General features: G+C 56.5%; 7 protein-coding genes and 3 long non-coding RNA genes across 31 annotated transcripts in view; 6 read left to right on the top strand and 4 right to left on the bottom strand.

The window, feature by feature from the left end:
• FBXO39 (F-box protein 39) overlaps positions 1–2,425 on the bottom strand; it is a 5,102-nt gene extending 2,677 nt beyond the window's left edge. Inside the window, exon 1 of one of the 2 annotated variants that reach the window (XM_072821667.1) lies at positions 2,302–2,425. The gene's annotated coding sequence lies outside the window, so the exon portion shown is untranslated. Of the gene's footprint in view, positions 1–1,498; positions 1,923–2,301 lie in introns of those variants that run through there. The other variant, XM_072821668.1, reaches the window with a different exon arrangement.
• A 12-nt stretch (positions 2,426–2,437) lies between these two features.
• On the top strand, positions 2,438–7,396 carry LOC140630823 (uncharacterized). Of its 6 annotated transcripts, XR_012028499.1 has the most exons (6): positions 2,457–2,537; positions 3,397–3,767; positions 3,970–4,312; positions 4,730–5,774; positions 6,422–6,640; positions 7,034–7,396. It is a non-coding gene; the product is annotated as an uncharacterized lncRNA (long non-coding RNA). The 6 variants fall into 6 exon arrangements; XR_012028502.1 differs by lacking the exon at positions 3,397–3,767 and having other exon boundaries at positions 2,438–2,537; XR_012028501.1 differs by lacking the exon at positions 2,457–2,537 and having other exon boundaries at positions 3,197–3,767; positions 4,722–5,774.
• On the bottom strand, positions 3,929–14,353 carry XAF1 (XIAP associated factor 1). 4 transcript variants are annotated; one of them, XM_072821669.1, is made up of 6 exons: positions 14,139–14,293; positions 13,530–13,667; positions 12,506–12,680; positions 11,614–11,699; positions 5,412–5,762; positions 3,929–4,300 (listed from the first exon to the last, which is right to left on the bottom strand). In XM_072821669.1, the coding sequence occupies exons 2-6, from the start codon at positions 13,554–13,556 to the stop codon at positions 4,244–4,246; spliced, it is 696 nt and encodes a 231-aa protein (XP_072677770.1). In that variant the 5' UTR covers positions 13,557–13,667; positions 14,139–14,293; the 3' UTR covers positions 3,929–4,243. The 4 variants fall into 4 exon arrangements, with proteins under 4 accessions (XP_072677770.1, XP_072677772.1, XP_072677771.1 ...); XM_072821671.1 differs by having other exon boundaries at positions 5,614–5,762; XM_072821670.1 differs by having other exon boundaries at positions 14,146–14,243.
• LOC140630824 (uncharacterized) lies at positions 13,022–22,697 on the top strand. 3 transcript variants are annotated; one of them, XR_012028505.1, is made up of 6 exons: positions 13,022–13,204; positions 13,807–13,854; positions 14,089–14,215; positions 15,091–15,239; positions 20,193–20,403; positions 22,432–22,697. It is a non-coding gene; the product is annotated as an uncharacterized lncRNA (long non-coding RNA). The 3 variants fall into 3 exon arrangements; XR_012028504.1 differs by lacking the exon at positions 20,193–20,403; XR_012028506.1 differs by lacking the exon at positions 20,193–20,403 and having other exon boundaries at positions 14,089–14,749.
• Positions 22,698–32,709: 10,012 nt separating this feature from the next.
• On the top strand, positions 32,710–66,359 carry SLC13A5 (solute carrier family 13 member 5). Of its 6 annotated transcripts, none has more exons than XM_072821663.1 (13): positions 32,710–32,860; positions 33,303–33,408; positions 38,419–38,547; positions 38,728–38,864; positions 40,459–40,595; positions 41,157–41,325; positions 42,313–42,435; positions 43,350–43,565; positions 44,179–44,279; positions 45,281–45,399; positions 47,699–47,860; positions 50,131–50,268; positions 50,998–55,023. In XM_072821663.1, the coding sequence occupies exons 2-13, from the start codon at positions 33,307–33,309 to the stop codon at positions 51,127–51,129; spliced, it is 1,665 nt and encodes a 554-aa protein (XP_072677764.1). In that variant the 5' UTR covers positions 32,710–32,860; positions 33,303–33,306; the 3' UTR covers positions 51,130–55,023. The 6 variants fall into 6 exon arrangements, 5 of the variants coding, with proteins under 5 accessions (XP_072677764.1, XP_072677762.1, XP_072677760.1 ...); XM_072821661.1 differs by having other exon boundaries at positions 40,408–40,595; XR_012028496.1 differs by lacking the exon at positions 50,998–55,023 and adding an exon at positions 48,508–48,674 and having other exon boundaries at positions 38,419–38,864; positions 40,408–40,595; positions 50,131–50,265.
• Positions 66,360–71,504: 5,145 nt separating this feature from the next.
• Positions 71,505–78,490, top strand: MED31 (mediator complex subunit 31). Its single transcript, XM_072821665.1, has 4 exons — positions 71,505–71,663; positions 72,369–72,446; positions 72,734–72,830; positions 78,054–78,490. The coding sequence occupies exons 1-4, from the start codon at positions 71,636–71,638 to the stop codon at positions 78,244–78,246; spliced, it is 396 nt and encodes a 131-aa protein (XP_072677766.1). The 5' UTR covers positions 71,505–71,635; the 3' UTR covers positions 78,247–78,490.
• A 1,062-nt stretch (positions 78,491–79,552) lies between these two features.
• TXNDC17 (thioredoxin domain containing 17) lies at positions 79,553–81,924 on the bottom strand. The gene is made up of 4 exons (XM_072821664.1): positions 81,653–81,924; positions 81,155–81,236; positions 80,333–80,408; positions 79,553–79,732 (listed from the first exon to the last, which is right to left on the bottom strand). The coding sequence occupies exons 1-4, from the start codon at positions 81,795–81,797 to the stop codon at positions 79,664–79,666; spliced, it is 372 nt and encodes a 123-aa protein (XP_072677765.1). The 5' UTR covers positions 81,798–81,924; the 3' UTR covers positions 79,553–79,663.
• Positions 81,925–82,232: 308 nt separating this feature from the next.
• On the top strand, positions 82,233–126,867 carry KIAA0753 (KIAA0753 ortholog). Of its 6 annotated transcripts, none has more exons than XM_072821655.1 (18): positions 82,233–82,382; positions 86,835–86,997; positions 91,326–91,932; positions 94,443–94,549; positions 95,206–95,268; positions 95,653–95,868; positions 97,336–97,546; positions 105,717–105,940; positions 108,278–108,444; positions 109,801–109,920; positions 110,770–110,859; positions 113,247–113,325; positions 114,161–114,244; positions 117,362–117,472; positions 118,288–118,369; positions 121,871–121,991; positions 122,288–122,512; positions 125,744–126,867. In XM_072821655.1, the coding sequence occupies exons 2-18, from the start codon at positions 86,905–86,907 to the stop codon at positions 125,859–125,861; spliced, it is 2,718 nt and encodes a 905-aa protein (XP_072677756.1). In that variant the 5' UTR covers positions 82,233–82,382; positions 86,835–86,904; the 3' UTR covers positions 125,862–126,867. The 6 variants fall into 6 exon arrangements, with proteins under 6 accessions (XP_072677756.1, XP_072677754.1, XP_072677757.1 ...); XM_072821653.1 differs by having other exon boundaries at positions 82,233–82,386; XM_072821654.1 differs by lacking the exon at positions 82,233–82,382 and adding an exon at positions 85,784–86,315.
• On the top strand, positions 82,584–85,591 carry LOC140625869 (uncharacterized). The gene has a single exon (XM_072813554.1). It carries the CDS (start codon positions 82,584–82,586, stop codon positions 85,524–85,526), a length of 2,943 nt encoding a protein of 980 aa, XP_072669655.1. The 3' UTR covers positions 85,527–85,591.
• On the bottom strand, positions 88,900–92,010 carry LOC140630820 (uncharacterized). Its single transcript, XR_012028497.1, has 3 exons — positions 90,917–92,010; positions 89,328–90,176; positions 88,900–89,087 (listed from the first exon to the last, which is right to left on the bottom strand). It is a non-coding gene; the product is annotated as an uncharacterized lncRNA (long non-coding RNA).
• Positions 126,868–136,136: the final 9,269 nt, after the last annotated feature.

The following is a 136,136-nucleotide window of genomic DNA, read 5'->3' as shown; positions in this document are numbered from 1 at the left end:
GACCCAGTGATGGCCCAGCAGGAGAAGCGAGGAGGCTCAGGTGGGTCTGCAGTGCAGGGTGGCACACACCTGGGGCGGTTGGAGTCCATGGGGCAGCTCAAAAGAGGTGGCACCTGTGTGGGCTTTGCAGGGTGGGTAGGAGTTGGGAGGCAGACCAGCTTGGCCTGGGGGCTTGTGGTGGAGGGCAGAGCTGGGACCGGATGGAAGGTGTGCAAAGGCGGGAAACGAAAAGCTGTTTGGAGCTTGACCTGCAGGTGGTGGGGAGCAGGGCGGGGGGTGGGTGTGGGGTCAAGGAGCCCGAGCAATGTGATAGAGACTGTGCCCTCGGACCAGGGGATCCCCGAGACAGGCCAGGCCCCTTCCCTGGATGGGAATCACCAGCTGGCAGGGGCGCTGTGTTGCGGATGGCTGCATTTGCGTTCAAGGGTGGCCGTACACAAAGGGTCACGCCACTGGAGTCAGCCAGGGTCACAAAGGCTCAAGGTCCAGAAGCAGAAGTGAGGTGGTCAGCCAGAGGTGTCCAAAGGGAAGAGGAGGGACGACGGCCCAGAGCAGAGTTCAGGCTCCGACCTGGGGCCAGGGCAGTGTGACTTGTGGGAACGGGCGGGTCTGCAGGATGCCTTGCGGTAACTGATGACAGTGGCGGGAGTGCGGGAGGGCCCTGACCCGGTGGCTGGATGGCATGTGTGCCTGTACCGGGCTGGGGAGGCCGGGTCACGCCGGGTCGCAAGCTCCTGCTTCGGTGTTTCCCAAGAAGTCGTGCTTGCGAAGCCACGGCGCGAGTCCCACCTCCGTGTAAGCCCTGGTGCTCCTAGACCATTTTAGCCCGTGGAAGGGCACGGCTGGACGGGCTCCCGGAATTCTCTCTACACGTGGATGCGGAGGCCTGCACACAGCCTGCCACCCACGGGCCTCGGAGCCGCGGGCCGCGTTAATCTACGATCTCGGGTCTAAGATCTAAGACTATCTAAGATCACACGACTGTGCGAGAGCACCCTTCCATTCCGTTCCCTGGGCGGACGTGTGGATGTGTGGACGCATGCCCTGTGTCTGATGTGCATCTGTGGGTGTGCTTTGCCAGATGTGGGCTTGTGAACATCATCCTGTGGCTGTCTACACCCCCCACCACAGGGGTGCCCCCACTGCTCCCTTAGCTGTTCTCTTGGTGGGTGTTGGACCCCCAGGTACCCCCGACCGCTCCCACCACCACCACAGTGACCATGCATGCCCCCAGGCCAGCTCCTGTGTGGTGTGTGTGTGTGTGGGTGCTTTGGGGGCTTCACTAGCACCCTGTCCCCACCGTTCCCTCATTCCCCTCCACCCCACAGCAGTCACCAGCCCCAGCGGCTCTCCCTTCTCCAGGGCCACAAGAGGTCCCCATGGGGTGTGGCAGCAGCCTGTCCCCATCCACGGGTGCCCAGAATCACAGCCTGCTGCCTCCTGGTTCCCCGTCCCCCGTGTCTATTTCTCAGGTTAACCTTCGTCCCACCTGCATCACCTTTGACCCTGGGGACAGCCTCATTCTCCTTCTGAGCAGCACTTGCACACTTAACAAAGGAAGAGGTTGGCGTATCTTCATTTACAGAGGCTGCTCGCAGCCCTGTCAGGTCAACCCCGGCACTTAGTGGGGAGCCAGGTGCTCAGGAAAAAACTAAACCAGTTCCCGAGCTAAAGGAAGCCTTTGCTCCAGGCAGTTAGGGGTCAGAGCGTTGAGCAGGGGGCAGTGTCCCCAGGGTGGTTCCATGGGCGGTGTCCAGAGAGTGCATCTGGGCGACTGGGAAAGCCGTGGAGTCCTTGCAGGGACCGTCTCCCCTCCCCTCAAACCTCCCTGCGGGCCTGCCCGTGGGGCTCCACTGCTGGACCCCGGTATGTCAGCTGCCACGCAGGACCTTCGTTTTCTTCCAGCCCCACTTCTGCAAACCGGGGTTAAGAATGGCGTCTCTCCCCGTGCTAGGAGCTTAAATGAGCTCACGGGTGGAAGGGGTTGGAAGGGGGTGGAAGGTGCTGGAAGGGCGGGGGGGGGGAGGGGAGAGAGGCGCACAGCCGAAGCTCTCCGAGGGTTTGCTGCCCTAGCGAGCGGACGCCAGGCATTCCTGGGGCTCCCGCGGGGAGGGGTGAGCACACCCCGCTGACGACGGAGCGGAGAGTTGAGGAGGGCTCCCAGTGCGGCCCCCTAACCATGGGGAGGTGGGATTCCAACCCACTCCGGACCGGGGCGCGTGCACCTGCCCCAGCTGCCAACCCGGGAGGAAAGGGTAGGGTGCCCCGGACGGCTTCCAGGAGGAGGCGTAGGGCCGTTACCCGCTCGCCGCGCCCCGCCCGCTGTGCCCCGTTCGGGCTGCGGAGACCGCGAGCCGCTGCCTGCCCCGCCCGCGCCGCCTGCGCTCCGACGACTCCCCGACGGGCGCCCGCGCCCTGGGGGTGGGGGTGCTGGGAGCCAGGGCCGCCGCCTTTGTGACGCGCCGGGCTCTGCTCCGGCGGGGCCCAGACCTGGGGGCGTCAGAGGGCAGGACCCACCGCACCGAGGGTCCGGGAAGGTGCGCCCTCCAGGGCCAGGCGGAGGAGCGGCGGGGGGGGGGGTGCCTGGTGCGGGGGCCCTAGGACTGGGGGCGGCAGGGGGCCGCGGGGGGCGAGGGTAGCCGGGAGGGAGGGGGGGACCACATGTGTGTGTACCTGAGCGCGTTGGGGTGGGGGAGGGGAAGCTCGGGCACCGCCAGATGTGGGGGGTGAGGAGGGGGCCCAGGGTCCGGGAGTCCGTGGAGGGGGCGCTGGGGATGAGGAGGGGGAGGTTTGGGCACGGGGAGGGCCCCCGATGACTGGGCAGGGGAAGCTGGGGAGGCAGCGGGAGGGGGTCGGGAGGGGGGTTCCTGGAGGGCCTGGAGGTTTGGGGTGGCAGAAGCAAGGGTGCTGGGGGGCCTGGTGCTGGGGTACTGTGGTTCCATAGGCAGGGATGCCTGGCGGCAGGGGCAGGGATGTCCAGGAATGGGAGGAGGTTTGGGCAGAGTGGGGCACTGGGGGGCTGAGGGTCCAGGGGTCTGTGGAGGGGCTGGGGAGGGGTAGGGGGTTCAGGGGCAGGGGTCTCCAGGAATCCAGAGATAGGTTGGGGTACCAGGGGGATGGGGTGCTGGGGACCTGGAGTCGGTGGGGGAAGAAAGCGACCAGGGTCTAGGGTCCAGTGAACCAGAAGATTTGGGGCCCGGGGCCAAGGGTGGGCCACGGGGGCCTAGGAGACTGGAGCCAGGGCCTGGAGTCTGGGGTCTGGGCCCCCCCCCCCCACCCCCCAGAGGTGCAGCAGGGGGTTGGGTCAGGGGGGTGGGGTGGGATGGGGTGATCCCTGTGCTGACCCAGCTCTGGGGCCTGGGGAGCCCTCTCTGCTCCAGCTCCCACTTCCTGCAGCTCCAGCGAAGGCCTCCCAGGACGGCCTGTGCCCACCTGAAGATGAGGATGAGGCTTGAGAAGAGCCCCATCTCCCTCCCAGCTTCCAGAGGGTGGAACGCATCCAACTCACATGGGCCCGCATCCACCTCCCCCGCAGCCCTAGCGGGTCTCCCCAGAGGCCAGGCAGAAAGGCAGCAGTGCTGATTGCATTGCCCTGCGGGAAGGCTGCATCCGTGGCCTCTGGCTGTAGCCCCAGGGCTCCCCCTGGGTCCACCCCCCTTCCGTGGCCCCTTTCCCTGTGCCCTGCCTCATGCTATGTCCCACCTGCTGTCTCTGACCGGGAAACACCCATGAGGAGTCCCAGGGAAGATGGACAGCTTCCAGGGAGGGTACTTTTATTTCCCAGGGACAAGCCTGGTTTCACCCAGGACAGGGCGGGGTGGAGTGGGGAGGGAGGGCAGATGTCTGATCCAGGTGCCCGCCACCTGGGATTCTCCCGTGGCTTCCAGCAAACCATCTCTGTTCAAAAGAAGGAAACAACCTTGTCTTCTTTTTTTTTTTTTTTTTAAGATTTTATTTATTTATTCATAGAGATGCAGAGAGAGAGAGAGAGAGGCAGAGACACAGGCAGAGGGAGAAGCAGGCTCCATGCAGAGAACCCAACGTGGGACTCGATCGCGGGACTCCAGGATCAGGCCCTGGGCTGCAGGCGGCACTAAACCACTGCGCCACCGGGGCTGCCCATAACCTTGTCTTCTATACGGAAGAACCCAAAGCAGAAACCCAGTGTCTTCTCTCAAGGAAAGATGGCCCGGAGAGCCTGCAGGCAGACGGTGAGGAGCGCAGGCTTCTGTCCTGGCCCAGGTCAGCCGGAGCCGGTCCTGTGCGTTCCTCTGGACGATGCTAGCCACCAGCATCTCTCCTAGGGAAACGGGTATGAAATGGTTTGCTGTGTTGAAAGAGCAGAGGCTAGTTCCTGCCTATTACTGTCCCCAGAGCAGAGTGTCTGGGCTGCGGGTCTTGAGAACCTATCCTTCTCTGGGGCCGTGGAGGGGTGGGGGGCGGGGAACGACACCGTGCCCTCTTGTGCAGCTGTTAAAGGGCCACACCATTTGGCGCAAAGACTTTGGCGTATTTTGGGATCAGAGCAATAAGGTACAAAGAAATGCGTATGATCAGACTCCCAACGTGTATGTCTGTGTTTATATAATAGGGTGGCCTTGCCCTTCTATTTCCTTGCATGGTATTATGTCAACTGGTTACAACAAAATCTAGTACTTTTATATTTTGAAAACAACAAATAATGAAAGTTTGTGGGTTTTTTGTTTGTTTTTTTGAATGAGGCATGCAGCATGAAGCTGAAGAGATGAGCTCTGGAATGACATCCAGGTGGCATCCCTGCTGGATTCTGCGACCCTCCCATTGTGTCGCCCTGGGGCAGCTCCTTCTCTCTAGTTTCCTCATCTCAACAGGAATAAGATGCCTGCTCGTTGTTCATGATGAAGAATAACCATTTGTAAAGAGCTTCCTGTTCTCGCTGATGGATGATGGTTAAGTACCTCTAATGCCAGTTGTTCTTGTTACTAGAAAATAATTTAGGATGTAAAAATAATTAGGATATTGAGGGAAATGGCTATAAACCCTGGTGTGTGGGAGGCGAGCCACCAACTCAGGATCTCAATAAGACTCATCTGATCTCCGGGCCTCAGTTGCTCTATGTACCATGAGGGAGCTATGCTGGATGCCCTGTGCTGCCTCTGGCCTGGGAGCTGGAGACACAGATAGATCCAGCTCTGCCTTCAAAGGTGGCCCAGAAAAAAAAAAAAAAAAAAAAAAGGTGGCCCAGGCTCTGGGAAAGTATGCAGAGAAGCTGAGCGGCTAGTGCTCTGAGAGCGTTCACCTGGGCCCATGGACAAGAGGGAGACGGAGAGAAGGGCCTGGTGGCAGCATCTGCAGGTGCCTGTGAGTCTCAGGTTTCTGGACACGCTGTCCAGAAGGCTGATGGGGAAGCAGAGGACAGAGGGTCTGGGTACCTGGTGTTGACTTAGGATGGGCTGGGGGAGCAGGATGCCACAGCAAGAACACCCTCCCAGAGTGCTATAGGCCGCCTCGTCTTCTGCGGGGAAGGTGAGCCTGGGGTCGTGGTGCCCCAACCTCAGAGGCAAAGGCAGGGTCGTGGTTCTGTTTGCACCTCTTGCTGCTTGCTTTGTTGAATTTTGAGAAGGAAGAGGACACCTGTTTCTCTTTTTGATTTTCGGACGGACATCCTTTTCTGCCTTGGAGGTCTGCTCTTGAGCGGTGTGACTGGGGAGGGGAGCAGGAGGTATTCCTGGCTTCCCAACTGGAAAGCATTTCTCAAGCTCTGGGACCAGATGACGCTTATCCTGCAATTAATTGTGAGTAATGTAGCAAATTAAAAAGTTTTTTAAAAAATGACTTTGGCTTTAATAGTTGGACAACATAACAAACTAGAAGACTTGAAAGCTCCCACTACAAACACTAAGAAATGCTGGATAAAATGTGACAAACATTCATTTAAGTTGACAGTTGACTTTGTAGGAAAGAAACCATATGACTCCACGTTCTTGGAACGAAGGCCTACGCTCTAAAGCACACGTACTTGCTGACACTTTGAGGGGAGACGTGGGGTCAGTTTGGTAACAGGGCTTGGATAAGAGATAAGCCCGTCCACACAAAGTGGGGAAGGGGTGTTGGAAGTAAGCTTCCCCTCTCTCTGTGTAGAGCTCAGAACCTGTAGGTAAACTGATGGCCAATAGGAAAGCACCAGCTCACCTGAAAAGGAAAGGGACAAGCCAGCTTGTCTACCCTGGGATCTGAGCACAGGGAATAAAAACTCCGTTTCCTGAAAACTCAAAATCACAGGCCCCTGCCGTTCTTGTATTTGGGGTTCAGGTTTACATTAGACTCATGATCTGAAACTACCCAGTCCTTACAAATTAACGTGAAAACTGGGAAGTCTGGCAGAAGCAATCACGAAATCCCTCTGGAGGACACACAGCCTCAAACTGGGTCATGCTCACAGGTGGCGGCCCACCAAATGGCGACCTAGGCCTACACCCAAAGAAGCAGTCACCCTTGAGTCAGAGGCATGAGCACGAGCAATAGTAGGAAAGCTAGTCTCCAGAAACTTCAGAAAAACAGAACTATGGCAGAGATGCTGTAAACTAAGCTAATCGGGAAGGATGTAAATGAGAGAAAAGAATAAGATCCTGTGAAGAGAATAGGCAAATCTGAAAGAAAGGTAAGTGGAACTTCTAGAAGTGAAAAATACAGATGTTGAGCCTTGCCAGATGGGCCAAACCCAGTAGGATGGATTTGGGTAAGAAAGAGCAAACTTGAAGATTTGAAGAGATTACTCAGAAGAGGAGAGGAAAGTAGAAAATGTGAAAGACGTGAACTAGAAAGGCTTAGATCACATCCCACAAGTTCCATAGAAGAGTCTGGAGAATGTGTGAGAGGGAGGGAGGGAGGATTAGGTATTTAAGGAGATTATATATGATAATTTCCTAGAACTTTGATTAAAGACATACAACTTTAGATTTGGGCAGAAATCTGAGAGAGAGATTTCAGTTCATTATTCTGAGTGGGATGAGTGAAACATAAATCATTTAGTGACATGTAACTGTAACTACAGATCAAAGACGAAGAGGATCCTGAAATCAAAGAAAAAGAACGTCTACACAGGGTGTCAGTTATGCAGAGAGAGGACTGGTCAGCAGCGACGGCAGAGGAGGGAGATGAGCGGCAGCCTTCCACATGCCCAGAGGGAATAAGTTAACCCAACGGCCGCTCAAGATTGCAGGAAAGAGGAGCTCCTGGGTAGCTGTCAGTTACACATCTGGCTCTTGATTTCAGCTGAGGTCATGATCTCAGGGTAATGACATTGAGCCCTGTGTCAGGCTCCATGCTCAGTGGGGTGTCTGCTTCAGATTCTCTCTCTGTCTCCCTCTGCCCCTCCTTCCCTCCCTCTCTCTCAAATAAATCTTTTTAAAAATTGCCCTCTGTGCTTTCTTTCTTAAACTATTTGAGGATATGCTCTCCCAAAGAAGGGGTAGAACAAGAAAGAGATGACCTAAACCTGGAATTTGGGAAGAGAACCCCAACACTGGAGAGAGTAGAGGTAAATCCCAGAATGACAGCTATTTATCAGATCTAGGGAGCATCATGCCCTCAAACTGAAATGGATACTACTGTGCTTGATTATACCAAGGGGAAATTTTTCAGGTCCAGTAGAAAATTTTAGGAATGACTTACTGACAGGTACATAGAAAGTGAAGCAAATGAAAAACTGAAGCAATAACTAACTCCAGGGAAAAATCAAAAGTTATAGAAGAAAGTACATGTAATCATGATTTGTGTGGCACATTTACAATATTTACATGATCCTAATAACGTAATGTTGAATATGGTTTTAACCACAATGGGCGGGTAGAGAGAAGGAGGTGTGTATAGGATAGCAGGTATGCATAGGATAGCTGGTGTAAGAAAGAGAAATCCATATCCCTGAATCCTCTTGGATTAATAGATCATATCTAAAATTGGAAAAGAAAATAACAGTGTAAGAAGGTGCTCGAGAAATAGAAGATAAATACCAGAAGAAACAGGTAATAGGATGAGAAAGTAGCTTGAAGGGAGTAGTGGAATTTGTTTAACTGGGCCACAATATGTAAGTAAATTACATAATATGTTAGAAGTTGATGGAGCACCTGGGGGGCTCAATCAGTTAAGCATTTGGCTTCAGCTCAGGTCATGATCCTGGGATCCTGGGGTTGAGCCCCACATTGGGCTCCCTGCTCAGCAGAGAGCCTGCTTCTCCCTCTCCCTCTGCCTGCTGCTCCCCTACTTGTGCTCTCTCTCTGTCAAATAAATAAAATCTTGAAAAAAAAAAGTTGATAAATGCCCTAGAAAACAGTAGAGAAAGGTAAGGGGGTTGGTGCACGTGGGGGTGGGGATTCAATATGTTGTCAAGAGACATCTCCACAAGAAGGTGCCTTTTGAACAAAGACTTGAAGGAGGCAAGCGTTAACTTTGGGAACGTGGTGGTGGTGGTGGTTGAGCAGCTTCCAGGCAGACAGAACAGTCAGTGAAAGGGACCCAGGGCACGATGTGCTCGAGGAACCACCTGCAGGCATGGAGTTGAAGTGGCCGAGGAGGTCAGAATGGTGACAGCAAGGAGGGGAGACCATTGTAAGGATCCTGACTCTGTGTGACATGGGCCGGGAACCCAGGCAGAACTGTGAACAGAGCCACAGAACGGTCTGACCCGCATTTTTTAAAGGATCGTGTTGACAGCTGTGGTTTGAACAGAGGTTAGAGGCAGGGGAACCCATTTGGAGGCTGCAGGGATGGGGACTGGAGGAGACGGCATTGGCATAAGTGTGAACAGCGGAGGCAGGAAAGAGTATTTTCTAGTGGACTGGATGTAGGGTTTGAGGGAGAGAGGAGTCAGCACAAGCCTGAAGTTTTGTCCTGAATGACTGAAAGGATGGAGTTGCTGTCAGCTGAGCTGGGAAAAGCTATGGCAGAGGGAATCTCATGTTGTTACGTTTAAGAGACAGGAGACAATGCCGCGTAAGCAGAGATACACGAGGCTGGAGTTTGGGAGAAGAGTCCAGGATGAGCTAAATTTGGGACTGTCTGCCTACACAAGGCATTTATCTTTTAAAGATTTTATTTATTCATGAGAGACACAGGCAGAGGGAGAAGCAGGCTCCCTGCAGGGAGCCCCACGTGAGACTCGTTCCCAGGACCAGGAGTCATGCCTTGAGCCAAAGGCAGATGCTCAACCACTGAGCCACCCAGGTGCCCCATATATAAGGCATTTTAAAAATATTTATTTATTTGTGATAGACACAGAGAGAGAGAGAGAGGCAGAGACACAGGCGGAGGGAGAGGCAGGCTCCATGCCGGGAGCCCGATGCAGGACTCGATCTCGGGACTCCAGGATCGTGCCCTGGGCCAAAGGCAGGTGCCAAACTGTTGAGTATAAGGCATTTTTAAAAATAAGAGTGGATGAAATTGTTGAGACAAGTGTCCCCAAAATTTAGAGGGTGGGGAGCCAGTGAGGGAGAGATCAGTGGGGAAACTGATAACCAGGAAGAGTATGGAATTCTGGAGGCCAAGAGAGAACATGGAGGAAGGGAGGTGACAAGCAGTGGCCTTGGATGCTCCACACAATGAGGGCTGAGAACTGGCCGTTGAGTTTAGCAGTGGGAAGATCATTGATTTTGGGAAGGGCGGTTGGCAGGGCGCAAAGGCCAGACGGGGGTGAGTCAGAGGGTGGGACGAGGAGTGAACGGCAGACACTGGGCTCAAACCCTGGCACCAGCAGGGCAGGGAAACGAGATGGCGGCTGGCAGGACAGGAGATCAAGAGAAATAATTTCGGCTTCTCTGTTCCCGAGAAACGTTAAGGTAAAGCAGGAGATCAGGACCCGTGCAACCATGTGGTATAAAGGATTTCAGTCAATTTGCAAACTAAAAAAAAATGGCGACAGGAGGCCGCTGTGGGGCAACGCAAGAGCTGGGTTATTATCATCCCTTTGAAAACTTGGCAAATGCTGGGACCCAGTGGAGTGAAGTTGGGGACCGTCTCACCTCTGCCTGCTGTGGGGCGGAAAGGGGAGAGTTGATGGGGCAAGGGGGGCAGGAGCCAGGGGCGCTGGGTGGGAGCCGGATTTTGGAGCACAGGACCCTTCCCCCAGCCCGCGTGCACACGGATGCTGGTGCTGCGGGCTCACAGGTGTTCTTTCCCCAGGGAAGACCAGACAGATTGGTCCTCGTTATCCCTCAAAGGAGGGGAGAGGCTCAGGAGGTGCTGCAGCCTGTAAGCGGCAGAGCAACCCTGCAATCATGGGATGCCCCATTGGCTAGAGTCCCCCCGCCCCCCCCCGCCCCCCAGTAAGCAATTGCTGTCTTTGTTGACTGCATGGACATCCTGACCTCAAGGTCAGGACCTCAGCTGGGGTCCTATTTTCACACTCGCCACGCCTCTCCTGGCTCCTACGCAAGACCACAGGCAGGATGGGAGGAGGCATCGGTAGGCCAGACACACAGGGTAATGCATGAGCCTCCAAGCTCCCAGCCGAGACCCACTACCTGAGACCTGAGACCCGCGGGGCTGGGGCAGTGCTTCCCAAGGGTGAGAGTCTAGGGATCCCGTGGACCTGCAGGGTCTCAAGTAGCCTTTCTGTGGGTGGGGTGGAGAAGATCCTGCATTTCCGACAAATTCCCAAGTGACCCTGATGGTGCTTGCCCTCCCCCCCCACCTCCCGGTGGACTGTGCCTTTAAACACCAGCACTAGACGGTGGAAGCAGCCCTTATGCCCCTTGGCAGCCGAGCGTGCAGATGAAGTGTGTCAGGCCCGTAGGAAGCCACACAAGGGATCAAGTCCCAGCAGGGGCTGCGAGGTGGGTGAACCCTGGAGGCCTCTGCTCCACAGAAGCCAGTGGCCTAAGACCACATGACCTAGTAGTCCATCTGTAGGGAATGTCGGCAACAGGCAAATCCATGGAGGATTTGGGGATGGGAGGTGTCCCACCAATGTGGGGCTCCTTTCTAGGGTGATGAAGATGCTCTGGAGCGGAGACTGGGGGTGGCTGCACTGACGGTGGATTGTGTGCATATTTTACCACCACAAGGGAAGACCCAGACTGTCCTAGGGTCTTGGTAAGCCTCAGCTCTCTGAGTGGAAGGTTAGGACAGGGTCACACTCTTCACACAAGAGAGGAGGAGCCTTAGCGAGTTTCCCCAGAGGAAAGGTGAACATCCAGTAGAGGCACGAATAGGTGCTCAGGGCCCAGAGGGAGGATCTGTGAGTGTCCTCCCTCCCCCCGGCCTGGTCAGTCCCATAGGGAACCTCGACCAAGCCCCCTTTTTTGGTACCCAGCCCTGATGCAGGCTACCCTGTGCAAAGATGGAGAAAGTTGCTCACTCCTGCCGGAGCTCACATCCAACAGAGACCATTCGCATCAAGAGCAGAACAGAGCAAGGCAGGTCCTACCGGGGGTCAAACCACCAAGTCCAGGCGCTGGGGGCCAAGGAGGTGCGCAAGTGTTGGGTCACCAGAGTGAGCCACCCACCTCCCTCCCTAAGCACGGCAACAAGTATGGGAACCTGTAGTAGCCCTGCTGTGTAGGGTCAGGCCCAAACCCTACCTGCCAACATCACGTGTTTGGAGTAGGGATGAGCAGAAAGTGACAAATTGCTACTCACCATCCGGCCGAAGTCCTTATTTCCTGGGATCGCCTGGTTGCAATAACGACAGTAGATGTCATGTTCAGGAGGTGAAATTCTCGTCCCTGAATAAGCACAGAAACAGTGCCATAAATGACGGCCCTCGGCAGTGGCTAGGCCAGCTCCCCCGTAGCCCCGTCCATGGCCTTTGTCCCTGGCGGTCCTGAGCACCAGCTGTCCCCAGGCCTGCCTAGCTGCGAGTGTCCCGCACTGCCCGTGTCACCAGCCAGATCATCCATGAGATGCCCTGCATGGCCACGGATGGCGGTGGTTCCTGGGGCAGCGTGGGAACCCCGATGACGAGGTGGTTTACTGGAGCAGGACTGGTTTAGGAGGAGGCCACGGCGCCAGTGACCCAGAGGCTCTGGCAGCAAGCTGGTGTCTGTGTGCATGTCTGCGTGTTGGGTGTGTGGAAGCCGTGTCATATTGATGACACCGTGTGCAAGCCCAGCCACGCTGAGATGCAGGAAATGGTGCGAGTCTCAAGGATCCCAGTTTTTCATGTGCTGATTTTGACCTCGGCTGGATTGTCTTGCAGGAGACATGTCTTGTGACCGCCTGCAAGCTCTGCGTACCCGCAGAAGGGTGCAGGTGGATCTCTCCCAGGTTGGGAGCATCCTGTGGGAGTTCAAGCGAAGCCTCCCGTTGTGTGGGGGTCCCTGGACTCTGTCCCCAGCCTCTTGGTCCCCCTAGACCAGTCCCCAGAGGACTACAGTGGATGACACCGGAGGCTGTTCAGGTCCGAGGTCCAGAACTCCAACAGCCAGGCGGATGGGAGATGCGCACAGCTATTGCCTGTCCTGCTGAGACCCCCGTCCCTGTGTCCACCCTTACCCGGGAGCCCCCCTGCCCTCTCCAGCCTGGCCCTCACCTGTGCTGAGCCGGGCCTGTTCTCTCCGACACACCCGGAGCCCAATGGGCTGGCCGCAGTCTGGGCACAGCTCCCTGCAGCTGGCACCGTGGGGCTCATGTAGGCCCAGGGCGCTGAGGTGCCCAGCCAGCTCGTGGAATCCATGCTCCATGGGGCGCTCCAAGTATTCCGTGGCCTACAGGGAGGCAGGGAGGACAGGCAAGGTCACCAGACCCCAGGCACGGCAGCCCTGGGGGGACAGGAGCCGATCTGCCTGGGGCACTGGAGTGCATGAGGAGCAGACAGGAGGGCCCAAGAGGGACTCCCCCTGGGGAGCAGCGGCCGTCTTGGGTGCAGGGGCCACAGGAGGCTCTTCTACCAGCCTCTGGGGAACGGGGGCCCTGTGTCCCTATGGTGAGCTCCTTCTTCCTTGCCCCTCACACCTACCTTGGAGAGAAGACAGTGGTGTCTCTGCACCCCACCCCCTATGCCCCCCTCCTGCCTGCTTGTTTGTTAGGAAACCATGCTGGACCCTGACCCCCTGGAAGATGACTCTGCACAGCTGTGACCCACTGACATCGGACAACACACAGAAGCCAGGGTCCCAGCCATACCCGCAGCCTCCCTCTGTGTCTGCCTAGGCTACCGTCTGGGGGCTCCTGGGAGCAGGGGCCAGGGTGGCTGCCTGTCCCTCTGCAGCACCAGCCCCATGCTCAGGAAGTGAGTGTGGGACCCATCTGCCCAGACCTGAGTGTCAGGGGGGAGGGAGGGGGCTGCAGGGGACCTGAGGGTTGGGGGATGGGGGAGCTGCTGGGGGACCTGCGGGTCAGGCGGGAGGGGCTGCAGGGGGCACCCATGTGAAGAAGCAGGAAAGGAAGCTGGCCTTGGCCTGGCTATTTTTTAGAGCTTTCCTGGCCTGCGTCCCCTCCTCTCAGGACATCCAGCCTTTCCTGAAACAGGGACCACTTGCCCGGTCCGTGAGGACATGGTGGGGGAGGGGCCACCATGTCAGCCGCACTGGACCCCCGCACCTCTGCCTCCGCACCTGCTGGTGGGGCTCATGGTCGTCCATCTTCACCTGTGGGACGGGCTCCCTGCCTCGGGCTGGGGATGGATCAGCAGGCAGTGGGTCTCACAGACTGACGGATGGACGGCCAGGTGGGCAGCGGCCACGCTTTTCTTGCTGCGGATCAAGGGGAGAGAAAAATGGGCCATTGGGTGGTGCGATAGTACAGCTGTAGTCCTCACCCAGGGCCGGGGAGGAGGTCTCAGGCCTCAAGCACAAGCGAGACGGTGAGATCACCCATGTCCCCTCCCGGCAGGGCAAAGCAGGGTCACAACATCCACAGGAGGTCTGCCTGCAAGAAGCGGTGGGTGAGGCTGCAAGGGGCCAGGTGGGGACGGCCCTGGAGGTGTCGCGGGGGGGCTGTCTCCCTCACATCAGAACCCTGCTCTAGGAGCAGCCCACTGGGGACAACTGGCCTCAGGCTTTGGGGCTGCCACAGGTTGTCTCACTGTCCCCGGGGTGGGTAGCGCCTGACCCCTGTCCCCCGTCCTCTGGGCTCCACTGAGTTTAACCCTTCCTGCCCCTTCCTGCCCTGGAGGCCTCCTGTGGCTCCGATCCCCCCCTCCCCCGCCAGGAGCTGCATCTCACCGGTCACCTCTGGGATGAGCCTCTCCTGCTCCGCCTCAGCCCCCCCGGCCTCTCCTCCTGTGAGTTTCGGGCTCCCGGTGAGTTTCGTTTCTTGCAGACAAAGAAACAAAACTGAAAGTGCCGGCTGTGAACAGACTGTGCTGGGGCGGGGAGCGATTTCCCCAAACCTCAGCCCAGGGGCTGCAAGTCCCTCGGCTTTGACCCAGGCGGGCCCGCGCCTGAGACCGACCCCTGCTCCCAGGGGCCACACATCCCCTTCCTTCCGGACACCTCTGTCCTCCCTCCTGCTCTGCAGGGGGCTTCTTGCACCTGCACCATCCCCGGGTCCCTGGCACTCGGAGGACTGGGTGGGGAGTCGGGGGTGCAGGTGCTGTGTGCCAAGATGCCAGGTTCAGGCGTAGGTCACTGAGCAGCTTGGTGATGAAGGACGATGGGCAGGCCACCCCGGGGGGTGCTCTCCTCGCCTGTGAATCTGCACAGGGCACCTCGCCGCACCTCGCAGGGACTGTGCGTTTCACGAAGTGAGGGTCTCGGCCACCCTACGTCCCGCATGGCTGCCCTTACCGCGTCTCCGACAGCGTTTGCTCATGTCCTGCTCTGGGTCACATTTGGTAATTGTCACAGTACTTTAAACTTTTCTTTTTAATTTTTAAAAACTATTTTACTTATTTATCCATGAGAGACACACAGAGAGAGGCAGAGGCACAGGCAGAGGGAGAAGCAGGCTCCCTGCGGGGAACCCGATGTGGGACTCGATCCCAGGACCCCGGGATCACGCCCTGAGCCGAAGCCAGACACTCACCTGCTAGGCCCCCAGGCGTCCCTCAAACTTTTCAGGTTTGTTTTTGAAGTGATGGGACCTGTGATCAGTGGTCAGGACTCACTAAAACTCAGGAAGGCTGGCATTTTTGAGCAATGTATTTTTAGATTAAGCTGGTACATTGTTTTATAGACGACAGTATGGCGTGAACCTAACTCGTATATTCATGGGGAAGCCAGAGGAATCCCGTGACCCTCTTCGCAGCGATGCTTGCCTTGCTGGGCTGGCCCTGAGAGCAGCCTGTGGCCCTGAGGTACAAATGCTGCAGTCGTGCTCACCAGGTAAGAGGCATCAAGGAAGGTTCTATTTCATCATCCTGGCTTCAGATAAAGAAACTGAGGCACAGCAGGGGCAGCACAACGGGTAGCAAATACATGTCCTGCCACCCCCAGGCTCTCCCCCGGTCAGACTCTGAACCCAGGAAAAGTGGCCGTGGCTGGTCTTCCCCCACTGATAGTCAGAGGGCACGGAGGGCTGAGTTTGGATCCTGGGAGCACACTCGGCTGCTAGGTGATCACCTCACCTGGTTTGGCTCCTGTCTCCTTGTTGCTCTGGACTCAACTGGGGGCCTAGAGGGGACATAAGGCCAGGTGCCCCCAGAACTTGTGTGCGAGGTTGCCTCCCTGTGAGTGTACAAAAGGCACCTTTTCCCTTTTTTGCTGGAGTCTACATCCTGTTACTAATGACATGACCGAGTGACCCAAAGATTTGAGGAACCAGGTCCCGGTAAAGGCAACTTGTCCCAAATCACTGGTGCGTCAGTGAATCAGGTGAATAAAAAAACACTTGTTTCCACAGGGAGATGCAGGGTGCATTGGTCAGACAAGAAAAATGATGCAGATAATTGCACCTCCATTAGGACACATTTAGATATGATACACTTCGTGTCGATTTATTTAGAGCATTTTACACGTGTTTCTGTTTCCCCGAATTTTGTCCATAAAACAATTGAGTCTGTCGGCAATTAGCGTCACTACTTATATTTACCTTTATGGTTTGTAAATGTAATGAAGACACTACTGTGTAGTTGGAGGACTTTTTTTTTAAGATTTTATTTATTCATGAGAGACACACAGGGAGAGAGGCAGAGACACAGGCAGAGGGAGAAGCAAGCTCCCTAAGAGGAGCCTGATGTGGGACTCGATCCCAGGACCCCGGGGTCACCCCCTGAGAGCCAAAGGTAGATGCTCACCTGCTGAGCCCCTCAGGCGTCCCCATCAGAGGATTTTGAATGTGGCCACATGTCCGTCTACACCTTTTAACCCGTTTCACCGTGAGCAGGCCCGCTGTATATGTGACTTTACAACAGCAGCTTTTTGCTAGAACCTGTGGCTTGTCCCGATGTCAGGAGTCGGACAGGGATCTGGGGCAAGGGTGGGTTCTGGGGCTTTAAAGCACGTGGGCTCTGGGTCACCCCCGAGCTTGTCCACATGCTGGGATCCTTGGGGAACCTGCAGGAACCTCTGGTGCTGCCCGCCCATGGCCCCCATCTCCCTCACAACCCTTGGGGGCCTCCCAGAGTCTCCACAGTCCCCCCAGCCACGTGTCCCTCCAGGGATATCACCCTCGCAGGGGCGGGCAGCACCAGAGGTGAGGGGAAATGTCAGCCCCTCTGCCCCTCTGTACCCTGGGTGTCTAGGCCGTGTCTGTACTGGTGGTAACAAAAAAACAGCTTTCACAGTGTCAGGGGCTCCAGCCGGGACCCCCTGAGCAGAGGGGCGGCCAGGATGTAGACGAGGGGGATGCCGTGAGGCCTCCGGACCACCACGGTTGGTGAAGGGGGGGCTGCCCTGGGAGTGACCCAAGCTCTCCCATCTGTATCCTCACTTTCTCCAGGATGTTCCCTCTTTGCAGAAGCCCCTCCGGGACTGACTCCTGTGTGACGATGGGGAAGGGACCCATGTCCATTGTCCCTGTGTTCACTGAGCACCGTCTGTCTGCCTGGGTGACTGCAGACTCTGCCCCTTCCATCCGGTGCCTGGAGGCCATGGGGGGGTGGTGCGGGCCAAGGGGGTGTGTGCTCTCTCCGGGGTAATTAGAGCAGAAGTTAGATACCCCCTCCTCCTGCCCTGGGGCCTGAGGGCAAAGCAGCAGGCGCCTCGCCCCTTCAATGCTAAACAAAACTGGTGTCTCTATTGCTGAGGCGCACACATGCTTTCACTTAAAAAAAATTCAGGATACAACAGACGAGGCCAAATCTCCTTTCTGACCACTGTACCCGCTCCTGAGCCATCGCTGGCACGCTGCGCCTAGCACGAGAGCCTGTCCCCATTCCCACTGCGAGGAGAGCCAGAGCTGTGGGTTCGCATGATGTCACCGTTCTGCTGCCGCGCTTGGCTGGTCACCAGCAGGGGCCCCAGACCCGCTCCATGCGGTCCTGCACGGGAAGTGCACACAAGAGCTCCAGGGCCCTCTCCAGGGCCCTCTCCAGGCCGTGCAGCTCCCCTGCGCTTTGCTGGGGGTACGGGAAGGGGGTGCGGCGCAAACCCTGGGCCAGATGGAAGTGGGAGCCACACACACGCCCTGGTGCAGGGTTCAGGGTAATAGGAGTCCAAGGTCATGGGTGGGCGGCGGGAGGGGCGCCACAAGGACAGGATCCCGGAGGCGGCAGGCGGCTGTCTTGGCGAAGGAGGCATGGTCCTCTCCAGGGGCCGGTGATGTCACGGCAGAGGTATTTCACTTCCCAGACGGAAATTACACGGTGCAATCGTGCATAGTTCTCGTGGTGCCTCTGGGAGGGTCCTGTGGTCAGAGTGGAACCGAGTCCTGGGAGATGCGATCACGGAGATTTTGCTGTCTCCCCGAGAGCACCGTGTTTGCGTGGGAGTGTGCTGTTCCGACCACACGCAATTGCATCCGATGAGCAGTCTCTGGACTGGATTCAAGGCCTGGAACGCCTGGTGTTTGTGCCTGGGGCTGATGTGGGCGGGCAGGCGGCACCGTTGGGGGATCCCCCCCACCTTCCTGACTCCTGCTCGGTGGGCAGGCGAAGGATGGAAGCTGGTCATTAAGCTCACAGGCATCCTGCCTGCCTGGGGTCCCCAGTGCCATGCACTCCCCACCCTGCTGTCTCAGGCCCATTCTCACTCTCTCATCAGAGCACCTGCTGCCTCCACCCTCGCCCCTGGCCGATCAGCAATCACCACTCCGCCCCGCCCCCAAACGGACACCTTCCTGGAGCCCTGAAGGGGCATCTCAGGGTCAGCGTTCGGGGGCCTCTGGCCTCCGGCTGCCAGTGGCCGCCTTGACTGTGTCATGAGGCACAAGGACCGATGACCATGCACTTCAACTCTTTTGTTGTCACTGGTTTGGGGGGAAGAAGAGAAAAAAATGCATGCCCCAGGCATCTCTTAATGACCCAAAATAGGGTGCACCTCGCTTGGGTGAGCAAATGGCAGAGTCGGGCAGGCGGACAGCAGGCCAGGCACCAGGCCCAGCGGGCGGGGTATTATTTCACAAAGGGTGCAGTCGGGGGTGAGCTGCTCATCCCAGTTGGTGTGATGAGATACGCTGGATAGGGGATAGGCCGCTGCCTTTTCCACGTCATGGGGTAACTTATTTGACACTGGGGTGGCCCATACACACCTGCTTCGGGGTTATAGTCCCAAAGAACATCACGTGTCTGCCCTCAGTGCACATGGGCCCCAGGAGTGGAGCCCAAGGGAAGGGATGCACTAGAACTTTGCAAAAACCAAGTTGTAATGTCACTGTAGAGGTGACCGGAGCTGTGATGGTGGTCAGGTTGGGGTGCCTTTGTGGAGCGGTGAGGCCTGAGGGTGCGTGTGCATGCGTGCGCGTGCTCGTGCTCGTGGGAGGGGAGTCGGGCAGGACACGGGGGGAGACCCCCACCTACCCGGCTGGAGAACGCTGTGGATGAGTGAGGCTCCACAGCCGTGGGCACCTTGCAGGTCAGGTTAAGGGCTGGGAGAGGGGAGCTGGTCCCAGGTGCCGGAGAGGGCCCCCACAGATGCTCCCAGCTGTTCTTTGATGAGACAGGCAGAGGAGGAGACAGGCACATGGTGACCAAGGACAGAGATCCAAAGGTGTCACTGCTGGTGCTGGGAGCAGCCCTGGGGATACGCCAAGCTGCGGCCAGCTCGAGGTGGGGACAGGGGCCCCTAGAGCCCCAGGGAGCAGCTCTGCTCACATTGCTTTGGGGCTCCTTCTTCTTCTTTTTTAAGATTTTATTTATTTATTCATGAGGGACACACAAAGAGAGGCAGAGACACAGGCAGAGGGAGAAGCAGGCTCCATGCAGGGAGTCTGATATGGGACTTGATCCCGGAACTTCGGGGTCACACCCTGAGCCGAAGGCAGATGCTCACCTGCTGAGCCACCCAGATGTCCCCACATTGGGGTCATCTTGGCGCTGGGCTCTGCTGACCATGCTTCTGACTGAGAGGGGGCCCCCACCTGCCAGTTCATACCCGGTGTGGAGCCACTTGGGATTGAACCTCGGGCATCGTGACTGTTATGTGTAGATTCCGGATTCTGTGATAGTGTCTGAAAAGCACCATGTCAGGTTTTGGGGTTTTCTTGCTGTTGTTGTTTTAAGCAGGCAATTAACTGACTGGATACAGATGCAGACTTTGGATCTCAAATCCCAGTTCCCATTTTCATGTGCAGCCGAAGAGTTTATGCACAGAACCAAAGACTCCATTCTGCACGTTGTCATCACTCGGAGACTCCCCGTCACTCTGGTCACCGTGGTTGTTCTCTGGTCCTTGGGGCCAGAAGGACCAGATGTCTTGCGTGTTAAGGTGGCATGCCTGTCCTGAGCACCCTGAAAACAGAAATCGCTCCGGGCTTCTCCTCCCAGAAGTGAAGTGACTTGGGGCTTTATCTGTGGGTTGGGTAGTGCTAGGGCTCCTGTTTTCCCTCCAGTGTCGTTTTGTTCCTTTTTTGTTTTTTTAATCATTTAATTAATTTATTATTATTATTTTTTGGTTTATTTTTATTGATGTAGACTTGCACACAATGTCACCTCAGCGTCAGGGGTCCAGCATTGCAGTTCCACAGGGCCACCTGCCACCACTGACTGTACTCCCTGCACTGTCCCTTTGGCCCCCGCGGCTTAGTGGATCCGTAACAGGGAGCCTGGGCCTCCTCCCCTCCCCTGCACCCATTTTACCACCCCCTCCTCTCCTCCTTTCTGGCATTGGTTTGTTCTCTGTATTTATGGCTCTGTTTCTGTTTTTTTGTTTGTTTGTTCATTTGTTTTTGATTCCACATAGGAGTGAAGTCATGGCATTTGTCTTTCTCTGATTTATTTCACTTGGCATCATACCCTCACGATCCACCTGTGTTGTTGCAAATGGCAAGACCCCATTCCTTTCTATGGTCGAGTTGCATCCCATCCGTCACATCTTCTTTATCCACGAATCTAGCAGTGGACTTTTGGGTCACCTCCATATCTTGCCTGTTGCAGACAAAGCAGCAGTAAACGTAAGGGTGCATCTATTTTTCCAGATTCGTGTTTTCCCTTTCTTTGGGTAAATGCCCAGTAGTGGGATGGCAGGATCACATAGAACTTCTATTTTTAACTTTTTAAAATAAGATTTTATTTATTTATTCATGAGACACACATAGAGAGGCGGAGACACAGGCAGAGGGAGAAGCAGGCTCCCTGTGGGGAGTCGGATGTGGGACTCAATCCCAGGATCCCAGGGTCATGCCCTGGGCCAAAGGGAGACACTCAACCGCTGAACCCCCCAGGCGACCCTATTTTTAGCTTTTGAGGCACCTCTGTGGTATTTTCTGCAGCGGCTGTCCCTGTCTACATTCCCAGCAGCCATGCACAAGGGCTCCTTTCTCCCCGAGTCCCCATCTAAGCATTGTCTTTCTTTGGTGTCCAGGTGTCCAGTCCTCACACCCGTCTGGCCACACTGGCCTCCTTGCTGTTCCATAAACTATGTATTCATGCTTCCCCAACCACAGGCCACTCACTCTGCCTGGAAGCCTCTCACCCGGAATCCACGAGGCCAGCTCCTGCACTTCCCTCAGTGGGGGCTATGTGGGCAGCCCCACAAAGCGTCTCTGCTTTGTCCTGGGATACTTCCTATTCCCCTTCCATCTGGTTTTCCCCTCATTGTGTCATATTTGCTTTTGCCTGTCTTCCATCAAGCAGGCTGTAGCTCTGCAAGGGACGGAAGGGATTTTTGTCTGCTGTTCCCTTCTTCATCCCCAGCCATCAGGGCGTTGCTTCACGTGCGTCAGGCTCCCAGCAGAAGCGTGCAGAGTAAACACTTGCTCTCATCCGCACCCCACACGCAGGCACGTCTGTTTGTGCCCAGTCAGCCCCTTCTCTTCCGTCATTCAAAGCCAGTTTATTTTCTCTTCTCCTCTGCGGTTGGGACTTGTGAGTTCATATTATTATTATTATTATTTTTACCTTATTTCTATCATTTTGTTTTTTTTTTTTTAAATTTTTTTTTTATTATTATTTATTTATGATAGTCACACACAGAGAGAGAGAGAGAGAGAGGCAGAGACACAGGCAGAGGGAGAAGCAGGCTCCATGCACCGGGAGCCCGACGTGGGATTCGATCCCGGGTCTCCAGGATCGCGCCCTGGGCCAAAGGCAGGCGCTAAACCGCTGCGCCACCCAGGGATCCCCTATTTCTATCATTTTGATAGGAGTTGAGGAAGGTACAGAATTAAACACCTGTGAGGGATGCCTGGGTGGCTCAGCAGTTGAGCATCTGCCTTCGGCTCAGGTCGTGACCCCGGGGTCCTGGGATCGAGTCCCACATTGGGCTCCCTGCTAAGCGGAGAGCCTGCTTCCCCCTCTCCGTTCCCTCTGTTTGCGCTCTCTCTCAAATACATAAATAAAGTCTTTTAAAAAAAGAAAAAAAAGAAATACAGAGGTCAGTGCTGGAGGAAAGTGCAGGACGAGACTTATTTTCACCTGGACCGAAGCCTTGGTGATGGGAAGAAATACCAGATGTTCAGAGTGACGGAGAAACCCTGGCCGTGCGGGTCACATGCAACGAGCCCCGCTGTCCTGCTGTCTCTCTGTCCATCCCCACTCCCGGGGTGTCTGCATCATTCCTGGGGCAGCCAGAAAGAACCTCCCATCCACCTCCAAGTCAGGTCCGTACATCCGCCCAGGGGTTGGCGTGCTAGGAAAGCTGCCCCCTGCACATTCCACCTCCCTTTACAATCCCTTCTTGATTGTTTATTGTATGGTTATGTTCAGGGCACTGTCCCTTTTTGTTAAAAATAAGCAAAACTAGATTATTTATTTACTCACATCCTATAAGTGACAAAATGGCAACTGGAGTTCTGTTGATACTTCTCTGCTATCCTTGTATTTTATTATTTTATCTTATTTTATTATTTTATTTTATCTATTTAATTTTAATTTATTTTATTTATTTTTTATTTATTTATTTATTTTTGCTAACTTTTCTAAGCAGAGATGTGACCTTCTGGGTTACCTTTCTATTTTAAATAAAATTTCATCTTTTCTAGGAGGGGCCTGGCCGACTCAGTTGGTGGAACATGTGACTCTTGATCTCAAGGTGATGAGTTCAAGCCCCACGTTAGGCGAAGAGCCTACAAAAAAAGAATATTTGTCCCTCCTGTAAACTTCAAGTTGTTTTTGATTTAATCTCCTCACTTCATATAAATGTAAAAATTATGAATATTTAAAAATGCCAAACAGAAAATCTGTTTACTCACTCCTCAGCTTTAGAATGAAAATATTTTTTTAAAAAAGAAAATATTAGAAACAATAATTGAAGTCTCCTGTTTCCTTGCTCCTCATGTGTTACCTGAATATAACTAGTCTTCTGGACTTATTTATTTTTATTATTATTTTAAAAATATTTAATTTATTTATTCATGAGAGACAGAGAAAGAGAGAGAGAGAGAGAGGCAGAGACACAGGCAGGGAGAGAAGAAGGCTCTGATGTGGAACTTGATCCCAGGACTCCTGAATCACACCCCGGGCCAAAGGCAGGCACCCAACCGCTGAGCCACCCAGGTGTCCCTAGTCTTCTAGATTTAGAGTTTATTATTCCCTTGCATGGCCTTTAGATATGTACTTCATATGCATGGACCCAGAAACTATAATGTATAATGCTATTTTTGCATGTTGCTAATTCTTGCATAAATGAGGTTAGGAATGTATATATTTCTACTGGTTATTTCCCGTTTATCCACATTCACGCAGGCCACCCTGGTTCACTCAGTTTAATTGCCAAAAGACAGCTACTTGTGTGGCTATGTCTCATGCTGTTAATTCATTCTCCTGGGAATTTGGATTTGGGACTTCCCATTATTTTGCACCTGTGGGGGAAACAGTGTCACAATGCAAAGTTTCCAAAAGAATGAGATTTTTGCAAAGACGCTTTATGAAACAAGGAGGGAACGCTATGCAAAAGGCTATTCTGAGAACAAAAACGCATTCTTGGAAATTAAATATGCGACAGCAGAAATAAAATCGACTCAGTAAAAGCCTCGGAAGGTAGAGTTGAGGAAAATGGAAAGGAAGAAACAACCAGAGAAGTGACTTGACTAGAATTTCCTGAATGAAAGAGTGTCAGTTTGCCAAGCTTCCAAGTGCTCCACATGCACACACACATGCAGAGTATGGACCAGAGGACGTCGGATATGACATTTCAGAGCATCAGGGACAACGAGAAGCTCCTGTTGGTTTCCGGAGGGAAACATATGGCAGATTTCCCCAAAATAATCAAGAGCAAGAATGGATGTAGGCTTTCTAATAAAGTTTGATTTTGAAAAGCCTTGGAAATTGAAAAGACAGGAGAAAATTCTTTTACGTTTCTGCAGGAGAGCAGTTTCCGGCACAGAATTCTCCGCTCAGCCGAACTGCTGACTAAGGAGGGGCCTGACACCGAGGCATTTTTGGGGCTTTGCTGGATGGGATTTGGCATCGAGCTATCCAGGGCGTGTGTGCATCCCCCTGGGCGCTGGGCATCTGCCCTTCCTTCTGGACCCGGTGCTGGAGTCAGGCCCACCTCCTGTGTTTTCAGCAGCGACGCCTATGAGATTGGGCTCACGCCTTCATCCCACGTTGGCATGTGTTGGGGAACACGCAGGATGGGTGATGGGCCAACACCCACCTGCGGTGTCTGAGGTCAGAGCGGCCGCCACCTCAGGGGGCAGAGGCTCACCCTCCCCGGAGGGGCCCTAGCCCAGCAGATGACACTGCGACCCAGCAGTCACCCAAGCCAGAAAGCTGGAGTCACATTGGCTGAGGCGTGGAGAGCTCGGTTGACAACGTGGGGGGTGATGGTGGACGGGGCAGCCAGGGCTCTGCTGGAGCTCACCTTCCAATCCAGGAGCTGGGCATCGAAACTAAAGGGGCCGTACCCTGTCTGTTGGGAAGGGTTGTGAAAATAAACGAAGCTCGGCAGGGGGTTGCCAACGGTGCCTGGAGATGCTATCTGAAGGGGGTGCAGGGAGAGGCTGTCCTATCCCGGGGCCTGGAGGAAGTGAGGGAGCCACTCCCGTAAACATGCGCCCGAGAAAGTTTTCCAGGACGAAGGAGCCTGCATTTGCCAAGTGCTGGGGTGGGAGCAGGTGCGCTCTATTGGAGGGACAGCAAGGGGGGGCAGCCAGGGAGCGAGTGAGGCAGAGCAGGGTCAGGGATGGGCCAGAGGAGCCGAGAGCGTTCCCAGGCACGGACGTCCCGGTGAGCAGGGAAGGGTGTTCATCAGAGACGGTCCCTGGGACCATGCGGAGGGTGCCCCCCAAGGAGGGAGGGATGCTGCAGAGTGTGGGGAACACACCCAGGGCTGGGGGCAGGGATGGGCCATGTGGACAGTAAAGCCCGAGGATGCCACCCACGAAGACAGGGACACCTGGAAGGAGTTCAGGGGTCATCTCCATTCATGTGTGGAGTCCCTGAGAGGAGGCCTGGAGGGCTGCTAGGCACCGCTGTGCAGGTGAGTGTGGGGCCAGGAGGAGGGCTGGCTGGTGGTGGGAGGATGGAGAGCCATCAGGTGACCCAGGGCCCAGAGCCCAAGACGTCAGGAGCAACTCAGCCTGTGGCTCCTCACGCTCCCAGCTTCCAAAGAATGATTGGCAGAGCCCAAGGATGAGCCACCAGGGAGGGGGGAGGAGGGCTGGGGAGGGGTGTCCTAGGGGTCCTGTGGGGCAGGGAGCTCAGTACTGGGAGTCCTCAGGGTGTTGTAGGGAAGGGAGCTCAGTACTGGGGGTCCTGGGGATGCTGTAGGGCAGAGCTCAGTAGTGTTAGGTGCTCAGCAGGCCCCCACCCCCCCAGGGCCAAGGACCGGCCTCCAGGACCCATGAGGTAGCTCACTGTCACCCTGTCAGCCTAGTTGTGGTGGTGGTGGGGCTGCACTGGTGTAGGATCGGGAGCAGCAGGGGCAGCTTGGGTGGCGAGTGTAGATGACAGGGCCTGGTGCTGTGTTCCCTGGACACAGGCATGTAGTGTCTGTGTGGGAGGTGGGGACTCGCGGTGACAGGAGAGATGGATCTGCAGACACGGGGGCAGTAAGCACACACGGGACCCCCACAGAGAGGGGCAGGTGTCAGGGCCGAGGTCACAGAGGTCACCACTTGGCGTCCCTCCATCCCGTGCAGAGGCCTCACTGGGGATCCTGAGCACCTGGGAAGAAAGAGAGAGAGTGAGAAACAGCAAGCCCTGTGTGGCATCCTCAGCAATGAAATGCAAGGTGTGATAAAAAACACTCACACTTGGGGCACCTGGGGGGTTCAGCAGGTGAGCATGTGCCTTCGGCTCAGGGCGTGATCCCAGGGTCCTGGGATCGCATCGGGCTCCCCACAGGGAGCCTGCTTCTCCCTCTGCCTGTGTCTCTGCCTCTCTCTGTGTGTCTCTCATGAATCAATAAATACAATCTTTTTTTTTTAATAAATAAAATCTTTCAAAAAAGAGAAATTCCACATTTTCCTGGTGAAAGGCTCTCCCCGCCCCCCGCCCTCCCACCATGTTCCCCGTTGCCAGGCAGCCGTATCTGAGCCAGAGGAAGGAGAAGTTGAAGGAAAAGAATTGCGGGCCGTTCAGCAAGAAGGGAATGGGAAATTATAGCAAAGGGGCACTGTGATCCCTGCAGCCTGGCGGCCAAGGCAGCATCACTATTCCCGGACACAGGACTTTGGACGCAGCACGAGCGTGGAGGACAGATCAGAGTTCACATTTGAACACAGGCGTTGGTGGTGTACACAGCGCAGAAGATAAGCACTGCTGGTCTTGGCTCAGACACACAGCAGGGCTTCTCGGCCCAGTAGGCCCCACGCCCCGACCCAGCCACCCTGGGGTGGGACTTCAGGGCACCAGTGAGATGGTGGCCATCCCAACCTTGTCAGAAATACCACTCCCTTCACCTCCCCGGGAGCCTGGCTCCTGTTTCCCCGTGTACGTGCGCCTGCGGCCCCTTTGGGAAACATCATAAGCATGTATTTTGCCACATTTAAGATATGGGAATGAGGGCAAAGGATGACGTGACTCCGGGACCCAGTGACATCATACCCACCCCTGCCACCTTCCCACCCGTTAATTTTTTCAAAGATTTTATTTATTTATTCATGAGAGACATATATATATATATATATATATATATATATACATACATATATATATATATTTTTTTAAACGTCCTCTTGCGCGTATGGGGAAGAGAAGGTGCTTTTCTAGGGCAGCGGGCTCTTGACTTCCTGGCTCCTATAGTCCCCAAGATATTCTTGGAAAAATCACGTTTCTCTTCCCACATTGTTAACACCCAGATCTTTTTTGTTTTTTTAAGATTTTATTTATTTATTAATGAGAGAGACAGAGAGAGAGAAAGAGAGAGAGAGAGAGAGACAGGCCAAGGGAGAAGCAGGCTCCATGCAGGGAGCCTGATGTGGGACTTGATCCCGAAACTCCGGGGTCACGCCCTGAGCCGAAGGCAGATGCTCACCCGCTGAGCCACCCGGACTGCCCAGCACCCAGATCTAAAACTTCTCTATCATAAGCGTCAATGTCGGCTTGAGTCACATGAATTTGCCACATTTGTCTGTTGGAGCCAAATGGTTGAATATTAGTGACTTCATAAGACTTAAGCTCAGTGTCACAAAGGATGTTTCATCTGGTTTATTGTAAATATCATTTAAAAATAAAAGTGCTGCCTCATTTCCACGTTTCCAGATATACCCAGTGAGCTCCAAATATAGTGATTTAATATTTGCTATGATCCAGTTTAAAAATGCTCCAATAAGGGGCACCTAGGGGGCTCAGAGGTTGAGTATCTGCTTTCCACTCAGGGCATGACCCCGGGGTCCTGGGATCGAGTCCCACATCGAGGAGCCTGGGTCTCCCCTGCTTGAGCTCACTGTCTCTCTCATCCTCAAATAAATAAAATCTTAAAAAATAAAAAACTAAGTGTAATCCCCTGGGCTTGATAGTCTTTGTGCCATGTGCACTATTCACACTGCCGCCCTGCGCTGGACCCGGGGTTCATTTCCCACCCCCCAACTTCAGGCTTTGCTGGGCCTGTCTCTGGCACTCGGCCCTTGGGGGTCAGCGGTGTGAGGCTGGTTCCTGCGGAGGTGAAGCCCCCTGGGTTGTGCCCTGTGGCCCAGAGCAGCATGTCCCCGGTGGTGTGTAAGTCCTCAGCCCAGCCTCAGGGTGGGGGGAGCGTGTGGGGCAGACCCCCAGCCAGGCGCACCGTGGTGAGGCCACACACCGCCTGCGGTATGCGGCACTGGAATTAATATTTGTCGTTGCAGGACTGACCTATGGGGAGGGGACCACACTGTATTTTAAGCGGCCACGCCCTGTGGGGCTGACCGGGCTTTTTAGCAACCAAAGCCCAAAGCACGCTCACAAACAAAGCAGTGTCCCTGAGGGACCACGTGGAAACAAGGGACACCCATTCTGTGACCCGGCGTGGGAGACGCCCTCCCAGGAGGAAGGTCACGATCCATGCCCGTTGTGTGCAAGCAGGCTCAAGAGGAAATACCCAAAGCCTAAGAAACGCTGCTCCTAGCTCCTTTCCCATCTCACCAGCAGCGCTGGTTCTTTGCTGTAGTGTCAGCCATGCGGCAGGAACGGGGACAGAGTGGATGTGTCCATCCCTAAAGTGTGTTTTTTGTTCACCGCAATTTTTAAAGGATTTTTAAAATGTTGAAAGAGCCTGATTCGTAAGGAGGACTTGCAAAAATAGTCCAGAGGCTTCCCCAACACTGTCCCCCAGACGGGTGCTGCTGAATGTCCTGGGAGCAGGTGTCGCCCTCACGGAGCTCGACGGGCACTGGCTGGCTCGTTCAGCGCCATCGACTTGTGTCTGGCGACCCTGACGCCAGCGTCCGAGGCTGCCGTGACTCTGGGAAACGCACGTCTCCGTTCCCTCTTCGGTTCCTGCAAAGTTGTTTTGACTTTATTAGTGTCACCTCCCAATGTTCCTTTGTGGATTCTCATGATTTACAGTCACCAGGTCAGCCTCGGAAGGTTCTCGGTGACACACGTATGTTTTGGTTATTGATTGTTCCTCTGGGCCGCGAATACCACCCCTTCCCTCCTCTGCCTGTTGGATCTATCACTTGTTCTGGTTTCACACGACCCGCCTGGACTCCCATAGGGTAGGGGAAGCCCTGGCACCAAGGACGGCCTGGTGCTGCCCTGAGATCGCAGCTGTGCTCAGACTTTTCCGCGTGATTTCATAGTGTTTTCTCCAATGGCTTCACGTCAAATTCCCACAGCTCCCTTTCCTTTTGTGTGAGACTCATTGATATTGTAAGATGTTGCTAATTGTACCCAATGATGTCAGTGCAGCCACTGTGCTGTATGCGTCCGACACTGAGATCGCCTAGTTTCAAAAATTTTAAACTTTATTTGATCCATTTGGATTCGGGACAGAGTGGCTGCCATTGGGCCTCCGAGGAAACCCCCTTGTGGTCCCACAGGAGCCATGAGGGTTTGTTTCCTGCTGTAGAATCCGTTTCCCACCCCGGTTGTAAACAGCGTAGACGCTGATGGATAGAGTGAGCAAGCTCTGGAGATCTGGCTTTGAAGTCCCGTGTATTACATTTCAGGCCACAGGGTACTGATATTGTAAACTCCGAAGTGAGCAGGAGAGGCTTGATGAACAGAGCTTCCCGTCTCCTTGGGGTAGAAATCTGTGGTTTGAGATAGATGCCACATGTATACCACCACCATACAGAGTGCATTAGATGCTACACTTTTTTAAAAAAGATTTTATTTATTTATTAATGAGAGACACAGAGAGAGGCAGAGACACAGGCAGAGGGAGAAGCAGGATCCCTGTGGGGAGCCCGATGCGGGACTCAATCCCGGTCACGACCTCACCCGCTGAGCCCCCCAGGTACCTCCACACACTATATTTCTGACGTGTCGTCTGTACACCTTATGAGGCATCCATGTTGTTTAAAAGTCAGGACATAGAGTCCACACATCTCTTGCTCAGTTTCTTTTTTTTTTTAAGTTTTTATTTATTTATTTATGATAGTCACACAGAGAGATAGAGAGAGGCAGAGATACAGGCAGAGAGAGAAGCAGGCTCCATGCACTGGGAGCCCGACGTGGGATCCGATCCCGGGTCTCCAGGATCACGCCCTGGGCCAAAGGCAGGGGCCAAACCGCTGCGCCACCCAGGGATCCCTCTTGCTCAGTTTCTAATTGACTGATAAGGGATTAAACAGTGTAAGTCGAGAGTGTCGGAAATAATCAATTTCTGGCCTATTTATATCTAAATAAATTAAATAAATGCCAATTCTGTGTATTTAACAGCTGCCCTTCTACAAAATGTCAGCTCACAAAGTACATCAGGAACTAAATACAGGTTATTTTCATGGTCCAGCGCTGCGCTCGGTTCAGTAAGGTAAGTTGGTGCCGCCGGCAGACTCGCTGGCCGTGTACACACTGGGCCGCGATGCCAAGGGCCAGCGAGTCATTCAGGCCAGTCTTCGCCGTCCAGGTCGGAGTCCGAGAGGCGAGGCTGTGCAGGATCCTCGTCGGCCCCCGTGGGGAGTGAAGGGGCAGCTCCACTGCGGCATCAGCTTCCCCAGGAATCCAGCTCCGGCGGTGATGGGGGCTTTCCCTGGGAGCAGGAGGTGCCGACAGCGGAGGGCGGGGGCAGGCGCCGGGAACCTGGTGGTGGCCCGGGGGGCACGCAGCGATGCCACCGAAGACAGAGCTGGGCTTGCACCAGAGCGGGGCCTCCCACTTAGGGGGGCTGGAGGGTTGCTCATGCCGAAGCTGTCGGGAGAGCATCTGTAGCAGATTCCGGCTGTTTGCTGGGGCCTCGGCTTGTGTGGCTGAGTCAAGGTGCCAGCGCCTCTTCCTGGAGGACACCCCAGCCAGCGGGCCCGACCCAGACTTCACTCTACCCCCACGGCCTGCACTCTATCCCCCAGCCTCGTCCGCCAGGGCCTCTCCAGCCCTACCTGAGTGGCCTCGTGGCTCAGTGTGTTTTATTTTAGTCGTCCTAGCAGGTGTGCAAATAACGGCCGCTTTGACAAAATTTGCTAATCAGTGACATCTGCCTCTTCCGCCCTGAGTAGAGTGCAGCGGTATCTGCCAAGGAGGCAGATTTTTTTTTTTTAATTAGTTTTTTTTTTAATTAGTTTCTTTTTAAATTTAAATTCAGTTTGCCAACATATACTATAACACCCAGGGTTTATCTCATAAGGAGGCAGATTTAGTTGAAAAAAAATGAACTTGGCATCAGCGGTGTACCACTATGAATATTTCTTTTTTTTTTAATTTTTTATTCACGAGACACCCAGAAAGGCAGAAACACAGGCAGAGGGAGACGATTCCTAAGAGCATTTCAGGCTACGTACGGAGTGACACTAGTCTGCACGCATTTTCCAGAGCTCACTGTGATGACCCTGTGAAAACGTTGAGCTTGCTTCACATTCTTATTAACATTCTCACTCTTCCTCATAAAAAATTTAACAGGTGTACTTTCAGAAGCTGACTGCTTTGCAAACTGCTTTTGCTCAACAGATGGTTTTGTGAATCAACAACTTTGCTCAAGAGGTAGCGCAGAGGACCCAGTAGGGCACCCGTTTTGCTGTGGTTGTGCCTGGGTTTTGTGGGATTGAAAAACTGTTCCTATAGTTGTATAGTTTCTGGAGTCTGCCTTTATGAGAAATTGCATTGGTGGCCTTAGTGTACCTAACAGAATTCTCACCTCTAGTCTCATCAACATCCCCATTTCAGTTTATTAGAAATTCGCCCATAGGTTGGTGAATTTTCAAAAACTTAAATTGCATACGATACTAATTAACTATGGTCCATAATTCTGTAATGCAACTTTCATCCCCATGTGAATAATTTAATAGAATTTCAATCTTAAAACTGAGGTAGTAGAAGTCTACCTATTGGTATAAAAATTTTTTGATTAGGTGTGTTTCATCAATTTCATCTCAGTTCCAATTTGCAGTTGTTTTTTTCTGATCAGAATTATGACAAAATAGTCCAAGATGATTTTAATTATAATTAAGAACAATTCCAAAATAATTTTAATTTTGTGTATATCAGTAGCATATTTTATTTTAGTAACAACATGTTTTTAGGTAGGGAACTATTTATTGAAGAACTGAACATAAATTCAAGAAATATAATCTAAGGTTTGATTTTGTATTTTGAGGAACATGATTCAAAAGAAAAAAAAAACAAGAAAAAAATACAGAACACATTCTGATGACTGATACTACAAGCAGCCACATCCCAATACAATGTTTGACACCTAATATAATTAATTTTTTGATAAGTTATCAATAAAAGATATAAATTGATACGCTTTTTTCATTACTTTATTTGTTACCATGCAATGTAAGAGGCCAAAAGTACATTACATTCTTTGTAAATGAAAATTTGATAAAAAATATAGAATGTTCTTTTGGTATATATGTTTGCATTCAAAAATCAAACCTTTAGGGGCACCTGGGTGGCTCAGCTGGTGAAGTGTCTGCCTTTGGCTCAGGTCACGATCACAGGGTCTGCATCGGGCTCCCTGCTCAGGGAGGAGTCTGCTTCTCCATCTCCCTCTGCCCCCCCTGCCCTGCTTGTGCTCTCTCTCTGTCTCTCAAACAAATAAATAAAATATTTAAAAATTGAAACTTTATGTTTAGTTTTGGGGAATAAATAAAACTCATGAATAAACAATAAATTTCATTAGTTAGATATTATCATCAAACTGTTCTTATGTATTAACCATATTTTGGGAAGGAAACCTCTCTCCACTGCTAAAAACTACTAGGGTTTAGGCTCTGAGTGGACCAGGCACGGAGGGGGCTACGGCTAGATGAGTCAGGCAGACAGTAGGTAAGAACCACACCAATACATATACGGCTACTGTTGTGCTGAGGTGGGGGAGGGACACGGTGCAGTGGGGAGGAAGGGGCCAGGGGACCTCCTGGGGTCACAGGGAAAGTCATTCAGTTGTTTGGGTCCCCGCAGCACATTCAGGCTGGGAGAGCTGCGGCTCTAGCAGCAGGGCCACCTGGAGACAGGCCGGTCACCACTAAGGGGCAGGCTGGGGTTCACTTACGGCTGGGCAGACTCTCCAAGGGACAGACCCGGCTGAGAACAAGTGCCCAGTACCTGCATGCGACACACCCGGCGCAGCCTGGGGCAGGTCCCTTCCTCTCTGGACGCCCGTTTCCCTCTGCAGGGCGGCCACGGAGCCCAAAGGCGCTTGGGCGGCCCGAGGACCTTGGGCTTGCCCTCCCTCTGCGATGGCTGGAGAGCGCGCGGGGCGCGCGGGGCGGGGGAGGGCGCGCGGGGCGCGCGGGGCGCGCGGGGCGGTTGTTGGGGGGATGCTGGGCCCAGAGCAGCGCCGGGTGACCGACCGGGTGACCGGCAGGAGTAGGGCCTGCGGCGCGGAGGACGCGGGCGCCGTCATCGTCTCTGCCGGACACCCTCCGGGACACGGGAGCGGAGGTAGGGGCGGGAGACACGGCGGGAAGAGAGGGAGAGGCCGGGATTCGTTCTGAGGGACCCAGGGGCCGGCGGAGGGGTCCCGAATGGCCACCGCTGAGCCCAGAGGGCGGCAGGTGCGGACGCGGACGGGGGCGCACGCCAGTGGAGCCCCGCTGACCCGCAGCCCCCGGCGCGCCTCGGTCTAGGTGGAGACTCTGGGAGGTGCCAGGGCCCAGGGCGCGCCCCGAGCGCCTCCCGCAGGCGGATGCCCGGTGGCGGGTGGAGTTGGGGGCAGGCGCGCCCCCCTGACCCCGGGGGTGGCCCCGCCCCGTGGCCGCGGGGAGGCCTCGGCGCGGGGGGCGGAGTTGGCACGGTCCCCCAATCCGCGATGGCTGCGGCCCCGTCTTAAGCCCGCGGAGCTGCGGGCCCCCCTCACTCGCCTGTCCCGCTGGCCTCCCTCCAGCGCTATGGCCTCGGCGCTCAGCTATGTCTCCAAGTTCAAGTCCTTCGTGATCTTGTTCATCACCCCGCTACTGCTGCTGCCACTCGTCATTCTGATGCCCGCCAAGGTCAGTAGGAGCTCCGCGGACCCCGCGCGCCCTATGCCAGCAGCGGCCCCGGCCCCGGCGCGCAGAGGTGGAGCGCTGAGCTGGGCGCACACCGGGAGGTTGGCTGCCAGACGGGAGGTGCCGGCACAGACTTTGGAGGGGCGCGGAGACCCGGGGGTGCACCCCACTGGGGCACACAGATCCCAGGGCACAGGACCCGGAAGGTGGCATCGATCTTGGCCACGCAGCTGTTCGCAGGCTCAGCCCCATCTCAGAATCTCCCGGAAGTGAAGCATCGCATCCCTGACCATCACCCCCAATGTCTCCTGGTGCCCATGGGGAGCCTGGGCACCTGGCTTTCCCTCTGTCTCTCCCTTTAGCAAATGGAGACTTGGCAGCCATGGGTAGCTTCCCAGGCCAGCCGGGGTCCCAAACGGAAAGATCTCCCCCTGAGTGGATCTGGAGTGCTGTCTTTCCACCCCCCACCCTGCCCCCCTCGGGTCTGGTTCCCTATCCAGGATCTGCTTCTTCCCTGCTCCAAAGCCTTGGAGGCCACAGCCCAGCCCAGAGCCTCTCCGGCTGAAAGGAGGTCGGAGTTGGCTGCTGGGCCGAGGTCGGCAGCGGCTGGGTAGGAGGCGGACGAGTTCCCAGGCTCACGCCTTGGGTGGCACGACCCAGGGCTGCAGGGGAAGCCGCATCCGTCGCCTGCGCCCAGCGCTCCCAGGAGGGAGGGAGGCCCGGGATGAATGGCCTTGGCCGCCGGGCGGGGGTGGGCCAGGAGCCCTGGCCGGGGCTGGCTGCGCTGGGCTTCCTGGCTGTGCTGGCTGGTGGAAGCTCCGTTGGCAGAGGCCCGAGCCCTTTGAAGCCTTTTGTGGCTGCTGGCTGCTCCGGCCTCCTTCCCTCTTTCAGCGCCTTCTCTCTGCGCCCGGACAGGAAACCTCCGCTGCCACCCCCACCTCCCACCCCCGGCCAGGTTTGGGGAACAGAGGAGCTCTTCAGGGGATGCTCTGTGGGTAGTCCTGAGGCGGGGCGGTGGGGGGGTGGAGGGTGTCGAGGGCCCACCTGCATGAGGACTGCACTCCCACCACTCACACGTCCCCGTGGATTTAGCCACGACCTTGTCCTTTCTCCACCTTGGTGTGCTCATCTGTACAATGGGTTTGGTTCTGACACTTTTGACTCTGGGTGCCATAAGTCCTAGGGTGGGGGAAGGAGGACCCTTGGGCGGGCTGAGCATGACCCTGGTGGGGCCGAGGACAGCACCTGCCCCCTTGCCCCGTACCGGGGCCGCCCCTTATTTCCATAGACACAGAGGGAGTGAGGTTCCCTGGAGTAATAGTGTCGGCTCCGGCTCCATGGACCTTCTGGCTCACAGAGACCATGACCTAGAGCCCATTCCCGCCCCGACACATGCACACCCATGCACACATGCATGCAGGAGGATCCGTGCTGGGACCCTCAACTCAGGCTGTGTCTGCCGCTCCGCCGCATGCCCTGGGAGTGAAGGTCAGGCCAGGCAGGCCTGGCAGGTCAGGCCACCCTCTGGGAGGATCAGTGATTGGGCGCTGGAGCCCCGTGGTCTTATGTTGGGGTCGCCCCTCCCGAGCTCCCTGCCCCCACAGCTGTGCCGCTGTGTAAGGGAACCCGGGGCTACCGGCAGCGTGGGGGGAACCCGGGGTACCCGCGGCATGAGGCAGAGCCTCTGGGAAGCCAGTAGCACCTGGCAGTGTGGGCGACGGGCTGAGTGGGGCGCAGCAGCTCCTGCGTGGCCATCCTCCACAGCTATGGGGGCCTCCTCCCTGGCTTTCCTCCCATTCCACCTGGTCCCCTCCTGGATTCAGTCCTTTCTCTGGGTCCTTTCTTCAAAAGATGGCTCTTTAACAGACCAAGATGGCTCATGGTATCGGTGGTTTTATTAAAACTACTTGATAGTTCTTATTTCCCTGAAGCAGGAAGGAGAAACGAGAAAGCCCTCAAATACCGTGCTCGGACCCCCACACGGCTGCGCTCCGCTGCCTGCATTTTCCCATTACGCGCTGTGTCCTGGACACCCTTGCCTGTGAATAATTAGATAAATAGAGAGCCATGGGTTGTATTCGGTTGTGCCTTTAACATATAGTTGTTGAGTCATCGCGGGTGCTGGGGGTTGAGTGCTGGGTGCTGCCCTGTCCACCCACTGCCCGCCTGTCTCTGCATTAAGCGCCCTTCCAGACATACTCCTAGCTGGTTACGTTTGGTGCCTCCAGGGACCGTGCTGCCAAGCACTTCCAGTGCCCAGGATGTTAACTCTTGAGGGAGCAGGGCAAGGGAGGACTGGGGCTGCGCGTGGGGCGAGTATTTTGTGGGTGACGTTGTTGGGAATAGCAACAGCACGATGATGATAAAGAGGATTTGTGGACAGTGTTGCTGGGTTTTTTAAAAAATTTATTTATTGGAGACAGAGAGAGAGAGAGGAAGGGGCAGATGGAGAAGGAGACGCAGATGCCCTGCGGAGCAGGGAGCCTGACGTGGACTCGACCCCAGGATCCTGGGATCATGACCCAAGCTGAAGGCAGACGTTTAACCCACTGAGCCACCCAGGTGCCCCTGTTGTTAAATTCTCTGTAAGCCCCCCCCCCCTTATTGGCTGTCCCTGGAGGGGATCATTTCTACTTCCCTCCGCCCCCAGCACCAAGGTCCAGGGGCACCTGGGATGCTGAAGATGCAATGGCAGGCAGTGGACATGGGTCAGGTCTGTCTGGTGCCAAAGCCGGGGCTGGTAGCTGCACTGCTGTCCTGCCCGGAGGCCATGGGTCCCACGGGTATGGACACTTGCAGGCCCTGAGCCCTGTGACCTTGGAAAGCCTGGGGGTACTCTGTACGGTTGCAACCAGAGAGGGTTCTCCAGGCGTCCAGTAGGGCAGAGGCCCCATAGGCTGCGCCCTACCCAGTTCCCGCCTGCCCCCCCGCCCCCATGCAGAACCATTGGGGCCAAAATGTCAGGTTTGGACAGTAGGGAGCCGCCCCGGGGTGCCCCTGGGAGGCCCAAGGGAGGTTTCTGCTTTATGACTGATAACAAGTACCGACGAAGAACTTCCAGGGCTTTGTGCAGTGTTCCGTGCACACAGTAGGTGCCCTTCTGAGTGATGGGAGAGTGAGGGGTGCAGGTGCATTGGCTTTCAGGCAAACATCTTGGTACTGCTGGCCCATCCCCCTCATGCACACGTGAGCAGTGTCTGCTGAGCGTCCGGCCCGTGCCAGGACTCCCAGGTTGCTCACTGTTTGGGTGTGTGCTGGGGTAGGGTCAGATGGGGGCAACCCAAGGCGGGAGCTGCCAGGGGCACAGGTGGGTGGAGGGGCACAGGGCTGGGCTTTGGGGAGCTGGGCGTCCAGTGAAGAGAAGAGCCCAGGCTCTGCCACAGCTGGTGGGGTGCGGGGGCTCGGGGTGCCTGTTGGCAGGGAGGGGACAGCACAGGCCTGCAGGACCCGCTCCTCCCAGAGGTTCCCCGAAGCCATACTGAGGCCTCTTGGCTTTGTCCTCAAGGCGGCAGACACAGGGAAATGCCCCCAACAGATTTGTAGGTGGGAAGACGGAGCCCCGTGGTGCTGGACGGGGAGATCAGACTGGGAGGGTCCGGGTGGAAGGTGGACGGGGAGGCCAGATTGGGAAGGTCCAGGTGGGAGGGTGGAAGGGAGGTCAGGTTGGGAGGGTCCAGGTAGAGGGTGGACGGGGTGGAGATGCACAGGGATGGTGCTGGGGAGTGAGAGGAAGGAGCTGCCGGTATTGGTGGCAGATTTGTGGCGGGGCTGGGAGCCAGGAGAGGCCGGACAGGCAGGTGCTAGTGCTGCCTTTGAAAACGCTGGGGACGCACAGAACAGCCCAGGGAGGTGGCCAACATTACCCACACCTCCAGAGGTTCCCAACTCAGGACGAAGACCTCGCATCAGGAACCCAAAGCCCGCCAAGCTAGGAAGCGTCCAGGCATGGGCTTGCACAGGAACCAGGTCGGTCTCCTGGCAAAGCCAAGGTCCCGGGGCTCCTGGTGAAAGGGTGCAGGAGGTGGTTCACCGAGATTAAACACAGGGAACGAAGGTCCAGGCCTGAGTGAATGGAGATGTAAATGAGAACACTGAGTGCCATCTTCCCTGTCCGCCCGTCCTCCCTGTCCCCTCTGTCCCCTCCATCATCGTCATCATCATCGTTGCCGTAAAACCGCTGCTGATGCTCGGGAGCAGCACTTTCTGAATGAGCAGGTTTGTGGCTGCACGTCTGGGAGTGGGATTCCAGGCCGTGTCTGAGCGGCTCAGAGTAGTGAGTGGAGCAGGTGGGGTGACCCAGGGCAGACACAGCACATCCCCCCAGGAGGCCGCGGCAGTGGGGAACCTGTCTATGGAATCAGTGGAGCACATGCTGCTCTAAGAGTGACCCACGTGGGACTAAGAACGGCACAAGTCCTCCTGGATGCCACGGGGGCTGTGTCCCTGTCAACTCACCGCATGTTAACGTATCTAGGCAGAAAATGCACGCAGCATGCGTGCCCTGGGGCGCCTCCCAGACACTCAGGTCATCCTGCAGTGATGCGTCTGCACGAAGGCTATTTGACAGTCAAGCGTCTCCTGTGACTGCTGGAGTCCTGACCCAGGTGGAGGTCAACAAATGGAAGGGCGGGGTGGGTGCTCTTTGCCTGGAGAGCGTGCCGCTGCCCAGCACCATGAGGCCAGCGCACCGCGCAGAGAGCCCGGGGAAAGATCCACACTCAGGATGCCCAGGTGGCTCCTGCTGCACGCAAACCGCTTTGGCGCCACCGGAGGGCGGAAGAACCGCCAAGGGGAGCCTTCAACGTGGGGGCTTCTGTGTTCAAGTCCTCCCGGTCCCCGTGCACACTCTCCTCTCCTCAGGGCTGCACTGGAAGTCGAGGGTCCCTAGTGGGCAGGTCCTGGGCCGCAATGCTGTGCTGACAGGGGCGGGGAGGCGACGGCGCTCCCTCCAACGCTGCGGCCCCTGTGGTGGACACGCCGCCAGCACGCGAGGTCTCAGGGCTGGCTCCTCAGTTTGTCAGGTGCGCCTACGTCATCATCCTCATGGCCATTTACTGGTGCACAGAAGTCATCCCTCTGGCAGTCACCTCCCTCCTGCCCGCCGTGCTCTTCCCGCTCCTGAAGATCCTGGACTCCAAGCAGGTGAGCATCCCCCGCCCCAGCCCCTCTCAGAGCCACCTAGGCCCCAGGGGGGAGACACAGACCACCTGCCTGACCGTCCGTCTCTGCGCTGAGGGGCCCCCATGGGCGACATGTGGTCTTCTCACCTATCCTGTGGTGGGGTGGCCGAGGTGGGCCTCACAGGCCCCATGCTGTCCCCAGGTATGTGTCCAGTACATGAAGGACACCAACATGCTGTTCCTGGGTGGCCTCATCATGGCCGCGGCCGTGGAGCATTGGAATCTGCACAAGAGGATAGCGCTGCGCACGCTCCTCTGGGTGGGAGCCAAGCCTGCACAGTGAGCGCTGTCCTATGTCTCTGTCTCTGTCTCTCTCTCCGTGGGGCCCCAGGGACACAGGCAAGGGCGGGAGACCCCTGGGTGAGCAGTGGTGGGTTCTCTCTGAACGCTGGGGAGGTGGGACAGTGAAGACTGCCCCCACCGGCTCCTTCAGAAGATAGGTTCCCCAGGAAACAGGGTGGACGGAGGCTGGATCAAGCCCTGCCTGACACCCCTGGGGGTTTTGTGGGGAGAGCACAGGGAGTGGCCCAACAAGCCAGCTCAGGGGACACAGGGAGGTCACCCCTCCAAAGCTGCATACCTACCCCCCCACACCCCCATCCCGCTCAAAGGAGCCGCGGCCTCGTCTTCCCCCACGTGGCTCAGCCCGGCCCTGACGTGAGCAAACGCCCTGGTGTGCTGAGCACCCGCGTGCCTGGGTGCTGAGCAAGATGGGGCCGGATGACGTGCTGACGGCTCACAGGCCTGAACCTCTCCCCCCACTGGGTTCTCGGGCTGCTCCTCTCTGGGGGGGTACAGCGAGCTCGCTCAGCGATGGGCCCTGCGCACCTGGACCCCCGTGGACCCCAGATGAAGGGCTCGTGAGTCCTCCTGTGTCGGGGCCCAGATGCTTCACAGGGTCGAGGGCAGAGCCACTGTGCGTCCTGGGACCTCAAGGCCTCAGCAACGTCCTGCCGGGGTCCTGGGAGGGTCTCCGTCCTCTCTGCCACCAGGTCGGCCTCCTTCTGGGGTGTGAGTCCAGGGAGGTCACACACACTCCTCCACTCCCTGTGCCCCGGCTCCTCCTGGGACCCTGCCTGTGGCCGTCCATGGCACTGCCCATCTGGGGCCGGGGGTCTTTACCTGTGCCTTGCGGAGCCCAAATGTGTGTGTCACTCAGTCCTGCGGACCCTGGCTGAGTCCTGGTCTCTGTTCTGACAGGTCCCTGCAGGCCACCCACCCAGGCAGCAGGCTGGCCCCCAGTTCAGCCCTGGGCTCCCCTGCCCCAGGCTGACCAGTGACCCTGAGTGGGTCCCACAAGCACCTTGTGCTCCTGGCCCTGAGCCATGGAGAAGAGTCAGACCCTGCCCCTACCGGGGACACAGCTCCTCTGGATCCAGCCGGGGACAAGTGTCCATCCCAGGGAGGATGGACGGTGGAGGGTGGACGGTGGAGGGTAGACAGTTCAGGGGATGCTCCGCCCTAGCTACCAGGGGCTGGGAGGGAGGCCGTTGGACAGGGAGTAGGTCGGGCGGGTGACAGAGGTGGGCCCTGGGGCCGACTGCCCAGCCCTGGACGGCACTGGGGCCAGCTGTCCCCACCGGGCCGGCACCTTTGGGTTGCTATGTGGTCCTGCCTGGTGGGAGCCCCTGATGGCCATGACTGTGTGGCATCAGGAACATTTGGAGGGGAGAGGCACAGGGGCAGCCCTGCATGGCTTCCCTCCATGACGTCGGGGCAGAACGGGCCCCGGTGCCTGGCATCCCCGCAGGGCCACAGAGTCCACCCCCACTGTTGCTCCCTGCGGGACTCTCTGGCCTCCCTGCCCACCCCTCCTCTGCAGGCTGATGCTGGGCTTCATGGGCGTCACGGCCTTTCTCTCCATGTGGATCAGCAACACGGCCACCACGGCCATGATGGTGCCCATCGTGGAGGCCATGCTGCAGCAGATGCAGGCCACCAGCCCAGCCACAGAGGCCGGCCTGGGGGCCCTGGAGCTGTCGGACAAGAACAAGGCTGGAGAGCTGCCAGGTGAGCCCAGGGGCGCGACCACGAGCCCCCCTCCTCTCTGCAGCCCGAAGCTCTGTGCCTGGAGCCTCCTGAAAACAGGCGTTCAGATAAATGCTCAGAAAGCGCTGTTTCTGTAAGTTGTAGGAACATGACTGTTGCAGAAAAGTTAGATCCTGCAGTAGAGCTTGCGGCGAGGTCCCACGCTCGAGTCCCAGGGTCCTGCCAGCCACAGAAATCGGTGCCTGAGCACCAGATTCCCCACTTGGACCTGCTAGGTGTGCCTCCCGCCGTCCACGCCGCTCCCATTTGGGGGGCCAGCGGCTCTCCGCTTCCGCGGGTGGTGGGGTGGTGTCCCCACCTTGGCTCCCCGACGAGGCCCTGAGCTCAGGGACGGCAGAGAGCAGTCCCTGGGCCGGGTTCCTGCCACAGAGCTGCCGTGGACAGACAGACGGGGACCGTGCAGCCCAGGGGAGCAGTGGTGGGCTGGCCCGTCCCCCAGCAGGGCAGGGCAGGGCAGGGCAGGGTCGGGAGCTGCGGCTGGCGGCCCGCCCCAGCTCAGCCCATGACGTGCTGCCCCCACAGGGAGCCAAGTGACCTTTGAAGGCCCCTCTGAGGTGCAGCAGGCCGACTGCGACAGGAGGCGCATATGCAAGGCCATGACTCTGTGCGTGTGCTACGCGGCCAGCATCGGGGGCACTGCCACGCTGACTGGGACGGGACCCAACATGGTGCTTCTGGGCCAGATGCACGAGTGAGTGGTGGGTGAGCCTTCTGGGGATGGGAGGGGCCCCCGGGGGAAGGGGGCCTGCAGCAAAGCAGCTGTCCAGGACCCCGCAGGGGTGGGAGCTGCTGTGCACGGACCTGGACACTTCTGCCATGGGGCACGTCCAGCCCTTCTTCCCTGGCTCTTGCTCAGACTGGGACCCTATACCCATCACAGAGCTCAGGTCGTGGGAAAGCCTGTGGGGCTGGACGCTGGTCCCGGGTCACTGCTTGCAGAAAACAAACGTCCCTACAGCTGGCTCACTGCCCTTGATAACGGTAGTGCCCCGTGGTGGCCGCTTACTCTCGGTGGACCCTGGCCGGAGCCTCGGGGTGGTCTGCACCCTCCTGCCGGGACCACACAGGGTCACAGGCCTTGGGGGGCGGCTGGGATCATGGGGAGCCACCCCGCCATGGGGCAGCCCTTGCAGAGTCCCTGGTTGAAGGCGGAGGAGCCGGGGCACAGCGGGTGGGGCAGCTGGGGGTGGGCAGGAGCCCAGTCCGCAGACACTTGAGGCCCAACATGCTGGCGGTTTTGATCTTGAGAGGACTCTCCATAATGATAGCCTGCGGTTTTCCCTGACGCTGGCTGGGGCGGTGTGGGGACGGATGTGCCCACATCCACACCCAGGGCTGGGCTGGGCTGTAGCACGAGGGCTGCTCGACCAGCACCAGTGGGGGTCCCCGTCCACCCTGGGGACCTCCACAGGGTCTCTTTCCTGTGACCCCCCAGGTCCCTGGGGTGCGGGCTCTGAAGTGTCTAGGCATCCAGCTCCCGTGTGTAGGAAGGCGTGTTCCTCTGGAGGGAGGGGCCTTGACTTTTGCAAGGCCCTTGGTGGGGTCTGGACCCGTAGGCAGGGTGATTGGCCGCCCCCCAGGCTCGTGGTGTGTGTGTGGGGAGGTCTCTGGGCCGGGCTGCCACTGGGCATCCCCTAGGGGCCGGGCCGGGGAGTCGGACCAGCATCTCCCTCTCTAGGCTATTTCCTGCCAGCAAGGACGTGGTGAACTTTGCCTCATGGTTCAGCTTTGCCTTCCCCAACATGGTGGCAATGCTGCTGCTGGCGTGGCTATGGCTTCAGTGTGTCTACATGAGGTCCAGGTGAGCACTGCCACTGCGCCGCTACCACCCGTCACCCCCGCAGGAGAGCCTCTAGCCCGCCCACTGCTGCCCTTCCCACAGGGGAGTAGGTGTGGGCCAGTGGGTCAGAGCAGCTCAGAGGAAGCCCTGTGCACACATCTCTGCAGGACAGACTTCCACATGGCTGCTGTGCCCGTTGGTCCCCTCAGATCTCCAGCCTCCTGACCTCATATGAACCTAATTACTCTCAAAGGTCCCACTCCTCATGCCAGCACTTGGGGGGGGTTAGGGCATCAGCGGGTGGATGTGGGGGACACAGTCCTATCTTGGGGGGCCCAAGGTGCAGCCAGGGGTCAGGGGCACCAGGTGTGGCCTCTGCTCAGGTGGGCGGCTTCCCCGAAGCCCTGAGGCCCCTGAGCTCCCTGCAGAGCGAGCAGGGGGCGCTGGGCTGGCCCCAAGGTCACAGGGGTCTCACTGTCAGGACCCCCAGCCGTGGCCGCCCAGCCCATGGCCGCTCAGCCCATGGCCATGTTCAGGGCTGCTGTTCACTGATGCTGCCCATCAGGTGCTCCAGCTCAGGGGCCCAGCCAACCCAATGTGGAGCATGGGGGGGGGGTGGGGTAGCCTGGAACAGTGGGGGTGGCCAGGTGTCCTCCGACCCAGATCCTGCCTGCTATGTCCGGGGCCCCAGTAGGTGCTGCCCCTAGGTCTTGTGGATGCCCTCACCGGGGCCAGGGAGGTCATCCTCACTTGGGTCCCTTGTCTGGGCGGTCGTGGAAGCAACGTCAGGGTGGAAAGTACCCTCCTGAGTTCATGGGTGGCCTTGGAGGCCATGTCCGGCCATGGGATCCAGGACCAATGGGACGTCGCTGCTGGCTCACACCTGGCTTTGCTGACCAGCCTGCCCCATTGGCCTCTCACTTGGTCCCCCCTAGTTTTAGGAAGTTCTGGGGCTGCGGGCTGCAGAGCAGGAACCACGAGAAGGTAGCCTATGAGGTGCTGCGGGAGGAGTACCGGAAGCTGGGGTCCTTCTCCTTCGCCGAGGCCAACGTCCTGCTCTGCTTCCTCCTGATGGTCGGCCTGTGGTTCTCCCGGGACCCTGGCTTCATGCCCGGCTGGGTGTCCCTGGCCTGGGAGGACGGCAAGACCAAGTAAGTCGGGGGTGCATCTGTGCTGCCTGAGTCCTGCAGCTCTTTGTCATCTCCCTGTCCCCACAATAAGCCCGTGGACATGTCCCTGCTGGGCAGGCAGGGTGGCTGGGTGGGGATCGGGAGTCAGGAGCTAAGCTGGGAGCCCTGGCTTCCAAACCTCCGTGCTGCCGTCCATCCCCTCCGAAGGCAGACGCCGGGACCCACAGCCTGTGCAGAGACCCGCGGAGAGGCCGCTTCTCGGCAGGTTGGCCACTCTGTGGTCAGAGGGAACGAGGCCCCTCGCCAGGCAGGCGATGCAGGGGTGGGAGGTACCACCCGTTATACCTGTTGCCTTTGATGCACTGCGGGGGTTAGGACCCTGGGGAAGCAGGACCCTGGACAGTCTGATGAGAAGAGGTCAGGACATGCCTATGGAGCCACACAGACCTACGGGGAGGCTGGCGGGTCAGGGTCACCCCGCTGGGGGCAGAGCTGGGCCAGTGAGTGGCTGTCCTGGTGTTGGCTCTCGAGATCCCAGTCCTTGCGCTCTGCCCCACCTGCGGACACAGAGCAGGTGTGTAGACTGGTGGCCCCCAAGCCCAGCTGGGCACGTCCTGCGTGCTGTCCCCTGTAGGTACGCAACTGACGCCACCGTGGCTGCCTTTGTGGCCACCCTACTGTTCATCATGCCTTCCCAGAGGCCCCAGTTCAACTTCCGCAGCCAGACGGAGGAGGGTAAGGTTGGGGGCTGGCCCGGCGCATGTCAGGATGGGACCCCAAGGGAGAGAGCCCCCAGCCTGGGTGGAGAAGCCTGGCTAGGCTGTCAGGTCGGGGCAGGGGTGTCCCTCAGTCCTGGCCTGGGGACTATCTAGAGCCAACCCTCCTCTCCTGTGCTCTGCACACATTGGGAAACTTACCAGTCCTACAACAAGCACAGCAATGCCATCAGTATTTGGTGTCTCTCTTCCCGTTTTTATTTTTTTTGAAAGACTTTATTTATTTATTCATGAGAGACACACAGAGAGAGGCAGAGACACAGGCAGAGGGAGAAGCAGGCTCCATGCAGGGAGCCCGATGTGGGACTCAATCCCGGGACTCCAGCATCACACCCTGGGCCGAAGGCAGGCACTAAACTACTGAGCCACCCAGGGAGCCCCTGTCTTCCTGTCTTTGCAAGGATGCATGTGCGTGTGTGTGTGCATGTGCATGCGTGTGTGACTGACACCCACAGAGCTCAGATTCCTTGTGGGTTTTTGTGTTTTTAGGCTGTGTACCTGTCAAAGACACAGCCTCCAACTCTTATTTTCTCATAAGAGCCTCTTGTCGCATCAACTGGCTGTGCTGTTCTCTTATGGAACATTCTGGCTCTTTTGGATTTTTCATGTTTATAAACGCGTGTTTTCATGAGCACGCTTCTCTGAGAGTGTTTCTTTAGGGTGAGTTTCCAGGAGCAGGGCTGTTGTGTGAGTGTATATGTCTCGACGACTCTCAGATGTGATGTGTTGCCAGATTGCTTCTCAAAGAGATGCTGCTGATGTCTCTGCTACTGGGAGCATGTGTGGGTTTTACCACGTCTTCACCGCAGTGGGGGCAGTGATTGCTTTGAGTTTTGGCTGATTTATGGACGTGAGAGGGGCGCCTGTCGTCCTCACGGCTTTCGTTCCCCCTGATTAGATCTCTCTTGCGTCCTGGTACTGCCCTGGGTTGTGCATGTGCATTCTATGGTTTCTTCTCAGAACGTAAAGCTCCGTTTTATCCTCCTGCACTGCTGACCTGGAAGGTGACCCAGGAGAAGGTGCCCTGGGGCATTGTGCTGCTGCTGGGAGGCGGCTTCGCACTGGCCAAAGGATGTGAGGTAAGACCCCCTCCCCACCGCCTGCTGCAGGCTGCCGGGCCCCTTTTACAGTAGAGGGCATCACAGAGCTGCTTCGTGCCACGCCCCCCCCCCCCCCCCCCCCCCGCCCCGGGCCTGTGTGTTGTGGCTCTGTGTCTGTCTGCTCCAGATAGCTGCCGGTGTCCTGAGGGCAGGGACTCTTGTCACCAAGGAGGAGATGGACGGGTGGATGGACCTGGAATGTAGAAAGTGCTCCTTGAGTGGTTGCAGCAAAGAGTGAATAAGAGACCAAGAGGCTAAGTTAGCCCAGAGATGCAGAGGACGCTGTGAGGTCTCCTCTTGGGTTTGGCGGCAATGATCCCTGCTTTGATTTGTTCTGGGAGGTCTCTTTCTCTACTAGATCTTGTTCTTCTATTTGCTGGACTCTTTGTTGATACAGTTGACATTTAACATTTTTTTCTCTATCTAAAAATATATTTCTAGAGAAAAATATTTCTCTAGGTATATGGCAGCGCAGGAGGAGAGGAACAGCTTTGGGGAAAAACACCCAAAAATGTAACCTTCTTACTCCAGCCCCCCCTTCCTCAATAGCAAAGAAATGAGGCAGAGAGAGGGATGAGCCCACTGGTGCTACGATCCTCCATCCATCCATCTGTCCATCCATCTGTCCATCTACCCATCCTTTCATCCATCCATCCATCCATCCATCCATCCATCTGTCCATCTATCCATCCATCCATCCATCCATCCATCCATCCATCCATCCATTGATCCATCCATTGATCCATCCTTCCATCCATCCACCCATTGATCCATCCATCTGTCCATCCATCCATCCATCCATTGATCCATCCATCCATTGATCCATCCATCCATTGATCCATCCATCTGTCCATCCATCCATCCATCCATCCACCATCCATCCATCCATTGATCCATCTGTCCATCTACCCATCCTTTCATCCGTCCATCCATCTATCCATCCATCCACCATCCATCCATCCTTCCATCCATCTGTCCATCTACCCATCCTTTCATCCATCCATCCATCCATCCATCCATCCATCCATCCATTGATTCATCCATCTGTCCATCTACCCATCCTTTCATCCATCCATCCATCCATCCATCCATCCATCCATCCATCCGTCTACCCATCCGACTTTCCATCATCCATCATCCATCCACCCATCATTCTGTCTGTTGATCCATCCATCCATCCATCCATCCATCCATCCATCTGTCCATCCATTCATCATTCCATCCTTTTGGTCCCTCATTCCATCCACCCATCCATCTATCCATCCATTTTTTCATCCCTTCATCCCTCCATCCAGGAGTAGAATGTCATAGACAGACTTGGTCTATCTTGTTTCTGCTGTTCCTTCTGCATCTAGAATGGAGCCTGATGTATCACAGGGACATGAATATCTTTTGGATGAACAAATTCATCCATCTGGCCACCTCTCCATTCAGTCATTCATCCATCATCTCTCATTCTTTCATTCATGAAATGTTCCTATGTTAGATCAGGCCTGGGAGTTACAGAAGAGGTTGAGAATGTTCCTGCACTTGAGGCCTTTGCAGACTGGAGAGGGGGTCATATCTGGAAGAGTGTCAGCAAGAAGTGACTTCCTTGTGATGGAATAATCGTGCAGTGTCAGGCTCAGGAGCAGAAGATGAAGCTGGTGTGGCTCGAAGAAGCCACTTCACTGAGAGTCAAGATGGGGGCATGGACTTTATTCCAGGGGCAACCACTGGAGGGTTGAGGCCAGATCTGCACTTGGGGAAACACCCTGATGTGTGGAGTAGAGATCCGGGTGGCAGGGGAGGGCTGAGAGAGTCCTGGGGTGCTCTGTACCTTCATCTAACTGAGTCTTAGCATGAGGCTCCGCGAGCCACGCTCTCCTTCCTCAGACTCCCTCTTCCTCTGAATCCTCCATTTCTGGCTCAGATCCCTCTCCTGAGCATCAAGAGCTTCAGGGGGCTGAGAGGAGATGGCGGCAAGGCTCTTGGGGTGCCTCGGTGGCTGAGTGGGCATACAGGCACACAGGGTGACACCCAGGTCCCAGGTTGGAAGGCAAATGGATGGGGAGCCCCAGGAAGCAGGTTCTGGGCCAAAATTCTGTCACTAGACCATCCAGGCTGGAAACAGATCAAGGAAACAGCAGGGTAAGGATGGAGCTTGAGTCTGGGATGTGGCAGAGAGAGGGTCATGGGTACAGGAGGGGCTGAGTTCCCTGGAGAAGGACCAGGGCCGTCTCCCGCCCCGGAGATGCAGGCCCGCCACCCTTGGTGACTGCCCTCCTGTGCTTCCCAGGCCTCGGGGCTATCAGAATGGATGGGGAAGCAGATGGAGCCCTTGCACTCTGTGCCCCCCGCAGCCATCACCCTGATCCTGTCCCTGCTCGTCGCTGCGTTCACCGAGTGCACAAGCAACGTGGCCACCACCACCTTGTTCCTGCCCATCTTTGCCTCCATGGTAAGTGACCTGCCAGCGAGATAACCCCTAGCCATCAGGTCACAGGAAGCGGTCAACCTGTGACCCTATCCCATGGTCCCCTGGAGGGACCATGAGTTGGGGGCCAGAGCCTGACCACTCTTCTGAGGTCCTTCTTTGTACCCCGCTTGCTCCCCAAGGTCCAGGCAAGAACCGGGCACTTAGCATTCACTTTTAAAGGTGGCTGATTATTTCTCGAGCCAAGCAGACGGGATTCGCAGTGAGGAGGGGTGGGCCAGCACCGTGGGGGTGATAGAGGGCCTGGAGTGCATGGGGTGCAAGGCACGATGGCCGGAGCCCACCCGGAGGCGTACTGGGGAGCCAGGTCTCCAGGGTGGTGAGAGGCGGAGATGTCCAGGGGATGGAGCCGCCCAGGGCTCCGGGTGGTGGTGGTGGAGTGGTTGGCACTGGGGGCCAGGCTGGCATGTATCTGAGGTGGAACAGAGCCGAGAGCGGCTTTAGCAGAGGAGCAGCTGTGACCTTTCCTTGCACTTGCTTCCATCACTCGCTGTGGGGTGTTCCGACCTCGGGGGGGGGGTGCAGCCAGAGCTCTGGGCGGGGGGTCAGAGGACCTGAGTGTGAGCTGTGGGGTCCTCGAACATGTCGCCTCGGTTCTCACTTGTCCTCAGGGTCCAGTGAGGGACAAGGGGCCGTGGAAATCCCCATGAGCGACAGCACGGGCCTGGGAGGGAGCCCGACGCACAGTGGTCTTGGCTCAGGGTTCAAGTTGCCAGATTTCTGTGCAGCTGCCCCACGTTCATGCATGTGGACGTAAAACCTTCTGTTCTCGGTGAAGGTAAAAGCATTGGCTCCCTCCGTCCTAAGCAGCCCCCGCCCACCCCACCCCCCAGAGCCACACAGATGGGGCTTCACCTGAGGCTGTGGCCAGGCCCTTTGAAAGCAGACTTTTCTAGAAGTAGACCTCACAGTTACTGCCCCGGCCCCCCTGGAGCCCCTGCCCCAGCGTCCGCCTGCGGGAGGGGACGGGAGCCAGCTGCCTGGCTGGGTCACAGAGGTACACAGGGCATGCTCACTGGGCACACCCCGGACCAGGGCAAATGGGGTGGGCAGGAAGCAGACGGAGACCCTGCCCGGGCCTCTCCACTGCTGCCAGACGGCATGCGTTTGGGAGCAGCCTTTCCAGAGGGTGGTCATAACCCGGAGCCGCTCATGCTCGCCCACCCGGACTCAGCAGTTTCATGTCTGGGGATGTACCTCAGGAAGCTGGTCGGCGGTGCTCACAGGCATATATTATAGGATTGGTGGTTGTGGACTTGCATTCACAGCTGCGGGTGTGGGCGGGAGGGGACACAGTCATACGCTGCAGTAGTATCAAGGGTTGAGGGCAACACAGGTTTTTTAAAAAATATTTTATTTATTTATTCACGAGAGACACAGAGAGAGGCAGAGACACAGGCAGAGGGAAAGGCAGGCTCCCTGCGGGGAGCCCGATGCGGGACTCGATCCCAGGACCCCAGGGTCATGCCCTAAACCAAAGGCAGATGCTTAACCACTGAGCCCCCCAGGTGTCCACATGTTCTTTATCAACAGTGTCATTCTGTGGTCCTGCTCTGCACCTGAGTGTCATTCTCCTTGAAGTGTCTGTTGTGCTAGCACATAGGACACCGCTGTTTGTACACGCGTGTCTCACCTGACCGCCTGCCTCCGTAGTAGTTGCTACACTGAGGAATCTGTCCCCGGGGGTCTTGCTGCTGTAATGTCACACGGGCATCTGTCCTCACATGTGCAAATCCGCACGGCGGGCTGTTGATTCCGACAGAGACGGGAACGCATTGTGAATCACATCGCTCGCTCACTGAATGAATGCGTCGTGCATGTCTGGTCTGCACCCGGCGCTGCTGGGTGTGGCTGGAGGGTAGAAAGGTTAGGCACCGCATTCCCCAGGGCGTGGATGCACCCATACAGGCAGGGGTAAGTGGGCTCTGGAGGCCTGTGGCAGGGCGGGCAGGCGTGAGCACATGGTGGCTGTGGGAACAGGTCCGGTGTGGTCCCAGCACAGCGTGGTCTGTGGCACATGGCTAGCAGCTGAGTGAACAGGGCGTTCGGAAGTGCCTCCCCAGGGAGGTGGCTCTGAGGTTCAGCCCTGGGAGGCTGGCATGGTTATTGTTCAGACCCAGAGCGGAGAGTCCAGGGGCCTGTGGGGCAAAGGCATGGGGCCGGGATGCACGCAGGGCACAGGGGAGTGTCTGCCTGTGGTGCCTGTGACCTCGCAGCCCTGTGTGTCTCCCCAGTCACGGTCCATCGGCCTCAACCCGCTGTACGTTATGCTGCCCTGCACTCTGAGCGCATCCTTTGCCTTCATGCTGCCCGTGGCCACCCCACCCAACGCCATTGTCTTCACCTACGGACACCTCAAGGTTTCTGACATGGTAAATGCAGCCCCTCCGCCTGCGCTGGGGCTGGATGGCCGTTTACTACGGACGTGGGATGTTGGGTCCCGTGCTCTCGATGGGCATCTATGCACAGCTTCACTTCTCTGTTGATGCTGTCTCAAGATCTGCAGATGGTGGCGTCTCCCAGAGCTGAGAGGCGGGCTCTGGAGGCTGTCACCTTGGGGAGCCCTTGATGAGCCCCCGGGAAGGCATGAGGGCAGGGGGCCCCTGGGGGCTGGGATGGGTGTTGCAAACTAACGAGGACCCATGAGACGGGTCCAGGGCAGGTAATGGCGGAGACGCAGGAGCAGGGATAGGGACAGGGGCCCTGCTGGGAGCAAGGGATGTCTTAGAACAGATGCAGACAGAGGAAGACCCACCCCCTCCTGCTGTGGCTCCATCACCTGTCACCACCAGTCACCACCTGTCACCGGAGGGGGAGGGGGAGGGAGGAGGGGGGCATGTTTGGGGATCCCAGGGGCTCTGGGGGTTGTCTCACCCCACCTCCTGTGGGCTGTTAGCGGTGCTCATGGGGGCTCAGGGGACCCACCTGTGCTGCCCATTTCCCAGGGGCGCTGGTGGCACCTGCTCTGCCTGGGGGTAGGGTGAACACGAAGCCAGCCAGGCCCAGGACGGGCTCCCTTCCCTGAGGGCAGCGGCTCCCCATCCCATTCCGACAGCCCGGCTGCCCAGGGGGTCCTGACGCTGACCCTGGTTCTTCCCCAGATGAAGACAGGACTCATCATGAACGTAATCGGAGTCTTCTGTGCCTTTCTGGCCATCAACACCTGGGGACGGGTCATATTTGACCTGGACCGTTTCCCTGCCTGGGCCAACGTGACGAATATCGAGACCTAGGGAAGAGCCCTGTGACCGCCGAGTATAGCGCCCCCGCCCTCCAAGGAGCCCCACACCTTCCCGCACACCTTGCAGCAGAGTCTTGGGGTCCACTCCCCAGAGTGGCCCAGTGATGCCCACACCCCCACGGAGACTGAACCCAATGGGCCGCCTCCTCCTGCAGGCCCATGCCCAGCATGGGGAGTGGGGGATGGGCGGCGGCTGGGCAGAAGAGCAGGGAGCCCCTTGGGATGCTGGGGGGATGTCTGCTTTTCCCCAGGGTTGGGAGGGGGGCTCCTGCCAGCCCCAAGCTGGGCTCTGCTGTCCACCCACCGAGGCCCACAGTCGTCGGTGGAGTGGGGGTTGGATCCCAGCTCAGGAAGCAAGAGAACAGCGGCCACCGAGAGCCTGTGCCTCCCCCAGCTCTCTGTGGCCCCATCCCATCTCTCTCATTACTTGACAGGGGACACCCCCCCCAAGGGGCAGGCTGTCTGGTCCCAGGCAGCTTCCCACTGCTGGGGTCCGAGCCTCCTGGAGCCGCAGGGAGCACAGTGCTACCCTCGAAGGCTGACACTGGGGCTGCTGACTTCTGGATGCTGCGGCCCACAGCTCCACGCCGGCTGACATGCTCTGTTGTGAGGGACGACATGTACCCCTCCACTGTCGGGGCCATCGGGTGGCCATCGGGGCTGTCGGCTCCTGCCTGGGGCCCTCCAGCGCCCTTACTTCCCCCAAGTGGCTGGGCTGGGGTCACATTCCTTGTGTGGGCAGTGATGGCTGCTCTGGGGCCCCCCAGCGGCAGGTGCAGAGTGGACACAGCTGTGCATGGCAGAGCCAGAGCGGGGCCGCCAGAGCTGGTCGTGCTGGGGCTCGGGCTCCCCTCATTGCCAGGCTTTGGCAGCCATGCCTGGCGGTAACATGGCTTCGCCGAGAACGAGCCGCGCTCGGCGGCCCCCGGGCAGTGTGGCTGCGGGGACGCCCGCCCCTGCCTACCAATGCCTTACCTGTCCTCCTGGGGCTGCTCTGAAGGCCACGCAGGAGCAGGAACACATCAGGTTCATTGGTGGCACTTGTCAGGGCCGGAGGACATCGGGGCTCAAGGAAAGGCCCCCCGAGGACTAGGGTGGGATGGTTCCCCTGGCCCATGGGACACACTGGGCCTGGCTCTCTGCCGTGCAGCAGGCAGTGGCAGGTGCCTGAGCGAACACGTGCTCAGGGCCCACCTCCTATCCATGCTGCTCCCCCTGGTCCTCACAGCAGCCCCATGATGTGGGCTCATGCTCTGAGGACACAGAGGCCCCAACAGGCTGAGCTGTTACAGGATCGTTGTTGCCCTCACACCCATGGGTTTTGGTCGCGGCCATCTGGGAGTGAAAACGTGGGGAGGGGAGGGGAGTGGGCAGCAGGGCAGGCATCCTGGGTGATGACACGAGGCCCCTGGGGATGGAGGGAACCTGAGCACGTGGCCCCCTCGGCATTCAGGGTTTTAGAAGCTCCTTTGAGGAGCTGTCTGGGGCCGTCCAAGAGTGGGCCCCGTGGATCAGCCACTGAGTGTGCTCGTTGGGCCCCTGATCACACTCCTATGTCCCCAGCGGGGGCCTCTCCGTGTGCAGATGGCCTCTGGGCCAACCTCTGGACACTGACCCCTCCATTCCTAACACTGACCCTCACATCACAGCTCGTTGTTTAGCTTCAGGGACGTCTTGGCAAAGTTGCTCCCGCAGAGGCCATGAGATGGGATGCTGCTGTGGTGTCGTCTGCACCGTCCAGTTCCCTGTGTCCTCGGGGGGACCCTGGCCCTGGTGACCCGTGTGTCCTTTTAACACCTAACCAAGTCATGTGTCCAGACTTGTACATTAAGTGAGTGGCTGTGACAACTCCAAGTAGACTTTCCACCCTCGCACCCGCTGCTCCTTGTGTACCCACCAAGGGCCTTGTGCACAGGCTGGCGAGGGGCCATGATCCCACCTACCCCAAGGCCTGTGTGCTCAGGGAGGAGCCCCTGCAGATGTGGGCTCGGGGACTGTGGGCATCTGGCCCTCCCCTCGGAGGAGCCGGCCCGCTCCCGCTGTGGATGTCTGTCAGTGCCCGAGGACCCGTGCTGCCTACCTCTCTGGGGCGGGGATGCCAGCTAACCCCGAGTGGCCCACAGCGGGTGTGCAGGGAACAGGACTGAGCCATCACTGTGGTCGTGAGTGAGGTCATGATGGCCACCATCCAGGGTGCTGGCAGAGGGTGGGGGGGTCCGGAGAGCAGACTGCCAGCCCAAGGACTCGGACCACAGGCTCTTTCCAAACAGCTTCTCCTAAAGCCACTGCTGCTCTGACCGTTATGGCAGATGGGGACGGTGTGTGGCTGCAGGTGATGGCGGTGCGAGCGTCTGGGTGTTCACGGTCAGCGGGACAGGGAGTCTGAGGTCCGCAGGGTCCTGAGGGCACTGAGCTCGAGCTGTGTGCACATGCAGATCTACACCAGAGGCAGCCGGAAGGGTTCCCTCCTTTCAGGACAGCAAACGCCTTCTCTGGAGGCCAACTGTCTGCCCTGTGTGTGTATCTGGCCAGTACTTTGTCCTTAGCCACTGGCTGGCTGGTGGTGCGCAAGAGGTGATCCCAGCACTATTGCCACGGGCCCATCAGGATGCATCTCCTGGGCTCGGCGAGTTGGCCTGTCTGTTGAAACCAGGAAACATTCTACCCCCAAACCTAGAGAAATGTGGGGGTGCTGCTGGGTGGGCAATGTGCAAGGCACGGGCTCCTGGCGGGGCCTCAGCTTCTATCAGGAAGGGTCCCCAGGCTGGCCTGGTGTGGAGTCAGTTCCCTGGCCTCTATCTGGGCTCAGTTGTTTGCCGGAAGCCCTCCCACACCTTCTCCCCCGTTGATGTTGTGCCTCTAATGTCTTGGAAGGAGGTTGTGCCCAAGACCCCGTCCTCTCCTCTGAGCACCTGGCTCAGGTGGCTGAGGTCAGCTAGGGTCGTGATCCTGTGACCAGGACTACTCTCCAAGCTGCGCTGCCAGTGATAGAGGAACCCCACCAGGGTCACAAGTGATGCCAGAAATCCTCATCCTCGGCCCTGGAACTGGGTGTCTCGCTGACGTTCTGAGCCCAGACCCTCCTTAGGGGAGGATCCAGGTTCTTGCTTCCCTGGCCAGCCTGCCCAGATGGCCACGTCCACCCCGGAGACACAGGCTGCCCCCGGCTGCCTGCCACCCGCCAGCGCTGACGGCCCAGGGCAGACGAACATCGGGACTCAGCTTCTGAGACATGGCGAGTTTTTATATTTAAAAAGTGAACACTGTTAACCCAGCATGAGAAATTCCATGGGCACAAAGCCACTTCAAGAGGCCCCCAGCGGTTCCAGAATGGGATTTGCTGGCAGCATCTTTCTTGTCCTTCCAGAAACAGCCCGTCTGCACGAGCTTCTCCTGTAGACATGCATCCTCTCCATCACACAGGGGCTGCGTCCTGCACGAAGCACCCATCCATGTTTCCGCCCCTCCCCTTAATTTATTTGGAGAATGTTCCATTTCAGGACATGTGAATTTTGACTCTTTTCTCATCCAATAGCCTGTTTTATTTTTAAATTGAGGTAACGTGAAAATCCAGCCAACTGCGCGGGTTGTGAGCACACTGTTCCATGCATCGCTCACAACTGTGTGCAGCTTGTGAGCGACACCCACCCCCGCCTGTCCCCCGTCCCCATCTCCTCCTCCCTCCCTGTGCTCCCCCCCCCCTCTGGCCACCACTGTTCCCCTAAACCTCTGCATCTGCTGAACAAAATGCTTGTGATGTTTGTTCCTTCGCAATTGTTGCTAAGCGGCTCCTAGGGCACGGCCGCGGTCTGGCCGCTCCCCCTGGGTGGCCTTGAGGGGTGTTCCGGTCTGGGGCTGGCCTGAATAAAGCTGTGTTCTCTCTGCAGGAATGTGTTCGTGAGCTCGTGCTTGCGTTTCTCCGGGTGAGGGCACCCCCAGGGTTAGAGGCCCCAGGTAGTTTGAAAGCTACATCGTATTCCAGGGAGAGCGCAACCCGGCAAAGACACAAGCCCTGGGGACGGGCAGCCGGTCAGTGCTGGCCACGCCAGGCTTCTGCTAACACTGCAGTGACTGAGTCGATGAGTCTCCCTGAACCCGTGTGAGGAGAGTGCTTTCCAGAATGGCAGGCTGGATGATGGGGTGTGTGCATTTAAACCTGGGGCAGGAGCACCTGGGGAGTCAGCAGCATCTGCCTTTGTCTTAGGGCGTGACCCTGGGGTCCCGGGGTCAACTCCTGCATTGGGCTCCCCACAGGGAGCCTGCTTCTTCCTCTGCCTGTGTCTCTGCCTCTCTCTCTGTGTCCCATGAATAAATAAAATCTTAAAAAATAATAATAATTAAAAAATAAGCCTGGGTCAGATACTGACCCTCTGCTACCCAAGGGAGTGGTGCCACCATTTATTATCAAAAACTGCACACAATGCCTTATTCTTGCACATCTTAGCAACATTGTGTACCATCAAACTTCTCAATCTTAACTTGAAAAATACTAAGTAGTTGAAAAATATTATCTCATGATTTTCATTCCATTTATTTAAATTACGTGGAACAAGAAGCATCAAAAAATTTTTTTTCAGATATTTATAATTTGTTTGTGTCTCTTTTTGGTGAACTCCGTTTTCTCCATTTTTCCTCCCCCAGAGGTCTTTTCTTACTCATTTGTAAGAACTCTTTATATATTAAGGAAACTAGTCAGTGAGCAGAGGACTAGTGAGAGTGTCTATTAAGATCTGGTGAAGATGGTTACTCTCTGTTTATTGTTTATAACCTACCCTCCCCCCTGGCAATTCTCACAAACTTTTCATAAGAATTTCTGAATCAGCTTCTCCAGTTCCAAAAACAACGTGGTCAGCATGCACCTCTCGGGCCATCTCTCCTACGCCTCTCCCTCCCTCTGTAGGGTTTCCTGGCCTCTGCGCTGGGGGTGTCTGGGGCCAGGATCATTCTTTCTGTGGGGAGCTGTACTGTGCGCTGTGGGATGTCCAGCAGCGTCTTGACCTCTATTCACCAGATGCCAAGAGCAGCCTCCATCCGCACCCCCTGGCTGCGATGATTAATACTCATTGCCAAGTGTCTGGGAACCATGGACTCAGCCTGACCTGGCAGCACGGGACAACTTGCTGCTCCCAGTGCCTATGGGGGGTGCTGTCCCACCTCTACCAGCCCCAAGCTGCCCTAACCAGCCTTGAGATGCTGTAACCGGCCCGAGCTCCCCTAACCAACCCTGGGCTCCCCTAACCTGCCCCAAGCTCCCCTAATCAGCCCTGAGCTCCCTGTACCAGCCCTGAGCTCTCCTAACCCGCCCTGAGCTCCCCTAACTTGCCTCGTGCTCCCCTAACCCACCCCGTGCTCTCCTAACCCACTCCGTTCTCTCCCAACCGGCCCCGAGCTCCCCTAACCCACCTGGAGCTCCCCTAACCTGCCCCAAGCTTCCCTAACCCACCCTGAGCTCCCCTAACTTGCCCTGTGCTCTCCTAACTCACCCTGTTCTCCCCTAACCGGCCCCTAGCTCCCCTAACCCACCTGGAGCTCCCTAACCTGCCTCGTGCTCCCCTAACCCACCCAGTGCTCTCCTAACCTACCCTGTTCTTCCCTAACTGGCCCCAAGCTCCCCTAACCCACCCGGAGCTCCCCTAACCTGCCCCAAGCTCCCCTAACTTGCTCTGTGCTCCCCTAACCTGTCCCGTGCTCCTCTAACTGGCCCTGAGCTCTCCTAACTTTCCCTGTGCTCCCTTAACCTGCCCTGAATTCCCCTAACTTGCCCCGTGCTCCCCTAACCCACCCCGAGCTTCCCTAACCACTCTTCCTTTCTCCCTGTGGCTCTGTCCACCATCCAGCTAGGACATAATTTACTCCCGACATCCTTCCTCTGTCTCTCCCCCGCCTTCAAGAGTGGAAGGTCTTACTCCCACGTCCTCTGCACCTAGAGCACACCTGGTACATACATAGTATAGGCTGACTCTTTGGGTTTTTCCCATTTAATAGTTTTGTCTTTAAATTGGATAAATGAGGGATCCCTGGGTGGTGCAGCGGTTTAGCGCCTGCCTTTGGCCCAGGGCGCAATCCTGGAGACCCGGGATCGAATCCCACGTCGGGCTCCCAGTGCATGGAGCCTGCTTCTCCCTCTGCCTGTATCTCTGCCTCTCTCTCTCTCTCTCTCTGTGTGTGTGTGTGTGTGTGACTATCATAAATAAATTAAAAAAAATAAATTGGATAAATGAGGCTCACCTGCATGGCTCAGTGGATGAGTATCTGCCCTCAGCTCAGGTCATGATCCCGGGGTCCTAGGATCGAGTCCTGTGCCGGGCTCCCTGCTCAGCAGGGAGCCTGCCTCTCCCTGCCCCTCTGTGCTCTCTTGCTCTCAAATAAATTAAATCTTTAGACATTTGGATAAATGAATAGATCAGAGCAGGCTCATAGATTAGGTTAGATGAGAAATGACTACTGATTCATTCTGCACGAAAAGATGGTATTTTCCCTCATATTAAAGTGTCCTCTTCTGCCCTCCTGCAAAGTGGGCAGTCCATTGTAAATAAGAAATACTGAATGATTTTTATAGTAAATGTCTTGTCCAGCCTGTTTTTTTTTTTTTTTTAATTTCCCCTAAAATTTCCCCTATTCCCTATTTCCCCTTCCCCTTGGGAAGCTTGGGAAGCACCGTCTGCTCATGGGCTGTGGGGCCAGGCCTCAGCGATGTCCCGAGCCCTGACCCTGGACCTGGCGTCATGTGTCTGGGAGCTCTAGCTGTGTCTCTCCCCAGCTCTCCCTCAAGTCTGGGGGGGTGGGGGCACGTGTGTCCACCGTCCTTCCTGAGGGCCTCCAGCCGACGGCCATGCTTAGGCCCCCATGTGGCTTCTCCAGAGAACTGGGGCTCATCTCTGAGCTCCCTGGGGGGCAGGTGACAGACCGGAGAGTGATCTTTGCTTTCTTGGTCAGTTCCCGAGCCTAATGGCAGGGGCTTGTGCCAGGGACAGACTGTCGGGGGTCAGGGTATTACAGGAGGGCAGGGCCCTGCCTCCCATCTCTCTGTTTTCCCCACACCTTCTGGACAGGCCTGTCCCCCACCTGATCTGCAGGGTGGGAGTGGGGGGAGGCCGGGCACGGCCACTGCAGAGCTCTGGCTCTCCTTCCGTCATCGCTGCCTCTGCTGGGGCCTCCTGTTCGGCTGCTCCTGGGAGGATGCCTGTCAGGGCCACATGGGCCCCGGGTCCACCCGAGGTCACCCTGAGTGTGCACGAGGTGGCCTCCAGATGGGTCTGAAGCTGTTACCTGGCACCACTCCGGGCAAAGAGAAGGCCCACAGAAGCACAAAGCTCCAGAAATATTACATAAAACAAGCTGATACTTGGTGGGGGTGGGGTGGGGGGTGGGGAGCTGCAGGGGGGCTGCTGGGCAGAGGCCCTGACCATGGGCACACCGAGTGCCCGCCAGCGTACTGTCCATCCTGCCCCCAGCCGGGCTTTACCCAGGCCCTCCCTCCAGGGCCCCAGCAGCCTGGACAGAGCCCAAGCTGGGAGGCCGGCTTCCAAAGGCGGGGGGCTCCTGCCCACGGTGGGCTCTGCGGTGTCCGTGGTTGGCCACTTGACATTTATAGCTCCAGTGCTTCTCAGCTTACTGTCCCTGCGGTGGGGTCTGGCTCTCGGGACAGCACCGCTGCGGTGAGCCTGCTGCTGGCCCCAGCCCAAGCCTGAGCTGGGAGGGAGGCCTGGTTCCTGCCGCTGGTTGCCCGGGGCCCTTTCCAGAACCTGGCTGGCTGCTGGAAAGCTGCCGGGATGCTGAGGGGCCCCTGGGACCCCTGGCCCAACAGGATCTCCCCCTGGCCTGTGTGGCACTCTGGACCAAGGCATGCTAGTACAGGGGTGAAGGAGCAGGAAGACCAAAGAAGGGCTTGGGGCAGGGCTGGATGGCCAGGGGCAGGGGTCTCTGTTGGGGGCAGGGGTCTCCGTTGGGGGCAGGGGACTTGAGGAGCACACAGGAAGCCCCCGTGTGTGTGCCACTCCCCACTTGCAGGGTGGCCTACACAGCCCTTCGGGCAGCCAGGACACTCTCCCTGCTGCCTAGTGTGACCCTCTCTCACGCGAGGGAGGGCTTCTCCGTCCAGGGGTCTGAGCTAGGAGGGACTGAGGAGGTGGGCCGGGTGTCCCCAAACGCTGCAGCCCCAGTGCAGCCAACCCGGAAGGGATGCTGACTCCAAAGGCCCACACTTCACTGTGCCATGTGGATTGGGGGTGTCTGAGGAGGGAAGGGGTGGGTGCTGCTGCCCCACAGAGACCCGGGAGGGGCCGGGCCTGGCTCCTGGCACCCATTGTCCACTCTGCTCTGCTATGACTCAGGGAAGGGGCCACCGTGTCACAGACCAACTCCCTGCCCTCCTGTCCCCCCACCCCCTCCCCCAAACCCAAGGCCTGACTCTGGCCTGCTCTCTGTGACCTCTGGGATTGGAAGATCACGTTGTGGAGGGAGGGAGGGAGGGAATGAAGGAGGGAGGGAGAGAGGGTCAGGCACGAGACAGGCCTCGGGTGTCTGGAACTCACACCCTACAATCCAGGGAAACCCCAAAGAGCAATCAGGGCAGAGGATGGGGGCAGGTGAGCCCTGATTATGGGGTGGGGTGTGGAGGGGGCTGTGGGAGGGCAGGGCCCGTCTTGGGGAGGTGAGGACAGCTACCTAAAAATGGAGCTGATTTTCATATAAATAGAACACCTTTTGGGCGTGTTTCTTTTTTAAAGTCAGGATTTATTTCAGTGCCCCCGTCCTAGCAAATACCCCGTGATGGGCCAGCCCGTGGTGGTTTCAGCCTGATGACATGGATAGCTTCTTCCTGGGCTGCCCTCAAGGATAAGCCGGTTCTGTCCCACAGTGAGGGCTCAATGCCTGGTGCAGGCTGAGAGATGGGTCACGGGGGTGGGCTCCAGTCAGTCCTCCAGAGCGCATGAACCCGAGGAGACAACCTGTGGCAGCTTGTGTGGACTGGCTCCTTCACTCAGGGTGTGTGAACCCACAAAGCTTCCGCCACTGATTTGAAGCAGTTATGAAAGATGAATAATTTTGCAGGTTCTCCTTCCTTCTTTCTGTTTTTTTTTTTTTAAGATTTTATTTATTTATTCATGAGAGACACAGAGAGAGGCAAAGACACAGATAGAGGGAGAAGCAGGCTCCCTGCGGGGAGCCCGATGTGGAACTCGATCCCAGGACCCGGGGATGACACCCTGAGCCGGAGGCTCAACCACTGAGCCCCTTGGATGTCCCTTCTTTCTTTTTTTTCTTTAACACACAGTAAGCACTTGCTAAGAGACGAAGAGATAGACACTGATCCTGCCCGTAGAATTCCTCCAGCAGAGTCAGGAGCATGTGCAAGAGGAGACTGGCCAAAGGTGGGGCGGGGGGCATCCAGGCCACAGGGGGCTGGTCCTGGGGCTTGGCTGAGGGAGGGGAGCTGTGTACGGCTGGACAGGTGTGCAGAGGAGCAGGTACTGGTGTCAGGCTCAGGCCCAAGTGCTGGTGAGGAGGCCCAGCTATGGGACCCCCGAGTGGCAGCCGGGGGTGGGGGTGGGGAGGGCGGGGAGGGCTGGTGGTTTCAGGCCAGCTGCCTGTGGGGTGGGGGTGGGGAAGGCTGGGGCAACCTACAGGAAGCCTGGGGGCCTGTCTGGGCTGCGAGGATTATGTCTGAAGTGGGAATCACAATAACACAAGTTCCCACCAGGCGGGGTGATGTGACTGAGCCGGGTATGCACACCAAGGGCCAGTCCTTTCGTGTCTGGCAAGGCTACGGGTCACAGGACGGTGTGGGGGGCCTTGGGGAGGAAGCAGCAGTGCAGCTGCAGGTTGGCCAGCAGAGGCCCAATCTCTTGTTCGTTCCCTCGGGCAGGGGAGTATCCGTGGGGCTGACAAGTGCTCTCCCCTAGTGGGTCTGGGGACAGAGAGGGACCTAGGGGCCGTGTGTGTTAACTTGGCCCCTTTAGCCCAGCTTGTCTGTTGACGATGGTCCCTAGAGGCCAGCACTTGACCTGACTCCAGGACCCCGCTCAGGGCCAGAGGTAGTGCAGCAATCGGGAACCTTCTGGAAGGCAAAGGCTGAGATCACCCCGACCAAGGGCAGCTCGCCTGCTCCACAGACAGGGCTCCCATCAGCTGTCCAGGCTCCTGGCTCGGGCCCCAGGCTGAAGCCCATTGGCTCCTAGGAGCCAGTGGTCTCCACTGAAGCCGGTGCTGACTTGGCTTCGAACGGGCTGCCTGGGAGGAGCTCCAGCAAGCCTGGCCCTGCGAAAAGGCCCGTTACCTGCCAGAGCTTGGCGTTCAAAATAGAATCTTGAGGAGCAGCAAACCCTTTAATTCAATGTGTCCCAACAGTGGGTCGGTGTGGGGATAACTATGATCCAGCCAGGCCCGGGCTATAATCACGGAGTCAGAATGAAAAATTATAGGCATTGTGTGGGCTTGTTTTAAATATAACGTAATCCATACTGCCCTCCCTCTTATTTGCTGGATTTGAAGTGGACTCCTTGGCAGTTGGCACAGATTTTGCCTGACGTGTAGCACATAAAAATGGCCCTTGCGCAGTGAAAGGGGCGTGGCAGGAGGCCTCCCCAGCCCCACGATGGTCCCTCCTGCCTGAGGCTCACGGCCCGTGGCCACCTGCATGGTCAGTGCAGGCACAGGCTCGGACCCCATGCTCCCACGGCTACCAAGCCATGTATGAGCCCCGGCAGGTCACAGGTGTGTGGGTGGTCACCAGGAGGAGGCCGCACGTCCCAGGGCCACCCCGATGTGCCCCTTGCCCTCAGCTGACCCTGTACGAGGAAGCCGAGGACAGACAGCGTTTCACACCCAACCAAGGTTCCCCGACGTTCTGTGCCTCGGCGCTGCTGTGCGTGGTGAGGCCGTATGTCGGTCCTGCCTTTCTGGAAAGCCAAATAATACATATCCCTCTGGTGGGAACCTAACCTAAGGGAGGGATCACATCGTGGACAAAAGTTGGTACTTAAAATATGTTGACTTTGGTGTGTTCTTCTACTCTTGGGAGGCAGTGAGATTTCGCAGTGTGTCCCACGGAGCCATTTCACACAGTCACTGAAGGTGTTAACGAAGGAAAATGCTCGCTAGAGAGTGGACACGGCGGACACAGAGCCGTGTGAGCCGCAGGCTTGAGAGGAGAACATAGAAGAGGGGCACGTGAGGACAGGTCACAGTGATGATAGCTGTTGCACTTATAGGATCCCATCTCATTTCTGGAGTCTCCCACAGTTTCCAAATATCTCATATTGAGCATGACTTTAACCTCCAAAGAGCTGAGCATGGAGAGTGTTAAATATGATGAGAGGGTGGGCCTTGCTGTCTCGGCTCCTGTCTGGGTTAGCGGCCATCCGCAGGGTCTGCAAGGTGACCACAGGGATTTGCTGACCGGAGGGCTCTGCCGAAGGCATCCGGGAAGGTGAGCTTTCTGAAATCTTTCCATGAGCCCCGGCATGGGCATGGCTGCCAGCCCTGCTCTGGCCCAGCCACCCCATGAGGGCCCATGACCCCCTGCCCAGCTGGGGCCAAGTGGGCTCTCTGTGGGCAAGGAGCTCATCAGAGCAGGAAGACAGGCTAATAGCCCCTCTGCTGTCCCCATGTCTGGGCTCTGGGGACCCCATTCATGGGCCCTGTTAGATCACACACCCCCAGCTGCTGGACACTGTCGGGTGAGGGTGGGGAGCCTGCAGAGCCTTGCTGGCAAGGGTCACGGAGGGACAGCCTGGTCTCTCCCAGCCGGTTCTCAGGAGGTCAACCCAGCTAAGGCCACCTGCAGAGATGAGATGGGGAGGGAGGCCGTAGAGGCCAGTGGCCAGCGTCCAGGTCTAGCGGGCAGCTGGTCAGGGCTTGTGCAGGACTTCCATGAACCAGCCACGTGCCTGCCCCATTAGCCACTGCGGGAAGACGGGACTCAGGAACTGAAAGGCTGGACAGATGGACGCAGTGCTTGTGAGATGGAAGATGCCTCTGCCAGGGGACACGGGGGGGCTAATTCAGCTCAGGTCTTAACCCCAGGGTCCTGGGATGGAGTTCCACATCGGGCTCCCCGCAGGGAGCCTGCTTCTCCCTCTGCCTGCGTCTCTGCCTCTCTCTCTTGTCTCATGAATAAATAAGTAAAATTGTTAAAAAAAAAAAAAAAAAGGCAGCCCCTGCCAAGAGTGGGTGACAGCATGTAGGCCGGCAGTGGACGTGCTAACTCATCCTGGCTGTAACAGGGAACTACTTGGGCGAGCCTCCCACTGTGCCATTTTGCACCTCCCCAATTAGCACACGCTGAGGAAATTAGAACATTTCAGAGGCGTGGTAAAACCCTTCGACACCCCACCAGGAGGGAGCTCTGTCAATCAGCTCAGCCTTTTAGGGAAGAAACAGGGCAACACGGCTCTGGCTCCAGAGCTCCTAAAATGTTCATGCCACCCTTAGGCGGTCATTGCACCTCTGGGGACCTGGTGGATGGAAGTCACTAGCACAACGGAGATGCCACAGGTTTGTCTGTAAAAGACAACTCATGCTGTGTGATCCCTTATGTCCAAGGCACTGTGGCGTGGCTGCCGTGGAGACTTAAAAACAGGGACTCTGAGAACGACAGTATGTGCAAACAGGCAGAAAATGAAACCACCTACATAAGAAAATTAATAAGTACGCACAACAGCTGCCTGAATGTGTGGACGGCTCCACCCGTGCTGGCGAACCGTGGCCCTGACGCCCTGCTGGGCACACAGACGTTCCTGTCTCCCCCGGCATCTGCCCTGCCGCTCCCTGTCTGCGGTGCCCCGACCCTGAAGCCTGAGCCACAGACCTCAGCCTGGTGGGGACGCGGTCCCGGCCGAGCCTGCCCACCTGGCCAGCCTGGGTGAGGCCTGCTGACTCATGCTACAGTCACACCTCAAGCAGCGGAGCCAGAACAGATAGGGCGGAGCTGGGAGTCGGGCTGAAAAGAGGGATGCAGTGATCGTGAAGGCCCCGGAGAGGCTGGCTGTGTGCGAGCGCAGCAATCTGTGCAAGCCCGCTGATGCCTGCCCTCCCTGGCGGAGTGTCATGGGGCTGGGGGCTGGTCAGGTATTGCAGGCTAGACTGCCCCTCCCAATCCGAGTCCCCATCTCATGGCCCTGGCTTCCCCAGTTCCTGGTGACCAACTGTCATGGAAGCCAGTGCTGCATGGGGACTCGGTAGGTGCTGGAGAGCCGGGCAGGGAGGAGAGAGCATGCGGCATGTGAATGAACACGTGGCCTCAAACAGTTCTGTCTTTATTCAGGGTCTGTCTATTCTTCCCAAGAGTGCACGTCCTGGTGCTGGGGAGATGCTGCACCCCTGCATGCCCTACTGCACAGGGCCAAGACGCTGGGTGACTGCGCCTGTGTCCAGACAAACTGGACCTTGTTCATGGTCCCTTTTGGCCTTCTGGACACAAAAGGGCTTTATGATGATCCCTGCCCTTCATGAGCTTTTGGTCTCACGGGAGACACGGCAGCCGACAATGAAGCATCGTCTGAGGGCGGTCACACAGGTGTCATCAGAGGTGGCAGTGGGGCATGGGAACACCCAGGAGGTGGGCTGGGGGTCAAGTGAGGCCGGCGCCAGACACGGAGCGGGGCCCTGGGGACAGGCTGCAGGTCACCTGGTAGAAGGCGCATCGGGGCCCCAGGGTCCACGGAGGCCTCCCTACCCCTATCCCCAGGGAGCAGCAGACACTTATGGGGACGTGGCACAGAGGTTGCTGCCCTCCACAATGCCAGACCCTGCGGTTTCACTGAGCCCCGTGCCCCTGTGTCCTTCCCTGGAGGAACCATGGGTCACCAGAGGGTGCATGGCGGCCAGGAGTGAGTGCAGTGCCCGGCGGGACCTGATGGCGGAAAGCTGCAGGCCAGGCTAGATATCCTGCAGAAGGCAGGAGGAGGGGGAACAAGAGCGTGAACTGCTTTAGAAACACAGCCTGGGGGTTCCTGGGGGGCTCAGAGGTGGAGCATCTGCCTTTGGCTCAGGGATGACCCCAGAGTCTGGGGATCGAGTTCTGCATTGGGCGCCCTGCAGGGAGCCTACTTCTCCCTCTGCCTGTGTCTCTGCCTCTCTGTCTCTGTGTCTGTCATGAATAAATGAATAAAATCTTTAAGGAAAGAAGAAAAGAAACAGCCCAAGCGGGGAGGGTACCTCTGCACCAGGGCAGCTGCTGGGCTGGCCAGATGCAGGGATGGGCGCACTTGCATGAGGTGCTCAATGTGGGGAGGAAGTCAGGTGACAGGGATGCAGCAGGACCAGCAGGTGGAGGAGTGTAGGAAACAGACCCGAGGTGATGGTGGGAAGTCGAGGGGCAGGGGGACCAGTTCTGTTGGAAAGAAGTCGTGGATCTAGGCTACCAAGGACAGGAAGTCCTGGCGCTCGGGAGGGTCCAGGTGGAGGGTGGTCAAGCCAGGCGGCAGTGAGGGCCAGCGGTAGAGCGTGCAAATGAGGAAGGAGTTCTGGGGACCTGAAGTCTGGGGTAGAGGAGGGACAGGACACAGAGACCAGAGGAGGGATATCTGTGGGGGCGCATGGCCCTCAGGGTCAGATGCTACGCACAGGTCAGGGAGGGTGGGCTGTAGGCCTGGCAGGGGGCAGCAGGGAGAGCTCTGGGAGGAGCAGCCAGGCCCTTGGGTCGGGCAGCTCTGCAGCAAGCGCACGCAGCTCTGGCTTAGGGTGGGGCAGGTGCGAACTGGACAGATGGACAGACGGGACATCTTTATGGATCTGAGGGAAGGAGCAGGAGGAGAGGGACCAGGCCCCACACACTTGTCGTCTCCTCGCCCTCAAGCCTTGGGCCCTCCTGGCCAGCAGGACTCTCTTCCCCAGGGCTGGTCCAGCCTCACATCCGTCAGTCCTTCTGTCTGTCAGTCCGTGATCCGCGAGGAGGAGCTCACGGCCGGCACAAGTAGGCAGCCTAGCCCATCGCGGACGGCCCAGCAGTGTGGGGATTTCAGTGGAGCCGTCTTCTGTTTGTCTGTAGATTTTTTTTTTAAGATTTTATTATTTATGTATTTATTTATTTAACTTTTTAAAAAGATTTTATTTATTTATTCATGATAGACAGAGAGAGAGAGGCAGAGGGAGAAGCAGGCTCCATGCCGGGAGCCCGATGCGGGACTCTATCCTGGAACTCCAGGATCGCGCCCTGGACCAAAGGCAGGCACCAAACCGCTGAGCCACCCAGGGATCCCCTAAAGATTTTATTTAAAGAAATAAAATGTATTTGCTTCCCCGGGGAAGTCACCTCACCTCTCAGCACCGTGTCCTGACCTCCCTGGTTCGTGGTAGGGGCGGGCAGTGCTCTGACCGTGGACGGGGGAGGGAGTGCTCGGCGCATGTCCAGTCCCATTGGGATACACGTGGCTCCTTCTGGGAGAGAATGGGGAGCAGGGTCGTTCCCCCCACCCAATCGTGCGGGCATGACGTGAAAAGATGCTCTGATTTTCCAAGATGAATATGGCGGCAGTGGCGGTGGCAGTGGCGAGGGCCCCAACCTACATCTGGGGACCTCGGCCCGAGTGCAACTAGACCAGGGTGTCTTGGGTCCCGAGACAAGAGTCCAGCGTGGGGTGGACAGCTGGGAGTGGCTGTGCCTCACTGCAGGGGGACTGGTGCCTTGGAGGTCGTGGGGTCCCCGGGGAGGAGTCGCTCAAAGGCAGTTGGCCAGGATCACGGGCAGGCCTGGCCAGCCCAGGCTTCCCCAGCTGAGGATGGGCCTCACCGCTGCGCAGGGATCCACTGACCTCTGCTGTCCACTGCCCGTCATGGCACTTCCCCAGGGCACCGCAGCGGGAGGGGGCAGACCGCAGACGCCCACTTCCTCCACAGTGACTCCCCCTCAGAACATATTTGACGCTGTGACAGCTCATGAAGTTTTGCGTGCACACTCAGGTCCATTCCACATTTCTCTGTGTTTATTCCGTTAGTAAGAAAAAGGCTGGTTTACAATCCACAGCATGCATGTCACAGTCCCAAGATTTTCTTCTGATGTTCAGAAAACACTCACTGAGTGTGCTTTCTTGTTTAAATCAATTCACCAGAATGTGTTTATTTTTATTTTATTCATTTATTTATTTTTAAAGATTTTATTTATTCATGAGAGACACACAGAGAGAGAGGCAGAGACACAGGCAGAGGGAAAAGCAGGCTCCCAGTGGGGAGCCCGATGTGGGACTAGATGCCAGGACCCCGGGATCGCTCAACCGCTGAGCCCCTCAGGCATCCCAACAATGGGCCAACTTAGCAAGAAGACACCGTGAGGCTTCTGTCCCTAAGAACACCTTTGAAACCATAATGAGACATTTCCCGAGTCCCGGGAATGTTATTCCTGTCTTTCTTTTCTGTTTTTTATTCTTGTCCACGGTGTTCCCCATAAGTGAAACGTAGGGACCCCGTTGCTCACCTTGACTTAGTGACCAAGAGTTCTGGAGGTTCTGGGAGGCCGTGAGCAGCGGTTGCAAGAACCTCTGCTCCTTGCCAAACGGTGTTTGGCTGCCTCAGACTGCAGTTTTTCCATCTGTGCCATGAAGATCAACTGTGATGGGATATTTGAGGGCGGGGGAGAGACAGAGACTCTCCAGCAGGGTCCATGCCCAGCGTCTAGCTGGTGGTGCAGGGCTCCACCTCACAACCCTGAGACCACCACCCAAGCTGGAGTCAAGACGCAGATGCCTAACTGACCAAGCTACCCAGGCGCCTCCCTCCTCTTCCCCTCAAAAGTGACATCTTTGTCCAGGCTACCGTGCGTGGAAGCCCCTAGAAGCTGGATCAAGTGTCCGGAGCAGGTACTTGTTGGGCTGCCCTGGGATGGCAGGGGCAGCAGCAGCAGAGTGCTAGGAATCTGGGGCATGTACGTGATGGCCAGAGCTGGATCCTCGGTGGTTCTTCCCATGGCTTGCAGGATCGGAGGTGCTCTTCCACTTCTAGTACTTTCAGCACACATGCTGAATTTTGAAAGCTGTTCTCTGCTTGCACATAAATAGATGGATCATGAGGATGACAAGTGCTGACCTTAGCGCCACACTAACCGGGTTGGCAAGCACTGAAGGCAAGTCCTGGCTCTTCGCAGGCTCGGGGGTTCTGAGGGATGAGTCCATGGAGCCATTAATTGAGTCGCTGGCAGGGGCCACTCTGCACTTTGCTTTCTGGAGGCCATGATGGGCTTGGCCTTGGACACCACATCACAGGTACAGAAGCCCCCGGGCTCCTTTGGAGCTTCCAAAGCACCTGCACAGGCTGCTGCAGGTACATCACAAGTCACGGCAGAGAGAAACTTCCCTAACACGCAGGGTCACGTGAGCGGAGGCTGTGGAATCTGACATGCAACACAGTGTAGGTGACAAATATCTCGTGACACCCTTTTCCTTCCTGACGCTTGTCTTTTTTTTTTTTTTTTTTTTTTGGATACTTTCTTGCTCTGTGTGGATTTCAGCTTTGAAACAGATAAATGAACTTGGAAGGGACAAACCTACACAAAACCATTCATATGGAATATGTGTAACAAAACAGAAGGAAGGTGCCAGAAGCCTCTATCCTTTCAAGAGAATCGGTCAAAAAAAAAAAGGGGGGGGGGTGGATCCCTGGGTGGCGCAGCGGTTTGGTGCCTGCCTTTGGCCCAGGGCGTGATCCTGGAGACCCGGGATCGAATCCCACGTCAGGCTCCCAGTGCATGGAGCCTGATTCTCCCTCTGCCTGTGTCTCTGCCCCTCTCTCTCTCTGTGTGTGACTATCATTAATAAATAAAAATTAAAAAAAAAAAAGAGAGAGAGAGAGAATCGATGGTCTAGCAAGCCAGCTTTTGGCTTTTCCACAGTGACCTTCCAGCCAGTCTTCCAGAGCCTACTAGAAAGGGGGAGAGAAGCAGTGAATGCAGAAAGGTCTGGAAGGGTATTACTATCAGCACCAGGCTGATATTAATGAATTAATGAAATAATTAACCTCAGCACCAGGCTGCTGACACTAATTATCCCCATGGGATTGCAATGGAAAGGAATGATGACAAATTAATAAATTTCCCTTTACATATTTTTCAATAATTTCATGTTACATTGAATGCATATCACCTTTGTGATGAAAGCATTAAGTAGAAACCCTGTGAGAGAAAACCAACTATTTCGTTCATCAAAAAAACAAACACAATTAAGAGAAGGTCTGTATGTAATGCACGTGGTCTGTCATGTTAAAACAATGAGTAAGCTCACCAAAGCCTAATGATTAGTTTATAGCACAAGTTTTCTGAGTCAGAAGACTTAACAGTGGCCTTTGGGGTTTTATAGCACCCCTTGGCCTGAGACGCTATTCCACTGGCAGCCCAGGGCACTGCCTGGTCACTAAATGAAGTTGCGTGAGGGGTGCATGGGTGAAGTTGCATGGGTGGCTCAGTAGTTGAGCATCTGCGTCTGGCTCAGGGTGTGACCTTGGGGTCCTGGGATCGAGTCCCACATCGGGCTCCCCACAGGGAGCCTGCTTCTCCCTGCCTCTCTCTGTGTGTCTTTCAGGAATAAATAAATATAAAATCTTAAAAAAATAAAAGTTGCATGAGCAATGACTTAGCACTGTGTCTGGCTGTAGCAGGTGCTCCCCCTGGCAACGAGGTCCTGCAGAATCAAGGTCACTAACACCCTAAGCTAGGGACCACCTGTCTTTCCTCAGGGACAAATATCACAGAAGTCATTGGCAGCAGGGAGGTAAGGTCTCCTTGAAACCAACATCTCCTTCTTGAGAGTCCCTGTCTTGACCTTTGACAGAGGTCACTACCTCTAATTCTCTCCCTCAGCAAATCCTGCTACAAAGTGGGGTGCTTTCCCCTCACAGCTGGAGGACTATGCTCTAGTCCTCTACAGCTGCTAGAATCTTCACAATTTTCAACCTTGGTACTGCTGATATTTGGGGCTGAGTGATCCTTTGTTGTCGGGGGTGGGGTGGGAGGGAGACCTTCACATTGTAGGAGGTTTAGGGCATCCCTGGGCTCCACTACATTAGGCACCAGGAGTCACCACCACCCCTCAATTTGCCACAAAAATGCCTCCAGAGAGAGCCAGATGTCTCCCTGGGGGGCACAATCACCCCTGGTCAAGAGCCCCGATCCTACATCCTCCACACAGAAGCCAAGATATTTCTAAAAATGGGATTGCATCACGCAACTCCCCTGCTGAAAACACTGCGGTGTCTTCCCATTGACCTTAGAATAAAACCCAAGCCCCTTTCTATGGCTTCCAAGACCCTTTGTGAACTTGCTGCTGCTTCTTTCGCTAACGTCCTCTCTCCTGTACCACGCTTGTCCCTCGCATAGCTCCAACAACGCTGGTCTTCTTTCTGTTCCAGAACATTCCAAGATTGCTCCCGTCCAGCCCTTGCGTTGCTGTCCCAGACCCCTGCACGGCTCACTGTCCACCCACACAAGCCTCAGATCCAAGTCCCCTAACCAAGGCCTTCCCTGACACTTCTGAGTGAGGAACCCCTCCCATTACCTGTTTCCTTCAGTTACTCATTGCGATAGAAAATGGTCTTTTCATCATTTGCCGTGTGCCCCTTCACCAGTGTGAGCTCCTGAGAGCCTGGGTCCTGCCTACCTTGTCCAAGTGCCCACAGAGGAGAGGCTCCATAAATAGTACTGCCCTCCCCGCCCTCTGCGAGACCCGGGCCGGGTTCCCTTCCGAGATCACGCCTCATGGTAGATGTTGACTTTTATCTAGTCTGACCTGTATGGAAATGTGTGTGACTGGGGGTGCCCGTACAGGGCACAGGGCTTAGCATAAACAAAATACCTGCTTGGTTTGAAACACAAAGGCCAACTGGTTAATTAATGGAGGTCTGTTTCTTGCCCCTCGGTTTCCGGCCGCGGTGTGATCCTCCCAGTGGTCACGGTTTGGGTTTGCTCCCTGTCCCCGAAGTCTGGATCGTGAGGGTGGTTGGAACAACAGCCTCCCTATCCATCAGCCCATCAGGCTGGCGGAGCGTCGCGGGCCTGCGGACCTCCAGTGCTGGCTTGCTGCAAGGGGGCTCCCGGGGTCAACGGTGCGGCCACCCGGCCGACGCGCGGCGGAGGGGGCTGGCCCAGTGCCGACCCCGCACCTGCCGCACCTGCCGCACCTGCCGCACCTGCCGCACCTGCCGCTCCTGCGCTCGGGTCAAGGGGGGGGGGGTCCCTGTGGGTTGGAACGGCCGCTGGGCGTTCTCCCGGCTGAGGACTGCCCCCGCGGGAGACCCCACCGAGCGGATGTAGGCGCTCCCGGAGGCGCTCGGGACCCCCGCGGCTACGTCACTGGGCGAGCAGAGAGGCGGGGACAGGACCCCTCCCGCGCTCGGAGCGCCCCAGCTCCGCCCCTCGCCCCTTGCGAGTCTGCGCGAGGCCGGTGGGCGGGGCCTGAGAGGACCGCCCCGCCCCGCATCCCACACTGCCCCGCGACAGGAAGTGGGGCCGCAGCTTCCGGGACCTCCGGGACGCTGCTCGTCGTGCTGGTGACGTCTCGGCGCTTTTGCTGGCGATGGCCGCGGCCGTCGCTATGGAGACAGGTAGGTAGCGGCCGGAGCCCTGGCAAACACAGCTACAGCCGGCTGGCCTCCTCCTCCAGCTTCCCCCGGGACTCCTGTGTGGCGTGACTTCGGCGGGGCTCCTGTCCGCGGCTACCTCCTCCTCGCTTGCCGCGCAGACGCCGACCACCCCTCAGCCTCAACCCCTCCCGGGCCCCGACCCCGCGGCCTCCCGACCCATCCCAGGCCCTGGCCCTCCCAGCCTCCGGGCTCTGACACCCCCCTCTCCCCCGGGCCTCCCAAATCCTGCCGCCCCGAACCAGTCCCCACTCCCCGCCAGGCCCTAGCGGGAGCACACTCGCCCCCTCCTCTTGCTTAGCTTGCAGCCCTCCGCCACTGGTCACCCTGGAGGTCCTGGGGAGTGGCTGCCAGAGGGTGAACATCCTGCCCAGGGGGCGCCCGCTTCCTCGGACTTCTCCTTAAGGAGTTACTGGTCTCATTAATCAGGGCCCTGCTCTCTAGACTTGGGAGGAAACGGCCCTCTCTTCCCACATCCAGCTTAGGACAGTCATCCCTGCCTTATGCTTTCAGAGATACTCTCAGCAATACTCAGAACACTCCACTGCTGTTTTCTTTCTACAAACCAGCACTTTAGATAGTCACCTTTATTTTGTTTTTTATTTATTTTATTTTATTTATTTTTTAGTCACCTTTATTTTGGATGATTTTTGCTCACTTCCCTCCTAGATGATGCCGGGAATCGACTTCGGTTTCAGTTGGAGCTGGAATTTGTGCAGTGCCTAGCCAACCCCAATTATCTTAACTGTAAGTCCTTGAGCTCTTACTGACTTGAGTAGCTGTTAGTGATCTCTGGCAGAAGAACTGCAGTTCCTAATGATACCTATTTTTATATGTTCTCAATCCAGTGGAATTAACTGCTACGCTTATACTGGTGTGTGTGAGAACAAATTGGGACTTATGTTCAGCATTTAGTGTGTGTTGGTGGTGGGGAAGTTATATAAGTAGATGCTTTATGTGAGGGGTCACAAATCAGTAGTCCGAGGATTGGTTTGCTCTACAGATTTTTTTGTTTGTTTGTTTATGCCTTTCAGTTCTTGCCCAAAGAGGTTACTTCAAAGACAAAGCTTTTGTTAATTATCTTAAGTACTTGCTTTACTGGAAAGAACCAGAATATGCCAAGTATCTAAAGTAAGTTTAATTTTTATAGTCCTAAATATGTGTATAGTTATTACATTAAAAATACTGATATTTGACAGATTTTCTCATTTCCCATTGGAAAAAAGTATATTTTGAATCTCTCCACTTCTTTCAGTTGCCTCCACCTTAATACAGAGCCACCCCCTCTCCAGCTTGGATTATTGCGGTGTCCACCCCCCTGCTTCTCCCTGCTTGTGCTCTTACCTTCCTTCTGTGTCCTCCCTCCCGCAAGCCAAACCAAGCAAAACAGTTTTCCACAGGGAAGCCAACTTGATCTTTCAAAAATGTAAATTATGACGTGGTATTTTCTTGCTTAAAACCTCCCAGTGGTTTCCCATTGCATGTGAAACAAAATCCTCTCTCTTTTCTCAGGTCTCTCTTTATCTATCTACCACTCACCCCATCTCACTGAATTTCTGACCCTAATGAACCCACAGTCTGTAGATGCAGTGGTATTACCTGAGGCTGAAGATTAAAGAACATCAGGTACTTGGAAGGTTTTCTGGAGGAGGTGACCTTACCTGACTCTTAATATAGGCATTCCTTGGATACTGTTGATGTGGTTCCAGGCCACTGCAATGTGGTGAATATTGCAATAAAGTGACCCAAGTTTTTGGGTTCTCTAGTGCGTATAAGGGTTGTTAACACTATAGCATTAAGTCAAGAAAGAGGTACATACCTTAATTTAAAAATATTGTTAAAAAACACTGTCATCTGAGGTTTTATGGAGTCTGATCACAGATCACCCTAACAAATACAATGATAAAGAAAAGTTTGAAATGTGAGAATTATCAAATAATGACAGACATAAAGTGAGCAAATGTAGTTGGAAAAATGGTACCCATAGACTTGCTTGCTGATGGGTTGCCACACGCCTTTAATTTTTAAACAAAAAGTCCAAAAAACAAACCCAAACCAGTGTGTCTATAGCTGCTGTGCCTCCTCTGTGCCAAGCATCACACTTGTTTCAACCTTGAACCCATCCCTCTTCTTTGTCTTCACTAGGTAGTCAGAAAGCAATAGTTGAACTTCTTGTCTTTCTTTTAAACAAACACGTTTGATAGGAAAATGATTCAGACTTGTACTTTATCCAAGTCACTTTTTATTTTTTGTATTTTTATTTTTTTTCCAAGTCACTTTTTTGATTTGTGTCAACTGATTCACAAAACCCACATCCTTCTCCCTGCAGGACCCTGTACACCCTGACTGCTCCTTTATGAACAGCCACTTATTCATTGAATAATCCGGAGAAAAGCTTTTTCATTAGCTGTTGTGTGCATGTGTAGACTTGGAGACTCCATTTGGACCTGGAGACACAGGCAAGGTCTAGTTCAGGGCTGGCCGTCTACACTCTGCATGGGTCCAGTGAGCACCTGTTCTCCATTTAGGGACAGTTGCACCATTAGCTGGGTGCTGGAAAGTTTTTCCTTATTTTGGGATATAATAGATCTCTGTGTAGCTTCAACCCATTTTTCCAGTTTTGTTCCTGAATTAACCCTGAACCAGTCTGTGCCCTCTGGAGGCACCTGCCTGGAGGCTCACATTTGGGAAGGGTCACAAGTTGACCCCTATGGGCGTTCAGTCGGCACAGGGTTTGTTTGTTTCATAGTCACCAACATTTGAAGATCGTCAGGTCTCCTACAATGATCCACATTCTGGAGGAGCTGATAGCTGCAGGTCCTTGTGCTTCCAGGTCAGTTCCTAGCTGAGATGAGCCGCCTCGCAGGCCTGCACCACCTGACCTGCTTCAGCAGGAGCCAGCACCTGCACCGATGGTGGGCTCCTCACATCCGTGCTTCTCACCACCTTCAGCCACTTCTCAGCGCCCTCCTTTGGCTATTTGGCAGTTGTGCCTTTCACTGCGCAGCCAAGATCTAAACACGGGCCTTTAGATGTGGTTAGGGTACGCTGCAGCAGATACATTTCTTCACGTGGGCATGGCCCTGGAGTTGATGTTACTGTGCTTGGGCGGGAGAGAGGGGAGGATGCCTTTGCTGGCTTGTTGGGAACTCCTTGTCCCCTCGGGCCCTTCACTTTCAGTTCTTCTTTTTCTTTGTCGGTGCTATTAGCCGAGTTCTCCATTTATGTCTTACTTTTTAAAAATCTAAGTGTAGAACTTCCTTTTTGTATCTTTTATTTTCTCTTATTGGTTAATGCTGTAATTGTAGCTCATAAAAATACCTATTCTCATACTGTTATTTAATGTACTCTGAGCATTGTTTTTTGCAGGTTTGAGATATGATCACTGCTTGTTTAAATTCCATTTATTGACTAAATGCCACTTGAGACCATTCTCTTGGTTGTCACATTAGTTTATTTTCCAGATGAGGAAGCTAAACCTGAGAGAGGTTGGGGACCTTCTATGAGGTCCCCCATCTGGTGAGTGGCAGAGGTGGTCTTCAAACCCAGGTCTCTCTCTCTTTCCTTTCTTTCTTTCTTTTTCGTTCCTTTTTTTTTTTTTTTTTTTTTTTTTTTTTGAGAGAGAGAGGAGTGGGGGAGGGATGAGCAGAGGGAGAGGGGGAATCTGAAGCAGACTCTATGCCCAGTGCAGAGCCCAACAGGGGCTCAATCCCCCGACCCTGAGGTCACGACTTGAGCTGAAATCCAGTCAGATGCTTCACCGACTGAGCCCGCCAGGCACCCTTCAAACCTGGATCTTCTTAACTACCAATGCTTGCATGGAAAGGGAAGAGCCAGGTTAGGTGTGAGCAGGGGCATTTCAGGCGTAGCTGCCAACAGCTACAAGCAATTGTACCTTTGGAGTGTAGACAGTGTACTTTTTTAGAAGGACCCCATACCTCACTGGTGTGGTCCTCAGAGCAGCAACATTGTTGTCACTTGGGAGCCTGTTTAGAAATGCAGAGCTTAGGCCCCACCCCGACCTACCTGATCAGTCAGAATCTGCACTTAAGGGGATCCCTGGGTGGCTCAGCGGTTTGGCGCCTGCCTTCAGCCCAGGGCCTGATCCTGGACACCCGGGATCGAGTTCCACATCCTGCCCCCTGCATGGAGCTTGCTTCTCCCTCTGCCTGTGTCTCTGCCTCTCTCTCTCTTTCTCTGTCTCATGAATAAATACAATCTTTAAAAAAAAAAATCTGCACTTAAGAAATGATTCATATGCTCATTAAAATTTGAGAATCCCTAGTAATATACTGTTTTCACACTTCAGCCATTTGTATACTGCTTGCACAGTTACGCCTCTGTGTGTTCTCTGTAGAAGTTATCTTGGGCAGCCCTGGTGGCTTAGTGGTTTAGTGCTGCCTTTGGCCCAGGGCATGATCCTGGAGACCCGGGATCAAGTCCCACGTCAGGCTCCCTGCATGGAGCTTGCTTCTCCCTCTGCCTGTGTCTCTGCCTTTCTTTCTCTCTGTGTCTCTCATGAATAAATAAATAAAATCTTTAAAAAAAAAGTTTTCTTAATGGACTCACTTAGATTTTGTATCTTTTCTATTTGAAATAATGTCACGTACAAAATAGCTGGAAAAAAATAGTAAAGAGAATTCCTGTATATTCTTCACCCAGATATTGTAAATGTTAACATCTTCCTGAGAACATTGATGTTAATATATTCTGTAGTCTGCAGACCATTCTGATTTTTTTTTTAAGATTTTATTTATTTATTCATGAAAGAGAGAGGCAGAGACACAGGCAGAGGGAGAAGCAGGTTCCATGCAGGGAGCCTGATGTGGGACTCGATGTGTCCCCCCATTCTGATTTTGTCGGCTGTCTCATTAATGTGCTGTGTCTGAGGCAGTACCCGGTCTAGGCTTCTAGGTGACATTTTGTCTCTGGGTCTTCTTAGTCTTAACCTGAGTTTCCTGGTACTATTTCCCTTATACCTGTGACCCCAAAGTGATACTGTAAGCTTCTTGGTATATCCCACCAGGGTTCCTAGGAAGTCAACCTGACCTACTACTTGTGATGTTAATTTTGATCCCTTGGTTGAGGTGGTGGCTGCCAGGTTTCTCCATGTCAAGTTACTAGTTTTCCTTTGTTTTTAGTAAGTATCTTGTGAGGAAATTTTTTGAGACTATGTAAACACTTTGTTTCACGTCATCCTTCTACCCCCTAATTTTGGCTCTATGGAACAATTTTTACTGCTCTATGGAACGATTTTTACTGTGATTTTCTATAATTTTTTCTACTTTTTTTGTTGTAGTTCAGGCATAAGGAAGGAACATTCTCTTATTCCCTGTTTATTTAAAAGTTATATCCGTGTGGGCTCTTGGATTCTATTTATCTCTTGGATTGTAATCATGTGTTTTCTTGGTGCAGATTTGGCCTGTAGGAGCCCCTTCAGGTTGGCTCCTGAGTACCTGGGACATATGCCCTTAGTGTTTGGAGTACTTGGCTTTCTGGTACTACATAAATGTCCCCAGCTCATCTTATGCCTTAGCCCTGGAATCAGCCATTTCCCCCATTGAACGCTGGAAGATGCTGTTGGAAATGTATGATCTGGGCGCTGAGTGTGCTTGTTGGTACCACAGGGTCCTTGTTTCTAGGCCATCTTTGGAAGGTGTGTGTGTGTGTGTGTGTGTGTGTGTGTGTATTATTGTGTCTACTTCTAATCTTGAAAAGCGATCATGCTGATGTTTTCAACTGCTGCTCCATAACATAGGTCCATCCTAGCCTCCCGCCTTTCCCGGTAACTCCTTTTCTCATAGTCGGAAACTTGGCTTTTGTTATCTATGGTTTATTATTCACTTACTTGGCTGCTCAGGTTTAGAGTGTATGTGAAGTAATTCCAGAATTGTTCTATCCTCATGGGACTCTAGAACACAATGTTCGTACATAGTTCTTTGTGAAATGGACTCACTTTTGAATAAAAGTTGTCTTTATCACTATTGATGGAAAACCAGTAGTTATCAATTAAACAGATAATTACTAAAATAGAGTGTTCATCTTCCTCACCTTGGATGCCATTAGAATAGAGTAGCTTGGTTTGCCCTCAAAGCTGGATTCTGCCTACCAGTTATTGTGTGGTCTTGGGCAGATTGTTGAATCTTTCTGAACTTGTTTTTTTACTTTTTGAAAATTTTGCATCTTGCTGGCTCTTGCTGCCTGGCTTCTCTGCATTAGCAGGGAAAGAGAAGTGACCTGAGTCAATGTTCTAGAAACGGCTGGTTCCAAGATCACTTTGAGTGAGTGACTGGACTGCAGCTTGGTGCTGTTGACCAGATCACGTGGATGACTAACTTATGCCCTTAAATCCAGGTACCCTCAGTGTCTGCACATGTTAGAGCTGCTTCAGTATGAACACTTCCGCAAGGAGCTGGTGAATGCTCAGTGCGCCAAGTTCATTGACGAACAGCAGATTCTGCATTGGCAGCACTACTCGCGGAAGCGGATGCGCCTTCAGCAAGCCCTGGCAGAGCAGCAGCAGCAGAATCACGCGGCGGGAAAATGAAACCCTGGGGCCACCCCGGTCCTGACGTGTACATGCTGCTTTTGTACCATGAACACACAGACTCTCTAGCTGCCTTGGTGGGGGTAGCACCTAGAAGCTTTAGTGTACTGTTTCATCCAAATAACTTTCTCTTGTTAATAGATTACTTCTGTCAACCAGCGTTGTTCTACTTTGGTTTCCTTGTGAATTTGTAAGTTACTAGTACCTAACCAACTGAATAAAAACAAACGTTAGGTGATTTAAACCAGCCCAAGGATGCAGTGAGGGATGGGGTAAGGTGGGGGGGGGGGGCACCAAACGTCCCGAATTCTGAGCCGAGCTCTGTTCCCCACATACAGTGGGGCCTGGGCAAGTCCACTGCCTCTGACCTTCCTGTCTCCTTGTCTACAGAATAAGAGGAACAGAGTCAGTGATTTCCTTAAATGAGAGCAGGATCTGCAAGAAGGAGTTACTGCTGTGCGAGAGGGCTTCAAGAAACAGTTGTTGGCAGTCACTGACCTACTGATGGTGGGGAGATAGATCAGTGGCTAACTTCTAATTGGACTCTTGACTTTGGACTAGAATAAGGAGGAGAAGCCTCAAATATGTGCGATCATCCAACCGCTAACATTTATGTGGCATGTGCTTCATTTGTTCACGGTTCACCTGCAGAACCAGGCTTGTCTGCGGTTACACAGCTCAGAACTGCTCATCAGTGTCACTGATGCATGAATTGGGGCTCTTGCCACCATGAGGTTATATAACAGTCTCCAAGCTCTCTCTGCCACCCACCTCATCCAGCATAGTAAAAGCAAAGTGCCTGCAGTGAGTAGAGGCTGGATTAAGTGTGCTCTGCTCTCCACTGGTTAGGTTCAGTTCTACTTTCTAGAGCCAAAGAAGATGCTTTAGGAGTAACAGTTCTTTATAAATTTGTAGCATTTATGGTAAAAGATGCTAACTCCTTTTGAGATTTGGAATTTGTTTTCTGTACTGGTAGAGACTTTTAGACATTTCTGTCACCTCCATAATCCATTCCCTTGTGCTATTACTGTCACCCTTGAAGACTTGACTTACCTACATCTTAAAGATTCCCATATATTACAAGCAAATTGAGAGTTTATGAGCATTTTAATAACACTTAAAAAAGATTTTATTTGACAGAGAGAACACAAGCAGGGGGAAGGGCAGAGGGAGAAGCAGACTCCAGGCTGAGCAGGGAGCCCGATGTGGAGCTTCCAGGACCCTGAGATCATGACCTGAGCTGAAGGCAGACGCTCAACCAACTGAGCCACCCAGACGTCCCTTAATGGCACTTTTTAGACATAAATCACTTTTTTACATCATTTATTTATTGCTAACATAAATTCAAAGCAAGTGTGCAATTGCCTTTATACTAGAGCAAATCAGGAAATCAAGACACAATTGCTATCATCAAATCTTAATCTTCAGAGAACAACATCTCCACGAGATTGGCCTGAAGACACTCAGATTCCACCAGTTTTTGAGGCTGTAAGAGAAGAACAGTCTAATCTTACCTGACAGCTACAAAACTGGGAGGGAATGTGGCAGGGAATGTGGTGTTCCACCTGGAGTGACACAAATCTCACAGCAGAGAACTTAATCGCCTTTCAAAAACTATCAACTAGTTGTAACAAGTCTTATGAAATAGTTAAGTTACTTGGCTCTGCATACTAAGACAAGAGACAGCAAGCCCAGTGCCATTCCCTCCCCTCAGCTCTTTAATTTAGAATGCCAGGGCCATGGCTAAACTTTCAATGAGGATTCTGGGTGAAATGGGAAACAAGTACTGTGCTAGTGTAAGAAATGAGGTGTTAACCACCATTCTGAGCAGTGAGTGGCACTTAGAGAATTTTAAAATGGAGTGCCTTTTACAAAGCATGAAGATCTAATGTTTAGATATTTGCATTATTAATAGTCTATTGGAATTAGCCCCAGGGATGGACAGCCAGTCTGTGTATTTTTAATGCACTCTGAACACCAATGTGATATTTGGGATGAAACGCCAAGATCTTTTCAAATTTGAATCCAGAACAAAGAGTTCTGATGTGAATTGTAGCCCCAGCATGATGAAAACAAAGACACTTACTGTTCCATATTTAAGTAGTGTAGGCACTGCTGTTACTTTCAGGTTTTTTCTGAAGTCATTATTTGGATCTTTCCAACTGTTTTGAAAAGAAAAAGTGATCATGGTTTCTTGTAGGTTACTTAATATTTGATATATTCCCACATTTAGTCTTTTAGTAATCACTGTTTTTGTTGTAAACATCAAACCTTGAGGGTTATGACTTTGGGACTATGCAGTTTTTTTTTTTTCCTTTTTTTAAAGATTTATTCATGAGAAACAGAGAGGCAGAGACAGGCAGAGGGAGAAGCGGGCTCCTCGCAGGAGCCCAAGGATCACGACCCCAGCAGAAGGCAGACGCTCAACTGCTGAGCCACCCAGGTGTCCTCACGTCTTTTAAAGCGTGACTATGAACTAAAATAAACGTAGGGGATCCCTGGGTGGCGCAGCGGTTTGGCACCTGCCTTTGGCCCAGGGCGCGATCCTGGAGACCCGGGATCGAATCCCACATCGGGCTCCCTGTGCATGGAGCCTGCTTCTCCCTCTGCCTGTGTCTCTGCGCCTCTCTCTCTCTCTGTGACTATCATAAATAAATAAAAATTAAAAAAAAAATTAAAAAAAAAATAAACGTAGACTGCTAAGTTCTGAACTAATACTAAGCCAAATTCATTGACATCACCTGTAACATAAGCAGCTAAATGCTCAAAATTTGTAGATTCACTTCTAATGGCACGACTTTTCCCCACTCCTGAGGACGGAGAACCTGAGTCCCGAGGCCCCTCCCGCCTAAGTCTGCAAAGGTCCAGAGCCATGTCTGGGAAGTAAAGGGAAGGCACACACACTTACTAAGGTCTCTCTCCCACTTGGCAGTAAATGAACACACATCCTTCACTAATATGCTTCAGCCCCTCTCGCACGACAGGCTCAGCTTGAAAAACAAAAAAGGTATAAATAATTACATATGAGCTGTGGAAGGTCGCACAGAGAAATGACATCTGGGTGAGTAGGCAGGCTTGCACCTGCCCTGAGAGCAGCGGTACCCGAGCCTCGAGCGTCCTGAGCGCCCTGGAGAGGCAGGATGGCTGATTCACAGGCATGGAGTGCCGGGGGGGGGGGGGGGGGGGGGGCGACCAGCAGGGCTAGGGACCCGAGGAGCTGGATGGGCTGAAGCCGGGGGGGTTGGGGGGCACAGCAGGGCTAGGGGCCGGGGTGCTGGACGGGGTGTTGGGGTGGAGCGGGAAGGCGCGGGGGTGTGGGGAGCAGGGCTAGGGGCCGGGGTGCTGGACGGGCTGGAGCGGGGGGAGCAGGAGGACTAGCCACGGGCGCCCCCGCCCCCCGCCTCACCCTGCACGCAGTCGGGGCACCAGCTCCTGCCCCCGGCGTCTTTGGAACCGGTGAAGTAGGCGAAGATGGTCTTGCCGTGGTGCTGCTCCACCGCCCGGCTGAACTCCTCGAAGCCCGACACGCTCACCTCCTCGCAGCCCGCCATCTGGACAGCGCGCCGCGCTGGGCTGGCCGGGACCCCGAGAGGCTGGGGCTCCGGGCGGGACAGCCTGCCGGGCGGGGCGCGGCTGCTTCCGGCGGGGTCGGCAGCAGGGGCGGGGCTGGCAGCAGGGGCGGGGGGGCCGACAGCAGGGGCGGGGGGGCCGGCGGGGGCGGGGCCGACGGCAGGGGCGGGGGGGCCGGCAGCAGCGGCGGGGCTGGCAGCAGGGGCGGGGGGGCCGGCAGCAGGGGCGGGGCCGATGGCAGGGGCGGTCCGCGGCGCTACGGAGGCCTCAGGCGGCCATACGGCGTCGGTGTTGCCCCTGTGCGCCCGTCTCTCCGCGCCCCCGGCGCCGGCCCTCCGCTGATAGCCGAGTCTCTGCCCCAGCCGCCCCGGCCCCGGCCCCGGCCCCGGCCCCATGAGCGGTGGCTGCCCGGCCCGCCGCCACGCCGCCCGGGGACCCCTGGCTGGCTCGAGAGCCCTAACGGCTCCCAGGCCGCCCCGCGCCCGTTGCTATGGCGACCGGGCGAGCGGCCGGAAGCTCGGCCTAGCCGGCTCCCAGGCGGCCTCCCGGTAGCCGCCGCGCCGCAGGCAGGTGGGCTCGGGCCGGGACTGGGGGGTTCCGGGAGGTCGCGCCGGGAGCCGCGCCCCGGCGCTGGGGACGCCGAGCCGCCCGAGCACCGCGCTCCTGCGGCGTGTGGGGGTCCCCGGGGCGGGGTCGGGGCGGCGGCGGCGGGCTGCGTGCGCGCGTGCGGCCGGGAAGGCGGTGGGGGAGCGCGCGGGCCTGCGGCCATGAGCGGGGCGGCCGGCCGCTGCGTGGGGCCCAGCCGGCCGGGGCGGGGGCGCGGGCAGCCGTGGGGGAGGCGGTGCCCCGCGGGGACGCCGCGAGGCCGGGGAGCGGGCCGTCGAGCCCGGGGCGCCGCGTGGGAGGCGCGCTGCGTGAGCGCGGACGGGCCCCCCGGCTTCGGGCAGCCGCCGGGGACGGGGGCCGCGGCGGGGGCGGCGGGGGCCGGGGGGCCGGAGGCGGCGGGGAGCCCTGGCGCCGCAGCCCCCGTAGCGAGGGCCCCGGGGGTCGTGTGGGTGGACGGCGCGGTTGGGGAGCCCCAGGTGGTGGGGCCGGTGGGGTCGGTGTGGGTGACCGGGGCCGGGCGGGAGGCGGAGAGGGAGGGGGCGGCGGGCCCGAGCCCCCGGGGCTGCGAGAGGAAGGGGCGGCCGGGCTCCGCGGGCCACGAGAGCATCCTGGAACTGTGGCTAAAGGTGCAGGCCGTGCGGGCGGCCTCGGGGTGCGGGGCGGGCAGCAGGGTGCAGCTCCACCCGGTGCCGGTGGAGGGCCCGCTCGAAAGGGGCATCCCGGGCCGGGCTTCCTGGGTGGAGACAAGCCGCGCTGGCCTCACGGGGCCCTGGGTGAAGGGGCAGGACGGGGTGGCCCCCCGGGCACCAGGACGGTCCGCCGCCCCTGGGCCAGGGGCTGGCTGGTGCGGGCAGCAGCAGGCTGTGGGGCTGCACCCCGGGGGTGTGCCCACCACCCTGGCCACCAGTTGTGGGCTTGTCCCCCACATGCTGGGGAGGGGGCAGGCTGTGGGGGTGCCCCGGGCCCCGGGGTGGCCTGAGGCCATGCAGAGAGAGGTGGGCTGTCCATGGGACAGGGGGCAGTCGGCGCTGGTGCCCAGGGCGTTAGCTGGAGAGGCAGTCTGCGGGGACACCCCAGGCCTGTGGGGAAGTGGACAGGCTGCAAGGGTGCCTCATGCCGTGGGGGCACCCAGAGGCTTGGAAGGGGAAGCCACTCTTGCGGGTGCTCTGGACATGTGGCGGAGGATGCAGGCTGCGGAAGAGATGGGCTCCGGGGTTGTTCCCGGCATATGGGGCACTGGACAACCAGTTGGGGTGCCTTGTGCTACGGCGGAGGAAACCAGATGTGGGGGTGACCCAGGATTCAGGGACAGAGAACAGACTGTGTGGGTAGAGACAGGCTCTGGAGGTGATCCAGGGCCCTGGGCAGCCATGCATGCCGCAGAGATGTGTGGTCATGCCACACAGGAGGTGGGCTCTGGGGGCGCTCCGGGCCCATGGGGGGTAGGGCCGGGAATGGGGAAGGACACCGGCTGTGGGAGCGTGCCAGGTCTGTGGGGGGCTGAGCAGCCGGTGGGGGTGTCCCAGGCTGTGCTGCTGCCAGGAGCTCTGGGGGAACAGGCAGGCTACGGGGGCACCACAGGCCCGTGGGAGAGGCAGCAGGCCCTGGGGGTGCCTCCGGCTGACGCGGTGCCCGGGGTCCCCCAGGGGGACACAGGCAACGGGAACGTGGGCCTGTGGGAAAGGAGGCAGGCTGTGGGGGAGCAGGACGCCCTGGCCACGGCTTTGGAGGTACCCGGGGCTGAGGATCAGGAGGCTGGCTGTGGCGACATGTCCTGTCTGTGCAGGAGGAGACAGGTTGTGGGCTCGTCTGGCCCCCAGGGGATGCCCGAGGCCGCAGTTTTGCCCAAGCACAGGTGTGCCTTGGCTGGGGTACCTGCAGCGGTAGGTGTGCCTGGGCCTGGCAGGGGGCCTGCCGCCGTGTGGGTGTCTGGCCCTGCGTGTCGGGAAGACAGCTCCAGTGAGGTCTGGAACCTGTGGTCAAAGGTTCATGACGCCGCGGGACCCGTGGCCCCCGGGGGACTGTGGTCTGTGGGTGAGGATGCTGGTTCTGCAGCTTTTCCCAGGCCATGGGGAAGGAGGCAGGCTCTTGGGGTCCCTGCAGCGCCAGGACTGGTTGGGGAGGAGACAGGCTCCGGGGATGTCCCGAGATCCTGGGCAAGGAGGCCGAGCACCAGGGCTCCTGGGGCTGCTGAGCCGCCTGCGGCTGCCGGGGAACCTGATCTTCTAGGGGTGGAGGCCGGCTCCGGGGCATTCTCAGGCCTGCCTGAGCGGAGGCTGACTGCGGGGGTGTCCGCAGCAGGCGGGGTGCCCGTGGCCCCCAGGACACTGAGGCCTGCCTGGGAGGAGTGCACTTCCGCAGGTGTTGCAGGCCTGTGGGGGCAGAGGGAGGCAGTGCCAGGACACACAGACACCTGGGCTCCCACAGGGCAGGGGGTGCCCAGCACCATCAGGATGCCAGGGCCCAGGGGGGACAGGCTGGGCCCAGGGGTTCCCTCAGGCTTATTAGGGAGACAGGCTGCTGAGGTGCCTGTGATGCTGGCCGATGCTGGCTCTAGGGACGCCTCAGGGGCGTGGGGACAGAGAGGGGTGACGGAGGTGGCTGCTACTGTGGGGGCTGCAGGACCCGTGGACGGAACGGTCAGCGCCGAAAGCCTGTGGAGGAGAGCCAGCGGGTCAGCCACTGAGGCTGCGCAGGTGCCCGTGTCTCTGGGGGTGCTCGCGGCTGTAGGGGTTCCCACAATGGGGCGTGTGCCTGCCGCCGTGTGGGTGACAGGGTGTGTGGAGGAAGAAGGGGCCTCGGGGGAAGAGGCTGGGGCCCCGAGTCTGGAGCCCCCTGGGGAGAGCCAGGCAGCGGGGTTGTCTCCAGCCCGCAGCTACAGAACTGGGTCATGGAACAGTGGGAGGCCTGACCGGGGAGAGCCGGAGCTGGAGAGTGTGGGTACCGGGTCAGGGCCTGGGACCATACCGAGGGTGGCCCCGGGTTTGAGGCTGGAGGGAGGCCGTGGCCGATTGAGGGATCACCCGCAGCAGGGTGGTGGTGGGGCCTCTGGAAGAGAGCCGTGTGGGGGAGGACAGGTTGAGGGAGGCCTCCCAGTAGTGTAGGGAACAGGTGGGGGGGCCTGGGCTCTGGGGGAGGGGGCTTTGGGGGGAGGTGTGGCCTGGCTCATGGACGAGGGCACAGGCTACAGGGGCATCCCTGGGATGGGAGAGGTGTTTCACAGAGATGTCCTGGGACTGTCAGTCACAAACGGGGAGGTGTCCTGGCGCCCAGGGGAGGGGACAGGCTGCAAAGAGGGGTGTCTCCCACATTTGTACAGGGGGCCGCGTGGGGGTGGGTGTCCCTGAACCATGTGCACGTGTGTATGTGTGGTGTCACTCGAGGTCTCCTGAGGCGGGGTCACCGGGCGTGTCCTAGTAGATAGTTGGTTATGAGGCCTTGGGCTCCAGGGGACGACCTGCAGATGCCCTGGCCCACTCCATGCCCTCTCTGCGCTGCCGTCTCCGCTCACGGTCACCCTGTCGCCTGGCCTGCCCGCCTTCCCGGCATCAGGGCCCGAGGCGAAGGGAGTCTTGAACGGCCGTCCTCATGTTCCAGCATGTGTTTCTGTCTCGAAGCAAATCCAGTCTGCAAACCTTGGGTTTATTCAAGCTGAAGTGAGGCATTTATCTCTAAGATCTGGCTGTTCCCCGTTGACTTACTGTAGGATTGTTTGACAGAACAAATACTCCCGTACATTTAAAACTAATCAGTTTGTGGAAAACCAGCTGAATTCAACAAGTGTTGAGTTAAAGCGTCTGCCATGCTCAAAATATCAGAGGAGAGCAAGACAGGCCCTTACCGCCCACGAGCCTTGTCTAGCCGGGACGATGGCACTTATCCCCGTTACCTGGGTAGGTGACCAGGTGAGGCGAGAAAGTGACCTGCATGTGCTGACTGCACGGGTGACTTGGTGTCTGGGGGGGCCCTGGTGTGAGCATAGAAGGCCCGCCGTCCCTCAGCCCGTGGTGCGCGGGGCCTCTAACTAGTTAGTGGCTCCCCCACCCTGCGGGCCTAGGCGAGTGGGCATGCTGAGCCCGCAGGCTGGAACCTGGGCTACCCGCTCCACCTGGCAGTTAGGGCTCGTGACCTCCATTAGGGCTTGTGGACTCGGACCCCTGCCCTCCCGGGGCCCTTGAGATCTGGGAATTGGAGCGACCCAACATGGGGTCGTTAGACTGGCATGCCCCAGTTCTCAGAAAGGAGGATTTCTAAAGCGAGGGCTCTTCTGTAGGTGGAGGACGCTGCCCTGGACCTGTCCTGGGGCCCTCGCTGCTTGGCAGGAGGCTGCCGCACGCGCTCGCCACTCTGTCCCCATCTCTCCCCCCCGCACTGGAACGTGTTGTCCTGACGGCCACTTTCTCTCATTTCAGGCGATGACTGTGGGAGAGCAGTGCTGGCCGCCAGCGAGGCTCCCAGCAGCGGCCCCTGCGCCCTGACGGGATGGGCCCGGGCAGGCCGGCCTCAGCCTGTGCCCACCTGGTGCCCAGCATCCAGGTGGACGGGAGCACTGAGCCCCACATGCGTCAGACCCAGGTACTTCTGTTTGTGTCTTTGCATTTTTCTCATGAGATGTCTTGAACAAAAGCTGGAACAAGAGAACAGTGAACACCTATGAAACTAGCTTTGAGTGGTAGCAGTTGTCAGCGGTCTGTCCCGCTTTCCTCTCAGGTGTTTGCAGGACCACATCCTGATCTCTGGGGTCGACGTTTCAGAGCCCTCGGTGCTTTACCGTAGTCCCGAGAGTAAACTCTGCTACATAACCATTTCTATACCTAGCGAAAAGGACAAAATTAGTTCCCTGATATTACCCGGAGGCCAGTTTTCCTTTGGTGGCGCCCTGTTGCTGCCCAAGTGTGTTTTTCCCCAGCACCGAATTTATGACAATGTCGGTACATCAGTGTTGAGTTCCATGTGAACTCCAAGATCCTGCCACGAGCTCCCGGTGTTTGCTTCACTGTGTGTCTGACCCTGAGCCCAACGTCGGGGGCAGACACGAGCCCCCTGCCCACCTCACATGCACGTCTCCTGTTAGATTCTGGTCTTGGAGCTCATTCTTAGGCTATGTCAGGATGTACACATGTGGTCGTGTTTGCTGAGTTTATACACACGTATGCACATGTGTCACTCATTCCTATATCAGGGCAGAGGTCTTGTCTGTTGCTCTAGAAAGTTCTCCCATGCCTCTTCCTACCTTTCAGAGGCCAGCGTCATCGTGGTTTCCCCGCCATGCATTGATTTTGTGTGTTCCCAGCGCTCCTGTGGGTGCTACCACACCCAGCTGCTCTCCTGGGTCAGGCCTCGTTCGGTGGGCGTAACGTGCTACCGCTCTGCCCGTGCTGATCTCTGGCGAGAGGCACTGTCCCCTGGTGGAGCCGGGATGGCTGGTGTGTTCTTGGTCGCTGTGATGCAGCTGCCCAGAGGCCCTGGTACACCTTTGGGTAATCGTGAAGTGGAGTCGCTGGGTCATGGGTGGGTGTGTGTTCAGGCTTCAGCGAGCCTGTGGGTGTTTTTCCTGGGGCCCTGCAGATGGTGAGCCAGCATAGCACTTGTTCGCTGCTCTGCCAGCCTGGGGTCTTTGCTCTTTTTCTTTTTTTTTTTTTTTTTTTTTAAAGATTTTATTCATGAGAGACAGAGAGAGGCAGAGACATAGGCAGAGGGAGAAGCAGGCTATATGCAGGGAGCCTGATGCGGGACTCGATCCCAGGACCCCGGGGTCATGCCCTGAGCCAAAGGCAGACACTCAACCACTGAGCTCCCCAGGCGTTCCTAGAAATAATTTTTGACATGGTTTGAGATGGACATGAAAGCACAGCAGCGTTGCCCCGAGCTCCTGGGTGCGCGTCTCTCCCCTGTGTGTCTCCATGTGCGCTCACATGCACACCCCTGCACATGCACATGCACGGTCTAACCGGGAAGCTGTAACTTGCAGGCGTGATGCCTCTGTGCTGCTGAGCACACGGTATCTTGTACCAGAAGCACTTCTGTGACATGACCCTAACGACGGGAGCCGGCGAGTCCCTGTTGAGGTGGCGCCACCATGGCTGTGCGGGCCTCACTCAGATGTCCTGGGGTGTACCAACATGTCCTATACGGGAAAGGGATCCCAGGTCACCTTGAGGCGAGCTGTGTGTTTGTTTCGTTCAATCGGAGACTCTGACATTCTTGAAACATACGGGCAGGTATTTCACGGGTTCTGTCAGTCTGGGCTTCCTGAGGTGTCTCACGTACCCCTGACAAGAAAACTGCGCGGAGCAATGCTGAGCCCTTCTTGTGCGTCAGGAGGTGCCCGCTGTGGCCCTTGTTCCACTCTCAGCGGGACAGCCCTCCCCCCCCCACCCACAGACTCCCCTGCACACTTGCTGACGCTTCTCCCCTTCTGGCTGCAAGTGTCCGTCCTCCTGATCCTGTTACCGTGCTGACCAACTGATGGACTAAATGAGCGTTCGTGGATAATGGATTTAACATTTATTAGAGAGAGAGAGAAAACACGACAGGGGGAGGCAGAGGGAGAAGCAGGCCCCCTGCTGAGCTGGGAGCCCCATGCCAGACTGGATCCCAGGACCCTGAGGTCATGACCTGAGATGAAGGCAGACGCTTCACCGATGGAGCTCCTCCAGGCATCCCTTCATTTGTGGATAATTTTTGCCTGAATCAGTTTTCTGTTCTGCTGGGGCACCGCTGGCCCCCTACCCCCACCCCCGACACACCCCAGCCCCCACACCCCTGCCCCTCTGCACACCCCCATGCACCCCCATTCCCTGCATCCCCCCACCCCCACATACCCACCTCCCACATGCCCCCCCGCACCCCACATGCCCTTGCCCCCGTCCCCCCATCCCTTGCACCCCCCCACACACACACACCTAGTCTTGCCGTCTCTGGTGTCCTTGGTTTCTTTTGCATGAGTGATGAGATGCCACGAGTGATGAGATGCCGTGTGCTCTCCCAGGAGAAATCCCTCCCTCTTTCCAAGGCCGGTACCTCACACATTCTGTCTGCACTTGGGCTTCTCCTCACAGGGGTTTGTTCCAGAAACCCCCACAGGTCACAGAGGTGCCCATGGAGGTCTACCTTGTGGAGGGCTCTTGGGGGCATGCAGCTTGGCTGCTCAGCCGCTCCCACGGGGCCTGCAGGTTCCTTCTGGAGCATGAGGACCCTGGGGATGCCCCGGGATGTGCTGCCTGTAGCCCCCACCCCAGCCTCACCAGCAGCGTGGCCATGCCTGTACTTGATGCCGGCCTGGTGCTGGGCAGGGCGTATGTAATTTGTATGTTTACAAGATTGACCAATGTTCCATATGTTAAAGGGCCACATTTCTATCTTTTTTGTAAACAGTCTACTTATGTATTTTCCCATTTTCTATTGAGTTTTGGTCTCTTTTCATGTTGATTTTAAACATTTCTTTATATAGAGAGCTGTTTGTATTTACAAATTTTTTTCCAAATTTCTTTGGCTTTGTTTATGGTGTTTCTAATCATGAAAAAAAAAAAAAAAAAAAACCCACCACAGGCCTGTTGTTTTTAAAATTTGTGTTTTAGGGGTACCTGGGTGGCTTACTTAGGCATCTGCCTTCGGCTCAGATCATGATCTCTGGGTCCTGGAATGGAGTCGCGCACCGGGCTCCCTGCTCAGCACAGAGTTTGCTCCGCTCCTGCTCCTCTCCCCCTGCTTGTATGTGCACATGTATGCTCTCTCTCTTTCTCTCTTTCTGTCTGAAATTTAAAAAAAAAAAAAATTCATATTTTAATGGAGCAAAATTTATCACTCTCTAGTTTCATTGCAAATGGATTTTGAGTTGGAGTTAGAAAGCCTTTCTATAGCTGGGCTGAAGAGGAATCCTCCCGTACATGATTTTTCCACTGCTTATATCACCCCCTCAGGTATTTTGGTTATTTTTACTTTTGGAGGATAAACCTTTTCCCAGTAAAGCTGGGAGTCTCGTCCTGCCTGTAAGTCTGTGCCCTTCAGATGGCATTGCTTCCAGTGAGGTTTTTGACTTCTTTGTTTCTGAAATACCTTCCTGAAGTTTTACCACAGTGTCTCATTTTAAACTGACCCTTTGTCCTATGACCTAGAGCACCTTTGTCCTGAGGGTAGGAGGCTGTCCTGGGGGTTAGGGCAGGTGACCATGGGCTGGCTGTGGGGCCTACAGGTGTAAGCTCCTTTGTTCCCTTGCCATAGTCATCCCACAACAGGTACTTCATCTTAAAGAAAGACTCTAAAGAGAAAAACGCTGAAGACTTGAAGGTATTAATTGAAGTAATATTTCTATTAGTGGAAAACTGGAACCATCTAAATGTTTAACGAGGTTATCGCCAGGCTCAGCATGAAAAGGCTATTGGTGGGATTTTGGGAAATGCCACTGTGAAAATGATAGACTCTGAAACATGCTTCTGTTCCCTGAGAAAAAACAAACCAAACCTCCTATCTTTCATGATTGAAACTGACGAACCTGAGGCCTGAATGGGAAAGTGATGGACTGCGGGCACAGGGCGCAGGGTGTGGTGCCGCCGGCAGGTGCACAGCCTGGTCGCCGGCGGGTCCTGTGTGGTGGGGCTGGGGGCAGCATCGGCAGAGCTTCTGGCAGGCCGCGCTGTCCCTGCCACCGCCCGACGGCGTGAGCCAGTGCAGTTGGTAATGGGGATGAGGTGCCCACGGGTTACTGCAGGCAGGAGGGTGGGATGGGGCCTGGTGATGTGAGGGGAGCCGGGGCATGTGACTGGCTGCCTCCGTCCCTGTGAATCAGGAGCAAGTGTTAGCCCTGACGGTGGGGCAGCAGGGTTGGGAGCTTGGCCGTAGGCATCTGCCATTGTGCAGCGTGTTCTCGTTCTAACGTGCTCTTTTGTTTTTTTAATTTAAAGAACCAGCTGCAGTTTAATCGGAGTGTTCCCACGCATCCCAGCAACTTGGCAGTCCGCTATTCTTGCCCACATGCGATCAGAATTGAAAAACTGAGGCACTCGTACACCGAGTCGCACCATCATCAGGATCTGGGTTTTAGGGACGGTCCTGATGTCAGCGGCTCTGCTTCCTTCTCCATCATCTCAGAGGAGAGGCTCAGCTTTGCCGTCCACCTGGCCAAGAGAGATGTGAAGCGCAGGCACTTTGAGGAGCATGTGAAGCAGCACCATCTCAGCAGGGAGCCGCAGGTCTCCCAGGCATGGGGACCCCACAAGCACAGCATGCCTGAGCATAGGACGCAGAGGAAGGAGTTGAGTAGCCGGGAGACGTGTCTGTGCGGCTGCCAGCCATCCCCGGTGGGAGCTTCATGCTCAGGCGCTAAGGTGTACCTGCACACGCCTCGTCCCACACTGTCCTGGCCAGCCGAGCTGCACTCGCCCCCCACCTGTGACCCAGGGCTGGAGCCACACGCCAGGACAGGCAGCCACCATGGCCTGCTGGAGGTCCAGCGACTCCAGAAGGAACTGAACACCTGTATCCAGAAAATGGAAGAAGTAGCTCAGAGAGGTGAGACACACTGGATTCCTTACTTGGAAGAGCTGCCTGGGGAGTGGCATAGTTCCAGCACATTCCTTTGGGACCCCGCCCACTCCAGTCCCATGCGCACTATAATGGGGTGAGCTCACAATCCACGAGGCAGGAGGACTTTGACTCTGCCTGGAGTCTGTCTTCCTGAGGAGCCAGCCCCGCCCTGGCCCCCGAGTCGGCAGAGGCACCTGACATAGTCGCGTCCTATAGGTTGGGGCGCTGGTTGGTGAGGCCTGGTGGCCAGGTACCTGCTATCCGAACCTCTGGTCTTGTAGGTCCTGATGGCATATTATTCTGTAATGTTTCCTGTTTTATTTAGTTCTTCTGGCAAAATTATTTTTAATTTGCTCCAAAAAGAGCATAACATGTGCATGTTCAGGTAATGCCAGTAACGTGGTGGCGTTTGCCTGGAGCTGGGGGCATAGGGGGACGTCTGACCCCCAGGCACAGAGGAGGTGCTTGGTCATCCCATATGGGCCCCCATGGGTGCTCTGGAGGCCCTGTACTCCTCTGAGAGTAGAGAACCCACCTTGTGGGGAGTCTGGGGCTAGACCAGCAGGTGGGGGGACAGAGGAGCCCAGCTTCCCGATTGGGGAGTGGGGGAGCCACGGCTGGGATGACACGGGGTCCGTCATGTGCCTCTGCACTTGGGGTATGTGGGGCAAAGTGTTTGTGGCACCCTACAGAGCTAGCCGTGGTTGGATGACGTAGAACAGAAGCAGGTTGGTGAGGCTGTGGTGGCCCGGGAAACAGGACTTGTCCTGAGCTTCCAAGCAGCCAGCGGAAGGGGGACCTGCGATGGGGGTGGAATTCACCATGTGTATGACAAAGCTGTACGTATGGAAGGCCCCTCTACGTGGCTGCCCTGACGAGTGTGCTGTGTGGCACCATGGGCGTCACAGTGAGGGCACGGCTGCTTGGGATGGTCGCTGTGTGTCCCCGGCGCCCCTGATGAAGCCTTGCTGTCAGGAGCTGTGCCCCGAGGATGGGTCCTGATGCAGAGTATAGGGAGCTCGCGGTTAGGTGCCCTATCGTTTATTTTATTCTTTAAGATTTTGTGTATTTATCTTAGCAAGCAGGTGTGCACCTGCGGAGGAGGGGGTGGGGTGGAGGGAGCTCAACAGACCCCCTCCCGAGTTCGGAGCTCCCTCCCACGGCCCTGAGATCAGGACCCGAGCTGAAATCAGGAGTCAGACACTTAGAATGACCTACCCCAGTGCCCCTTGTGTGTTTATTTTTTAGTTTAAAATTTCCTTTTGTCAGAAATCCATACTTCTAACCTATAGCAGAAATGTTGCAAACCCACCGCCATAGCGCCGGGCACTTTGCTGCGGCCCCTCTGCGGACGTGCCCCCTGCGCTCTCAGGTGCTGCTCTGTAGATGGCTCGTCGCAGAACCACCAGCAGGGTCCTTAGTGGAACCCTGCCCGAGCCAGCATCCCACATGACCCACGTGTGTGGCGCCAGAGTGTGTCAATGCCGTGCAGCCCCAGCGAGACAGAAGCTGTGTGGTTTGTGGGCGCCCATGAGGGGGTGTGTGTAGACACAACTCAGATTTCAGAGTTTTGCTTTTCTCAAAATTCTTTTCATCATTTGGCCTCTAAATGAGTAAATATTAAATATTTGAATCATAAAATATACTTGCATTAACAAAACATGGCTTTTGTCTGACTTGCATTCTCGGGTTTTATGTAGGAGCTTGTTTTGGATAAAGGTATTTGAAAACCACTCCCCCAGGAATGGATGCCCGTGCGCCCCTCAGACTCTCCCAGAAACAATTTCTTTGCGTGTTTTGAAAACGTGGAGCACCCATGTATACACGCGTGTGCTTCCTGGCAGACATAGGAAGGCTTTGCACACTCAAGCAGTCTTAATGTATAAGAAAGAATTACTTTTTTGGATTCAAGATAAGAAAGTATCAAAGAAACCTCCCAGAATATAAAATAGGCCAGTAAAAGGTTTTTGAAAAAATAGAGAGCATTACAGGTTTTGGCTCAATATAAAGAATTTTAGGGGCATCTGGATGGCTTTGTCGGTGAAGCATCTGCCTGTGTCTCAGGTCATGATCTTGGGGCCATGGGGTGGAGTCCCTTGTCGGGCTCCCTGCTCTGCGGAGCATCTGCTTCTCCCTCTGTGGCTCCCCCCGCTCATGCTCGCTCTCTCTATCAAATAAATAAATAAAACCTTTGAGATATATGGATTTCAGTGGTAAGGTGCTTCTCGGTGGTGTGGGCCGACTGCTGGGGACTGGTTCTGGGACTCCACCCATGGTGGGAGCATAGCCTGAGGTTCTTGCATCTCTTCCGTCCGTGAGCCACACATGGGCCTGTTCCTTCCTTGTTTCGTGGCTCGTGGAAGTTTTTTTTTGTGGGAGCCCCAATTTTTTTTTAAATAAAACTAGAGATCTTCCACTGTGTTATGTCTTGCAATGACTGATTTTTTCATGTGATTATGTGGCACCTAATCCACTTTTGGGGAAACACTTTTCAGATAGAACGGAAGAAGCTTTGGATCCAGATGAGGAGCGGCGCGTCCGCATCAGGAGGCAGGAGCAAGCTGTGCGCTCTGCCCGGATGCTGTATGTGCTGCAGCAGCAGGTATGGGGGTGGGGACCAAGGGCGGGGGCGGGGCAGCGGTATGGGTGGGGACGGCACAGAACCTCAGTGTCCCCTGTCTCAGCCTCGCGACCCACTGTGTCCTATGTGTCTTGTGTTCATGAGGCTGCATTTCCCGAACACGAGCACAGGTGGTTCTTTTCTTCCTGTCATCTGCCTTTGTGGTGTTTGTGACCCATTTCATGGCTGACTCGCATTCTTTAGTTGCAGAGATGCTTGTAAATGTGCATTTGAACTGCGATGCCTCCTCCTGAGTTGGCCTCTGACTCCCTTCCCGTCACCTGAGTCACATGTCGACTTTGTTGCTTGAACTGAAAACTCAACATTTTTGTCTCAAAGAAGGTGCCTGCGTTAGCTGTAGCTCTGTTCTCGTAGGGGGTGTTTCCATCCTCGCTCCACATTGTGGCCGTGGAGGGGGTTCTGGAACATGCCCTCGCGTGCCTGGGGAGCGTTGTGCTCTGTCACCACCTTGACCCTGAAGTTGGGGACTGTTTTGGGTGCATGAGGGGACAGCCTGATCTCTTTTCAGGTGACTTGACTTAAATAGTGTTGTGCTTGGACAAGACATGCTGTGTCCTTTCCTATGGAGAAGATAGTGGACGGGCTGAAGTCTCCACTTTTTCCTCTTTACCACACAGGTGAAGGAGATCCAGGAGGAGTTGGATAAGTTGAGCCCACAGAAGATCAGACACACCAAGAAGGTAGGACGCGGTTCAGTTTGTCATAAGCTGCCCTTGCGGTGTTTGTGGGACATGTGCACGGGTTCTCTGCTCCACCATGTGCTCAGGGCACATGGATGTGTGTCCCTGGTGCATGTGCACGGTGAACGTCCTTAATGGGGGGGGGGTCGCCCTCCAGGGAACGGTAGATTCTGCTGCTGCTGCTGGTGTGAGAAGTGGGCGGGAGGGAGGGAAGGACCATTTGTCACCAGAAAGCTGTTACGCACTCGCATTCCCTCATCGTGAGGCGGTTTCATGGTGGAGCACTGTCCAGGAAGAAGACAGGCTGCGAGTGCCCGTGGGGGGCTCATGTGCAGAAGTTCTGACTGTGGAATGACCCCCCCCCCCCCCCCCCGTTCTTTCCAGTCGTGGGCGATGTCACGGCTGGCCGCTGCCCACCGAGGAGCTATCCGGGCCTTACAGGTGCTGGTCACCCAGCTTACCGACCGTGGGGAGCACCCCGTCCCTGCGCGGTGCAGGGAGCTGGGAAGCCTCATCCGCCAGCTCTCACTCTGCTCCGCCAGGCTGGACACAGACCCCTCTGTGCCCGACGTGGTTGTGGACATCTTGCGGCAAATTGAGGTACGAACTGGACACCAGGTTTCATTAAACGTGCCTTGTTTCCAAGCAGAGAAGTGATGTTTGCTGTCTGGTTCGCTGGGATCTGTGAGGAAGACAGGACAGCGTGGCTGCCTGGTGATGCGAGCTCCATGGAGGATGGAGGAAGTGCTCTGTTTTTCACTTGCTGCTTTTGTAGTCTAGTCTGTAACGCTGCACGTCAAGTGGTGTGAGAACGGGCGGCTTGGGAACGGAATGGGTGTTGACCCCTGGCCGGGTCCGCAGGAATGGTGCTGGCCAGGACACTCCACTCCCTGGCCGTGCCCGTGAGGGTTCACAGGAAGGCAGCAGCACCCTCTGCGGGTAGCGCCTTGATGGGCGCGCGCTCCAGGTGGAGTTTTGGGAAGAGGTGCTTGGAGACTTAGGACAGCTTGTAGCTTTGTGCTGTGGGCCGGCAGGTACTGGCCTGGACCAGACGGCAGGAGCAGGATGCCCCACTCTGCCCTTCTGCCACCCTGCGGTGCCATCACATTGTCCTCCTGCTCTCCCATTGCCCCCTCCCCAGAGTTGGCTCCCTCCACCCATCCACAGGGACTCCGGAGGACAGTATGCTGGGGGATACCTCAGGGTGACTGTACCGTTAAGCAGCCTTGGTGGCCCCCACGGCCCCTCCACCTTGAGTATCGCCGCCCTGATGGGTGTGGTTTGCGGGGGCACCGGGCATGGGAAACTCACCACAGGAGAGCTGTGGGGGTGCACACCTTCCGACAGCGTGGCTGGTCATGCAGTGCTTTTTAAACTTTTTTGTCAGACACGTTTTGGGCATGGGGATCTGTTCAGAGGATGCGTCTTCGCCGTCCTGGGGAGGCCCCGGGGGCTTCCGGTCCCTTCCCAGATCTGAGCAGGAGCACCGGAATGTGACACTTCTTCACGTGTCTGTCTGCCCCACTTTGGAAAACACTCAGTAACCCTGGACGCTCCTTGAGTCCTGCTGACGAGCTTCCTGTCCCACAGCTTGATGTCCTTCCGCTGCACTGCCACCCCGAGAGCCCCTCGGGCCGCGTTCAGTCGTCTTCAGCAAGTGTGGAGCGGCTGCAGGCCAGGCCCTCAGTGCGCGGATGAGTGAGGGGCCATGCAGGGAGGAAGTGACCACAGCCCTAGAGATGTTTGCTACATGTGAACCTTGTGCTTGAGCTTATGAGATTTTTTTACTGAGAGTTAAGATGCTTGTGAAGCCTATGGGATCAGGTTCCGAAGACCGTGTGAGTTATAACATGCGGTGGATTTGGATGCCTGTGAAGTACTTCTGCTCTTCATCTCCGTGCCCCTGGCTTCAGTGAGCGGGCTGCAGGACAAAGTGTGCAGGATTCCGTTCAGTGGGTAGATGCCCTAAATAAGGGTTTCAGGCTGAATGACACGCCGCTGGCTGTTGGATGACGCAGCTGTGTGACCACATATTCACGTGGGGCCTGGTTTCTGGGTTTCGTGCAGGCTCTGGAATCCCTCCTGGAAAAGAAGGTGTCGCCAAAGAAGGTAAAGACATGTTCAGCGGACCTGCGGCGCAAGTTTCCTGTGGGCAGCCATGGGGCCTCGGAGAGACGGCACAGCCCTTCGCCGCAGAGCCAGAGGAGGCCCCTTGTGGCGAAGGAGACACTTCCACAGGAAGCCACGGGGTCTTTGGGCACCAGGAAGCTCTCCACTGGTAGGTACCCGGATGGTCCGAGGCAGGAGCTGGGTTCTCACGTTCGCTGCACTGAGGGGGCAGGGCCTAAGCCCAGCCCATAGCAGGTGCACTGGAGCCCAGAGAAGCCAGTGGCAACCAAAATGTGTCCTGGGGTGGGTAGGTGGAGGGTCCCCTACAGAGGAGGGCGGGTGATGTCAGGTTCTTTCTTCTCCCGTCATGGTGTTGAGGTCACCCAGGAGAGATTTCCTCAAGGGCTGGTGGTTAGAACTCTGCCTCTGAAGGCTCTGTATGTAGATGTCAGTGCCAGGTGCACATGCAGACACACGGGAGCACACACAGGGGCACACAGAGATAAATGGGCATGTGTGTTTCCCTGGCATGGGGAGTAGGTAATCTCTTGTTCCCCCAGAACTGGAGGGTTGGCCGCTGTACGTTTAAATAGTCCCCCGCTCCCGTGCCCCCTGTCTTCTCCCCATACCCTCATGGGTGTTTGGGCTCCCCCTGTACTCTGGACCTCTTCCGCATCTGCGTTTATTGCAGGTATTTCATCATTTGCTCCAGAAACCACGGGCAGATCCCTATGGTTTCCTCTTAACGTTGTACTTGAGTGTATAGAGGTTTTTTACTGAGAGTTAAGACACTTGTGAAGCCTGTGGGATCAGGTTCTGTTTCAGGAGGTTGCTGTTCTTTTTGTTCTTCTTTTTCAAACTTCTGCTGATGGTGATTGCTGATCTTCAGAGGAATTTAGAAGGAGTTTCTCAGGTTCCGGGTCAGGTGCGATGGGGGTGAGCCAGGCCTCCTGAGTTCACAGGCTGGACAGGGGAGGGTGGGGGGACCGCACTGTGCCCACCGCGGTCCCGTGCTGTTTCCCACTGCAGGTGAAGGGACAGCACTCGGCGTAGAATTCCTGACTCTCAGATACTAGGTCTGAGACCCCCGGTCTGGTTCTGCTCCATGTTTCTCATGTCATGGTTTTCATTGCGGCCTGAAGGGGATCTTCTCTTTATCGCGTGTGGCAGTGGGTTAGAGCTCCTTCCAGTGTAGCCATGGTCCTGGCCCAGATCCCAGGTGGTGCCCACAGTCCTTCCCTTGGTTCTGAGACTGGGGTGTGCTGCTATGTTGCTGAGATCTTACATTTAATTGGCAGTATTTTAAAATCTCCTGTTGGTGCATAAATAAAGATAGGTCTTGGTGTTTTGGATTTGATGAAATAATGAGATTTTGTTTGTTCTTGTGTTTTTCCAGATAGATGAGATCACCCACAAATAAGTTCTGCTTCCTCTCTTTGCAGTTCTGTACCTTTTCTTTTTTCTTTCTTCTTTGCTGATGTGGTTCAGAGTAACACTGGCCGACAGCTGTGGTGAGGGCATCACTCCCACCAAATGTAATAGATCCGTTTATATGCAACACCTGCTCTTGGGAGGGGGCATATCCGAGTGCAGAGTCGGAAATGTTCTTGTGTCGTCTCCTAATTTTTTAGATTTTCTTTTCGTCTGCTTTTTCCTTTCTTTTTTGTTAAAGTGATTGAGATGTGTGTTGACAGTGACTTGAAATTGTTTTTAAAATTTTTTTTTTTTTTTTTTTTTTTTTTTTGTTTTTAAAATTTTAATATTGGACTTCTAATGTGCCAATGGTGTTGGGGTGGATGAATCTAGTAACCTAATGTTCCTTTTTCATTTTTTTTAAAAAGATGTTATTTATTTATTCATGGGAAACACGGAGAGAGAGGCAGAGACACACGCGGAGGGAGAAGCAGGCTCCCTGCAGGGAGCCCGATGCAGGACTCCATCCCTGTGACTCCAGGATCACACCCTGGGCCAAAGGTGACGCTAAACCGCTGAGCCACCTGAGCTGCCCTAACATTCCTTTTTCAGCTGGAGTAGAACATAGAGGTGGAAAGTGTGCACAATGTAAGTTGAGAGCTCAGGCTGTCATCAGAAGATGACATCTGTGAAACCACTACGTAGGTCGAGAGGTAGAGCATTAGAAGCTCCCAGAAATCCCCTCTTCCCATCTCCCTGCCTCACCTCCATCCCCAGATTAATGGTTATTCTGATTGTTTATGCCGTACTTTGGTTTTTGCCAGATTTAAGACTTCACTAAGCTTTATAAAACTAGAATTGCATATGATGTACCGCTTTGGGACTGGCCACTTTCACCTCCTGTTCTGTGGGAGGTGTGTTTGTGGAGCCGTTCATTGCCACATTCCACTGTATGAAACTACACCGGTTCTGGCATCTTCATGAGCGGGTTTTTCCCGCTTTGGGGCAATGGCAGACAAAGCCTTGGTTTTCACCGTGTCTCTGGCCGGCGTGAGTCGAGTCATAGTGGATGCGTTTGTTCAGCTGTAGCAGGTACAGACTTTTCGAAGTGGTCTGACTGGTTAGATGCCGACCAGCAGTGGACGTGAGCCTCCACCACACATCCTTGCTGGCACTTGCCGTTACCAGTCTTAGGGAGTTTGGCTGCCTGCTCAGTGTGTAAACTATCATTCTGGTTAGTTTTTGTTTTTTTTAAGATTCATTTATTTACTTTAGAGGGAGAGAGCGAGAGGAGGCAGGAGGGAGCAGGGGAAGGGTAGGGAATCCAGGAAGACTGCACTGAGCATGGACACAACATGGGGTTGGATCCCGCGACTCTGAGGCCATGACCTGAGCCGGAACCAAGGGTCGGATGCTTACCTGAGGGGCCGCCCAGGTGCCCTGATTGTTGCTCTGGCTTCCTTTCACGTCTGTGCTTGTGTAACGGGGTATTTGCAGGTGTTTATAGGCCAGTACTTGCCACCTTTTGGAAAGTGCTCGCTCCAGTCTCCTGCCCTCTCACCCACCTCTTTCACATTCTCCTCCTTGTCCTTCTTTTTTTCCTTCCTCTCTCTTTTTTTAAAAATTGGTTAGCAGTTCTTCTTTGGGGGGGTTTTGTGCGTGTGGACCTAGTCAGTGTGTGTGCTGGAAACCGTCAAGTGAGATGGCGCTGGTTAGATGTTGCCGTGGGATCTCCAGGGAAGCAGAGGGGTGGTTTCACCATGCCCCACATTACCATCTTTTCCCGGAAGTGTCCCTGCGTCTCTCCTTATGTCCGGTTTAAGCCTTTCCCAGTGCCAAAGTTAGTAAAACGTGCTCCCGTGTGTTTCCTTGAGGACTTGCATCTGAAATGATAATTATTTCCCCAAACTGACAACGTGTGCTGCTCCCGCCGTACATGGCGTGTCCGCAGTCGGGGTCAGTTTCCAGGCCCAGGTTCTCTGCTGCTAGTCTCCGCTGGGCCGGGGTACATGCGCCGTCGTTACTCTGACTCTTGACTGGGACGCTTGGCCCCTGGTTCTTCCAGAATGCCTTTGTTGACCTTGACCCTTGGCACGTCCACAGAAATTTTAGGATCAGGATGTGATTCCCACCAGCAGCCCCCACCCACCCCCGAGACGACAGACGACATGGTGGGTCGCGACGAGGAGCTGACATCTCCAATGCCAGGTGTCGCCGTACGCAGGGGCTGACCATACGTCCTCTTGTAGGTGCAGACTGCATGCATTAATGCTGGTTCCTCTTCCCCTCAGCTCCTTCCTCTGTGGGGCTGTGCTCAGAGCTCTTGCACATGACATCCTCTAAGACATGCGCCACTTGCACAGACATCCGACTGGCTCTAGGCGTCGTCTTGTGCCAGTGGCTCCACTGTGTGCATGGTCGTACCGTCTGTGGGGAACCACAGGTTCGTTTCCAGCTCCTGTTGCTTTTCCTCCTATCGTGCTCTGGTTTGAGTTATGGAATCAGCAGCCGGCTGACATGATGGTGTGCGCATGTCTCCTGGGATTTCTGCATCGTGGGCCTGAGCTTGTGCTGTGAGCTGCCCAGAGCTCTGGCTGTGACCTGTTCCTGGCAGTTCTCTGTGATGCTATCGCTGGGCACCACGGAGCCAGGTCTGCTGAGCCTGTGTGACGCTTGCCTCGATCTGCATTCCCACCCTGGGCTTCACGCTCCGCTGACCTTCTGGGAGCTTCTGTGAGGAGCTGGCAGTGGGTGTTCTTCCCTCGGCTGAGAGGTTATGTTTCTCCCACTCAGGTTCCTTGGGACTAAGGACGCACCTGAACTTTGAACCTCGTTCATGAGTCTCCTTGGCCAGGGCTTTCTGTGCTGTGCTTTACTATGTGCATCAAGGTCTCATGTCTTGCTGTTTCCTCTGTTGAGTTGAAAGTTAGTAATCAGGCCCGGTCTGTCCCTGCCACCGATGCTGAGGCTCCACCTCTGCCGTGGAGGTCACAACCCCGTGTGCTGGCTGTGGTTCCCCGTTGCCCTCACAGTGGGCAGTAGAGCTGGGACAGTGTCTTCCCCTTGCCTGGAGTTAGCCTCCTGTCCCTTGGGGCACCTGCCGTGTCCCTGATCCAGTGATCGGGGGCAGCGCATCAGGAGGAAGAGGCCTCCTAGTGGCAGGCCACGGTGTCTTCGATTCTGGGTGTTGAGGGCTCACGGTCCTTGGGGGCACAGCCTGCGCACTGGACTGTGGACTGCCCAGGAGAGCAGCGCCCAGGGGAGCAGCCACACGACTGCACTGTGACCGCAGCCGAGGATGTTCTATGTCTGAGCGGCACTGCGTCATCATGGGGTGTGGATCCTCGTCCTTGTCCCACAGCAGGCTCAGGTGTCAGTGGTGCTCTGGATAGTCACCAAGTGCTGTAAAAATGCGGGTGTGTTTGGTTCCTGAGGACAGTCAGACGACAAGGGGACGTTGGATTGTGTCAGGCACCTTGTAGCTGAGGAAACCGATCTCTGGTGGCCACTTGAGGATGAGTTCTGTCACTTTTCAAATCCTAAAGCTGTTATATCGTGGAAGTAAGCAGGCTGGCATCCGTGGCAGGTGTTTCTGCTGGTCGTTGCAGCCTCCCTGATGGTGGAGGACCCAAGGTCAAGATGCGTCCACCCAGTGGTCTGTCTCTCGGTTTGGCCTGCCCGTCGTGGGTTCCATGGGCACCGTGGGAGGGCATGGGTGCAAGTGTGGATGCTGGCCCGAGACAGGACCGTGCTGCTCAGCCTTGTCTTGGCTCCTGTGGACCGAGGAGCGGGCGAAGCCACTTTGCAAGTTCAGCGTGTTTGTCATTTGGCATTTGGCTGGGGGGGGGGGGGGGGCTCTTACCTTTATTTGTTTGGTTAATGTTTCCCGTGTCCTCGCAGCCCGGGTGCAGGATCCCCCCTCCACATCTGTGCCGCGGCTCTTGCGACCTGGTCCCCCACGTGCATGTCCTGCGGTCTCCTCCCCCTGGCTGCCCTCTCCACATGGGATATTTGTGTGACCCAACTTGATCTCGTGGCTGATGTAATTGTTGGCTGGTGCGGTTCTTCAGCAGCTTCTGGAATGTTCTTGCGGTGTGTCTGTACAGCTGGTCAGGGAAGGGTGGTGGCACTGTCCCACTATCAGCCAGGCCCTCAGGCTGTGCGGCCCCATCTCCTGCGTTGGCAGCTGGTTCCTGCAAACCCAAAACAGGCTTCAGGACCTGCAGGTCAGGTGTGGGGTCTGCTCGCGGTGTGTTAACCGGTCCTGGCCCGCAGTCATGTTCCTTCTGCCCATGTTAGGTTTCCGGCTGTGCAGCTGCCTCTGGCCCAGAGAGGTACTGGGTTGGAGGTCCAGGCCCTGATGCTGGCAGGAGTCTGATGCAGTTTTCCTCATAGCATGAAATATTTAGAACATACAAAAAAAGAATGAAAATTACAGATACTTGTGTACTCTCCAGGCTTAAGAGATTTTAACTTTCTTGCTTTATTTGCTTTAGTGTTTTTTTTTTTAATTTTTATTTATTTTTTAAAGATTTTATTTATTTATTCATGAGAGACACACAGAGAGAGGCAGAGACACAGGCCCAGGGAGAAGCAGGCTCCATGCAGGGAGCCTGATGTGGGACTTGATGCCCGGACTCCAGGATCACGCCCTGGGCTGAAGGCAGACACCCAGCCACTGAGCCCCCCTAGGGATCCCTGTGTTTTGTTTTTAGACGTAAAATAGAACAGGTGCAATTTGGCTCTTCTTTTTTTTGTTGTTTTTAAGTAAACTCTACGCCCATGTGGGACTCGAAGTCACGACCCGGGATCCAGCGTGCCTCCCCTGAGCCGGCTGGGCACCCCCCAACCCTTCATGTTTCCTGTCCCCTCCCTCCCTCCCCTAAGGTCCTCCTGTGTTGATTATCAGGTGGGCCTGCCTGCCGGTGCCGCTGGGTATCCATCTGTAGATGCGCTGTTGTTTGCTGCCATCTGGACCTGGCACCCGCATCGTCCTTCTGCAGTCAGCTCCTCAGGCTCGTCCGTGCTGATGCGTGAGCTCTGACTCAGGAGATTCACGGCTGCATAGTTTCCCTGTGGGAGCACCGGGGCTGTCAGCGTGTGCTCATGGGCATGAGTTTGGCTGTGTAAACACCGACAGGATGGGAGCCTTTCTAGGCCAAGCATGGGCCCAGGGGTGAGGCTGCAGTGTGGACAAGCCTCAGGCTTCATTAGAGCTCCCGAGTTGCCCTGCATTGTGGGCTGGTTCACGCCTGCAGCCCCCGGTGTTTCCCCAGTGCTCCCCTCAATGCTACCCCAGTGTTCCCGTCGGTGCTCCCCTGGTGCTCCCTCAGTGCTCTCTGGACACCGTTGTCCATCCTCGCCCCTGTCATCCCTGGGATCGCCTTGGGATCGTCATGTTAAGCCTCTCCCCCAGTCTCAGATGTGAAACGGTACTTTGTTGTTTCAGTTTGGATTTTTCTGATAACTGGGGACCATCTCATGTTTTTATTGACACTTCAGATTTTTCTCTCTGAATTGTCTATTTGTATTCTTTGCCTGTTTTTCTGTTAGATTATTGATTTTTCTTACAGATTTCTAGATGTTTTTACTATCTCCTGGATATTAGCCGCATGTCTGTTGCATGCATCACAGACCCCTACTTCAGACTGGCCTTTCTGTTGAGTTTACCACACCTTCTTGTCCGGAGGAAGTTGCAGCTGCTGTAGTTAATTCAGGTGTATTGGGGATGTTCTTAAGAATGGCTCCTGCACCCCAACATCTTCATCCTATCTCCTGTACTTTTTTCTGAAACCTTTAAAGTTTTCCTGTCACATTTATGTCTTCATTTAATTTAAACATGAGCAATCCTGAGCGTAGGGCGAGGCCCGTGTTTGTTTTGTCCCCATGGACGCTGGGCACTCTGCGTTGTGCTGTGTGCCATGCCCTGCACTTCACCAGGCATGGGGACCTCTGGGGGTCCATCCCCATGCACCCCTGCCTGGTTGTGCTTCTCCGGAACCATCTGGGCTGTCATGGGATTGTAGTCTTATGAAGAACATTGGGACCAGCCTATTTTGATCCACAAAAACATCTGCTTAGATTTTAATTGAATTTGAATTTGAAAGGATAGGCTACTTGGGAGAGGACTGACAACTTCACCGTGTTCTTTCCATTCATGAAAACAACTTACTCAGATCTTCCTTCATGTCCTTTAAAATGCCTTTGAACATTTTCTGTGAGTCTTATACATCTTTTCTTACATTTGTTTCTAAGTGTCTTATAGTTTTTGTTGCCAATGCTAACAGGATAAATTTCTCTTATATTTTCTCTTATTTTTGATACATGAGAATGATACTAACTTTCGTATATTTTTCTTTTATCCAGAAACCCTCTTCCTCATTTAACTTATGTGTAGATTGCCTGGGATTTTCTATGTAGAAAATATCGTCTCATCTTCAAATACAGATGTTTTATTTCTTTTCCTGTTGCAAGATGAACAACATCACAGATGGAGCTCAGAGTGCATTCTGTATCAGATTGGGGGCCAGTGCAAGTTATGAGAAGTGACACTTAAAATGCTTACATCGTAGGAAAAACACATCTGGTAGCCAGGTGGGGTGACCAGGGACAACAAAGGGGTCGGTCAGGAGATGCTGATACTATAGTCGCGGGTCTGCCCTGGGAGCTAGCAGGACAGCAGGAGGGGCAGGCAGGGCTGGGCCGAGGGGCCAGGAAGGAGCACGCTTGGGCAGTGAGCCCCAGTGTTAGCCACAGCCCCTGGGTTTCTGTGTGTGGGTCCATGTGAGAGTCACAGAGCAATCAATGACTCTGGCAGCAGTGTGCCTCGGTGTTTATGGGCTGGGCGGGATGTCTGCAGGCTAGAAATCCTTGTCACCCACTTGAGTAGCATTTCCCTCTGTTTGTCTTTCTGAAATGTCCTACAGAGAAGTGTCTCCCTGGGGCAGTGCCCGCAGTGACCCAGAGCTCGGAGGATGCGATGGATGCGGAGATCCTTCTGGAAGAAGCGCTGCCTGCTCCAGACCCCAGTGCCAGCCTCTTGGCAGAGCCACTGGTCCTGGCGAGGGCCAGAGCAGCGGTAGTGAGGCCCGTGGCCGGGAGCACAGCGCTCAGAAAGAAGGAGGCCCAGGTGTCGGTGAGGCTGCCACAGGTATGAGGCGGCCCCCTCCATGGCCATGTCCATGCTCAGTGGCTGCTTGGTGGTGGCTCCGGGTAGTTTTTGCTTTTTTAACAAAAAATAACAGTTTCTAATGCTGCTCCCAGACCGGGCATTCTCTCTTGTCCTGGTTTGCTGAGACCCAAATTGATACCAAGGTCATGACTGGGCAGGTTATTTGAAAATTCAGTTTCTTCTGCTTCTGCTTTGGAAGATGTGAACTGGGAGGGGACAGAGATTCGCTTCCCACTGAAGGTAGGTCCTGACACATCACCAAGCGACCACGTGGCACAAAGGCAGCCTGAGGTCAGCACCTGCTGTGTGGAGCCAGCTGGCTTGAAGCTACCTCAGGTCTTAAGCATAGCTAAGTGGTGAACAGGCCGGAGGACGCCTCCTGAGCTAAAGCCCTGATGTAGTTACTGCCACCGGACAGGCCGTGTGTGGGCTTCCCCAGCCACACGAGTCTCGGCAGGTGGCCCTGGGGGTGGTGCTGGACCCTTGTCACCAGGGACTGATGGGTCCTGCTTGGATCAGGTCTGTTTCCGTCCTGGACAGCTCCTTGGGGGTGCCATCGGCAGTGAAGACCGGCCCTTCCCAGTGTTGTGGGTGCTCTTGGCCAGATAGCCCCATGCTTCTCCTCCATGAGATCACAGAGTATTCTAGAAACACAGGAAGAAACTAGCTCCTCTTCTGCAGATGAGAATGTCATGAAATTTATCTTTTTTCTTTGCTTAGGAAAAAATATACATATGTATAAAATACATATATGTAAAACATGTATATATATAAAACATACAGTTACATGTATACATGTATATATAATTTTTTATACATATATGTATGTATATACATACATAAAGATGGCAAATGCAGGGTGTCCAGCTTCAGTCCTCACCCCACACCGCCCCTGGCCCGGGAGGGAATACGGTGTGTACATTCAGTGTGAGTGCGCTCCGTGTATGGGCATGCTCCTTGTATGAGGTGCACTGTGTGAGTGCACTCTGAGTAAGGTATGTGAGTGCATTCTGTGTGTGAGTGCACTCATAGGTGAGGTGTGCTCCGTGTGTGAGGTGCGTTCTGTGTGTGAGTACACTCTGTGTATGAGGTGTGTTCTGTGTGTGAGGTGTGTTCCATGTATGAGTGTGCCCCTTGTGTGAGGTGCTTTCTGTGTGTGAGTAGGTGCGTTCCGTGTGTGAGGTGTTTTCCATGTGTGAGTGTGCTCCTTGTGTGAGCTGTTTTCCATGTGTGAGTACACTCTGTATGAGGTACGTTCCGTGTGTGAGTGCACTCCATGTGTGAGGTGCATTCTGTGTGTGAGGTGTGTTCCATGTATGAATGTGCTCCTTGGGTGAGTGCACTCCTTGTGTGAGCTACGTACCGTGCATGAGTGCACTCTGGGTGAGTGTACTCTGCGTGTGAGGTACAATCCATGTGTGAGTGTGCTCCTTGTGTGAGGCGCACTCTGTGTGTGAGATGCATTCCATGTGCAAGTGCACTCTGTGAAGTGCATTCCGTATGGAGTGTGCTCCTTGTGTGAAGTGCTTTCCGTGTGTGAGTACACTCTGTGAGGTACGTTCCATGTGTGCCTGCACTCCATGTGTGAGGTGCATTCCATGTGTGAGTATACTCTGTGAGGTGCGTTCCGTGTGTGTGCATTCCCATGTGTGAGATACATTCCATGTGTGAGTGTGCTCCTTGTGTAAGGTGCGTTCTGTGTGTGAGATGTGTTCTGTGTGGAGTGTGCTCCTTGTGTGAGTGTGTGCCTCGTGTGAGGTGCTTTCCGTGTGTGAGTACACTCTGTGTGAGGTGCGTTCCGTGTGTGAGTGCAATTGCAATCCATGTGTGAGTGTGCTCCTTGTGTGTGTTCCTTGTGTGAGGCGCGTTCCGTGTGTGAGTGCACTCCATGTGTGAGATGTGTTCCGTGTGAGGTGTGTTCCATGTGTGAGTGCACTCCGTGTGTGAGGTGTGTGAGGTGTGTGAGTGTGCCCCTTGTGTGAATGCATTCCTTGTGTGAGGTGCGTTCCGTGTGTGAGTGCGCTACTTGTGCGAGGTGCATTCTGTGTGTGAGTGCGTTCCTTGTGTGAGTGCGTTCCGTGTATGAGGTGTGCTCTGTGTGTGAGGTGCGTTCCGTGGGTGAGGTGTTCTCTGTGTGAGGTGTGCTACGTGTGTGAGTGTGCTCCATATGTGACTGTGCTCCATGTGAGGAACGCCTGCCCCCAGGTTTCTGCCTCAGTGATTTCCACACAGGGTTCTGGTACAGCGTGGGGACCCCAAAGCTTCTGTCCACCGGAGGTTAAAACGAGCTCCTTTGAGTCCGTTTCTGTCTCTCAGGGCCCCCACAGAGCCGAGAGAAGTAGACCCCCTGCATCCCAGAGCAGAAGCCGCTTGCAACGCACGACGGTGTCATCCAGACTGAAAGTGAGCCAGCAGCCCATGAGGGAGCACAGAGCCCCGTGGGTGCCTCCGAATCCCACATCCCCACCGGCGTCTCCTAAGTGGTAGGTGCTGGTGCTTGTGCTCTGCGGGGCCGAAGCCACCTGGCCGCCCATCACTTAGAGCTGACAAAGCAGCAGCCTTAGTGTCCTTGAGGAGAGAAGCTATTTGAGTGAGAAATAAGTGAGAGGAGCTTGTCTAGGAGCCTGTTGGTTCCCTTTTCCTTCTCGACCCCTGTGGACGCCCCTGTGTCCACACAATAGATTCTAGTGCCTTCCTCATAGCTGAGTGTCCAGGAGCTGGTGTGGGGCCTCCGCCCTCACGGATCGTCGTAGGCGTGAGCAGATCTTGGCTGAACAGATGAGGATTTAAAAATAATCTTGATTTCAAGACAAGGTTTAGAATCACAGACCCCTGTGGGTCTCATGCTGTGGGGTCAGTGAGAATGGTGGCGATATCATTGTGTGTCTCCATGGTCGCCACATGGCAGTGATGACGCCCTATTCCACAGAGGTAGGGCAGGCAGGTCCTCGGCAGCAGCGGCCAGTAGGTGGAACTGGATGAGATAAAGAGGCGTCTTTACCATGGGTCAGGAGCTGTGGAAAGCGCAGGGGAAGGGCAGGGGGAGGCGCCAGGGAGACAGTGGGGCCCTCGGGCCGCCTTTCCTGAGGCCGGCAAGGTGGCGAGGAGCAGCCAGGCCGGGTGGGCACCTCTGAGACTCAGTGGACACGCTTGCCCATCCACGCTCACTTTATGGTTGAAGAAGCAGCGTCTAGAGGATATAATGCCTCATGTACGCAGCACAGCTGGATCTCAAGTCTGTGTCCTGCCGTGCGTTGTGTTCGTTGGTTCTAAATTCTGTTTCTTTTTTTTTTTTTTTTTAAGATTTTATTTATTTATTCATGGAGACACAGAGAGAGGGAGAGGCAGAGACACAGGCAGAGGGAGAAGCAGGCTCCATGCAGGGAGCCCGATGTGGGACTCGATCCGGGTCTCCAGGATCATACCCGGGACTGCAGGTGGTGCTAAACCGCTGCGCCACCGGGGCTGCCCAAATTCTATGTTTCTATGGGTGTGTTTGTGTGGATTCAGGCAGACGCTCATTAAAACCTCAGTCGGTGAACACGTATGCCGCCCACCCAGGAGCCCATGCCTGTGGCTGGCGTGCGCGGGGAGGGCAGCGGTGATGGTGCCTGGATGGCCTCCAGGGCATCCAAGGGGAGAGAACTTAGCGACACAGGTGTCTATTACAGCGGGCCTGCTGCTCCCTGTCCGCTGACCTAGTGGTGGTGCGTGTGGGGCGGGAGACCGTGTCCCCAGGCACCGGGCTGGGCTCTGTCCAGGCCCTGCCAAGGACCGCCAGCTGCGCAGGCGCCGGGGGTGGCACGCGAGGTCCCAGTGGCGCTTCCCGCGTTTTGCAGTGCTGCCTGGCTGAAGGTGAAGCCGAGCCCCAGAGGTGCCACACGGGAACCGTCGGTCCCGCAAGCCAAGGCTCAGGTGCAGAGTCCGTCGAGGGGCGCTGTTGTGCAGGAAGCTGCAAGGTTTGTGCTGCTGGTTTTCCGGGGCCCCAGGGAGCCAGCTCTGGGGGGCTCCATGCTCTTGCTTGGGGATACAGCTCTTTATGTCAACCATCAACCCCCAGGCTCTGCTCTCAGGGGCGCGGCGCGGACAGTAAACTCCTGCACTTCTTGCTTCCTTCACTGTATCCCGTGGGCGCCTGTTGTCCGCCAGCTGCTTGTCTGTCTGTTGCGGCCATGAGCTCCATGAAGACTTCTAGAAATGGGGCAAAAAGACTCCTGGCCCCTGTGACCTATGGTCATATAAGGGGTGTTTATGACTGTGATGTGAGGCAGAGCCGAAGGGTGAAAAACGGGGGTGGGAGGGGGCGGGAAGGGGACAGAGAGATTTGTGGGCCTGGGAACAGGCTCCCATTGGGGGGTGGGGAGAACGTTCTGGAGGGAGCAGTGCCGACGGGCTCTGTGCTTGTGTGGCCGACGTGTTTGTATTGCGGGAAAGTGAAAACGAGTGTCCGCTGTTAGGTAATTGGACTTGGAGTTAGCTTTTCCCTTCTGACCTCACGTGATGGAGCCATGCCTGGGCCCTGAGCTGAAGATACAGCAGCAGTGTTTTTTGCGGTCAGGCCAGGAGTTGTAAGGACAGCATGGCTCGCTTTCCTGAAGATGTTTGTGGTCGTTTTGGCGCCATCCCGGGGTGTGTGCATGTCAGCGTGTGCACGGGGCCTCACGTGGGGAGCTCCCCCGTTAGCTGTGTCTCCATGGAGTGCCCACTGGTCCCACAGTAGTGTCCTGGGAGCCCTCACCCTGGCCAGCCTGGGGGGCTGCGGCCTGCCAGGCAAGGTGCATTGGTCTGACTCGGTTTCCCTCCGCCAGACTCGCTTGGCTTGATGCCGAAGCTTGTAAGACATTGAAGGAGCTGGAGGAGCTAAAGGCGGAGGGCTCAGACCAGACGCAGCAGCAGAGGTGAGTCCCCGCAGCCAGGGAGGAGGAGGCATCCTCCTGTGGAGCACACATTGGTGGAGGCAGGGTCGCTGAGAGGTCGGCGTGCGCTGCCACTGCCCACCCCCTGCCAAGCTCCTGGTGGCAGAGGTGGATACAGTCAGGTGGGGAGCACGAGGCAGGTTATGGCTCCTTTGTGGACTTGAATGCAGACCTGATGCCCAGTGGGTGCTGAAGCATGAGATTTCAGCACGCTGGTGCCATCACGGGCCGTCCTCTCACTCCCATCATAACGCCCTGCAGCCGGGAGGCCAGGGCAGTCCTCCGTACAGTGTGTGCTCTGTTGGCGTCATTCCCTGCCATGACCCAGCAGCTTCCCTGTGTGGTTGCCGTGTCAAGCTGCACGATGTCTGGGACACCTGGGGGTGCGGTCAGCTGAGTGCCCGACTCTTGGTTTTGGCTCAGGTCGTGCTCTCAGGGTCCCGGGGTTGAGGTCATGTCGGGTCTGTGCTCAGCAGGGTGTCTGCCAGAGTCTCCCTCTGCCCTCCTCACCCCCTCCCAGTTTGCCTGCTCTAAAAAAATAAATTTTAAATAAACAGAACAGCTGCACGATCATGGAGCTTCACAGTTGGGAGGTTGGTGGTATTTGCAATGGGACGGTCCCCAGTGAGGCTGTCTGTTGCCTTAGAGGGGGCCCTGGGACCCCTCCCCACTGCCGTTCGTCCAGATAGCAGGATGGTCGCCCGGGTGTCCTGCCGTCCCCGTGGGTGGTCATACGTGATAAATGCAGGTGCACAGCCCAGGATACCACGCAGGGAACAGGTGTCACCGACTGTCTCCCCACCTCCCCACCCCGGTGGGAACCCGGTTCCTTCTCCCCCAGGGCGACCCACCATCCTGATCCACAGATGTGTCCCCTGCGGATGGGTCCCTGACACTTTGCTGTGCATGCCGGAAACCCAAGAAGCAAGCACAGAGCAGGAACAGGTGGTGCTTTCACTGTGACGGGAGGAGCCCGCGCTCCCCTGGGACCCGTGTGTCCATGCAGGAGGAAACAGCAGGTCAGGGGCGAGTCCTTGTGTTCGGAGGGCGTGTGGACGAGCCGGGTCCCGTGGACCTGTGGGGAGAGTGCGGGGCCTCACCCTGTTTGTTTCCCGACTGTGTTGACACTGATGGCATCCCTAACATTAGACACTGCTGAGACTGGCGGAGCCTCGTGGTTCGAGTTTGCACTTCCTTGCCATTGACCAGGGATGCGAGCCTTCCTGGTGGCTCACTGTGAAGCGTCTGTCTAGGTCCTTTGCCCGTGTATTATTTTTATTGTTTTAATTACTGATTTCTGAGGCTGTTTGGTGTGGGCAGCTGGCAGGCAGACGTGGAGCAGCGTGGCTCACCTGTGCACTTCCTTGTGGTGGCTTCTGAAGGAGGAGCTTCGAGTTTTGAGTAGGATCCGTATGTTGATGTTTTCCTGTGCAGTTGATTTTGTTCTGTGACTGGTCTCAGAAGGTTTTGCCATGCTGGGGCCCCCAGACATTGTGTGCTCTTCTGAGTGTAGTGGCCATAGTCGTAGCCCAATGAGTTCCTGGCTGTCACACCAGGGGCTGCCTGGCCTCGCGGCCTGTGGAGGTGTGCTGTCCGGGCGCCACTGTGAGTCCTTCCCTTTGTGTGGGTCAGGACATCTAGAGCAGGTGGTCTGGTGCCTGGGGTGTGAGCAGCTGGCTGCTAGTGTCCCGGGAGTGCCCGGCACGCCTGCAGGTCTCCCATTTCCAGGACTCGTTCCACCCCCTGGTCAGAGGGCTCTGGGGAGGAGTGGCCAGACCTCTGTCCAGTCAGAGGGGCCTAGGATGCAGCGTCTTCCATGTGCAGGCGCCTTGGCCCAGAGTCCTGGTCCAGCAGCCCTGGGCCCATTGGCGTCTATGGGGCATGTGCGTGGGTTCTCCATTTCCCCCGTTACTGGCCTTGAGTTCGGCTTTGTCAGCTGGCTGCGGTGGGTTACATGTTGTCCTGTCATCCAGTACTTTCCCCTTCGTCTCTGGGTGTGTGTCCAACTGCATCATGTGGACTTTGGGGAGGGAATAGATAAGTGAGATGTGTCCCATCTTTCGCCTTTAGTTGTTTAAATGTAGCTATTATTCCTTTGAAGCATACAGAGAGCCTGATGCAGCTGTTGGAACATCCAGAAGCGTCCCCAGTGGGTCGGGACTGGTGGTGGCACAGCACCTGGGCTCTTGTTGGAAAGGCTGCAACCTCTGCTCTCTCACAGGCCCAGGGGCTCGCTTGGCCCTTGGGATCAGGGAAGCTCCATACTTTGGTCATCGTTCAATTTCCCTCCGCCTGGAGTCGTACCTGAATATACAAAATGGCATATTTTCTTGCTTTTGATTTTAATCCTTGGTTTTATTTCTACATAGTGTCTCTGCCGCCCAGTTAGCAGAAAAGGTGGAGGTGGCAGTTCTGGAGCGTCTGCAGCCTCTCCTGCTCAAGGCCCAGGTAATGCACTTGCTTCCCTTTGGACGTTCTCAAAACGGTTGGCATCCGTTGCTGAGAGGCCACCTGGCCCTCCCCTGCGCACTGTGGCCGGGTCCTCCAATGCACACAAGACACAGACACGGGGCAGAGAGGAAGCTCCACTTTTGAGAAAAGGGAGATTTTAGTTTAGGGAATGAGTTCAGGTTCTGATTTCCATCCTCAATGAAGTAGATGTGGTGGTGGTGGTGTTCGCCTGGTCCTGGCCCACACCCTACAGTTTGCAACAATGGGCACACTTTTCTGCGGGCGGCGCTGGTGCACACGCGGTCCCTCCTGGAGGAGGAAGTAACAGATGCAGGCACCGTCCACCGTGGGCCGGAAGCTAGCAGCCTGTCCGGACCCTGTGGGTCCACCGGTTATGGGAGTCGTCTGGTCTGTGTGAACAGACGAGCTGAGGGCCCATCACGTGTACATGGCATGTGGTGTCCTGGTCCCTGAACAGGCCACCGGAGACAGGTATGCTCCGTGTATGGTATGTGCTGCCATCACTAGAGGCCTGGGAGGCTTGGGCGTGGAGAAGATGGGGGCTCCCGGCCACCCACTGGGGTGGCCTCCTTGCTCGGCACACAGGTGTAGGCTCTTTGGGTGGAGACACAGCTGCCCCGACCGAGTTCCTGAGGGGAGGGAAGGAAAGGACAGACACCAGGACAAACGTGCACCTCTGCACATGGCCCTGAACAGAAGATTCCTGCAGATCCTGACGTGGCCCAAGCTGGGAGCAGCTCCACGCAGCAGTTCCCTAGTCCTGACACGGGCTGTAGGTCCTCATGATGCACAGACATGCTTGTCTCAACAGAGAGTCAACTCCTCCCTGGAGGCAGATGCTAACCCGAGGGACCAGCCACCCACAGACACGGCAACGGCACAGCCTGTGCAGGAGGTGCGTGTGGGTGTCCAGAGGACGTCTGGGGGCCGGGGGGTTCTGCCTGGGTGGTGGGAGCTGACGGTTCCTCTGTGGCTGGTGGAGTCTTTGCACCCACGTCAGGAGCCGCTCACCGAAGCATCTGGACCCCGGGGCTCTGTTCGGGCCTCTCCTCTCCCGAGGACAGACTGTGGCCACGGTGCTCAGGGCCTCCGTGGCCTGGTTTCCTCCTCACCCCGGGCTTCATGTCGGCGTTCGGTAGGCATGTGCCCAGCTGGGTAACAAGTGGGATCTGGCCTGGCACAGAGAATGCCAGGATTGGAGAGGACTCGTACTGGGCTCGTGTGAGACTGAACTTTCCCGTTCGTGGAGCTCAGGTTGTGGGGCGGGGGCCACAGGCAGTGCCCGGGACCTGCTGGGGTCCGGAAACAGTTGCGGCCGCCCGTGTAGAGCAGACACGGGCAAAGCAGGTCTGTGGGCTTGGGGCAGTGGAGCAAAGCTGCCCATGGGCTTGGAGTGGGGGTGGGGGTGGGTCTGGGGAGCACGTCTGCCGGGCCGAGGCCTCACTGTCCCAGCACACCATGGCAGAGTTGGGTCAGAAGGCTCCTGTGCTGGAACCCAGAGCCTACCATCCGCACGCAGCCGGTCTCAGCAATCCCGTCCTGGCCGTGTCCCCGTGCCGTCACTGTGTTTGGGGGTTACCAGCCTCACTCCTGAGAATTACTCTGTGAGCATACATGGGTGTGAGGAGACCCCGCTGCCAGCAGCTCGCGTCCCGGTTACATTGGCCCATGGCTGAGGTCCCAGGTGGCACTTGACAGCATGTTCATAAATAACTGAATAAACGGAGGGAGACCCCAGGTGTTGACTTGTGTGCCTTGCTCACAGTGTCCCAGGACTTGTCTCCAGGAGGTTGGGGGCATTTGGTCTCCTCGTGAACCACAGTTCTCTGTGGCCTCACCATCTCTGATGCCCAGAGGGAGCTTGGGGAGGTTTGGGGATGACGTGTTGCTCTGGCCATGCATAGACCCCTGCAGTGTGTCTTTCCAAAATGCAGGAGTGTTTTTTTTTTTTTTTAAGCTTTTATTTATTTATTCATGAGAGACACAGAGAGAGGCAGAGACACAGGCAGAGGGAGAAGCAGGCTCCCTGCGCAGAGCCGGATGTGGGACTCAATTCCAGGACCCTGGGGTCATGCCCTGAGCCAAAGGCAGGCACTCAACCACTGAGCCACCAGGGATCCTCACATGCATGTTTTTAAGATTAAAAGTGACATGCACATGGCTAAAAATTCAAATAGCTCAGCTAAGTGTGATGTGACCAGCTAACCCATACTACCAAGAGCAGCTACATGGTGTGGGACCTCGCTTCTCAGTTCATACGGCTGTGATGCCGTCAGCGTGGGCTTGCTTCCTCTCTGCGATGGCGCTGGGGTCCTTGACATTCTATTCCTGGCCGATGGGAAATCTTAAACATGAACATAAGTCTTCATTCACTAGACCCGTGTGCCTGGGTTTGCATTCTCTAGATTTTTCTGTAATTTCATTCTGATTTTTCAGCTGATTTTTTTTCATTAAAGATTTTATTTATTTATTCATGATAGACATAGTGAGAGAGGCAGAGACACAGGCAGAAGGAGAAGCAGGCTCCATGGTGGGAACCAGACATGGGACTAGATCCCAGGTCTCCAGGATCATGCCCTGGACCAAAGGCAGCACTAAACTGCTGAGCCACTTGGGCTGCTCTGGAGATTTCTTTTAAGAAGGATCGGCTATTCTTTTTGAAGTGAATTTTGACACTTTGTGTCTTGGGGGAATTTATACATTTCATTTTTTAAAAAGATTTTATTTATTCATAGAGAGAGGCAGAGACACAGGCAGAGGGAGCAGCAGGCTCCATGCCGGGAGCCTGACGCGGGACTCGATCCCGGGACTCCAGGATTACGCCCTGGGCCTAAGGCAGGTGCTAAACCGCTGAGCCACCCAAGGATCCCCTTTCAGCTGATTTTTATTTAGAGTTGTTCATTTCTTTATATTTTTAGTGGCCATTTTTATTTTTTTCTGTGATAGGATAGAAGGTTTTTTTTAAGTTGCCATGGCAGGAGCTGTTCACGGCTGTCTCCACACGCATGGGCTCATGCAGCCCTTTCAGCTCTGAGGCAGGACTGTTCCCATCCCACAGTGGGGTGAGCACATGGCACAGTGGGCAGAGCCAGGATTCCGCGCCTTGCACGTGCCCCGTTCTAGAGCCTGATGCCCTCACTGCCCAGCAGGTGTTCTCTGAGGGCCTCCCTCAGGCTAGATGGTAGACGTATCTTAGGATCTGAAGAAACAAAGCACATATGGCCATGTCTACAAAGCATAAAGCACATAGTGAGTGTAAGAAATATAAGATCAGGAAACGCTAGTAGAGGCCTCCAGGGTCATGGGTACAGAGAGTGAGGACGGGGAGCCTGGTGGCATCAGGAGCAGATGCTTTACAGAAGCCTGGAACACACCTGTCGCTGCAGTGTCACACGCCCGCCAGTGGACTGTCCTGGGCACAGCCCAAGACAGCACCGCCCTACCGCACAGGAGGCCACTGTGCTCTGGGCTTGCTGAGGGGATGGGCGCCAGGCTTCCTGGGGGTCCCTGGGCTACTTGGCCAGCGTCCCTTCAGGTCTTTGACTGCCTTTTCCGCCCTCACTTCTCTCTGCTCTCTCTGCCCTCTCCCCTCCACCCTTCCGCCCTCTCCTTGCCCCGCCCTCTCTCTTCTTCCCCTCCCTCCTCTCCCTCCCCCACCTCGCCCTCTCCCTTCTCTCCCTCCTCCTCCCTGCCCCTCTGTCCCCTCCTTCCCCTCCTTCCCCTCCACCCTCTCCCTCCCCTCCCTCCCTTCTGCCTTCCCCTATCCCCCTCCACCCTCTCCCTCCCCTCCCTCCCCTCTGGTCTCTCCTTCTCCCTCCCTTTCCTCTCCCCCCTCCCTCCCCTCCCTCCCATCTCTCCACCGTCTCCCTCTCCTCCCTCCCCTCCCTCCACCTTTTCCCTCTCCTCCTTCCCCCCCTTCTACCCTCTCCCTCTCCTCTCTTCCCTCCTTCCACTCTCTCCATCCCCTCCCACCCCTCCCTCCCCTGCCTCCTCTCCCTCACTTGCTTTGTAGGCTGCTGTCCTGGACCCACTGAGGGACCATTTGGAAGCCTCAGCTCTCGTTGGGGGCGGCAGGGACAGCCCGTACCTGGAGACACTGATGCTGCGGATGGAGGAAATAGAGGTGAGGTCTGGGGCCGCCCCCAACACTTCTGCTGCCCAGGTCTGGAGAGTCATGCGGTCCTGGGCCACAGCACAGCCTGACTGCAGCCATGTGGGGCCTGGGGACAGTCACTTATCCTCCCCAATGGTCAGGTGTCCTTGAGGCTAAGGTGAGGAGGTATCCGTGGAACCCAAGGGTGGCCGTTCTCCCTTGACGTCTTTGGTAGGTGATGACTGGAGCCAGGACCATCAACATCCCTCCTGGTGTGGGGTCCCAGCAGGTCCCAGACCCTCTTACCTTCTTGGGTTCCCACGATTCACAAGGCTTTTATCACACGTTTAGACCTCAGATCTGCCACGGCGCGGCCCTGGATTGTTCAACGCAGGGACATGAGACACAGCGAGGGGATGGGGTGTGGCCGGGGTCCCAGAGCTGGGGTTGCTGTGAAGGAGACACATCGGGAAGACAGTCTTCTGTTGGTGTTTGAAAGAGACGTGTGGTTTGCTGTGGTGCTGCCACGGGGTCCCCTCTCAGGGCAGCCGTCGGGGCCTGCAGCATCTGGCGTGAAACACACGGCTCACGTGGGACGTGGTCAGTACTTGGCACATGGCACAGTCCTCTTGTCAGCAAGTTCTGGGGGATGGTGCTGTTCTCCGTTACACGCGTTACAGCAGTTGCTTCACTGGTTTTAGACTTTGCCTCGTGAGCTCCCATCCTGGCCTGGCAGCTGCCCATCTAGCTTGGGTCTCATGTGTGGAGCTGCTGTGTCCTGAGCAGTTACAGTTTGTAATGAAACTGATCTTTTCTCATAAATTAAACTTTTTTTTTTTTTTAAGAACTACCAGGAGACTGTTCGCCAAAGATACAATAAAATCGTATATGCTGACCCTCATCATTGGATGCAGGAAGGAAAAACGGGTGAGTGTCCCCCACGTGGGTCCCCTCACCTCAAACACAGGAAAGCTGCAAACCTTTGGCCATGGACACACGTGGATCCACTCGGCCTCTGTCCACCTGCCAGTCACGCTGTTTGGATGCCTGCCTTGGTTGCAGGTTCTGTGTGTGGGACCCTGGGCACAGCAACAGGTATCAGAAACGTGTTACGTTTCTTTATGGCTTTTTTTTTTTTTGAGATAAAATTTACATGTGATAAAAAGCACGAATATTAATTGTGTTGTTAGATGGGTTTTGGCAAATGGGTCCGCTTTGCAGCTCCTGTCATCAGTCAGATGTCACCTCAGAAAAGTCCCTGCGCTCGTCCCCCATCGGGGGCCCCACCAGCCCGGCTCCATTGTGCGGCTTGCGGGCTAGGACGGCACACGCACTATGTCGCACGGCCTTGTCCCTCACTGGTGGGAGCACCCTTTCCTGCGTCCCGCGGGCTGCAAGCATGAGGCGAGCCTCCACAGGCCAACATGGAGGGGCTGGCAGGGCCGGACGCCCACCTTCCCTGGCTCGTGGCCCCGTCCCTCCAGACACTGCTTCCTTGTCACCCATCCCTCCCCGCTGTGGCGGTCAGGACCCTGGCCTTTCTAACAGGAGGACACTTGGGCCCGCCTGATAGTTCAGGATGCTCTCCCCATCCCAGCGTCCCCAACATCAAGTCCCCATTGCTGTAGGGGATGCTCGCAGTGTCCAGGACCATTGGCAGGCATGTTGGGGGCCGCTGCCCTGTTGCCACGCTCGGGTCAGCGCTTACCGCGGGCTTCTCCTGGCAGGCACTCCCTGTTCATCATCTGCCTATGATCTATGCTCGGTTACGTCTGGCTTGGACTGTTGGGGGTACGTGTGCTGTGAACACAGTCGCATATAGTCGTGTGTGGACGTCGGCTTCTGTTTCTTTTGGATAAACACCGGAGCAGGCTTGCCAGGTTGCAGCATGGGGGTGTAACTTGGTCATGGACTGCTGGGCCTCCCTGCGGAGTGGCATTGCCCACTGAGGCCGGTGGTCAGTGATTGCAGCCGTGGCGATGGGCGTGGACCATGTCCCCTCAGTTTTAATTTCATTTTATTGATGAATAAGGACGTTTAGGGTGTTTTCCTGTGATTATTAGCCAGTGTTGTGTGTCTTCACAAGGCATCCAGATACTTTGTATATTTTTAAAAATTGGGTTGTTTTTTGTGCATTACATACGTTGTTTTAATACCAGCTTTTCTGGGATGGGATTCAGGTTGTGTAGGATTTACCCATTGGGAGCGCAGCTCCGTCTGTTGTGTGCTTGCAGAGTGTGCAGACCTCACCCCGTCCGACTCCAGCATGCGTCCCCCCGGAAGGAAGCCCTGTGCGTGCAGCCGCCTTGCCTTGGCAGTCATGAGTCTCCTGGCAAACATCTGCCAACATCTTGCCCGGTTTTCTCAGATGTGTTTTGTTGGAAGCAGACATTTTTAATATCGAAAAGTCTTATGTCAATTTTTTCTTAGATTCCCGTGTTTGACCTAAGAAATTGTTGCATGCCACCAGGTTGAGAAGGGGGTCTGTTGTTTTCTTGGAGGAACTTTGAGGTCTGGTTCTTGTGTGTGGGTTCATGGTCTGTTCCCAACAATGGTTTGCCTGTGACCTGAGGTAGAGATGAAGGTTCATTTTTCTGTTTTCTTCCTAAAAGAAGGCCCTTTGTTCTTGCCCCGTTTGTTGAAAAGACGTGCGCGTTTCTCCTTGTTTCATGAGGGGCAGATGCAAGCCTGTGAAGCTCCAGCAGGAGGCCCGTTTCTGGGGCTGGATGGTTGCTCATCAGCGGCCACTCTGTGGATGCGGGGAGGTGGTGGAGGTGTGCACAGAGCAGGTGCGCAAGCATCGGGGGTGGGAGGCTGCAATGCTGCCCAGGTCCAGGCGGGGGTTGGGGGTGTCGGGATGCACCCACCACACTGCACTTTCACAGGAGGGTGAGCCAGGTGAACACAGAGCTCATCTGGGCCTGTTGTGTTTTCTGTGATTCCCAAGCCCCTGGTCTCTCTGCGGCTCATGCAGCCAGCTATGGAGCAGCTCTGGGAGGCAGGTCAGATGGCCCCACCTATGGGGGCTCCCCCATCCCCCTCTGGAGCTGGGCCCCCCTCCCTCTTTTCCTCCCTCCCCGCCAGCTCCCACCCACCTGTCATGACCACCGTATGTCAGAGTCGCTGCTGGAGGGTCTCCTGTCCCCCTAAGCTGCAGGTTCCTGAGCCAGTGTGTACCCTCCTCCGTTGCGTGTCCTACGACGCGTAGCATGGGCTTCCTGGCCTGGGAATCCGTGGCTTCCAGCATCTGTTGGTATGGGAGCCAGGTGCTGGGGTGGGTCACTCTGAGAGCCGTTTGGCCCCTGGCCACAGAGTGGGCAGCCTCATGCAGAAGCCCATCTTACCCAGGACTCCCAGTGGGTATCCCCTTTTCCAGGCCAGTTTAGAGGTCTAGTGGCTGCTGATGACTGTGTGGAGGCCAGCGCACCCTGGGGAGGCGTCCTGCAGACCCCGAGAGCTGATGCTCCCACCTTGGAAGTCCTAGTGGGCATCCTGTTGCCCTTGCTCTGGGTATGAGCTCATTGGCATCACAAAACCTCACAGAGGGTGATTTTTTTTTATTTGTGCGGCATTCCATCTGTACCTTCCTCTCCTTGGGTGAAAAACTGAAAACTTCTCAGTAGTATTTTTACAGAAATGGACGCAGGCAGCATCTCTACCGTGTAGGAAATCATGGTTGTATCACTGGGGCAGGCCCGCGGTGCCACTTACCTCAGGGAAGGACATGCTTCCTTCTACGCTTGGAACACATTTAACGTGATGAGTAACCCGAAGCCCAGAAGAGCTGCTGAGCTGCGAGGTCTAGTCAGTCAGTGCTGACTGTGCTTGTGCAGGTTCCCAGCAAGGCTGAGAGATGAGCAGGATCAGCTCATTAGTGTTGAGATGTGAGCGCTTTTCCTTCCCCAGTCACAAGACCATTTAAAGGTCAAACGCTCGAGACTCCCCAGCAGGTGGCTGGTCCTCACTGAGCCAGAGCCCAGGGCTTTGCACACACTGGTTCGCAGCACGTCCTTAGGGTTCACTGGTCGTCTCACTGCTTTCTTATGGTGACTTTAAATTTGTCTTTTCTTGGGACACCTGGGTGGCTCAGTGGTTGAGCATCTGCCTTCAGCCCCGGGCATGATCCTGGGGTCCTGGGATCGAGTCCTGCGTCGGGCTCCCCGCAGGGAGCCTGCTTCTCCCTCTGCCTGTGTCTCTGCCTCTCTGTGTGTCTCTCAGGAATAAATAAATAAAATCTTAAAATAAATAATAATGATAAAATAAATTTGCCTTTGCTTTGAAAACCAGAGCGTTTTTGCACTGCTGGCTGCCCCGTCAGGCTTGAGAGATGATGGTGCGGCCTCCTGAGGGGCCTGGGCACTAGGACGGCGCTGGGAAGCTTGCCGGCCTCTCTGTATGTGCGGTCACTGTTTGCCTCTCCTCTTCTAGAGCAAACACTCGCAGCAGTAAGTGAAAGGCCTCTCTCTCCTCATCCAATCAGGATCACCAAGACCGCCGCTCGCAAAAACCCAGACGTGAACATCGTGCTGGAAAGGCCCCAGACTGGCAAGTAAGTGGGCTAGGGTGGCTGTGTGTGCTGGCTGACCCGTGGTGTTGGCACACGCGGGGCCCCGATCCCCCAGCCGGGCCTCGCCACGCTCTTGGGCAGGTGCCAGTGCCACCTGGCTTGTCTTTCCAGGGCAGTGTTACAGGGCTTCTGCCTCCAGCACTGTCTACAGGATGGGGACCCCTTTGCGGTTGGGCGGTCAAGGTGGGTGGGGGCCTTGGGTTTGTTCAGGTGGAAGGAAGACAGGCCTTGCGATCTGGGATCCCAACATCTCTGTGCCCATTTCTTCTTTGTGTCAGTTCCTTGGATGAAAGCATGGGGCCCGACAAGGGGTCTGACAAGAGAGGGGTTCCCCTGCTGCCCCTTCCAGAGGAGTATCCGCGGAAGGAAGGCCAGGCCGCCCTGCGGGTGCCTCCGGGCCTGCGGCACAGCATCGGCGACTACTGCAGCCGCTTCGAACAGTACCTCCGCCTGGTTGGGCATGAGGCCGTGGGCACCTTCAACCCCTGGCTGCTGGCTGAGAGGTCAGTATTGTGTTTCAGCCGCACCTGAGAGCCAGGTGCCCAGTGCTCACCTACGGAAGGCTGCCGGGGAGACTGAGCTGTGTCTGGGCCCATCTGCAGGCTTTGTCTGCCAGCTGCCACTTTGGGCAGGGGAGCTAGAGGGACAGGTGTGTGATCCTGCGTGAGGAGTGCTGGGCGGCCTGCTGTCAGGTCTGGGACAGGATATACGACACCATAGGGTGCAGCGGGCAGGTGGGAGGTGGCCACCTGGGTCCTTTCACTCCTGGATGAGGCCCTTCCTGTGCATACATGGTGCTGTGACAGACACGTGTACATCCAGTCCTTTACCTGCGCCAGATGCAAATCCTGTGGGGGGCGGCACCTGACACTGGAGCTGCAAACCACAGCCCCTCCCCAGCTCTCCGCCCCCCCCCTCCCGCCCCTAATGGTGACCAGCCCCTCCACAGCTCAGGCCAGGGGCAGGATGGAGGATGGGATCACCTCTTTCAGTGGCTGATTCTTTTAAATGCTTCTGCCCCTTCCACGCGGCCTCCTGTACACCGACCCCCACAGCCCGACAGGCCCCCTAGTCCGTCTCTGGCTTCTGCCCCCAGTTTTCTCTGAGACCCTCTCTCCTTCCACCCAGATCAACTGGTGGCTTGCATTCTGGGTGTCCCTTCACCACCACCTACACATCTGGAACCCCCCCCCCCACCCCCAACCAAGGGCCTCCACCTGGGGCTTCTCTCTGGTTTGCAGTGCACACCTTGCTCTGTGTGGGGAAGACGCTCCCAACACGTCAGGTTCTCATGCTCCCTCCGTGATCCACACATCCATGTGGCTTCCTTCTTTCGCAGGAGAGGGCAGGTGGAGGCCTCATTCCCTGGCCTTCACCTGGGTCCCCCCCCAACTCCCCTGCCATCCACTGCCTGCATTCCCTGTGCCTGGGGGGCCTCAGGTTTCTCCTCCCTTGGAGCTGCTAGTCTGTTTGGATCCCACCTCCCGACCCCCCTTCCTTCTGAGTCTGGGTCATTTTTCATTGGGTCCTGTCCCCTCGTGGCTGAGGCACATCTGTTTCCTTCTGTGGTGGGATCGTGTGTGGTCCCTCGGCTGACCCTGAGCCTTCCTCTTGTGGAGTGTCTGGGGCCCAATCTGGTTGAGCCGCACATGTATTTTCTAGAAGGGGAAGGGGACGGGGAAACCCAACGGGCTCCTTGTGGTCACTTGCACACCATCCCCAAACTGACCGGTTGTGGGTCACCTGGCATGTTGGAAAATCCAGAAAAGGCCGAGGAAGACGGTTCTCTGAGGGTCCTTCGCGTGATTCTGCCATCCTGCAGACGTAGGAAGCACTCAGCCCATGAGGAGCACACAGCGTATGGGCACCTGGTCCCTCCAGTGACAGTTCCCACATATCACAGCTGCGGGTTTTCCCTCCCCGCCTCTCATTCCTTGTGTGCATGTGCTGTAGGTCGGGGCTGCAAGGACTGGATCTTGGAAGAGCAGACAGGGAGCGGCATCATCCCAGAGCCGTGGGCATGAGAGGGCAGTGGGTGTCTCAGTGCCTCCTTCCCCCCAGGAGAAGCGCTGCTCCTATTGGAGAGCAGCAGACGTTGTGCACGGGCAGAGGTGGGAGCGCTGGCGGCCCAGGCAGTGACATGTTTGTGGGAGCAGACTCGCCAGGCGTCTGGGACACTTGTGATCAGAAAGGGCAGGCGGAAGCTGCATGTTTATCTGTCCACCCTGAATCCCCACCTCGGTCGTGTCCCCAGTGGCTACGTAAAGCATGAAGCCATAGGTGACGGCAGGCAGATGAGCAGTACAGGGTGGAAGGCAGCATGCAGCCAGACGGGGGCGGAAGGCCCGGCAGACAGGAGAGCCAGTGCCAGCCAGGGTGCCGCCGGGGCCGTGGAGACCAGGGATGAGGGGGCCAGACACCCACACTTGAGCACAGCCGATGGGCCAGGCCGGGTGCCACAGCAGGTGGACCCAGAGAAGCAGGGAAAGCCCCAAACCAACTTGGAGTCAAGGACACAGTCACCCCAGGAACTGAGCCCGGGATACAGCAAGAAAGGGGGAAGTTCTTAGAAATTAGAGGCATGATGGCCACAGTAGCTCACTGGGGAGCTTAGCGTGAGAAGCCAAGTCTCCCATCAGGAGAGGAATGGACCCGAAAACAATAGGGTGTGTGTGCGGGGAGCTAGTATGCATGTAGGGCTGGGAGTGCGTGGGGCTGGTGTGTGCAGAGCTGGTGTGCGCAGAGCTGGTGTGCATGCGGGGCTGGGTGTGTGTGCGGGGAGCTAGGTGTGCGGGGCTGGGTGTCCACAGAGCTGGTGTGTGTGTGTGCATGAGGACACCCACTGCCTTGAGGCAGGAGCAACATAAGCAGCTGCTCCCAGGGGCTCTGGGCTCATCGGGGCACGTGCTGACAATGTCTGTGGTCAGGCTGAGGTCAGTGCTCACGGGAATGCAGGGCGGCCGCTAACGCAAGAGCGGAGAGTCAGGGTCCAGGTTGCGGCACGAAGATCATCACAGAACCTCACGACACCCGGAGGTGGGAGAAAAAAGGCAGAAGATACCCCACATTTTCTTAGCAGGAGCTGAGATGTAGCAGAGTCGCATTACCTGGAAGAGACCATGCATGTCAGCGGGACGGGGGGTGGGCAGCTCAGCGGCGGCACCAGACGTCCAGGTGGGGCTGTGTCCGTCTGTGGGAGTCACACGTCCCTTTGACCCATGCGAACGGGCCCCTCGCCCTCCGCAGACCAGTGTGGATGGGGCCCTAAGTTGGACCAAGTGGAAATGTGCACCTCCTGGTATTTCCCATAAATAAAGTGATCTCGGGGAAAGGGCGGCAGCCGGTGGTGGGAGCAGCATGGACCCTGAGTGCGCCCTCGGTAGAGGCATAGCATAACCGCGGCTGCGCAGTAGCTTCCACTGTGTGGGCGTCTCCGGCCGGGGGCTGCCAGCTGTGCACACCTGCTGTGCGGGAACTCGGTCCTGCTGCAGAGCGGACGCCACGCAGACACTGGCGGACGTGAGCGCACGTCGGTCAGTGGGCAGCCTTGGGTTCCTGACTGTCGTGGTCCTTCTCGTGACGTGCCCGAGGGGAGCATTGCGGGCAGGGGTGGGCTGTGGGGCCCAGGCACTGCCTTCTGCTCTGGGAAGCGGGGCCTCTCGCCTCCCCGCCGCCCCCTGGGTGAGTCCCACTCAGCGGCCCCTCCACTTGCAGCCCTGCCATTTGTCTTCCAGCTTCTCCGAGGAGCTGGTGGACGAGGCGCTTGGGGCCGTGGCCGCGGAGCTGGAAGATGCCTGCGAGGACTATGCGGAGGCTGTGTTCACCTCGGAGTTCCTGGAGCCCGCGACCTGAAGGTGCCCCCTCGGGGCTGGGGTCTTGCCCGTGGCTGTGCCTCTGCATCTCCTTGTCGTGGTGACGGCTCTGGTGGTTGATGATGGAGGCAAGGTGCTTCCTGGGGCCCAGGAATCGTGAACGATGACAATATAATATTTTCTCAATGTGTGATTTTCCTACTGAAGTAACTGTGTTCGTCCCGCTGCTGAGTTTGGGGACATGAGCGTTTGGACAGGTGCCGGCAGGTGTCCTTCCCTGGGGCCACCAATCCCTGGAGGCAGCCAATCCCTGGGGCTGCCAAAGACTCCTGTGGTTTGGGCCCGCAGCTCACGTGCAGACGGAGCCTGGTGCCCCCTGCTTGGTCACGGCCCTCAGCCTGCTTCTGCCCCACAGATGAACTATGACGTCCAGACTATGGGGTCGTAGCTCTGTCAGGGTCCTCAAGAGGGTCCTCGAGAGGGTCCTAGGCTCCGTCCCTGCATCCCGGGCTGGTGCTGCCTATGTGTGTGACCCATGGAGGAGCCGGGGCAGGAGGAAAGGCCCGGCAGATGCGGGGAAGCCCTGGTCCTAGAGAGGAAGACACGTGGGGCCACGGTAGCTGGGTCCTCACGCCCCCGCCCAGTGGTGCTTTTCCAGGAAAGCCTCTGATTTTCCAGAAAAAGAAAAGGAATGTGCATAGAAATAAGGCCACTTCCTGGAAGTTTCCTTCCATCGGCAGCCTGAGGTGTGTATGTGCCACGAATGGCAGGTGGCATGAGGCTCCCCCAGGGGCAGGGGGAATCCTTGTGGTGCCTGCGGTGTGGATGCATGTTTGGGTGACCACGTGAGCTGCTGGGTCACACTGACTCCTGCAGAACCGGGCTGCATGTGATGCAGGGGATCAGCAAGGCTCTGGGGTCAGAGGTCTTCACCAGGAGGGAACGTGGGCACAGGGGTCGACGGGCAGTGGCTCCAGGAGCTCCAAGTGGCTTGTGGGGCAGTTTGTAGTGTGCGGATTCTTTAAATAAACTCAGGATTTTACATCTGTGCGTGTCTGCCTGAAATCATTCCGCCTCCCTTCTCCCCAAACACAGGACTGTGACTTAGACGCCCCGCCGACACCTGGAGGGCGCACCAGGGCCTCTGCTGCCTGTCCACCCCTTCCCCCCGCCGGAGAAACGTGTTCATGGAGCCTTCCCTGGACGGGACGCTCATGGCACTGCATTCCTGCTTCCAGGGGAGACAGGGCCCGGCCATCTGACCCTGACACACCTGCTCCTGTGTGGAGCTCCGCTCCGGGGCACCCTCCTGCCTCATGGGCCGCAGGCAGTGACCCCACGCTCCTTACCCCCCGCCCTGCTGGGAGGGCTCCACAGGCCCAGGGCTCCAGGTTTCCCTGCTCCAGGTTTCCCTTGAAGAAGGGAAGGGCCGTGGCCGTGCTGCCCACCCCACAGCCAGGGTCCCCTGGGCCCGGGCTGACGACCCAGCGGGTCCCTGAGACGCCTGTTCTGAGGCTGGAGGCCAAGGCTGGGTGAGGGGCCGCCCTCTACCCGCCTCCCCTGCTGTACACCTCTGTGTCCATCCTGCCTGGTATGCTGGGTGGGGTGGGGTGGGGTGGGATAGAGAGCCGAGATTCCCCCCGGGACATTGGTCACCGGAGGATGAAGGAGAGGACCCACGCCAGCATCTCCGTGGATGTTGGCTGTTAGCTTTGCCCCAGGAGCCTCCCCGTCCTCCACCCTCCTCTGGGCCTTCCTGCCCATGACCCCAGCTTCCCCCTGCCTCACTGTCGAGCCCAGCATGTGGTCCCCACACACCTTCATCACTCGTGGCCCCGGACAGTCTCCCGGGAGCTGCCAGGACTTTGCAGTCCGGGCCACATCCTGAGGCAGGGGCCGCAGAGCCAGTAGGGGTAAGCCTGGGGTTGTACAGACTCTGGGACGGGGCGTGCCCCCTGCGGCCTGTGCTTCGGTCCCGTGAATGCCTGTCAGGTAGACAAGCTGGGGTGGCTGACAGATCATGGGGGACATAATTTGCAGCATGGCGTCCAGCCTGAAGTGTTCACGGTGCCCCTGCTCTCCTGTGACTTCAGCGGCCCCAGCCCTGCCCTGGCCTCCACCTCACCTCCTAGGGGCATCCTTCCAAGCAGCAGGGGCCCCCACCTGGTGACACACTACACACCCAGCGCCCTGGCCCCACAGTCCCTGGGGGCCCCTCCCTGGCCTGTAACAGGTCCATCCTGACCTCACCCCAGGTCACGTGCTCCCCGCAGCCACGCCGACAGACCAGGCAGGGATGGGAGGGCAGCTTCGCTTCGAGGGCAGCCAGGGCACCTGCCGGGGGGCGCCTCCAGAGCCACTTGTCTTCCGAGGCTGGGCAGCCTGTGCTCCGCTTGTGGAAGGTTGGCTGCCTGCCATGGAGACGCAGGGACAGCGGAGGCCATTCCCTCCTCCAGGGGCCTGAGCACGGAGGCGAGAGAATGAGAGAATGGGAGCTGCGGTTGGGGCCGAGGGGCTGACTCCTCTTTCCTGAGCCAGGGCTGTGTTGGTGGTGGTCTTCATGGGGGAGGTGGCATTTAAAAGGGGTCTTGAAAGATGGGCAGGGCTGCGGCAAGGGCAGAGGGACCTGAAGGCAGAGGGGACGGCCCGGAGGGAAGGCCACAGGTGGAACATGATATGGTTAGGTGCAGGCGACAGGGCGGGATGACCCCCCAGTCCCACAGGTGGCCCCAGCATGCAGCTCCCCGGCTGTGTCCACCCTCCCTGGGAAGCAGGATCCACCCCAGTCTGGGTCCCGGCCTTTCCTCCGTGTCTACACGGGGGAGCCCCGGCCACGCGCCCAGCCGTGTCTGGTCCAGCCTCACAAAACCCAGCCTGGGACAGGTGTGTGAGGATCTGGACGCTGCCCCCAACAACGAAATGGGGCACAGGGGGACCCGTGAGGCCCGTGGGAGGCCGGCAAATCCTGGGGCCGAGCCTGCAGGAGGCTGAGGGCCCACGGGCAGCCTCTCGGTGGCTGGCTCCATCCATGGTGGCCTCCTCACATGTCTGCTCCTGGTGACAGATTTTGCATCTGCTCAGTGTGATGGGGACCTGCAGGACATCCTGGTGCTTTGCTGCTGACATTTACTCCGGGATCACGAGAGAATCCCAGCGGCAGGCCCACAGGGAACAGTGCAGTCCTCCCCGTGAATGTGGGCCCCACCATCTTGGCATCTGGAGGGAGGTGGAGGGGTGCCAACGCGGCAGGAGGCGTCTGGGGGATACCGTGAGCCCTCCCAGCGTCCTCATGAACTCAGTGGTTCTCGCCTCAGGCGAGATCCCGGCCCCCACCCCGGCCCTGACCCGGGGCCTGTTCCCAGCTGCACAAGTGGCTTAACCAGTGGTCAGGGTCTTGATGTTTGGAAGGGTCGTCTCTGAAAGTCTGGTAAAAGCTATAGAAAACATGCAGACACATGTACATGCATACAGGCATGTGCACACTTGTGTACATATACACACATGTGCACCACCTGCATGTACAGACCTATGCACACATACAGAACACACTGTACACATATGCACATGCACACTACCAATGTGTACACAGTGCACATGTGCTCATATATACACACAATCATGTACACCCATGCACACAAACATGACATCCACGGTGCACTGTTATGTGCACACATACATGTGCATAGTGCACAGACAAAACAATGCAAACATTTACACGGGCATGAGCACATGTATGCACACGTACACACATGTAACACACACAGCTGCACTTTCGGGGGCTCACGGAAGGCCCCCTCCCAAGTGCTCTGCAGCGTGCCCGTGTGCTCAGCAGGGCCCCGCTGGAGGTGTGTTCTGACCACACTCTGGGTGGACGGAGGAGGGTCCATTGCCCCCCGTCCTGCAGAACCAGGGTGGGCCAGCAGCGCTGAGCCCGAGGTCCCATGTCTGGTGTCCCCAGATTTGCAGTAACCTCGGGGGAGGCAGAGACCTGCCCAGGCTGGTGGCATTGGAGGCCCAGCGGCTTTCACCAAGTTTATTTCCTGCAGGTCAAAGCGGAGTTTGAGTGCCAATGATCACAGGTGTCGTTATTCCCCAGGTGTGAATGCTCAAGACGCTAGAGACCACGCGGGCCACAGCAGCCCCTGTAGGGCAGCGGTGCTTGGGGGCTGCAGGGGTGCCACCAACCCAGGACCTGGCGCGTGGAGGGGCGGCAGGCACTGGTGACCCTGGCTCCCCTGACACAGCCACTGGAGGCTCCGGGCGCCAGTAACTCTGGCCTCAGGACCAAGCGCTGGGGATGGCGAGTTCCCGAGCATCTGATCTGGGTTCACGGTGCAGCCTCCCCTCAGAAGCCTGTGCACCCTCACCTTAGAGTGGAGTTGGGGTGAGGCCGGATGTGCCCAGGGTCTCCGGCATGGCCAGCCTGGCCTAAGGAGCAGCGCAGAGATGCGGCCCCTCAGCCCAGCGGGCGACCGTGGTGGAGGCTGCGCAGTGTTGGGCTTGGGCGGCTGGGTTCCTGCTGGCTTCCCAGGGCATCCACGCAGTCCCCTGGGGTCTCCCAGGCCCTGGCACACTCCACTTTTGCTTGAGACCCCGGGTGTGTGCGTATTGCCACAGGATGTGCCGCACCATGTGCACACTGTCTATGCTGAGAGCTGCGGGTCGGTGGACACTCGCTGCTGCCCCTGGCAGTGGGGGCAGGACCACAGGACAGGGATGGGGTGGAAGGACTCCTACTAGACAGCGATCACCCCTCCTCGGGGCACCGGGAGCCCCATCTGACCCCCAGAACTGGGGGCCCCCCGCATCCCCACCTGCGCAGCAAAGTGCCGGCTGGCAGGGGGAGCTGGCCTCAAGTGGGAGGCTCTGGTGGGGGGGGTGGTCCCTCCTCGCCTGCCTCACAGGCAGAGACGATGTCAGCATCTTGGGGTTCCCTCCCGGAACCCCAGATCTGAAAATGTAGTGCAGTGTGTGCCCTTCCCAGCTCCTGGCCACTGCACCCCTTCCTTCTGTGAGCACAGGTGGTCTTCAGCCTTTGGAAGCGGGTTTACACCCAAAGGGGATTTGTGCTCCATCTGCGAATCCCCCTCAGCCCTCCCAGCCCAGAGGGTTTCCGTGACCCTCCGTGCTCCTTCCATGGCTCATCTCGTTGGCACCTGCTCAGGGAGGTGTCTCCCGCCAGGGACATGGCTGCGCTGCCCACATCCCCGAGGTGCTTGGCACTCTGCGAGAAATCCAGTATAACCTTAATAGGTGGATTCAACTCAGTTCCAAACACTTGTAAAATTCAGCATCTTGGTCATTAGTCCGCAGCCCTACAGCAGTGGCCGGAGGCCTCCCAGGCCAGGCCGCTGTGCCCCTGTGGGCAGGGTGTGGGCCTGGGGTGGGGGCAGCAGGAGGCCGGCCAGGTGAGGGTGGGCCGGGAACGGGGGACCGGGGAGGGGGGTACTGGGTGGGGGAGGGCAGGGAGTGGGGGACTGGGGAGGGGTGGTACAGGGGTGGGGGGGTAGGGAGGCAGGGAGAGGGGGAGTGGGGGGTTTGGGTTCCGGGGGTCCTGGCAGGCGGTCCTCCAAGGCTGCACCTGCGCAGATGGGCTGAGCCCCTGCTTACGGCTGCCCTGCTCCATCCCTGGCCCTGTCTCCCCGCTGGAGGCAAGGGGATCGTGGGTGGCAGTGGCTGCGGTTGGACGCCCAGTCCAGCTTCTGTGTCCTTGTCTGTGACATGGGAGCATCTGATGGGCTGCTGTCCGCAGTCACTGAAGTACCGAACACCCGCTGGAGCATGGTGGGTCTTGGGGGGCACCGGGTACTGCAGTTCCAGGGGGAGGGACAGCAGACAGGAGGCAGAGCTCCTGGCCTGATAGGGGCCCCAGTTCCCGGCAAAGCCTGGGGACAGGGGGTGGACACCATGGCCCTTCGTGTGGGTCCCCACCCCCAGGCCCGTTTTGGCATATCATCCGCTGCCAGAGCCCCGTGCCACAGGCTCTCCTGGTAGCCGCTGCACCCAGGGTGGACTGTGCCTCATGGCTGCTGCAGAACCCCGCCCCCCTTTCCCCGCCCCCAAACCCCGTTCCCTTTCCCCTGCCCCCGACCTGCAGACCTGGAGCTGAACTGTGTACCACAGTCGTGCCGTGCCGAGGGACCCCAGGGGGCGGAGGACAGTTCCAGGCCGTGGGCCCCCGCAGGAAGTCAGGTTCTTGCATGGGCCAGTCGTACCACGTGTCCAAGAGCAGTTTGCAATGCCATGTTTAGGGAAAGCATGTCCCTGTCAGCCCCGCCATGCCCATGCTGTGTGTGCCCGGAGTCTCCCGGCTGGGGGCACAGGCACACACAGCGAGGTCCACAGGCAAGAAGCCGTCAGGTCCACGCGGCCCCTGAGGGCTACAAGAACGAGACGCCGTGTTCTTACACTGAAATGCTCCGCAGGAGGAAGTGAAGAGGCCAAATCTACTGCTGTAGGCGTGGACGCAGCTCAGAACCACAGCAATGCTTTCCGTGCTGCCAGCAGCTGCGTGGAGTCTATGCACGCTCACCCAGGACAGGGAGGCTGCACCCGTCCTGCTCTGTGCCATCATGTGCCCCGCAGAGGTGAGGCTCCTGCAGAGGAAGGGACCCGAGGCCGGCACACCAGGGCCAGTGCAGGCGTGGAGCGGGGACGCAGACACCCGTGCATGTGGTGGGACTTGGTCTCCTGTCCTGTTGCGCAGCTGCAGGTGTGATCGGGAACTGCTGGGGTCCTTGTCACTCATGCCCACGTGTGGTTGTGTGTCCTGGAATCTGCGCCAACCATGCGAGAGTGTGGGGCCGGGATATAGTGGAGGCTCAGCTGACGGGTGAGCGGACAGTGAGTCCTCCTGCTGTACGTGGTGTGAGTGTGAGGTGCACACAGTGGCCTTGCTGGGGCCCCACACTCAGTAGCCCTGATGGCAAGTGCAGCTCGCCATAGTGGGAGGCGGCGGGGGGAGAGGAGAGGGACCTACTGGGCCACACAGCACAGTACAGCGGCTCCATCCCACTGTGCCGTCCCTGGAAACCCAGCCCGCAGCCCCACAGGCGTCCTGTGCTCAGCAACGCAAAGCAGGCCGGGGAGCACCGTGCCCCTCCATGACCTTGGCAGGCAAGTTCTGCGAGACGTCACCCCCACGTCCTCAGACAACACCGAGGATGCGTTTGCACGGCTGTCTAGATGCTGCATCCGTGCTCGGAGGCACCCAGCAGGAATGCGGAGCATTCAGTGTGGCCTGCGGGGCAGGGCTGCTCCAGCGGGGGGTCCTCACACCAGGTCTGAGGCTCGCACGAGGGGGCACTAGCTCATCTTCAGGGATCTTCTTGCCTCTTCTGGAGATCGCAAGTGAGCACACGGGCCACCCGGCACCTCCTTTACTGACTCTGCCGTGCAGGGCTGCACTGGTCCAGCTCCAGGGGTGGAAGGTAGATGCAAAGGCCAGATAGGCCACAGCTGCCAGCCAGGGAAGGGCGCGGGGACCCTGGGTCTCCTGTGGCGGGGCAGGAGTTGGGGCAGCTCCACGTCAGGGAGGAGCCTCTGAGGCTGAGTCTGTGAACTGAGTGGCCCCAACGGCAACAGACAACACCCGGAACTTCCTGGTGTGGGAGCTGGGGAACAGGGGCCAGGGAGGTGCCTCCAGAGGTTCGGGTAGGGCCAGAGGTGAGGCCAATGAGGCCGCAGGCCCTGCCCCAGGCCCTCCCTTAATGTGAACCAGCAGCAGGCAGGGATGAGCAGCCGTGCCAGGCCTGGTGGGCACCGCAGGACCTTCCCCGCCAGCCAGCGTGTCCAGAAAGGAAATGAGTGTAGCCGGGCGTGAGTGCCTTTCTGTGGGGCTGTGTGGGCTCCTGGTGACGGTCACTTACCTTTCCAAGTGCCCGGACACCAGCTGTCCTGACCCAGTCCAGGCCAGACCCTGCCTCCTGGTGCCCAGGGCTCTGTGATGGGTCCATTCTGTACACACGTCCTTGGGCCCGGGAGCTGCCCCAGCGGGGACACCGGACACAGAGCAGGGCGCCCAGGAAGTGTCCTCCCTCAGACAGCCCAGGGCGGTGCCTCTAAATGGTTGGTTAGTTCTTCTTCAGGTAAGAATGACCTCTGTGATGCAGAAAGTTCCCCGCCCACCCCGTTAATCTGAGGGTGTTTGGTCCCGTGTCTGCTCTGCCTGGAGGCAGGGCCAGAACTTCCTTGGCAGCTGGTGATGTCACCCGCCGTGCACCTTCCTTGAGCAGGATGTGTTTGTGTGTGTTTGCATGTGCATGTGCACACATGCATATGCACACAAGCATGTACATATCTGCACACCACACACAGGCCCATACACACACATATGCGTGTGCTGCACGTGCATATATACACACCAACACATACATTCATATACATCCCACACATACATGCACATCCATACAAACCCACACACCACACATGCATATATACACCCACATATACATGCACACATGCCCATATACACATGAACACACATGCATATACACCCATACACATCTTACACATGCACACACATCTATACACATCTACATGTACATGCCTCTAGACACATGTACACATGCATATGCATGCACACATACACACCTATACACATCTACACACAAGCATACATTCACATGCACACACCTCCATATACATATACCCACATACATGCACACACATACCCACACACATGCATGTACACGCGTATACAATACATGCACAGCAACACATATACCCACCCATATGCCCAAATACACATCCATATACACACATGCACACACATACATACACATGCACACACATCTGTACACATCCATACATCAGGCATGCATATATACACAGCCACATACATATGTACACACACATGCATATACACACATGCACACACATATATATCTAGACACATTTATACCCACAAATGCCTATTCACACATGCACACACATACCCATATACACATGCATATATGGACATACACCCATATACACATCTACACCCATGCCACACACATGCCTATACACACTTGCATATACCTACAAATCCACAGATACACACACGTGCCTATGCACACTTATACGTATACATGCACACACATCTATACACATCCACACATCACACATGCATATACACAGTCACATACACATGCACACATATGCATTTAAACCCACAATCCCGTATACACATGTACACATACAGACACACATGTATACATGCATATACACACATGCAGACACATATATGTGCACGCACAATATACACCCACATACATGCATACACTGGCACACACACACACACACGAGGAGGTGCCAGGAAGTAGCAGGGCCCCTGCCAAGCCGCAGCCACTGTGAGTCAAAGGGCCCAGGGAGGTGCTCAGGCCCAGGTGTGCCCCACCACAGGCAGGCCTGTTGCTCCCCAGCCATCCCCATGCCCACAGCCCAGGCAGGCAGGCCTCTCACTGCCCCACCTGCAGGGGAAGGTGAGGACAGTCAGGTACCACGTACAGAGCACAGGCTTGCCATCCAAACCTGCATGACCACCAACTGCAGTCTCTCAGCTTCGTTTTCTTCTGCATGAACCGGGGATGGCACAGCACACCGAGGGTACCTTCAGCTTCCAGGAGCCACAGCCGTGGAGCCGCAAGCAAATGCCTGTCCACCCAGTCCCCGTGGCCACACCCATGCCCACTGCACCCAGGTACTGGGGAGCAGCTGCTGGCCAGCTGCGGTTCCCCACCTTGGCACTTCTGAAATTCTCTCTACTGGAGTTAGCGCCGAGGTCTGGTTCCAGGACCCAGAGCTCTGGGGACTGACAGACGTTCAGTCTCTGGCAAACCAGGACGGTTGGTCCTCCGAGGTGAAGCCACACTAGAGCATTTGGACAGAGGGGCCTGGGAAGCCTTGGTTTTGTTAGCTGGGGCACTACTCAGAAGGAGCCACACGTGGGTCATATAAGATGTGGATGGCCGCTTTAATGAAAACATTCCCATGGGCAGCACCATCCAAGGATGGAAGAGCTCTTGCCTCGGGTACTGAGTTTCCTGTCCTTAGATGTAATCAACCAGGAGGTGCAGGCCACTTGCGGAGGATCTGGCAGATGGAGTCAAAGCCCCAAGAGGTTGGTGGACTCGATGCTCCCCGAGGCCCTCCGTAGCCTAGGGGAGCCAAGGACTCCCCAGGACCTAGGGGGACCTTGCAGTGAGGACTGGGGCTGGCCCAGGGGACAATTCTCCAATGGACCTTTCCCCCAGGAGGTGGGGGTGGGCTGGGGCAGGTGGGACACCGCCTGCAGATGGTGCCTGAGCTTAGCCCTTGCCAATTCTGCAGCGGG

The sequence above is a fragment of the Canis lupus genome, chromosome 3 (assembly GCF_048164855.1).
Source record: "Canis lupus baileyi chromosome 3, mCanLup2.hap1, whole genome shotgun sequence".
NCBI lineage: Eukaryota > Metazoa > Chordata > Mammalia > Carnivora > Canidae > Canis > Canis lupus.
This window is presented reverse-complemented; position numbering and strand designations above follow the sequence as displayed.

Coding starts and splice junctions, on each gene's coding strand:
- MED31 (XM_072821665.1), top strand. CDS start 71,636: ATGGCCGCGGCCGTCGCTATGGAGACAG. Junction 72,447..72,733: donor CAACCCCAATTATCTTAACT/GTAAGTCCTTGA, acceptor TATGCCTTTCAG/TTCTTGCCCAAAGAGGTTAC. Junction 72,831..78,053: donor GAATATGCCAAGTATCTAAA/GTAAGTTTAATT, acceptor CCTTAAATCCAG/GTACCCTCAGTGTCTGCACA.
- KIAA0753 (XM_072821655.1), top strand. CDS start 86,905: ATGGGCCCGGGCAGGCCGGCCTCAGCCTGTGCCCACCTGGTGCCCAGC. Junction 86,998..91,325: donor CCCACATGCGTCAGACCCAG/GTACTTCTGTTT, acceptor TTTAATTTAAAG/AACCAGCTGCAGTTTAATCG. Junction 110,860..113,246: donor GACCAGACGCAGCAGCAGAG/GTGAGTCCCCGC, acceptor ATTTCTACATAG/TGTCTCTGCCGCCCAGTTAG.
- SLC13A5 (XM_072821659.1), top strand. CDS start 33,307: ATGGCCTCGGCGCTCAGCTATGTCTCCAAGTTCAAGTCCTTCGTGATC. Junction 42,436..43,349: donor TGTGTCTACATGAGGTCCAG/GTGAGCACTGCC, acceptor GGTCCCCCCTAG/TTTTAGGAAGTTCTGGGGCT. Junction 44,280..45,280: donor CCGCAGCCAGACGGAGGAGG/GTAAGGTTGGGG, acceptor GTTTCTTCTCAG/AACGTAAAGCTCCGTTTTAT.
- LOC140625869 (XM_072813554.1), top strand. CDS start 82,584: ATGAGCGGGGCGGCCGGCCGCTGCGTGGGGCCCAGCCGGCCGGGGCGG.
- TXNDC17 (XM_072821664.1), bottom strand. CDS start 81,797: ATGGCGGGCTGCGAGGAGGTGAGCGTGTCGGGCTTCGAGGAGTTCAGC. Junction 80,409..81,154: donor CAAGTGGGAGAGAGACCTTA/GTAAGTGTGTGT, acceptor TTTTCAAAACAG/TTGGAAAGATCCAAATAATG. Junction 79,733..80,332: donor CACTACTTAAATATGGAACA/GTAAGTGTCTTT, acceptor CTTCTCTTACAG/CCTCAAAAACTGGTGGAATC.
- XAF1 (XM_072821669.1), bottom strand. CDS start 13,556: ATGGACGACCATGAGCCCCACCAGCAG. Junction 5,763..11,613: donor ATAAGGACTTCGGCCGGATG/GTGAGTAGCAAT, acceptor AATTAATTGCAG/GATAAGCGTCATCTGGTCCC. Junction 4,301..5,411: donor CCATCCTAAGTCAACACCAG/GTACCCAGACCC, acceptor CCGTTTCCCTAG/GAGAGATGCTGGTGGCTAGC.